This window comes from Papio anubis, chromosome 2 (genome assembly GCF_008728515.1).
Source record: "Papio anubis isolate 15944 chromosome 2, Panubis1.0, whole genome shotgun sequence".
Classification (NCBI taxonomy): Eukaryota; Metazoa; Chordata; class Mammalia; order Primates; family Cercopithecidae; genus Papio; species Papio anubis.
The window spans coordinates 61,674,693-61,796,588 of NC_044977.1; the positions used below are offsets into that span (position 1 = coordinate 61,674,693).

At 39.6% G+C, this 121,896-nt stretch overlaps 2 protein-coding genes across 8 annotated transcripts; one reads left to right on the plus strand and one right to left on the minus strand.

Annotated features, from left to right (window-relative positions):
* Positions 1-51,675: 51,675 nt before the first annotated feature.
* CRBN (cereblon) lies at positions 51,676-81,439 on the plus strand. Of its 3 annotated transcripts, none has more exons than XM_003894167.3 (11): positions 51,676-51,791; positions 56,104-56,210; positions 57,118-57,320; positions 58,448-58,597; positions 63,514-63,673; positions 75,182-75,244; positions 76,679-76,763; positions 77,436-77,551; positions 78,004-78,068; positions 78,907-79,038; positions 80,443-81,439. In XM_003894167.3, the coding sequence occupies exons 1-11, from the start codon at positions 51,725-51,727 to the stop codon at positions 80,621-80,623; spliced, it is 1,329 nt and encodes a 442-aa protein (XP_003894216.1). In that variant the 5' UTR covers positions 51,676-51,724; the 3' UTR covers positions 80,624-81,439. The 3 variants fall into 3 exon arrangements, with proteins under 3 accessions (XP_003894216.1, XP_021789917.1, XP_009198584.1); XM_009200320.4 differs by lacking the exon at positions 51,676-51,791 and adding an exon at positions 51,849-53,167; XM_021934225.1 differs by lacking the exon at positions 78,907-79,038.
* On the minus strand, positions 78,057-108,911 carry TRNT1 (tRNA nucleotidyl transferase 1). 5 transcript variants are annotated; one of them, XR_643570.3, is made up of 10 exons: positions 108,800-108,911; positions 106,589-106,763; positions 94,132-94,325; positions 90,926-91,064; positions 86,853-86,979; positions 84,971-85,164; positions 83,886-84,139; positions 83,407-83,687; positions 82,422-82,561; positions 78,057-79,083 (listed from the first exon to the last, which is right to left on the minus strand). XR_643570.3 is itself a non-coding variant. In XM_009200318.3 (9 exons), the coding sequence occupies exons 2-8, from the start codon at positions 106,734-106,736 to the stop codon at positions 83,424-83,426; spliced, it is 1,320 nt and encodes a 439-aa protein (XP_009198582.1). In that variant the 5' UTR covers positions 106,737-106,763; positions 108,800-108,911; the 3' UTR covers positions 82,421-82,561; positions 83,407-83,423. The 5 variants fall into 5 exon arrangements, 3 of the variants coding, with proteins under 3 accessions (XP_009198582.1, XP_003894217.1, XP_009198581.1); XR_001899677.3 differs by having other exon boundaries at positions 82,422-83,687; XM_009200318.3 differs by lacking the exon at positions 78,057-79,083 and having other exon boundaries at positions 82,421-82,561.
* Positions 108,912-121,896: the final 12,985 nt, after the last annotated feature.

A 121,896-nucleotide genomic window follows, 5' to 3' on the forward strand; every position in this document is an offset into this window, starting at 1 on the left:
AAGAAATATTAAATAATAGAGCAGGTAGTATATAAATTATCTAAGTTCTTGAAATTAGTACACAATGATGGGAAAACACATTAACAGGGTACTGGAATGACTAAAAATTTGGGAAGTTCTCAATTGAAATACATTAGAAGAGTCCTTCTAGAAGCCACTAAAAAACGGTGAATATTACTCTTAAGTAAAAGTCCCAGCCCCAGCAGTACTCAACAGGAGGAGCAATTTTATATACCTGGGAGACACTTGATGATGTCTGGAACACATTGATTGTCGCTTTCTGGTGTGGGGAGGCAGGATGGAGGTAGGAGTTGTGCTGCCTGCATTTAGTGGTAGAGGCCAGGGATGATGCTAAATATACCACAGTGTACAGGACAACCCCCACAAGAAAGAATTTTCCAGCCTATGATGCCAATAGTGGCAAGCTGGAGAAACCCTGCTGTCTCCTGACTGTAAGTGCTGGAAGTGATCCAGAGGCTGACACTCGTCTTCTCTGAAGGCCAAGTTCCTATCTGACAAAGTTCATACATCACATTATAATTGGCAATTCTTGTTGGGCAATTTGCCCTTTGGTTGCAATTCCTACTTGTTTTAGACAAATGATTAGATTGTAAAGTAGCTTCTATTTTAATTTATAATTCAGAGAGTATCCCCGCAGTGATTCGCAGTCCCGCCCCAGTCCTATTATTACCAGATGTGAGGGCCTTTTGCTAACCTTTTTAAATCATTTCATCTTTAAAAAGTGAACCTCATGTGGGTGGATCTGATCCAAAGATTTTGAGGGTTTTCATTTTAACTGTTTAAAACATTTCATTGCAGATTTTCTACAATTTTTTTTCTTTTAGTTTATTCTATGTTTTTATTTTTAATCTATATTTTACTTTAAAAGTTATTCCTAGGCCAGGCGTGGTGGCTCATGCCTATAATCCCAGCATTTTGGGAGGCCAAGTTGGGAGGACTTCTTGAGCCCAGTAGTTCAAGATCAGCCTGGGAACACAGTCAACCCAATTTCTCCAAAAAATGCAAAAATTAGCCAAACATGGTGTACGCCTACAGTTCCAGCTATTCTGGAGGCTGAGGTGGGAGGATAGCTTGCACCTGGGAGGCAGATGTTCCAGTGAACCAAGATCACACCATTGCACTCCAGTGTGGGCAACAGAGCCAGACTTTGTCTCAAAAAAAAAAAAAAAAAAAAATATATATATATATATATATACACACACACACACACACACACACACACACACACACATATATTTCTATAATGACATGCAATTTACCACATGCAATTAAACAGATGCGATGTCTGGATTCTGAGCCTCAATTCTTATTATTGGAGAATGCACAGGCAGTTTGGTCTGAAATTGTACAAATTTTGGTACATACACAAAAACTAAATTTTCAGACTAACACGTGAGTTTATTTTCTTGACTTTTTCTCCCAAATATAAACTATAGAAAGAAAATAGTAGTTTATTGAATACATCTATCACTGAAAAAAGAAAATTAGAATTTTACTATAATAAGCTTATCCTGTGTGTGGTAAGTTTAACTCACTCAGTGGAGAAGAATCGCGTAACACTCACTCAAACAGAGAAGAATCAGGTAATTAAAGAGTATTTGTTTGTTTTTTTATCCTAGAATTATTTAAGTAAGAGAGGGAAAAGTCTTGGAAGCACAAAAATATTTACTAACAATTTACTGCTTACAAAATTAGCCCCTATCCACAAACAGAGACCACTGTCTATGTTAGGTAGCACCTTAATGATTATTTGTCAATTCTGTGCTGCAACAATGCAAAGCAATTGTAGACTGAATAAATCTTGCCCCAAAAATGCAGAATTTTGTAACACCGATGAAAGAGAGAGAAAGCTGCTCTAATTGAACACAAAGCCATTTGACACATAAGGATCTAGTAAAGTTAGATGGTTAACAATTAAAAGAAAAATAGACAAGAATGATTGCAAGATAAATGCTTCAGAGGAGGACAATTTAAGAACGAAAGATGAAAGAGAGGCTCTTGGGAAAATTGATGAAGCCTTCAAACACTTGCACGTAAGTGCCCCCTCTTGATTACCACACTGTGAAAATCAAACATGAAATAAAAGATATTGTGTCTTCTACCACTGAAATTAGTCAGAAAAAATATTATGCTTGTCCAGAATCAATCACTGCTTGATTCATGCTGTGTTCATTCTGACATCTTATGCATAGTTGCATTTATAATCTAAATGATGGTAACTTTGGAATCAAATTTTGTAATTTTCTTCTCATTTTTTGAGATAAAATTCCAATCAAACATTTCACAATTTGGCATACATTTTTAGTCCCCATTTTAATTGCATTTCTTTTAAATGGTCTCTTTCCAGTGGGGCATCACTTCCTGTAATGGGCCAACTATCACTTCCGGGAATAGAAGCTCATAAAATGATAGAGTTGAATTTTCCGAAGCCATCGTGTTTACCACTCTTTTTTAAACAAAGAAATTAAGACTGAATGAGATCATTACCTGTCCTAAGATTATAAACAAACTCTATGAATCATTTTAATGGAGTATAAATATCACAATTTGGCTTATAATAAATAAAATAATTTCTAGACAACAAGGATGATTCTTTTGAAGACAGTGCTTCTAAATTTGAAATCATTTCTTTTTGTAAGAACCACTACTACTTTGCCATATTTTTGCCAGTCCCCTTCATGTTTTCAGTAAAAGGGTGAGAGACTAGGAGTTGTGAATTCTGTATCTACCACTTCCTCTGGAATTGTCATTCTCTGCTCACCCTACAAATCTGTTCCAGCTCAGTGTTTATTTTTATTTTCTCCTTCACTTACTGTAATCTGTGGTGGATCATTATGCAACTAATTCAAATTACCAACATATCATTCTAATAATCTTTTTAACTACACTAAAGTGAATATGGTTCTGATTTAGCAGACACTTACTGTCTGGTATAGGAAACCATGTAAATGTACCTGCTTTGCTCATGCTCCGAGGATGATGACAATATCATGTTCTAACTGTGCTTTTTTCTCCCCATTTCCACCCTACTCAGCATGCCTACCTCTCCAGTTGCCCCAGACTTCTCAAAATGGTGATCCATGACTCAGAAATGGCCTATAACATGTTTTCTTCCCAAACCTATGTGATTTTTTAAAATTTGAATTAGTGGCCAGCTTCGAAAATTGGATTATTTACATAGAAATCCAGATTTCTGGCTTCTCTTGGAAAACAAAGAAGAGCAGATCTTGCAATAATTATTTGCCATCTGTATCAGTCAGCTAAGGCTTGGTAACAACCAAACCATTTTTGCCCAGCACCCACTTTGAAGTTTGCCTAAGTCCCATCAAGCTCTGTTGTTCCCTGAAAAGATAAAATGTTAATTGTTATTTTGTATTTGTGCTAGTTGCTAGTCTTTTTTCTTACAGTGTAATTAAGGTGAAATATTTCTTGTATTCATGTCAGGGAGGTCTGTGTGTTTCACAGAAAATGGGAGATAGCCCTCTTACACTCGTTTGTTTCACCCAAGGATACTGTGAGTACTACAGTTGGCGGTATCTGATTCAGCCTATTGCTTCAATGACATTTAGTGTTTGTATTAGTCAGGGTTCTTCAGAAAAACAGAACCAATACAACAAATCTGTGTATATGTATATATGTGTGTGTATGTATACATATATATATACCTATATCTCCATCCATATCTATCTATATACATATGGAGAGGGGTAAGATTTATTATAAGTGATTGGCTCATATGATTATGGAGGCTAAGAAATCCCAAGAGCTGCTGTCTGCGAGCTGTAAGCTGAGGAAAGCCAGTGGTATAGTTCTAGTCCTGAGTCTGAAGACTTGAGAATTGGAGAGCTGATGGTATAAGTTCAAGTTCAATTTGAAGGCCTGAGAACCAGGAGTGTTGAGAGCAGGAAAAGATTGATATCCCTCTAACAGTAAGAGATTCAGAATGAGTCCTCCTTTCCTCCATGTATTTGTTCTATTTAGGCCCCCAACGGATTGGATGAGGCCTACCCACATTGGAGAGGGCTATCTACTGAGTCCACTGTTCAAATGCCAATCTCTTCTAGAAATGCCCTCACAGACACATCAAAAAATAATATCTGATCAGCTATCTGGGCATCTCATGACCCAGTCAGTCAACATGCAAAATTAACCATCCCAGTGATCTTGTAGTAGGGATGAAGAATATGAATCAATACATGAATTAATGCAGAAAAAAAAAGGTAGATATGTTTCACATACCAAGGTGATATGTCATCAGGGATATTCCACCAGTGTTGGGAAGTGCACACCACAAATCTTAAAACTAGAAGATTTTCCTACTGGACTACTGTGTATATAATTGTCAGACTGTTTATTTGTAGTCTCATGCCCTTTAAACCCAGAGAATTTGGGGACCTGCAAGAAACGAAAAGAAGGCAAGGCAAGGCAACACAGGTAACTCTCTTGTGTTTGGAGCTTAAGAATCATCCTGGATATATTCACTTATTTTCAGCTTCCTTCCCTCCTCCTTTTATATGCTCATCATGAGGAGGCTTCATGCTATCTTAACCTAATTTAAGCTTAAATGGAAACATTTGCCTGTTTTATCATAATAAGAACAAACTAGTACCTTTTCCTCTTTCCAAGTAAAGAAATATTTAGAATGTGTGAAACTGTTGATAGCAAGTCCCAATTCCCTGAAGACAGACTGATCATTTACTTAGCATTCTGCCTTGGGGGCTACACTGAAGATCTCAGAGGTCAAGTCCCAAATCAAAGCTTGAGTGGAATATTTTAAAATACAGCCAGTAACCAAGAGAGTTAAAAGCTCTTTGGCATGTTTATGTCTGACCTTCATCTATTAACCTCAAGGAAAGGTAATGAAACTTGCATTCACGAGAGATGGTATTATCTACTTCAGGATAAATCTATTTAATGAATAAGTAATAAGCAAATTTTTAAAGAAAATGAAATTCCTGGGGACTCTTAGAAAATTTAACATCGCCATTTGGGAATGTGTTTACCATATAACTATGAAAATGATAATGAGCCCACAATTTCTGAGCAAGAAAATTTCTTCGTTACTAAATAATGCACTAGAAAGAAAACAAACCACCACCACAGGAATCTGCAACGGCCAATATGGATTGAATATGGATTTTTAGAACCTTGTTTTAACTAGCTGTATTAAAATGCCCTTGTCACAGTATCGAACAGTAATCAAGACACTAGGAAGGAGATGTGAAATAGACAAGAAACAGCTCAGATAGAACTGTCCTCATCATCAGTGATGTGTAAGATGATGCAAGGGACAGGAGAAAGTTAACCTTGGTGAGGGAGTTTAATCTGTGTGTATTTGCCTATTTATACTCAGGTAAGACAAAGATTAAGCGAAAGCATGTATTCGTGCCTTGCTTCAACATTTTACGAACCCCACTCTACCCATAGCCATCACTTACTGAGGAAACTGGGAACTCCACAGGCATCCAAGACCCTTCACTATCTGGCTGTCACTTCTTGGCTGTAAACAGATTTCCTGCTATTCCCCTCAAGAGGTAGTAAAGCCTAGTGGTTAAGAATCTGTGTTTAAATTCTAATTCTACCACTAACTAGTTGTGGGATAAGGTGACACAATTTATTTTAGCCTCCATTTCTCTATCTGTAAAAGAGGATTACTCACCATAGGCTTAAACAAGGATTAAGTGAGATTGTCTATGTCACATGCCTAAGCACATGCCTGACATAGAGTAGGTATACCAGAAATGTTAGCTATTGTGAAGTTACATTCAGCTTCTCTCTATTCTCTGGTAGTTACCCAGCTTCAGGCTTTTGTGGGTTTTTAGCCCTTCCTGTTCAAAGGCTCTGCCCATCTCATCTCTTCAAGTCCAAATTCATCCTTCAAATGCCTCTCCAGATAGCTCCCTAACTCCCCACCTCCCCTGAAAATCACAGTTCACCTCTCCTGCCTCCTCTTCTGTTCCCTGGAAGACACACACTCAGCAACTGACCATCAGCTCCAGAAGGACAGGAAGCATGCTTCTGCCATCTTCATTATAACCACAGGGGCAACCCCAGCATCTAACAAGCATTAGGTGCTGGGTAAATACTAGGTGATGAGAGAGGCAGAGAGAAGGAAAGGTGAAATGAGGGAAGAGAAAGGGAGTCTGAGAAAGGAGAGGCAAATGCAGGGTGGTAACACAAATGCATGCAAAAGCAGCCACCCAGAGAAGGCCAGGAAAGGAAGGACCGAGTGTGAGAGAGTAGGAAGCGGATTAGAGGTGGCTATGATTTCCCCTTCGTGGTTGCTGCTGCCAGCCTGTAAATGGCTCCTGCAGCTCTTCAGTGGGATCTCTGCTAGAATAAAGCAGCTCTGTGTAAACAATATCCCTGTGTGGTCATCAAAGAATGTGCAATAGGCTCTCTGTGTGAGGGAATACATAATAGACTCTGACGAGATCGCCACTTTGCCCCTTGCTATTTCTGAATGCTGCTCTGATGAAATCTCAGAATATATTACAACTAGGACCACTAGAATTTTAGTGTTGATGGGGATGAAGGGGAGAAGGAGAAGGCTTTCTGAAGCTCACAGATTCTAAATGATGATGACCACCACCACCACCCCTGGCCTGCAGTCAGCCCCAGCCTCAGTCTGTGCAAATCATTCTCACTGTGATGCTTGTTCACAATTCTGGCTCTTTCCTCACCTATGCTCTGTAGTGCCTGCTGCCTGTTATCTCTAAAGGATAGATTTGGGGGATTTTTGTCTATTTTCAGCCATCCTGTTAGAATTCAGTAATCCTCTTTCAGGGGTGTCTCTACCTGATATTTTTCATTACTTACTGTCTGAACAAGCCACTGGAGAGGTCCTGATAAGAAAGGTCAAGCTGGGCACTGCTGGGGACAAGAGGTTGTCACATCTGGATGCTTCTCTATAGAACCCTGCTCTCCAGTGCTCAGGGTAAACTTACAGGTTACATGCACAGCTGCTTGTGATATGTGGCTTCAGGGATGTAGGAAGGACCCTTACTCCCAAATTCTCCCAGATTGGCCTCTGTTTTGTGAATGATCATGAATGGAGGTAAGGCACAGCCTACATATACCTTGCAATAATAAGTAGAGTTACATCTGCTATGCCCCTAGTCTAGCATTATGCATTTTACAGACATTATGTGGTTTGAATTAATCCCTGTATCAATTGTATGCATTCATATATTCATTTTTACAACAAATATATACTAAGCATCTACCATGTTCCAAAAAAGGTGGATAAAGGAGTTTACAAAACCAAGTCCCCATTCTTATTCCTTTACAGAAACAAACAATAAATATACAACATGTCAGGGGTTACAAATGCTCTGACAAAAATAAGCAGAGCACAGTCATGGAATAGAGATGTGATTGGGATGGGAAGAAGTTATTTTATATAATGGGGTCAGGGAAGGTCTCTCTGATAAGGGCAGTCTTGAACAAAGATCACAAGGAAAAAAAGAAGTAAATGCTCTTGGGAAAGAGAGGTACAAGCATGGGGGCCAGAAGTGCAAAGGCTCTGAGGTGTGAGTGCGTCACGTATTTCTCAGAAATATCATGAAGGCTAGTGTGGCAGGAGTGGAGTGAACAAGAGAAGTAGTAAGGGCAAGATTAGGAGTACATGGCATCCCAGTTGATACAGATAGGCTTTGTTTCCCCACCCATATCTCATCTTGAGTTGTAATCCCCCATCTTGAAATGTAATCATATATTGTTGAGGGAGAGACCTGATGGGAGGTGACTGGATCATGGCGGTGGTTCCCCCCTGCCGTTCTTGTGATAGTGAGTGAGTTCTCATGAGATCTGATGGTTTATAAGGGGCTCTTCCCCCTTCACTTCCCACACATGCTGTCTTCTGCCACCATGTGAGGAAGGTCCTTACTTCCTCTTTGCTTTCTGCCATGATTGTAAGTTTCCTGAGGTCTCTCCAGTCATCCGGAACTGTAAGTCAATTAAACCTCCTTTGTTTATAAATTATCCATTCTTGGGTAGTATCTTTATAGCAGGGTGAGAATAGACTAATACACCAGTATTCCACCAGTCCTCTAGCTTTTCTCCTCTGCCACAAGACCAGGCAGGTGTCTTATAGGGGTTGTTCCACTGGCCTGGCCCCCAGAATAAAAAGATAAATGCAGCTATGGCAGCAACATAAAGCTGCTGATATGTAACATGAAAGAAAAGTACATGTTTATCATTTTGATCCCACCAAATTATTAAGATTGTTTGTTACTACAACAAAGCTGTGTGGTACTACAAAGAAGGATTCTGCCTGGCTGTCTTTATATTATATGCCCACCCTTGGAATGAGCACTGTTCCCAGGAGAGTAGGGCACTATGTTACCAAAGCCCTGGCTAGACTGTTGTAACAGCCCCCCCAAATCTCTATGGTTTAGAAGATCAAACTTCATTTCAAATCACACAAACACCAGTGCCTACAGTGCCTAACAGAAAGGGGTCTCCTCCATTAAGTGGATCTAGAGTCCCTTATTCTATGACACTTGGTCTAAGTATCTGGCCTGCAAGGTCCCAGGATGTGAGAAAAAAGTTGAAAGTATATAAAGGATGTTTTAAAGGGCATGCCTGGAAATTGCATATACCATTTCTATCCATATCCCACCAAATAACATGGCCCCACCTAACAGTGAGAGAAGCTAGAAAATAATGCAGTTATTCTATGCCCAGGAAGAGGGGAAAATTAAATTTGTTTATTCTAGGACACAATCCCCAAAATAAGCACTAATTTGATCGAGCCTAAGCCATGTACCCTCCTCTGTGGTCAAGAGTTTGGCTTTATTCCAAAAGGAGAATGAGAAAAATGCATAATCCTAAGAAATTATAACCCCTGTTTACTCTGTGAGGTGGAATTGCAGTGGATCACTAAGGGAGGCACAGTGGCCTAGGAATCAGGAGACTTGAGCTCTGGTCCTATATGTTATTCTCTTACAGAGAGTAATTTACAATAGACCCCCTTGCTTCAGGAATCTATTTCTTTATGTGTAAAGTGTCAAAACCAACTTTAAAGGTTGTTACTTTGGGTAGACTAGAAGGCCCAGAAATAAACTGTCCATATATAGTCAACTTATTTTGACAAGGGTGCCAAGACCATTCAATGGGGGAAAGGACACTCTTTTCAAAAAAAGGCACTGGGAAGTATGGGTATCCATATGCAAAAGAATGAAATTGGACCCTTACATAATGTACAAAAATAACTGAAAACAGCTCAAAGACATGAATGTAAGAGCTAAAACTGTACAACTCTTAGATGAAAACATAAGGGAAAAGCTTCTTGTTACTGAATTTGGAAATTATTTCTTGGATATGAAATACAAATATGAAATATAAAATATTTCATTTGTCAATTTTGACTTTTGTTGCCATTGCTTTTGGTGTTTTAGACATGAAGTCCTTGCCCATGCCTATGTCCTCAATGGTATTGCCTAGGTTTTCTTCTAGGGTTTTTATGGTTTTAGGTCTAACATTTAAGTCTTTAATCCATCTTGAATTAATTTTTGTGTAAGGTGTAAGGAAGGGATCCAGTTTCAGCTTTCTACATATGGCTAGCCAGTTTTCCCAGCACCATTTATTAAATAGGGAATCCTTTCCCCATTTCTTGTTTTTGTCAGGTTTGTCAAAGATCAGTTGGTTGTAGATGTGTGGTATTATTTCTGAGGTCTCTGTTCTGTTCTACTGGTCGATATTTCTGTTTTGGTACCAGTACCATGTTGTTTGGGTTACTGTAGCCTTGTAATATAGTTTGAAGTCAGGTAGCATGATGCCTCCAGCTTTGTTCTTTTGGCTTGGGATCATCTTGGTAAATGGGATCTAATTAAACTAAAGAGCTCCTGCACAGCTAAACAAACTACCATCAGAATGGACAGTCAACCTACAGAATGGGAGAAAAATTTTGCAATCTACTCATCTGACAAAGGGCTAATATCCAGAATCTACAAAGAACTCAAACAAATTTACAAGAAAAGAACAACCCAGTCAAAAAGTGGGCAAAGGATATAAACAGACATTTCTCAAAAGAAGACATTTATACAGCCAACAGACACATGAAAAAATGCTCATCATCACTGGCCATCAGAGAAATGCAAATCAAGACCACAATGGCGTACCATCTCACACCAGTTAGAATGGTGATCATTAAAAAGTCAGGAAACAACAGGTGCTGGAGAGGATGTGGAGAAATAGGAACACTTTTACACTGCTGGTGGGACTGTAAACTATTTCAACCATTGTGGAAGACAGTGTCGCGATTCCTCAAGGATCTAGAACTAGAAATACCATTTGACCCAGCCATCCCATTACTGGGTATATACCCAAAGGATTATAAATCATGCTGCTAAAAAGACACATGCACACGTATGTTCTTTGTGGCACTATTCACGATAATAAAGACTTGGAACCAACCCAAATGTCCATCAATGATAGACTGGATTAAGAAAATATAGCACATATACACCATGGAATACTATGCAGCCATAAAAATGGATGAGTTCATGTCCTTTGTAGGGACATGGATGAAGCTGGAAACCATCATTCTGAGCAAACTATCGCAAGGACAGAAAACCAAACACTGCATGTTCTCACTCATAGGTGGGAACTGAACAATGAGAACACTTGGACACAGGAAGGGGAACATCACACACCAGGGCAGGACCTGTAGTGGGGTGGGAGGAAGGGGGAGGGATAGCATTAGGGGATATACCTAATGTAAATGATGAGTTAATGGGTGCAGCACACCAACATGGCACGTGTATACATATGTAACAAACCTGCACATTGTGCACATGTACCCTAGAACTTAAAGTATAATAAAAAATAAAAAATATTTCGTATAAATATGAAATACAAAAGTACAGGCAACAAAGGTAAAAATAGATAAATTGAACTACATCAAAATTTAAAAGCTATGCATCAAAAGGCAAAGTCAACAGAAGGAAAAGACAACCTAGCAGAATGGGAGAAAAATATTTGCAAATCATATATCTAATATGGGGTTAATATACAGAGTATATAAAAGAACTTCTAAAGTTCAACAAAAAATAAATAACATGATTGAAAAATGGACAAAAGACTTAATGAGATATTTCTCTAAAGAAGATATACAAATGGCCAACAAGCACATGAAAAGATGCTCAATACTATTAATCATTTGAGAAATGCAAATCAAAACCACAATGCAATACCAACCACCTTGTGCCTATTAGGATAGCTACTATCATTTAAAATAAAAGAAAAACAGCAAAAAAAAAAAAAAAACCAGTGTTGGTGAGGATATGTAGAAAGTGGAACACTTGCGCACTGTTGGTAGAAATGAAAATTGTGCAGTCACTATGAAAAAAAAGCATTTCTTTTAAAAAGTTAAAATTACCATATGATCCAGTAATTCCACTTCTGTGTGAGTGTACCCGAAAAAATTGAAACCAGGTCCTCAAATAAGTATCTGCATACCCATGTTCACAGCAGAATTATTCATAATATTTAAAAGCTAGAAGCAATCCAAGTGTCCATAAAAAGGTAAATGGATAAACAAAATGTGGTATATGCATACAATGGAATATTAGTCGCAAAAAGAAAGGAAATTCTGACACATACTACAACATGGATAAACCTTGATGATATTATGCTAAGTGAAATAAGCCATTCACAAAAAGACGAGATATTATTCCACATATATGAGGTACCTAGAAGAGGCAACATCATAGAGACACAAAGTACAATAGTAGGTACCATGGGCTAACAGAAGGGGGAAATGGGGAGTTATTTTTTAATGAGTACAGAGTTTCAGTTTTGCAAGATGAAAATAGTTCTGGAGATGGGTGGTGGTAATGGTTGCACAGCAATGTGAATGTACTTAACACTCTGAACTATACACTTAAAAATGGCTAAGATGGTGCATTTTAGGTTATGGGTATTTACAACAATTTAAACTTTGTGTGTGTGTGTGTGTTTGTGTGGGTGTGGATGTGGGTGGGTGCATGCACGCACATGCTTTTGAGTGATTTGGGGGCTCAGGACCTCTTTGAAAGTCTTTATAGAAGCTTTTAGACAAAGAAATATTGAAGAAACTTTTAGAGGCTTCAAGATCTATAAAGTTTGTGGATTTCAGGCTCAAAACCTTGGAAAAGGATATGATAGACCCCTTCAACTCTAACACTCTATGATTCAACTGAATATATCAGAGGGTAAAAAACAGAGAGGTATTTACAGTGGAGAGGAGACATAACCTTTGGGCTATGTGTTCTGCAAACCTGCCCCATAGGCTCTCATCCTTTGCTTTCCATCAGCAATAAGATTTACCCAGAGACATTTTTATCATGTCCCGCTGGAACAGATAAAAAATATGTATATATCAGGTGGATTTATTTTCATACATTTTCAATGAGTTGACAATCTCTTATTCTTAACTGAAATATGGCTTGGGTGATTTCTTCCCATTTGCAATACAGCCCACTTTGTGCATCCAAATGACAAATGGCTGATCCACAGGTTGGTAAATAAGAGAAGAGCCATCAGCTGTGCCATGTTCTCCATCATTAACATGAATCAGTTTTACGTGATGCATCATACCTCTTAGAGCAGAGAAAAACAGCACCTCTGGAATGCAGCTATTGCAGTCTGTCTTGATTAGACCACCAACTCCTTTAGGTATTTTGGCACTTACGTTATCTGTAACTTGTATATGTGTCAGTAAATTGGGTGTCAGCCCCTTTTATTAATGTATTATTCTCAGGAAATAAAGACAACTAGTTACCCCTCACAGGGAGGCAGTTGCGGGGAAAGGAGGGGAGTTAGTTTCACTCTACTCGGTGGCCATGGCTGAGATCCTAGTCTTGGACTAACTATTTTACAAATATCTCAGGTGGATTTTGTGTGACAGAGTATGGATGGTCAGTTTCAAGATATTGTTATTCCTGGCATTTAAAATTTCAGAAAGATCAAAGGGTATGTACCTAACTGTAGCATCTTCACAACTCAGAGTTTGTTCATTCCTTCATTTAGTAGATACCTATTAAGTGTCCAAAGTGCACTGGGTATGGTTCTGAGATGACAGAGGCATGATTCCAAAACTCAAGAGTGACATTCCAGTTGAGGAGATAAAACATGTATCCTGAAGTTACCTAGTTTACAGAGACTACATTCCAAAGCCAGCATTCTTCTTGAGGTTTCCCAGAAAGGTCTTGTCCATGTTAAAAAACAAGATATCTTGCTCAAAAAGCCCAACAAAGCCAGTTTTTCCAGTGATCGGAAAGGATCATCAGTTCTTTGAGCACTATATGAAGGAGTTAACTTGCTTGCCATTTTTCTATTTGCCCAGGAAGAGGAAAATGAAATTGAATTAGGTGACCTTCAGTGCTGTCTCTGTGGTAGGAACTACCTTTGGTCCAACCTAAGCCATATGCCTGTCTCTATAGTCAAGGTTCACTATGGGAACTTCTCAGTCAACCATGGGGAACTAGTGTTTACAGATACATGTTTATATTATGACATGTTGTATTAGTCTGTTTTCACACTGCTGATAAAGACATACCTGAGACTAGGTAATTTATAAGGAAAAAGAGGGTCAGGCATGGTGGCTCAAGACTGTAATCCCAGTACTTTTGGAGGCCAAGGCGGGTGGATCATTTGAGGTCAGGAGTTCAAGACCAGCCTGGCCAACATATTGAAACCCCATCTCTACTAAAAAATACAAAAATTAGCCGCTGGGCGTTGGGATACATGGTTGTAATCCCACCTACTCAGGAGGCTGAGGCAGGAGAAATGCTTGAACCCAGGAGGTAGAGGTTGCAGTGAGCCAAGATAGTGCCACTGCACTCCAGCCTGGGCAGTGGAGTAGGACTCCATCTCAAAAAAAAAAAAAAAAGATGTTTAATGGACTCACAGTTCCACATGACTAGGGAGACCTCACAATCATAGCAGAAGATGAAAGGCACATCTTACATGGCAGTACACAAGAGAGAATGAGAACCAAGTGAAAGGGGTTCCCCCTTATAAAACCATCAGATCTCATGAAATTTATTCACTACCACAAGAACAGTATGGAGAAAACTGTCCCCTTGATTCAATTATCTCCCACTGTGTTCCTCCCATGACATGTGGAAATTATGGGAGCTATAATTCAAGATGAGATTTGGGTGGGGATACAGTCAAACCTATCACATGTCCTAAAAGCAAGACCCTGGGGACTGGCACTAATTAAGGGTATAACAGATTACTTTTATCTCCCACCTTGGGCTTGTTCCAGAGCATATACCCATTGAATGGAATGGCAAGTAAAATAGTCTGCTCTATCCAAATTTTAAAAAAGATCACTTGTGTTTTTTCTTTTATTGTATGCTAAATGCAGTTTTAAAGTTCAAACAACTTTTCTTTTGATTTTACTCTACAAATAAATACATTTCAAGCTACATTGTGAAAATGCGGTAAGAGGCAATCAAGTGCTGCTGGTCATTGATAACATGGGAGTGGGTGCTTCCAGGTGAGAGAGCTGAGATCATCCTCTTGGAGAAAATGGAATTTGAACTGGACATGAAAGATAGTGAGCCAGAGGATTCAGCCAGGGGAAACAATCAGCAAAGACTGGGAGATGGCCACGTGTTGCATGTATCCAAATAATATCACAGAGTGCATCCATAGGTGATGGTAGAAAAAAAAATTGAAGCAGATAATTGCAAGGCTTGAATGCCATGCTTAGGGTTTTGCATGATTTTGAGAAGGATGTGGGAAGTTAGAATACGTTTTGCAGTGTAGGAAACATGATGAGAGTAGTGGCAGCAGAGTGTTAAAAGTATTAGAAATGGAAAGTTTGGAGATTTGAAGGCCACATGGGAGACAGTTGGCTCAGAGGTACAAATTTGCAAGGAGGAGGCAAAGCCGAATAATTAGAGATGATTTCACTTCCTGTGTGTTTGTCTATGTCCTCAAGTAGACTATTGTGTCCTAGAGGCTAGGGATCTACATTCTTCTGTTTATCTCCTGAAGTTTCTAGTATAGTCCTTGACACAAAGTGAAGCTGAATAAATGCTTGCTGAATCTCATGCTGCCCCCCAACATTTTTCGTCTGTTCCCAGAAACTCTGCTCTCTAGAGGGTAGGTGATTAGTTCTTACTATAAAGCAATCCCAGTCTTCTTTCTGGGTTATGTTATCACAGATGTTTCTCTAAGGATTAGAGAGACAGATGGAACTGGCCATTGGCATTAGACTTGAAAATTGGTTTACTATATGGGTGGCAGCTATAGGGACTCCTACACTTTCTGTGTTTTTTGTTGTTGTTGTTGCTGTTATCATTTGAGACATGGCCTCACTCTGTTGCCCAGGCTGCAGTGCAGTGGCATAGTCATGAATCACTGCAGCCTCGACCTCTCAGGCTCAAGTTTTGACCTCCTGCTTCAGCCCTCCAAGTAGCTGGGACTACAGGCACGCACTACCTACACCCAGCTAATTTTTTTATTTTTTGTAGAGATGGAGTTTCTCCATGTTGGCCAGGCTGGTCTCAAACTCCTAAGCTCAAGTGATCCACTCGCCTTGGCTTCTCAAAGTGCTGGGATTCTAGGTGTGTGAGCCACCATGCTGGGCCACTTTCTGTGTTTTGATCAATTGATTATTGCTTGTTAGTGATTTGGACTAATAGGAAATCGAGAAACAGTTCAGTAGTCCAACGTTCCTTACATTATGAGACTCCTCACTGCTATGGCTAGCCTTTCAAGCCCTTTGCTTGAAGATTTCCAGGGTTGGGAGAACACTACCCTGACGTTATTGGACTATTCTAATTGTTCAGAAGTTCTAAAACCATTAGCTTTCTCCTATGAGTCTTTTGTGTTACAGCTATAGATACCTCCATACACATACATACCAGCCTTCCCACATCCATCTTCTTCTGGTTGTGGCCCTTTGAACACCTAGATTACTTAAAAATAAGATAACAACTATTTGGAAGTTATCTTGAGAGACTTTATTAACACATGGCATTCTCAAGCAATAAGAATCATCCCTAGCTCAAATCCAATCCCATTGAGGAGGAAAAGCTTTGTTAAAAATCTTGTTAAAAATCACAAATATTTTTAATCGGAAATTTTACCATATTACTATAGCTTTCCCCATTCACCATAACAATCCACATAGAAAAGGGCATGAAGGGAGAGTCATATAAGGAGCCTCATCTCATTCTTTGGTGTTCCTAGATATACAGTATCTCTGATTAATCTGGCTTGTGGTGATTTGACCGTCCAAATTTTGCTTATCATTGGAGTTGTTTGCAGATAGAAGAGGAGAGATATGTAGGAAATAATAAGAGATATTCCACAACATTTAGTTGAAGCAACAGGAAGAGGAAGAAATCTTGAAAGCCACTTTAAATCTACATCAATTCATGAAAATCCATTTAAAGTCTTTTAGCCTTGAAAAACATCACAGACTTTGGCAGACAATAGGGCAAAAATGAAAGAGTGGAAAATTTTAGTCAAGTCTGAGTTTGCATCTAACACTGGATATTATTATTTAAAGCATAGTATTTCGGCTGGGCACAGTGGCTCATGACTGTAATCTCAGCACTCTGTGAGGCCAAAGCAGCCCAATTGCTTGAGCCCAGGAGTTCAAGACCAGTCTGGCAACACAGTGAAACCCCATCTCTAAAACAAAATACAAAATTAACTGGGCGTGCTGACACATGCCTGTAATCCCAGCTACTTAGGAAGCCGAGGTTGGGAGGATTACAAAGCCCAGGAGGTCGAGGCTGCAGTGAGCCATGATTGTGCCACTGCACTCCAAGCTGGGTGACAGAGTGAGACTTTGTCTCAAAAAATAAAAACAAAAATAAAACATAATATTTGACCAGGTGCAGTGGCTCACACCTGTAATCCCAACTACTTGGGAGGCTTAGGTGGGAGAATCACTTGAGGCCAGGAGTTTGAGACCAGCCTGAGCAGTATAGCAAGACTTCAGCTTCACAGTAAAAACAAAAACAAAAACAAAAATACAAAAAGTAGCTGGGCATGGTGGTTCATACCTGTAATCCCAGCTTCTCGGGTGGCTGAGGTGGGAAGATCACTTGAGCCCAGGAGGTCAAGGCTGTAGTAAGTCAAGATCATGCCACTGCACTCCAGCCTGGGTAACAGATTGAGACCCCCATATCAGGAAAAAAAAAAAGTAATATTCTATAGCATCACATAGTAATAATCTGCAACTATCAGCCCTTTTTTTTCTAAGGTGAGAAAGTTACCTTCTTTCACATAGCAGCCAGCTGTTACTTCTCTCTTAATCCTTTTCTTTTTGGGTCCATACACTCTCAGTTCTTCCAAGCAACCAGCTAGTGGGTAGAGAAAGATAATAAAGTCCCAATCTCTGCCTTAGAGGTTCACACTCTCCAAATCAACCCACACTCACCCCATCAACCTTGATATGGTTTGGCTCTTTGTCCCCACCCAAATCTTATCTTGTAGCTCCCATAATTCCCATGTGTTGTGGGAGGTTCCCAGTGGGAAATGATTGAATTATGAGGTGGACCTTTCCCATGATGTTCTCATGGTAGTGAATGGGTCTCACAAGATCTGATGGTTTTAAAAATGGGAATTTCCCTGCACAAGCTCTCTCTTTGCCTGCTGCCATCCATGTAAGATGTGACTTGCTCCTCCTCGCCTTCTGCCATGATTGTGAGGCCTCCCCAGCCATGTGGAACTATAAGTCCAATAAACATCTTTCTTTTGTAAAGTGCTCAGTCTCGGGTATGTCTTTATCAGCAGTGTGAAAACAGACTAATACAAACCTCTTCTATATACTCTTGGATTTATCACTGTTCCCTTGAAAATATGGCACTTGGGATTAAATTAGTAGTCTAGATCTGGACTGACCAGTGTAGATGGTAATGGGATAGAAACCTCCCATACTGTGTTAAATGTTGTGTTTTTATTAATAAAACCTAACAATTTGCTGGCTTGCAATGAGCATGTGATTAACTGAAATTCCCTGGTCCAGATACCCATCATGCATTTGTGCAATTTACTTCTCTGAGCTTTAGTAAAAGACTGTATGCATCCCCATCAAATTTTATCTTAATGGTCTGGACTCCCGATTTTTGGATTGTTAGTATCAAAATCCTTTTTAAATGCTAGACTCAAGTCTCTTTCTAAGCAGACAGTAATACTCTGTTCTGCCGAAAGTGAGCTAAAGCACTGTAAGAAGTCATTTGCTGTCAATCCCAAATCCCTTGCCATTGAGCCCTTTAAAAATGGCAACAAGGAGAGTTGAGTTCAACACTGAAAAGAATACCTGCAGTAACCTCTGCCTTTGTTGGAAAAAAAATAGTGCTCTATATGGAGAATTTGAATGTTCCCATTCAGACTGTTTGAAGATATAAATCTGTATTCATCCTTATAACGCTGAATGGTTAGCTTAATGTGTGGTGAAATAGGCTCACAGGCTAATTCCTTTATGCCTGTGTGCGTTGTTGCATCATCTGGAAGGAAACAGCATTTTCATCAGCTCTTTCAAGGAATTTAGTGCTCCAGAAGGAGCTATATTTTTCAGGGCTCCCAAACTCACCCCGAGGTACCATAAAAGATTAAACTTGGCTCATTCATGAAAAGTAGATTTTTTAAAATCTTGATTTATTTTAACTTTGTGTAATAAAGCTTTCTGATCAGCCTCATGTGTATAAGAAAAATAAAGAGGAAAGAAATTATGACACAGAAAATATTTTCTGAAAATTGTTTCTTCTCTGGTCAAGATGCATTTCAACAATATGCAAATTAGGCAGTGCCATTGTACAGTAATTATGTTTTCTTAATGTTTCCACAACAGCTCTGCTTTTGCCAGACTTAAAAATTTTAGCAGCATAATGGTCACTTTGGAAGGGATTAGCACCCATTATATCTAGAGAAGGAAGGAAAACCTTGGAAAATCAAATTCAGATAATGCAGAGAGAATATACTTTCCAGTGCTAATTTGTTTTGTAGTTATCTTAAGGGAGAAAAACAGACTTCTATCTCCAGGGAAAAAAAATGGATAAAATGCAAAAGAATTAATTATAAACATTCTAAAATGCAGAATCCTGAAGTTCTAAAACTATACTTAAAAATCTTCACAGGACCATTGGATCCTCAGGCTGAATGGATTTCAGGGTAGCTGCAACTCATCAAAGTGTGTGCCACAGGATGTAAGTTCTGAGCCATGTTAATAGATGCTGTCTTTCAGAAATATGCTCTTTTTGTCAAGTAAATTTGTAAACTGCACTAGAGTAAACAAAGTTAGCCAAGTTTCAGTCCCTATAGGACCTCTCCTAAATATGCCAATGTTCAAGGATTGTCCTCCAAAACCAGATAAATAAAGGACACAGCATTCCCAAATGGAATCCTATTTTCACAGTGATTTTTTTAAGATATGGGTATTTTAAGAAAAACTTGTTAGGGAACATTGGCTACATCAATCCCTAGTGTTATAATAATAATAAAACTGTAGCCCAAGAAATTAAAGAGAATCTTCTGAAGTCACCCAGATGACTAAAGGTTGAACTAGAAATAAAATTTCAGCCCTCTAATTCCCGGTACAGCTCTCTGCTACCTCTTGCATATTCACTGGCTGGTCATTCAGTAGAAGCTCATGTGATAATGACACATCTATAAATTTCTACTTTTTAGAAAATTCCGTAATTTTTCTACAGGGAACAACAGATCTGTCATATACTAGCTTATGCTTTTCTTATTCTAAGTGAATTTCACAGTTTAGAAAATTCCAAGTAATCTTGATACATCATTATTACCCAAAAAATTACTTCCAAGTCATTGTTTAAATAGATGAAACCCATTGCAACAGGGGTCTCAGATCTTATTGCCTCAGGGGCCTGAGAGATGATGTAAGTGAAATAGCTCAGCTGTAGCCAGCAATTGCTTGATGGAAATTTGGGATCTTTGTTGCTAGCTTTGAAGAAAAGAAAGAAAGGGGGAGAGAGAGAGAGAGAGAGAGAGAGAGAGAGAGAGAGAGAGAGAAAGAGAAAGGGAGGAAGGGAGGAAGGAAAGAAAAGAGACAGAGAGACGGAGAGAGGGAGGGAAGGACGGAGGGAGGCAGGGAGGGAGGGAGGGAGGGAGGGAAGACAGGGGCAGGCGAGGTGGCTCATGAGGCCGGGCGAGGTGGCTCATGCCTGTAATCCCAGCACTTTGGGAGGCCAAGGCGGGCAGATCACCTGAGGTCAGGAGTTTGAGACCAGCCTGGCCAACATGGCAAAATCCCGTCTCTACTAAAAATATAAAAATTAGCCGGGCATGGTCGCATGTGCCTGTAATCCCAGCTACTCGGGAGGCTAAGACAGGAGAATCGCTTGAAGCCAGGAGGCAGAGGGAGGTTGCAGTGAGCCGAGATCGTGCCACTGCACTTCAGCCTGGGCAACAGAGCAAGACTCTATCTCAAAAAAAAGAAACAAAAGAATGCCAGAAATGTATGTTTTTATGTGATACTTACAATTTTACATGTTGTCAAGTAGTTTATATTTAAAAATATAGTAAATTTTGGACCAACAAAACATACCTGCAGGCAGAATTCAACCTGTAGGCTGCCAGTTTCCAGCTTCTTCTTTACATTTTGGAATCAGTCCAATTCTCTCCCTTGACTGTGCTTATGCAGTGGTATGGTAAAGACTCTGGGTATCCCCTGGACAGAGTCAGACAATGAACAGACCACCTGTTTCCAGCACCCAGCTTCCATTTTCCATTAAAACCAAATGATGCAAAAGAAAGCAGAAAGCCAGAGATAGGTCAGAGATAAAGAGAGGGAGGTATCCCAGTTAAGATCCTGGCTGCCTCCCACTCAACTTGTATCTCTTTTTCTAGTTAATTTTATTTTTTAATAGACTTTATTTTTTGGAGCAGTTTTAGGTTCCCCCGCAAAACTGAGTGGTAAGTACAGGAAGTTCCCGCAAGCCCCCAAAACACAACCTCCCCGACTGTCAACATCCCCACCAGAGAGGTACATTTGTTATAATCAACAAACCTACTTTGGTATATCGTTATCACCCAAAGTCCATAAGTTTGCATTAGGGTTCATTCTTGGTGTCGTACATTCTTTGGGTTTTGACACACATAGAATCACATGTATCCACCATTGTAGTATTATACAGGGTATTTTTGCTGCCCAAAAAGCCCTCTGTGCTCTACCTATTCATTCCTCCCTCCCCTCAAACACTGACACCACTGATCTTTTTACTGTATCCACAGTTTTATCTTTTGCAGAATGTCATATAGTTGGAACCACATAGTATTTAGCTTTTTCAAATTGGCTTCTTTTACTTAGTAATATTTACAGTTTCTCCACGTCTTTTCATGGCTTGATAGCTCATTTCTTTTTAGCAATGAATAATATTCCATTAACTGAATATACTTTACAGTTTATTTATCCACTTACCTACTAAAGGAAATCTTGGTTTCTTCTAAGTTACAGCAATTATGACTGTAGCTGCCATAAACATTTGTGTGCGGGTTTTCGTGTAGACATAAATTTTCAGCTCATTTGGGTAAATTTCAAGGAACAAATTGCTGGATCGTATGGTAAGAGTATATTTAGTTTTGTGAGGAAATGACAAACTGCCTTCCAAACTGGCTGTACCATTTTGCATTCCCACTAACAATGAATGAGAGTTCCTGTTGCTCCACAACTTTTATCTCTTTTAATGCCTGATACTTACACTCAGCTTACTGATGGATATGCATTACTCACCAAACACATTGGTACATGAAGATTCTGCTTCAGGGACCTGGGTCTCAGAATACCTGAGTTCTGTTCTTTGTGTATTTGATTAATTTTCAAAGTTGGACATCTCAAGGCAAAGCAGCTTCTCTCACAACTCTGGCCATGAGACTAGGCTTCTCCTGACCCATCTCTCCAAATTTTGGTTGTGAGAAATCATTTTCTTGTTACGCTTCTGGGAGGAAGTTGGGCAGCATATATTATTAAATATTTTCCCCTTGGACTTTTAAAATAGCCCAACCTGTAGTCTGAGAGCTGATAAATTGAGCCGAATAGAGATCTGGATAAAATTAGAAGTCCCTAAAACCTAGACGGTGGCAAACTTCACTTTTTAATTTCTATAACCGTTTTCTTACACTGCTGAGCTCAATATGAGGGCAGAAGACAACTTTATTTTTCTCTGTTACTTGTTCAAATTTATGTCATGAATGAAATCTTGGTCAAATCTTAGAACTTTCAGGGGTCACTTTCAGATAATTACAAAAACTCCCCATCATTTTCTGTTCCTGAAACAGTCTCAATTCAAGGAATTTGCAATAATCCAAACTCTTATCTGACTGTAGAGATTTTCAGCCTCCAGCATAGTGGTGCTTTTAGTTCTTTTTAGCTTTGCTGAAGTCTATAAAGAGGGTAGGGAGCTTTGGGGTCTTCTGGTCCACATTAGCTGGGTTCACCCCTCCAAGCTGGAACCAGAAGGCGATGGGCAGGTAAAAAGGGCATAGTTTTATGTGACTAGTGATGCCATGATTTGGAGGATGTTTTAAAACTGCCTCTTTCCCTTTGGGGCATTCGTTTCCCTCTGGTTGTGGGGCTTTTGTGTGTTTCTCGGAGATTTCCCTCCTATGAACCTTCAGCTGAACTTCGGAGACATCTCTCTTGGACCAGTTGCATAGGGGTCCCTCCCTTAGGCTCTGGAGTCAGATCTCAGGGGTTTGTACTGTCAATTATGAATAAATTACCCATACCTCAGTTTCCCCACCCAGGAAATAAGGATGATAATAATTATTTCTAATTCATAGGGCTCTGAGGATTTAAGGAAATGATCAATGTAAATTGTTTACAATAGAGCTTGGTATGTAGTAAGACCTCATAATATATGTTGTTATTATTAGGCCATGTATCAATATTTTGAAGGGAGTTTCTGGAAGATTAAGTTACCAAAGGCACAATTTTAGAGTCAGATAAGGAGGGAAAGATGGGAAATAACTACAAAAAATTATGGCTTTAAAAAAATAAGAAATATGTTCCAAACTTATATGTGATGCCATAGTAAAATAGACACTGGGTTTGCCTTCAGAAGACCTGGGTTCTAGTCCTGACTCTGCCTCCCACTGCTTCATGTTCTTGAAAATGTAACAGAACCTCTCTGTTCTTAATTCATGGTTTTAAGCCCATCTCTTAATTTTGCTGGTTTAATATTGGCTAAATCACTTAAATTCTCTAAACCTTAGTTTCTTCATCTTTAAAATGGAATGATTAGTCCAGCCCCCATGGGATTCCGATAGTGATCAAGTGGGAGAGTATATAAATGAGCATAAACTCTAAATCATTAATTCGTTCATTCAGCAAACATTTCTTGACATTTATTGACCAATCACATGTTCCAGACACTATCAAACTGTAAACTATTGCTAACATTACCATTAAGGAAGTGGACAAACTCTAATATTTCTTCCAGTTTTAAAATTATTGAAATCAAATAATAAAGGAGGACTCCTTCCTCCCCTTGTCCATGAATGGTTTGTACCCACCAGCTAAAGAAACAGCTAAGGCAGCTCTGTGCAATAGGACTTTCTGTGGTGATGAAAATACTCCAAATTCGCGCCAAAACAGCAGCCACCAGGCACACATGGCTATCGAGTGCTTGAAGTGTAGCTAGTGTCACTGGGGAACTGGATATTTTATTTTATTTTGAATGTTTTATATGTAAGCACACTCATCTAGTGGCTACCATATTGGACAGTGCAGGATTCTAAGACCCTAAGCAAAGGGTGGTGCAGGCAGAAAAGAGAAATGCAGACCATGAAGTCTAATTCAAGAGATATATTTGCCACTGGGTAGAAGCATATGTTTGACTGTAGATATTTGGTATTACTGTTTGTCATTATTGAACCCTGGAACTTAGATCATAGTGATTCTTCTGGAAGAGACTTCCAGCTTAAGTTGCAAAGAGACTTGCCGACTGCCTTTACCTAAAATGGGGTGGGGAAAATCCTCAAGACCTCTGTTCTTACAGAGTATAATTTTTGTTTCATGAACAATGAAGAATCAAGGATTTATTAGAAATTTTCTATTCGTTGGTTTTTAAAACAGGTATGGTTAACAGGCATTAAATGCAAACAAATGCATTTCCTCCTAAGTGCTCCACTGATGGAAATATAAGAGTGAATGATTTAGAGAGCATATATTCAGAGCCTCTAATTCTGTAATTTCTATAAATCAGACATTGCTAAATGGTGTTGGGAATTCACACACTGAGAAGAACATTGGCATGACTTTATGGAAACATAACTAAGGCCGGGCGTGGTGGCTCATGCCTGTCATCCCAGAACTTTGGGAGGCCGAGGTGGGTGGATCACCTGAGGTCAGGAGTTTTAGCCCAGCCTGGCTAACATGGTGAAACCCCGTCTCTACTAAAAATACAAAAATTAGCAGGGCAAAGTGGCAGGCACCTGTAATCCCAGCTACTTGGGAGGCTGAGACAGAAGAATCACTTGAATCCAGGAGGTGGAGGTTGCAGTGAGCAGAGATTGTGCCACTGCACTCCAACCTGGGCAACAGAGCGAGACTCCACCTCAAAAAACAAAAAGAGAGAAAGAGAAAAGAAAGATGAAAAGAGAGAAAAGAAAAGGAAGGAAGGAAGGAAGGAAGGAAGGAAGGAAGGAAGGAAGGAAGGAAGGAAGGAAGGAAGGAAGGAAGGAAGGAAGGAAAAGAGAGATAAAGAAAAGAAAAGAAAAGAAATAACTATGGAAGGCCTGGTATGGCTGAAGGGGCAATGGACTCCAAGTTCATTCTCATGCCAGGTCTGGGTTTTTGTTTTTCCTTTTACCATTTCTACAAAATGGGTGCAATTTCCCAAATCTATCAAAATGAGATAGCTCAAAGAGACAAATCTCCTTAACAGAACTTTAAAAGTCTGCTTCGATTTGACACCTGGTTTTACCATTTATTGCCTGTGTGACTTTGGGAGAATTCCTTAACTTTTCCATGCCTCAGTTTCTTAATCTTTCTAAAGTAGGGTACCTGACTCACAGGGTTATGGCAGGGATTTAAATAGTAAATTCACATAAAGCACTGAAATCACTGCATAAAATGGAAGACTCGAGGAATGCTAGCTAATTTACTATGATTAAGAGCTCTTCCAGGCTAAAATAATAACAATAAAAGAAAAATACAATTTAGTGAGAGATTATAGATTCTGTACATTCTGTCAGTTCAGAATGACAGAAAAACTTGGCAGGGGCAGAATCATAGAAGTTGGGTTTCCGTTACTCTTGGAAATTGGTGTAGGAGCTGTGCATCTTCACATGTTCTGTAAAACGGGGAATCCACCAACAGGTGAGCAGACAGTGAACAGAGCCAAGAGCAGGGCAATTTGACTATATCTCCCGTATTCCCGGGTGAGCAGAGGAAAAGTAAGACAAATACAACAGAACCAGAAAACAGAACATCAAATTGAATACAGGCATATTTCTGAAAATGATCAATTCTAGGAAACAAAAGAAATACTTGGCATCTTCAAAAGGATGCAAGAAGAGTTTCTGTGATGTGAGAAATCTCATATATATAAAAATATATATAAATATATATAAAACAGACTGCTGTAGAAGACTACAGGGCAGATGCAAAGTTAGCAGGCTGGCCATGGAAACAGACCTGGGCCTGTCACAGAAGAACAGTGGTAGGATTGGCATGATATAGAACAACTTCAGAAGCCCTTCCAGAGTGCAGAAGAACAGCACACAAGGGGTGAGATGATGAGAGGCCATCAGCACAACAATTAAGAAGGACAAAGGGTGAATTCTCATCTAGGGTATTCACAATGAGGGAAACAGAACATTTAAAGCAAAAGTAATCAACAAAGACACAACTAGAAAAAATAAATGCTCTCGAAGAGGTCGAGGAAATGGGCAAAGTTACTGAGTCTGCAGATGGAGAGACTACCCACTTCCAATACTCAATGGGAAAAAGCTGAAAAAGGCAAGGAGACATCCTCCCCTATAGCCTCTTCCAGCTTCTTGAGGCTGCCTTCATTCCTTGGTTCATGGCCCCTTCCTCACATCACTCCAACCTCTACTTCTGTTCTCACATCTCCTTTTTCTCACATTGACGGTCTTACCTCCCTCTTATAAAGACTCTTCTGATTATATTCAGCCCACCCAGTTAATCATGGATAATCTCTCATTTTCAAGATGCTTAACTGCCATCTGAAAAATCTCTTTTGCCACCTGTTTACATATTTACAGGTTCTGAGAACTCACATATTTGGGGGAACATTATTCTATTAATACTAGAACCATAAGCAAGTAACAAGCAGCCTAAACAATGAGAAGTGTAAAGTCAGGTCCACCTGCTTTTTACTTAGAGCAGTTGTTCCCTGGGTGTAGTTCCTGGACCAGTAACATCAGTATCACGTGGAAATTTGTTAGAAAGGTAAATTCTTAAGCCTCACCTCAGACCTATAGAATGGGAAGCTCTAGGGAGGTGAGGCTTAGCAATGAGCATGTTAATAAGCCTTCAAAATAATACTGATGCATGGCCGAAGTTTGAGAATCCATGGCCTAGGGGAGGTATGAGAAGCAAGGACCAATATTCTATTCATGCTGTCAGCAGCTGTCTTCCATTTCTGTTTTGTCAAGGAGAAATGCCACTAAAAGGCCTATAAGAGCTTTGAAGGTTAAATTACAATAATCTATAACTATTTTGTTTATTCCTTTTATTGTTCCAAATAGAATTTAAAAAGATAACTTGCAAAAGTCAGTCACCTTAATAGGTAAAGTGTTATTCCTGATTTTGTAATCCCTGGGGAACTTTTGCAGGGAAGACAGAATTTGGATTGAGAGGGTGATGGAGGGCTTGTAACCATAATAGGTCTGTTGCCCGATGTGCACAGTAAGTCAATATGCCTAGACACTGACAGCAAAAAAAAAGACATTTAATTGTAGGGCCACCAAACAAGGAGACAGGAGGAAACCTCAAATCCATCTCCCTAAGGAGTTTGGTGCTAGGGCTTTTAAGGGTTTTGGAGTTGGCCAAAATGTGGAGATTGTTGATCGGTAAAAGACTGTAGGGTGAAGTCATAGGACAGGGAGATGAAGAAATAATATTCCCATCCATGCTGATTTGGTTTGGTTTCTCTGGAGGGGTCTTTAAACTGGCATCAGCTGTTTTGCTGGAATTCAAGAATTCCAGATCTGCTTAAGCAGGTTTTTTTGGCAGTGGTTGGGGGGTGGGTAGGGTAGGGGGCGGTCATCTCTAGGCTGCGGTACAGTGGAGCAATCACAGCTCACTGCTGCCTCGACCTCCCTGACTCAAGCAATCCTCCCACCTCAGCCTCAGGAGTAGCTCGGACTACAGGTGCACATCACCACATCTGGCTAATTTATTATTTGTGGAGACAGGGTCTCACTATTGCTCAGGCTGGTTTTGAACTCCTGGCCTCAAGTGATCCTCCTGCCTCAGCCTTCCAAAGTGCTAGGATTGTAGACATAAGTCACCATACCCAGCCTGCTCAAGCAATTCTTAAACAAAAACTTTATTAATCTAATATGACAGATCCCATCTATAGAAATAACGGGGATGCAAATGGTTAGTATCTAGTGTTATGTGACTTTTGGTTACAAGGGAGTAGGTCAAAGTTCAGCCTGATTAATGCTTAATGGTAACTATATTTCTGTCCATAATTCCTGTTAACCCGGTGAGGATGGCTGTAAGCTGAGCCCCTCCTTTCTTCCAGCCTCTCTCCTCCTGTCCCTCCCCACCCTTCCCTTTACCCCTTCTCCTGACCCCCAACAAAGCAGCCCTGCTTGTATTAGTTAGGAGTCAATAAAAACCACATTGGAGGAGGTTAGGCAAAGTAAGTAACCACTGATTTACAGAATTATAAAATGTTAGAATGAGAAAGAGTCTCTGAGAGCATGTTTTGAAGGCCCTCATTTTACAGAGGACTCTGAGGCCCGAGGAGGTCATGCCCAAGGTCACACAGTTAATGTGTAGAAGCCAGGACTAGCTGCCCAGATTCCTGACTTTATGCTAGTCGGGTAGACTCCGACATGCCAAATAAAAAAGCATGAACTGTTTTCACCCGAAACCAAGAATCCTAACTAAAACAGAGTAAATCTGCCCTGCTCTTATTTTCATTATGGTTCCACACTGTAAGGAGAATCAGTTAGCAAAATGTGAGAATCAGGCTCTTTGCTCTATTGCCAGGGCAAAATGAAATTGAAATTTATCTGAGGTGTGGCCAGAGCAAGAGCAGCCCTGTGAAATCTTTGTAGTACCCTAAGAAAGAAATCCCCTGAGGGCCAAAATAAGAATTTTAGAAAATAAGATCACCAAGGGTAGACAGGGGTAATGAAGCCAGTTGCTGGGATGGGGATGGGTGAGGAGTGAGGCAGGGTTGCCTGTGCAAAGTGAAAGGAGACAGAGTCTTGTTCTGTCCCCCAGGCTGGAGTGCAGTGGCACAATCTCAGCTCACTGCAACTGCTGCCTCCCAGGTTCAAGCGATTCTCATGCCTCGGCCTCCCAAGCAGCTGGGATTACAGGCCTGAGCCATCACGCCCGGCCCCAGGGAGTTCTTGAAATTTATTTACAGAAACGGAAAGAAGAAAAGGATTCACGTTAGCGAAAAGAACTAGAAGAATGAGGAGCAATGCTTTTGTTTCCTTTAACTGGGAGGATGAAAATTAATATGATTTGAACAGGAAAGGGTTTAGAAGTATAGTAGGCAGGGCCAAAAGGAGGCTGGGGAGCCAATGAAGAGGCAGGAGAGGATGTAGAAGCTTGTCCCCAAGGTGAGACACATGAAAAATGTTGTGCCAAAAAAAGGTGGGGCTCTTAAAATAACCCAAGCTCAAGGTATTTCCCTTATTTTTTAATTTTTAAAATTTAAGTTCACTTTTTAGTTGTCTTGGTGAGGGGAAAAAAGTTTGTGCTGGTGGCAAATATGTGTTAGGGATTGGTGAATTCCAAGCACTGGCATCACATAAAGTGAGACTTTCTAGTGAGGTCGCAAACCCAGATAACATTAGTTATTTTGGGAACATTTTTCTGTTTTTGAAATCTTACTTAAGCATTTATTTAAATGCCTTTCTTTTCTTATCTGCTTTCATTTTCTTCTTCATTAAGTGCAAAGAGATAGAGAATGTGTGCGTCTGTTTCTGCGTGTGAGCAATTCTCTCAAGTCCAGTATTTCCTCTCCAGCCACTCTCTGTTAAATGCCAACCGCGCCATCTTGTGGCTAATAGATACTTGTGCACCTGTCTTAAAGTTCCCTTGGAAAATGAACAAGTCTGAAAAACACCAATATCATGATTTCGCATTAGCTTCAATCATTAAATAAACTATGAATTCTGATTCTGCGTATATTGACTATACTGCAATGCATTAATGAGCTGGATGCTTGTTGTAAAATATATATGATGAAATGAAGGGCAATTAAAATATAATCAATACAAAAAAACCCTCACTAGAATTTTGTGCATAAACATGGGTTTGAGAATTTAGAAGGGTCTATGGGATTACAACTGTGAAAGCTTCTGTTTTCCACTCAAACTAAACTAAAGTTATCCTCCTCTACTTCAGCCACTCATCGTGTACTTCAGATTGTTTGTTACAACTTACTGTTACTTTTCTCCCCCCAACCCCCCGCTTTGCATGTAGAATGCAGTGAATTCAACAAGATTAGGGATTGCCTTTGCATTTTTCAGCGTTGCATCCCCAATGCTTAGCATTGTTCCTAGCACACAGTAGACACTCGACAAATATTGGTCAAATGGATTTAACTGATTAAAAACAATAAATAAAATAAGCTCTTAAAAATAAGCACTTATAGGACTACATATAAATTAGAGAAATCCAATTGGGTGAATAAAGAAACTGTGGTATATATATGATGGAACACCACTTAACCATAAAAAGGAATGAATTAATGGCATTTGCAGCAACCTGGATGGGATTGGAGACTATTATTCTAAGTGAAGTAACTCAAGAATGGAAAATCAAACATTGTATGCTCTCATTCAAAGGGGCAGCTAAGCTATGAGGATGGAAAGGGCATGAGAATGACACAATGGACTTTGGAGACTCAGGAGGAGAGGGTGGGAAGAGAATGAGGGATAAAAGACTACAAATTGGGTTCAGTGTATACTGCTCAGGTGATAGGTGCACCGAAATCTCACAAATCACCACTAAAGGACTTACTCATGTAACCAAATACCACCACCTGTTCCCCAAAAAAACTATGGAAATAAAAAAGTAAAATAGATAAATAAAAATAAAATAGAGAAATTCCTCAAGAAATTCCTCTAACCAAAGTGAAATGACATTTTTTCAAGGAATTTGGTGACACTGGTTTAGGTATGTACGTCTGGTACTTTCAGAAGCTGCAGTGTTTCTGGTCATGCTGCTGAAAGTAAAACTGGTAGGAGAATGCTTCCATTATTCAGTGATATATCATTAGTAATGAAAAGCCCTCTTTAGAAGGCTGGGGTCTATTAGCAGTAAACTGGTGCCTTTTCAAAATCAACAGTCAACTCAGAACAGCTGGGAAATTCATATGTTTTGCCAGATTTCAGTGGGTTATTAGGTAACATTTAGATAATGGATTTAAGCCCCACCATCGGGAGCTTCGTAACTCGCTAAGCTTGTGGATTTCAATGCATGGAAGCAAAGTGCTGGGGCTCTTGCCTTCTTGGGTATGAACTTAATCATGTCACATCAAGCATTCATTTTAAATTATAGCACCACATCTGTATTTTGACTTCTGACAAATGCTAAGTGTGTCTTGACACATATATTTTTGTCATGGTAAGAGCCTATGTGAAAACCAGAAGAGACCGTGAAAGAAAACCGAATTGTACACGGGTTTGAATTTGAGTTTGTAACAATTTTGAGTTCTTGTTGTCTTCATTCAATTCAGAGAGCAAGTTGGTGAGTTCCTAAATGTTCTCCAAGGGGCACCATTTACTTCACTAAAAATCTGAGAACCTCCCAAAATAAAATGAGGTGCAGAGGACCCCTGGCTATAATTAGAGAAGGGGAGGTGCTCTGATTGGCTCTTCTTCCTCCCCCACCTCCACGGTTGCTACAGGTCCCAGTGAACTAAGGAGGAGAGTGTGGAAATCAGAATCTACCAGCTGAATTGTTTTTATTTTTGGCAGTGAGGGACAAAATTTAATGTGCATTAAAATCACCTAGGAAGCTTGCTAAGATGTGGACTTTCAGACCCACCCCCTTGTGGCTCTATATATGTATAGGAACCAGGAATCTGGTAATTCTGATAGAGAAGAGCCATAGAACACACTTTGGGAAACGTTGATCTACTACTTTCAACCAAACAAGTGCAGGGACTCTGCTTTGTTCACGAATACATCCCAAGTGCCCCTAGCACAGGATCTGGATGCAATGAGTAACTTGTAGGTGTAGACGATGGACACGTGGATGGATGAATGAGTGGATGGATATGTACATTTAGGGATTTAAAGAGAGGATGAACAAGAGTTAAAAAGAGAATTGTAAAGTTTCCAGGGTTTCAAAGATTCTTCAAACTTATTCTTAAATATTTGATAGATACGTTGCATTTGCCCTTGATTATGTGCGACCTTTATTTAAATACCATCTCCCCTTGGCGACAGAGTAGTTTTGTCACTTGAGATTAAAAGTGATTTTGTTTGTAAAATGGCAAACCATCTTGACATTTCATCTGCAAACCATTTAACAAATTTCTGTTCTCATCCAAAACTACTCTTCCAAGTAGAATAGAGACTTCTACCAGTGGTTTTATAAAACAAAATACTTCTTTGTAGTGAGAGTCCAATCAGAGGTACTCCAGGAGATGTGGAAAGAGAACTAAGCTATGTGCCAGGAGACCTAGATGCCAAGTGTATTCCTTTGCTAACAAGTTGAGTGACCTTGATCAAGCCATGTGCCTGGGTGAGCACCAGATTCCCCATGTGTAAAGTAAGAGATTTAACAAAATGGTCCCCAAGGCCCTTGGAGCACCACATATTACTTAGCATCGTTTTGAGGCTTTGGGTTTCCTCACATGTCTCATTTTTGGGTGTCAAAATTAGGCTTTCCTGAAGGCCTCCCTGAATTATATCATGATAGGTAGAATAATGGTTCCCCCAAAGATGCCCACATTTAAATCTCCAGAACCTATGCATATGTTACCTTACATGGCAAGAGGGAGTTTGCAGATGTGATTAGGTTAAGAACCTTGAAATGGGGAGAGTAGCCTGGATCATACAGGTGGGCCCAATCTATTCACAAATGCTTAAAACCTGGATTATACAGATGGGCCCAATCTAAGCACAACACCTTAATATCAGAGGACGTTTCCCAGCTGGGGTCAGAGAGAGAAAGGGAGCTGCGAGGATGGAAGAAGGGTCAGAGAGATGTGATATTGCTGCTTTGAAAACTGAGAAGAAGGCCATGAACCAAGGAATGCAGGCAGCTTCAAGCCACTGGAAGAGCAAGGTAAGTGTTTCTTCCCTGGAATTTCCAGAAAGGAATGCAGACCTACCAACACCTTGGTTATAGCCCAGTGAGAGGTGAATTGGACTTCTGTCTTACAGAACCATGAGACTTTTGCATTGTTTAAACTTCCAAGTTTGTGGTAATTTATGATAACAGCAATAGAAAACTTATAAATACATTCTAAGGATACAGGAAATATTCAGGAGTCTAGCACTTTGCACAAGCCAACCCACTGTGCAAACCAGGGCTTCCTCTGCAGTGGTCCACAAGGGTCATTTAACCTGGACCTTATACTCATCACAGTCCTCAAATTTAGATTTTGACACTTAGCTCCAAACAATTCCTTTGAAAACTTTGTGTGTGTATAAAATGCATGTGTGCGTATATGCATATGTGTGTGCCTATATATGCATACATACACATATATTCAGTCAGATATAGTCAGTGAGATTATTTCTTCAGCATCCCTAGAAACCCATAGAATGATCTGAAAATGCAATTGATACCTTGTAACAAACACCACTCAAGTGAAGCCAGTTGCATTGGGTAAGCCCAGGATAAACAGTGAAAGAACACTCTGAGGCAAGTAGCCTTTATCATGAAGCTCTGGATCAGAAAGCTAATTAGCCTGGGTTTGATGAACTCAGAGGCTAAAAGGAGCACCTGGATACATGTAAAATTATAATGCAGAAGGGAACGGTGGAAATTTCCCAGGCCTCCTCCTTCATGCCACAGACTGAGACTCAGACAGTCGAGAACTATTCCAAAATCACACCTGAAATATTCTCTCGGCTATAGTGGAAGTTCTTATAATCAAAAGGAAAACAGAACTGGAAAGTGAACTGGTATCACCATGTCCTAGAACCTGTATCGCGTGAGCCTATCTCGAAAGCCAGCTGGTGTGTCATGTTTCGATGGCTTGCTAAAGTAACTGGGAAGATGAGCGTGGTTTAAGGAGGCAGCGGGTGGAAGAGGGGCAGCTGGGATACAAGAACCGATTCTCATCTAGGCAGTCAGCACACCCTGGCTAGCAATACGCAGCTTAGTCATAAGCATAACCTCTACTTTAAAGTGGGCTACAATCCACATTGGCCCAAATTATCTGGATAAATTCCCTATCATCAAACGTTAATCGAGCACCATCTAGAATATTAGAGCTGGAAGAAACCTTGGGAGCATCTAGTTTATCCCAGTTATACAAATGCAAACAGGCCTAATAGGTTAAGGGTTCCTCCTAGTGGCAGAGCCAGGATTTCAGCCCCATTGATTAATTTCCAGACACTTGCTTTTTCTCCTCTGCTCACTAGAACTTGGATGATCCCTTCTTATGAAGATCCTCAAAACGTCATGAAATGAGTTCAGTCTCAGTTCCATGTACTAGCATTGCCTAACTGTTAGTCTAAAAGTATGCCCCCTGGAGTCAGGGTTCATGTCCTCTGGTAGAAGGGAAAATGGACTCAGAATGTAATCCCAACTCTTTGGTGAATAAATAAAAAGCATTCCACTTCTAGGCTGAAGACACAACTTCTGTAAGGAGATTTGAATAAAAAGCACTAATTATTTGCCAGCAGTCTGATATTTGAATCACCCACAGTGTTTCCAATGCCACAGACTTCTCAGTTTTCTTTCATCCATCAAGTAATGCTGCCTTAAAAGGCTGTCAGTGATCAGCACAATATATTTTAACATTAGATAAAGAAGTCCATCCAGAGCCTTTAGAAAAAACTCAAATTTGCTGTTAAACCTAATATGAAGATATTATTCAAATACTTCCAATCTCAGACCTTTGCTAAGGCAATTTCTTAGATCTTTGCTCCTGATTTTTCTAAATTCACTTTCCGAATGAAGAGACCCGCTAAATGTCTCCCTGTCAAGTTTTAGGAAAACTGACTTGACTGTTAAGGGACAGAGGGATTTCAGATTTGAGACATCTGCATTCTATGGGGATACTTGATGTGTGTCTCTGTGCTAATTTTAAATATCATCATAGAAATGAAATACATAGAGTTGTGTTAAATGAGCACTGTACATGGATTATCCATTGCAAAGACTGATAGTGCAATAAAATACTCGTACCATTGAAAATGTGAGTAATAAAATGTAATCTTTCTTTGATTCTGAATGCACTTTAAGATTGTGCAGTGCCTTGGACTTATCACAGGGAATATTACTTTTTATGGATCATAGGACCATAGAACTTTGGAATTGAATGGAACATTTTGGATCATCCAGTTAAGGGTTGACAACTGGGTTTTGCCTAGTTATGAACAACAATTGATAGTTATGGTTCTGGTGTGCTATGCTGAGAATTCTAAGGCTGTGTTTGGATTCAGTGAAAAAGTATAATGAGATTGATTAGCAATGTCTGCCTAGGGTGGGAGGAAGAAATAGTGGCTGGTTTGGCACATATTTGGTGTCCTTAACAAGTCCAACCTCTTCATTTAACAATGAATAACCTAATGTCAAACATAGTAAAAGGATTTGCCAGAGTCAACCAGCTGGCAAAGTTGTGGTCAAGCAGAACTAACCACCACTATTGCTACCACAGGATGTTAGTGCTACAATTTCAACTGGCATCTTCTAGAAAATAGAAAATAAAATAACAATTTCTTGGATGTCTAAAAACTTTGGCAGAAAAAAATAACCAACTAAGCAGAAAATATATTTGGATGGTGATATAGTTTACCTAGGAAATTGATGATAATTCATTGAATAGTTTAAAAGAATTTGAAGTCAATTTTTTTGTGAAGCACCATGTAGTTTAAACTATAATTATGCTTTTAGAATTCATTTTTATACTCTGAAATATGTTTGTTTTCTCTATGCAAGTTACTGTATTAGAGTTGTGAGAATAGTAATGAAATATTTTAGGCAAAAATCCCCTAGCATTTAACAGATACTTAAATCTAGCACTTGCTGGATTCAGACAATGTACTCAGTCCTGGAGATTCAATACCAAATAGAACCCTATGTTAAAGGAGTTATCAGCATGGTTGGCAATATCTGGCACCATAACCAATGGTTAAAGCAACTTTGTTTTGTTTTGTGTTTTAAATCTGTAGAGAAATCCAAGAAAAGAGATAGAAGTCATGTCCTAAAGAAAGTTAATAGTAAGTGATGGCTGGGCACTGTGACTCACACCTATAATCCCAGCACTCTGGGAGGCTGACGTGGGAGGATCGCTTGAGGTCAGGAGTTCAAGACCAGCCTGGTCAACATGGTGAAACCCCATCTCTACTAAAAATGCAAAAATTAGCCAGGCATGATTTCAGGCACCCGTAGTCCCAGCTACTCAGGAGACTGAAGCAGGAGAATCTCTTGAACCCAGGAGGTGGAGGTTGCAGTGAGCTGAGATCATATCACTGCACTCCACACTGGGCACTAGGGCAAGACTCCGTCTCAAAGAAAAAAAAAAAAAAGGAATAGTAAGGGAGAAGCTAAAAAGTTGACAATTTTTTTCAAATAAATGCTCAATGATGATTTGAAACATCAAGCTTTTAAGTATTTTAAATCTTTTCACAAAATATAGCACATGTACAATAAATGAAAATATACAGCTCAATGAATTGTCACACAATGAACAGAGTGATCACAACCATGAAACCATTCAGAGCAAGAGATAGAACACAACCAACTCAGAAACCCCTTTCATCTTCCTTCCAATCTTTACGCCTTACATTAGCCCAAGGGTAATTACCTTCCTGACTTCTAACACCAGATTCGTTTCTCCAATTTTTGACCTTTCTGTTGATGAATCACATTATATTCATTATTTTATATCCGGCTTCTTTTGCTTGATAGTGTTTTGTCAGAGTTATCTATGCTCTGAGGAGCTATAATTTATTTTTATTACTATATAATATCACACTGTATAAATATATTTTAGTTTGCTTATCCATTCTGTCATTGAAGGATAAATATCTATGTTACTTCCAAACCGGAATTACTACAGATGACGTTTGGTTTTTTCTTTCTTTTTTTTTTTTTGTTTTTGTTTTTGTTTTTTAGTGGAAGCAAGTTCATTAGGAAAGTAAAGGAATAAAGAATGGCTACTCCATAGATAAAGCAGCCTACAGATGATGTTTCTACAAACATCCTTGTACATGCTTTTAAATGCATGCATTTCAACTAGGAATATACTTAAGATTATAATTGCTGGGTCATTGGTATAGATATGACTAACATAAATACTTCCAAGCAGTTTTCCAAAGTGGATGTAACCAATTTATACTCATACTTGTAGCATAGGAGAGTTTGCATTGTTCTACATCCTCATTCTCTTTGGTTATTTTCATTATTTTTAATATTAACTGGTCTAGTAGGTATTTCATTAGAGTTTAAATTTGCATTTTCCTAATTACGAAGAAAGTTGAACATACTCTCATGTTTGGGCATTTGGAGACCCTTTTATGAAGTACATGTGAAAGCCTCTTGCTCAATTTTCTTTCAGATTGTCTATTTTTTTAATTTGTAGAGTTTTTTCTTTTAAGAAATTGAACTATATTCAAAGTAAGAACTACAGTTCATCAAAAAGCACCACAAGAATGTGTGTCAGTCAGGGATAAGTCAGGTTTCATAAACCACCCCGGTTATATGAAGAGAGAGCTTAATACAAAGAATTGCTAACTAGATATAGAATTGTAACCAGGTAACTGAAAAGGCAAAAAGAGAACATTAAGGTAACGTGGAGGTAACAGTTGCAGGTCTAGAGTACAAAAGGAAATGTTGGCATTATTAAACTCAGAAGCTGGAAGCAGCAGCCTATTGAGCTGAAATTCAGTCCTCTGAGAAGGTGCTGGTCAGCTACAGCCAGGATCTCTGACAGGTTGAAAGGCTGGTTCTGCAAATGTTGGAAAAACTGCATACTGGATGTGACTGCTACTATGGGAACACACTGACATTGGAGAAGTAGGACGAGCACTATGCTCCCAGGAGCAAGAAGCAGACAGGAAGGAGTGAATCCCTTCTTTCTCCAGCCCTGTGGTTTCCCTCTAGTACCTCCTAGCGGGGCAAAAAGCCAAATAGCTCCCCGGTAGGTTGGAGCAAAGAGACAGTAGGTTAATTACTGTCTAGAGAACAAAAAGGCAAACCAATGAGTGGGAGAAGATATACAACAAACAATGGACTTGGCTCTAGATTTGAGTGATATATAGCAGATAATAATAGTGTAACTAAAATGTGGGTTAGTTGCTCATCACTGGCAGAGTTTAATTAACAAGAGTGAGGTCTGGCATAAAGAAAGTGATTTATTTCCAAAGCTAGCTTAGAGGAAGAAGCACAGGCATCCCACCGTTAAAGGTACCGCTTCCCTTTTGGAGCAGAAAGTGAGCACTTTTAAAAGACAGGGGAGAAAGTGAGCAAGGACAAAAGTCCTCATACTAGCTTATCTACCAGGCAGTAGAGCTGGTGACTGCTGGCGTTTTCCTGGGCAAGCTGTTATCTCTCGAGGCGACTTCCTGGACGGTGAGAGTTCCCTAACAAACATGCTGCGGTTTGTAAATTAACTGTTAAGAGTTCTGTCTTAGAGCACACAGTTACATGAACTTACCCAGTAGGAAAATGTCTGAAGGGGAGGTAAAAATCCATATAGTTCCATTTCTGAAGGGCTAACTAGGATGTGGGGAACCAGGAGAACAATAAAAGAAGAGAGAGAGAAAAACCACCTCTTAGAAAAATGGGGTTATTCGGTTACAATTGCTAAGCTTTGAGATAGTGCTTACCACGTGCCAGCCCTGTTCTGAGGCTTCACCACGTTATTATAATCCATCTCACAAAGACCTTTTAAGATGTAAACTATTATCATTCCCACTTGAAAGATGAGGAAACAGAGGTAAGAGAGTTTGAGTAATCTGCCCAAGGTCATACAGCCTGGAAGTGCCAGATAGAATAACAATTCAGATAGATTTAATTCATTTTTATCTTCGTACTCAAATTCAAAAATAGGATTTACTATTAAAACAGCTATAAAAAATTATAGTAAATGAGACATAAAAAGTAATAGCAGGTCTCCTGACTTAAGGGAACTTTTACAGTAATCAATAATTTCCAGTCATAAAGATGTGGCTCATAAAAATTATTGCCGATGGCGTCCATATCTTTTATCCTTTACCTTCTGGAAAATTCTTATCTGCTTTTACTTGGTCTTTCAATAATTCTTGTCACTATATTAAAAAAACAGATTTATTGATGTGGGTTGTTTATGTTTACTGGCTGTTGCTTTGCTTTCTGCACTTTGTTCTCGCAGATGGTAATTGTCTGGGTGAGAATAGTTCTTCTTTGCCTTCTCTGGAATCAAAATTTAGGCTTAAACTGGTCCCAAAGCAGTAACCCATAGGAAAACTCTAGATTACTCATTGCCTGTGCATGATTGTATGAATGTAACTGAACTGCCTACAGGCCCAGTAGTTTCACTTTTCTCACCTGTGGAGGCTGCCTACCCTTGCTGATCGGTCAGAGATCTGGAGAAAATAGACTTCATTGATTTATTTATGCTCGCTCTCAAGTGTAGGGTAAGCTGAAAACCTGACTTTCTTTAAAAGACAAATCAGTGTTGGCAGTCTTCTAGAATGAGAGTGGGGAACTAAGGCTTATTGGGCCCCCTCTGGGTCTCAAGCACTGTGTGGTGAGTAATGCCACTGCCTCCTTATTGGTGTCTCCTAGTCCACACTTGTCCTGATTCTTCTGTTCCCCCACCTCGCAGCCAAATACTGATTTCCAAATGCAAACCTAGTCATAAGATTCTGCTTTTGGGAGGGTGAAAATTCTTAATATGGCCCACAAGGAGCTAATTTTCTTGTCATCTGCAACCTCAACCTCCTGGGCTCAAGCGATCCTCCTGCCTCCGGCTCCCAAGTAGTTGGTACTACCGGTGCATGCCATCATACCTGGCTAATTTTTTTTTTTTTTTTTAATAAAGACAAGGTCTCACTGTGTTGCCTAAGCTGGTCTTAAAACCCCAAACCCAATTGATTTTCCTGCCTCAGTCTCCCAAAGTGGTGTGATTGCAGATGTGAGCCTCAGCCACTTTTACCTTTTCTCCCTGAGCCCTGGCCTCAGTGAGTCTCTCCAGCCTCAGGTTTCTTGCATATGCCTTTCCTGCTATGCTGTCCCTCCCTCACCCACACCCTCTTCCCTAGTTACCTCTTGCTAATGTTTCAGACATTACTTCCCAAGGGAAGGTCCTGTGCCTTTCTTCCCCAGACAGGTCAGGTCCTCCAATTAGAGGCTCATAGCACCATGGACTTTCTCTTTATAACATTCATCATTTATGTTATAAACATCATTTATGTTTATGTAATCAATGTCTGCTTTCCCCATTACAACTGTAGGTTCTGGGAGAGGGTGGGGCACATCTGTTTTGTTCACCACTGTCTGTCCTCAATACCTAATGCTGCACTTCAATATGGCAACCATTTGAAAGAGATGTGATGAAGGGTAAATTAACTTACATTACATCTCCATGATCACAGCTGGTGGGGAGAAGTGAGCAACCCACCTGTTCAATTTTTGGTCTAAATTTTTCCATCAACAAGGGCCAGTGCAAATCAATATTCTGATGTCAGCTTTTGATTTATTTGTCTATCTGGAGAGGCTATAACTTCATCACTGTCGTCACAGCAGTGCACACACAGTCATGAGGGTCACTGTAGGAGCAGTCTGATTGGAAAGTTCTAAGGTAGGGCCTGGGGTCTATCTGCATGTGAACAGGCACTCAGATGTCCTAGGCCCACTTTGAAGAACAACGCCCTGGTGCTCATCCTATTCCATCCTCACCCCAAAACAAACTCTGGCTGCAAAAACATTTTCTGCACTTCAAGATCTCTGTATAGTCACATTCCACGCTGCATTAGTTTTCTTGTGCTACTATAACAACCACAAGCTTGGTGGCTTCAAACAACACAAATTTATATTTATAGTTCTGGATATCAGAAGTCTAAATTTAGTCTCAGTCAGCTAAAATCAAGGTGTTGGCAAGGCTGCATCCCTTCTGGAGGCTCTTGAGAGAATCCTTTCCTTGCCTTTCTCAGCTTCTGGAGGCTGGTGCATTCCTTGGCTCATGGTGGTCCCACATCACTGGACCTCTGTTTCTCCTGTCAAATCTGTCTCTGACCCTCCTGCATCCTTTTTTTTTTTTTTTTTTTTTTTTTTTTTCCCCCTGAAGAAGAGTCTCACTCTGTCACCCAGGCTGGCATGCAGTGGTGTAATCATGGCTCACTGCAGTCTCAGCCTCCTGGGTTCAAGCGATCCTCCTGCCTCAGCCTCCAAAGTAGCTGGTACTATGGGTGCATGCCACCATACCTGGCTAATTTTTTAAATAGAGACAAAGTCTCAGTGTGTTGCCTAAGCTGGTCCCAAACCCCTAAACTCAAGCGATTTTCCTGCCTCGGTCTCCCGAAGTGCTGGGATTGCAGATGTGAGCCACTGTGCCCAGCCCCGCATCCTTCTAATAGGGACCCCTGAGATTAGATTGAGTCCACCTAGATATTTCAGGAAAAATTCTCCATCTCAAAATCCTCAATTTAACACATACGCAAAGCCTATTTTGCCATGCAAGGTGATGTATTCACAGGGATGTAGAGTTCTTCAGGGGACCATTATTCAGGTTGCCCAAACCCTACCCCATCATTCATTCTTTCCTTCTATTTCTAGGGAAGAAATGCCCCTTGCATTTGCCAAGGCTTACATCATAACTTTCCCATGTTCTGTCCTTTACCTGCTCCCACACAGTCTGCTCTTCCTCTCAGCAACTAATTCCCCTCATTGTCTTTAAATGGAGTTATCAAGTTCTGAGTTTGCATTCCCAGCTCTGCTACTTTGATGCTGTTAAGTAGTCACAGAGCTTTGACTCCCTAGTTCCCTTTAAGTTGCCTTACAGATATCAACCTTTGGGACTTTCTGGAGGATTAACTCAAATAATGAATGAAAATCTCTCTCCCAGAATATGGCTGGTGGAAAGCATTCCACACATGTAGGTTGTTGTATTCATTACCTTCAATATCTCCCTCTTTCTTCTGTCCTATCCTGGGGACCCGGAGGTCTATACTACTTTTAGTGATGACTGGGTTCTCGCTCTAAGCCATCATTCGATAGCACATACCATGACTAGACATAAGCTGGACTTTCTCCTCTGAGTTGAATTCAGTCCAACAATTGTTTGTCAACATTTCACTCTATGCTATCACTGAGCGTACAAAGATGAGTGAGGCGTGGTTCCTAACCTCAATCAACATTCTGCAGAGCTGTGGAACTGGATATGGAAAAATAAAACTTCAAAATAAAGTGCCTGGAAGAAAAGACATTTGAGCTGAGTGACACAGGAAATACTTTTGCAAGAAAAAGGTTAAACTATAAGCATTATTGCTATTTGTAATCATTGATTATATCTCTGCTCGAGGCATTGGGCCAATCTCTGTCATCAGCAAGATTCACGCTCAAGTGTTTCAGAACAGTGAGAGCCTCACCACTCTCTTCTTTCTGGCCCAAACCTGGTAAAGAGAGCTTGTTAGAGGGGCCTGGATAATCCCCAGATTCCCTACTTTTTCAGCAACAGGCATGATATAAATTTAAAGCAGCACAGTCAATTTGCTTTATCGGAATATGGTGGCTGCCCAAGGGTCATCAGCCAGCACAGAGACTCCTGCCAACAGGAAAATGGCCATGTAATGCAGCTCAAAAGACATCCAGCTGGGCTGTAAATCAGCAGCGCTCAGACTTTCTAGATGCTGACTCATTATAGCAGGGCAGAAGACCTAACCCTCCCCATCCCATGCATTCCTGCTTTGCAGAGCAAAAGACTTCTGTGAAGACCAAGAATTGGAGTAGGCACAGTAACAATAAAAATCGCTAAAAATGCATCAGTCAATCAACATAATGAACAACAAAAGCAAGTTCCAATACTTTTCTCAACTCAATTAATGCAATAAGAGCAACAACCCAAACCCAAACCGACTTAAGACAGTGCTGACACTGTGTAAGTAATATAGTACCCTTCCAGAAAGTTGTGGGAATGCCTTGATCTATGCCTGTACAGTCTCAGTAGAAGTTTTGCAATATTGTCAAAGCATTGGTTGGCTGCCAGACTTATTCACAGAATATAAAATGAAAGTGTATAGCAAAGTCTAATAATGCCCTAATTTTTGTTTATGAAAACCAAGTTTTAGTTATTCATATTTTAAATTTGTATTAATAAAAAAAATCTTTAGTTGCACATCAAAATGAAAGTCCACAGGCTTGTCTTCACTCCCCAAAGAAAAGATTTAACATTCAGGGATACATTTGTATCTATTCAGGAGGACCCCTTGTAGAGTACAATGGCCTCATAGCCCTACCCTGAGAAACACTGAGACCAACATCCACTCCTTATCTCTTAGATCCCTTGATGTCTCGTCCCTGGCATCTGTCTTGGGGGAAGCTGAGCAGTATCACATAGGACTGAAAGAAGTAAGAATAGAACCACAAATCTAAAGCAAGAGGAAGAATCTGGAGATTGACCCAGGCAATGGCGGAAGAAGGACCAAGTGAATAGTACAAAAGTTAAGGAACACACAGTGAGTTAAGATATGAAAAGGACTGAATTCACAAAGCTGTAGAAAAAGTGAAAGCTGATTGAGACCTAGAAAATCATTTATCCTGAACCTGTGTTTTCAGAGGGAGAAAGTGACTTGTGATCACAAAAAATAGGGATAGTAGCACCAACCTCTCAAGATGGCTGTAAAGTTCAATGAAGGAACACGTGCAAAACACAGATATCGATTTTGGATCAGAGTAAGTGTTTAACAAATGTTTGCTCATTCATGAGTGACGGAACCTGAACTAAGTCTTCTAATTTAGAAGCAAGTACTGTCAGGCTGACAGAAATCCCAAGTATGTAGGAGATTCATAATAAAACAATGGTAACCTTTAGAGCCTGATCCTGGGCCCAAGCTGTAGTCTGTTCACAGGGATCCTGTTCAGACAGGAATGGATCTCAGGTCCGGGATGTGCCTCCATCCAGTAAAGTTAAAGTCATTTGCTATGTGGTATACTCTTATAACATAAAGTTCTTATAGACAGCACTTGTCACGTTGGGATGTATACTATTATTTGTATATGTGTGTCTTAGCTACTAGTGTGACCTTTGGAAGAAAACATACTTCCTTTTAATTTTTTTATAATGAAAGTAATTTGTTATAATTATGTTTATGTATAATTTCTTATAATTATGGCATCTTAGAAAAATAGGAAGCTTTTAGAAGCCAGTAGAGAGAAAACTCCTGGTATCCAGAAGTACCCACTGTTTCAAAGTATTTATTTTGGTGTGCATTGTTTTGTCTGTGCATTTCTTTTTACCTATATATATACACATGCAAGAAGCATACAACTTGCTGAGAAAAAACAGTTTCTGTCTAAGCATGCACCGCTGTGGACTAAGTTGGATCTAAGCCCCAGTAACAAGTGGACAGGGAAGACGTGTGTTTGTGTGTGTTTGTGTGTGTGTGTGTGTGTGTGTCTGTATGTCAGGGTTTTCAGTAATGAACAACAGAAACTGACTCTGGCTTACCAAAGCAGAGAAATCATTTATTGGAAAGATATCAGATAACTCACAATTTGTTATTTAGCTCATTTCCATCTTGCATGTTTCACATAATGCTGATATAAACATCTTTGTGGATCAATTTTGTCTGCTTTTTGCATTATTTCCATGGGATAGATTTCTAGAAGTAAAGAATAAAGGTTAATCCTTCTAGATCATGAGAGTCCCTATTTTGGATCTTTAATTTTGATTAATATCTTAGATGGCTAATTAAAGTCTACAAGTAATTTTTATGAAGGAAAATGAGTGGTAAATCCTTTCAGTGTATGTATATCTAAGATGCATACACTATAAGGCCTACCAACTGCTCATTGCTCCAATTGTGGCTGTTGCTATGGGTACACACAGAGAACTGATGACATACCTGAAATATAGTTGGTAGAGAAGCCTCCATGTGCTGCTACTGCTGCCACCACACTAACTAGCCTGGTATTCGTGCTGAATCCAGCAGCTGAAGCAATGTAGCTGAAACAAACCCTCTACTTAATCTTTCTTCTCTGAGATGGTCCCTGCACTCCTTCTCCAGCAACCATCATGGTTCATACTGTTTCTCTGGAGAAAAAATATATAATAATGTATCCTACTTAACTAGATACCTGTTATGCCGTTTATGTGCCTGCTTCCCAACCTCTACCCTCAAACTGTAATCCAGCCCAGGGCAGAGGTTACATTTTGGTCACCCTTCTTCTCTGCTAGCTCATTAGCCTCATTCACCCAGGGTAATGGACTCTTCTGTCTGTTTTCTTTTCTGCTGTACCCCTGGTTCCTGTAAAAAAATACCGGGTGCATAGTAGACATATAGTGACTATGTTTATTAATTTGAGTTGAAGAATAGACAAGTAATTCAGAGTCTAGAGTATTAGCATGATTTTTGTCTCTGAACACATTGGGGTTCTGTTCTCATCTTGGTCTTGCAAGTCACTTTAGCCTTTTTCTGCCTTATGGCTTTTCAGTTAGCTCCTTTACCGAAACACATTATTGGACTCTTATATCCATCTTTCTATTTTTCATTAATTAAAAGCTACGTTACTCATGCATCCATTAGTAACTTCATATTCAATATCTTCCCCAATTAACACCTAGGTTCTAAAATTTTCTGTTTCCTTATATACAAACAGTAAGCTAATGTCAGTTGCAGCAAACGATATATTTACTAGGATTTGGGGACCCAAATCCTCTTCATGCTATTGGGAATGATATTTATTTAGACTGTGATTTGACCTGTTTTTTGTCTCTCTTCTCAGTTTCTTTGTGAGTTGGTTAACTTTTTCATACAGTATAGGTCTTCTCAGTTACATGATTCTACTTACATCTGATTTTAGTAATTATGCTGGTCTGTTATTTTTAAGCTAGTTTCTTAAGAAGTTATTCTGTTTCTGACCACTGAATAGCATGATAGCATTTTACAACTGTCCAGGGATTGTGAAAAGTTGGTCTTCCTGAAGTACAGAAGGGTGATGAAAGCCAAGAACATCATCCTCAGTGTAGTTCTACTTTCATTTGCTATACTTACATTTCCATGTAAGATTTCCTCTGAGCAAATAATTTTGAAGCTTATATATGTGAATATATATGTGTATGCACACATTTGTATGTATGTATGCATATATCAACATATGTACACAGATATGAAAATCACTAAGTTAGTACCACCCTGTGGCAGAGATTACAAATGTAACCAAGTTCCACTTCTCCTACACAGAGTATTAGACTACTCTGCTCCCTTGAAGTTAGACTGAGCCCTGGGATTCACCTTGGCCAGTGAAATACGAGTGAAGGTAATATGTTTCTCTTCCAGGCAGAAGCATTTAAGAGACAGTGTTCAATTCTCCGAGCTTTTTCCTTCAGCCATGGGCAATCTGCAATTATAGAAGCACATACTGATGTGAAGTTTCCACAAGACCAAAGCAGCCTTCGCTGGTGATCTGTCAATAGAGAACATGGTGCCCTGGAGAGTCACCAAATCCATAGAACATTTGATTTCAGCAAAAAATACACCTCTATTGGTTAAGCTGCTGAAATTTTTGTTACTGTAGCAAAACCTCACGTATCCTGGCCTTTGTAAACCCTTATGTGCAAGACCAAGAATACAAGTGCAAGGAGGAAGACATTGAAATACCCCAACAAAAGTTACAGGTAGAACCAAGGCAATGACTAGAACCAAGGTCTCCTCTCTCCCTGCTTTGTGTTCGTTCCTCTGCAATATTCTGTACGCCTTTGCTTCCAGTGGAAATAGCACGTAGTGTCAGGACAAGCTATTGGGTGAGTCATGAACAAAGTTTTGCACACAAGTTGAAAAACCATAAATTGCCCAAAATTTTACTATCTTACAAAAATCTTCCCTACTTTACCTGTCAAGTCAGAGATGGATGTAGTGGCAGGAAGTCTCAGTAAATTGCAACATTAAGTATCATCACAAATAATCATTTTTGGCAAATAATCCAACATGCCTGGGACTTGTATAGGCTCTAGTGTACCTGAAAATATTACTGTAGCAGGGAAAGTTGCATATAAACGTATTTTTTTCAAATCCCAAATTACTCACCATATTACTGAAATACGAAACTGCGTCATTAATAAAATTGTCAACATTTTGAAGGGGCTATGAAATACCCTTACTACCTCTGGTTTTCTGCCTGCTAACTGAGCAGGCTTCCCTGTTTTTCTTCTCTCTAGGTCTGCATAAAGCTGACAAGATCTATCTTTCATTCCCTCATAACTCTGGGATTTACAGGATCAGATGCTACCATACACATTCCACAGCCATGACTTCCAGCCCCTGCGCTTGATGGTAAGAAGTAGACTTAAAAAAAAAAAAAATGCATTCCTGAATACGTTACTATTTTTCCTGATATATAGGTTGCCAAAAAGTTTAAAAGATTTTTCCACTGGGGCAAGTTTAGGAAACTGTTTGTAGCCTCTGTGGACTGGGAACTTGAGAATTACCCTGATTTAACTCTAAAGACTCTTTATTTTAAGTTAGCGACAGCACAACTAGCATAGTTCTAAGAAAATTCATGAACATGATTCTCTATGACTGAATCAGAGAGCTACAAAGGATTTAAAGATCCATAGTTATGATCCTTCCTTGTCAAGGGAGGCTGAATATGAATGGGACTCCCCAGGCAGATAACGATGTCCACATAGCCCCATCACGGTGCTGCGAGCACCTCTACTGCTCTATATGTAGGACAATTTATTGTACAAACTGGCACACTTTGAAGAGTGGAATGGGGCAAGGGGTGAGGCTGCTCTGGTAGTTATGCTGATACACCAAACACAAACCAAGGCTGTCCTGGCCAAATCCCAATGTAGGGTTGCTCTATCAATTGCTACACACTCATATAAGTGGTTGCACACACAAATGCAGGCCAGACCAAGGCAGGTAACACACACACACACAGACACACACTGGCTGGTTGGCTTCTGTGACCAACAGGGGTTGCCCCAACTAAACCAGGCATTGTTATTTAGTCAGAGATAATTGTTCCCATGCATGAATCTGACTTATGGTGGCCAAATCTTCCCAGTTTTAAAGAGAAGCAGGAAATCAATATTGGTATGTGTATTCTTCAATTGCCAAATGCTGGCTGGCAATCATATAACTCAAAAACTCAAAATACCACACAGGGCAAGAAAGCCTCTAGCTTGAGAGGTCACCTGTTTGTGACCTGCGTCTCACAGAGTGGCCGAGGGAACTGTGGCACTGTGAGAGGAACATGTCCGTGGGGCTGCTTGTCTCACCTGTGCTTTTGCCCCAAGGGAGAAAGCATTGGAAGATTTATGCACTTCCAAAATTAATGAATTCATCTATTCAAAAAACGATAACCAAATACGCCTACAAGTTAATCTAGCTTTGCTTTTTCTAAAGTCCACAATTACCTTTAAAAACAATTTTTGATCTTTGGACTAGGTTGGCTGGTTTTATCCATCAAACCAATATGGGTCTTAATCTTCATCCCAGCAGGAAGTGGGGAGGAATGACATCTTTGCCTTTCATCATGGAGGAAAATCTCTTCTTAAAGTTGTCTTCCCTCTTCATCATCCTTAGAGGTTACCAAGCTGACTTTCTCTAGGTGCCAGGACCAGGTCAGGTGATATCATCAGCCATAGAGGAGCTTGGGGGAATAGAGTGGGCTCATTATTATAGGCTTACAGCAAAACATGACCCCATAGCAGAGTACACTATTGCCCCAAACAAAATTAGAGTTCTTGGCAGGGAAGGAAAGAGGAATTGCTGTTGAGTCAGTAGGAAATCGGTGTCTGCCAGAACTGTGCAATTTATCTTTCATTTAATGAACATTTTTTGAGCAGCTTTTAAATGCCAGAACCTGTTCTTGGGAGCAGAAATCCCCCATCCAGACTTTATACTTTTGAGTGGGGAGAAGTGAGACTGTTTTTAAAAGTAAGCCTCATAGTATTTTATTATTATATTATTATTATTTTGGAAACAGGGTCTCACTATCTTATCCAGGTCTCATAGTATTTTAAAAGTTGAGAAATGCTTAGATGAAGGCAAATGAAGCAGAGAAGAAGGGTAGAAAATGGTGGGAAGTCGGGGAAAAGGGTCACAATCTGACACTGGGTAGTGTAGGAAGGACTCCCCAAGGAAGGGGTATTTGACCCAAGATGTGGAAGTTACAAGGGGGAAAGTCATGCATCTATGCAGGAGGAGAGCATTCCAGCCAAAGGAAAAGGCAATTGCAAATGCCCTGAGGTGGCCATGGGTCCATGTGGTTGTGGAAGAAGAAGGTCAGTGTTGATGGAGGGGAGGGAAAGCCCACAGAGCAGTAGTGAAGTAACATCAGGGAAGGATACAGGGGGCCCACTGTGCACTATAAGGGCCACTGCAAGGGAGATGGGGAGCCAAGGAAGGGTACTGAGTGGGGAGTCACATAATCTGACTTGTGCTTTAACAGGATCGCTCAGACTTTGTTGAGAAAGCACTGTAAGAACTAAGGGTAGAAGCCGAGAAACCGGGATTGATGCTATTGCCATACTCCAGACAAGAGATAATCAACTGCTTAGACAAGAGTAGTAGCATTCTTTAACACATTAAAAAATATGTAGAGGCTGGGCGTGGTGGCTCATGCCTTAATCCCTTAATCCCAGCACTTTGGGAGGTGGAGGTGGGCAGATTACTTAAGCTTAGGAGTTCCAGATCAGCCTGGGCAACATGACAAAACCCCATCTCTACAAAAAATACAAAAATTAGCTGGCTGTGGTGGCTGGTGCCTACGGTCCCAGCTACTCTGGAGGCTGAGGCAGGAAGATCACTTGAGCCCAGGAGGTGGCAGGTGCAGTGAGCCAAGATTGCACTACTGCACTACAGCCTGGGACAGAGCAAGACCCTGTTGCGAGAAAAAAAAAAAAAATTATCTATCTATCTATCTCTCTATCTATATGGGGTGGGGGAGAGAGAGAGAGAAAATACAAAAAAAAACAGGGGGGTGGGGAGACAGAAATGTCTTCTCCCAGTATACATATCCGTTGCTGCTAATATTGCGTAGAAGCCAGAAATCGAAAGAACGATAGTCTCTTTCATTTATGTTTTCTCCCATCCTCTACCACCCTTAATTCTGCACTATTAAAGTTAATTCTTGAGCTGTAAGACAGTGATCTATGAACCTATATATTTCTTTTCCCTCTGGTTTGCAGAGTTCCTTATCCATTGATACTTCATGCAAGCAAGAGGAAATGTGAGGAACAACTCAGTATGATATCTTCTTTCAGGATAAAGTTACCAAATTAAACATAAATGGTAAATGATCATGTTTTCCTTTTGGTTTTAATAACCAGTGCTTAATCCAAGAAACCTGCTTGCTTAGATATTTTTGTTCAATGATCATCTGTTGTTATCCCTATTGAAAGGTGTAGCTATGGATGACTGGGTAGACTCTGGAGGGATAAAATGAAGGAGGGAGCAGATGGTGAATGTGAAGAGAGGGGAGAAAAGGAGGAGAATGGGGGAGTAAAAGATACGCAGATGTGAGCTCTGGTGATCTGCAGCAATGCACAAAAGACGAAAGAAAAACAGTGCTTCTCCAGCCACATCTGTGGACTCCACCAGGCTTACAGCTGTGCTTTCTTGTCCAGAGAATTCTTGATTGACCCAGGGTTCAGACAATTCTGATATCACCTCTGGGGAGAACGACTGGAAAGTCAGAGCTTACTTGTTTAGAAGCCAGATGCTTGCATAAAGAAAATTCTGCTGCAGGTAAGCACAGGTTATTGAAATTCTACAAACTATAATGAGACTGATAATGCTACAGCATCAAACACACACACATATTACTTAGTGCATGCTCCCTGCTTGCCCGCGCTCTCTTTCACGTGTGCACACACACGCACACCCATACACCGGCCATTCCCTCATCGTTCTGTTCTGGTACTGTGGCATATAATCATCCTTCAATTGACTGGAGTGATCACCTTAACTCTGTTAACTCACTATGTAGTATATGTAATTGTTATTAACCTAATCGTATATTGCAGACATTATTAACTGGAACAAATAGGAGACACTATTTGGTTTATTCTTATTTTGCAAACAGGTGAATTGAGGCCTGAGGCCATAAGTGATTTGACCAAGACCACAGACTGATTCGGAGACAGGAGGCAAAATGACACAGGAATGATTCACAAACCTCTGTCACAAGGGAGTTTTCCGCTTGTAACTTATCAGGGAGGCAAATTTTCTGAAATCATTTTTTCAAATCTCAGATCCATGACTTTTCTGTTGAGCAATGCTGCTGCTGCCTCTCAGCCTCCACCACCACCACCTCTACCGTGTGCAGCTGTTGTATCTCATTTAAGGATTTTTCAGTTTTCCTTCCTCGCCGAAAAAATGATATTGAAAGTACACTACGAAAACTTTTGTCCACCCTCCAAAACAAATACCTTGCCAGTCACAACTCCACCGTTATAACAGAATTATCTTCATTTTTTACATAGTCTTTATTTCTTTTTTGCCACAGTGACTTGTTTTTACATAGCTGAAGTCATAATGAGTAGGTTAGTTTATATTTCGACAGTTTTATTTACCAATTACAGGCGTTTTCCATTCTGTGCAATCATCATTTCAAGTATGTTTCTGATTAATACTTGTTAATTTTGTAATGTAATGTACATATATGGAAACTACTGAAGTTACTGAAGTTACATGTACATATATTGAAACTACTGAAGAAAATCAGCAATAATTTAACCACCCTCGGAAGAACTGATGGATTTCCCCAGCCTTCACATATATGCTTATTTTATATATGCTTCATATTTTAAGAATTGAAACTATTGCTGCATGAACAGGTTTCTATTTACTCCCTACCCTCTTCGTTTAAAAACAAGGTGGAGACTAAAGGCTCTCAGCCTCAGTTTCTCCATATGCAAAATAGTACGATTAAATAAGTCATGCTAAAGGCTGGAACAAGGTGAGGACTCTGCAGCGTGTACGCCGGGCACTCAGCCCTAGATGGCGGGGGACGGCGTTCTGTCCCTGGTGCGGAGCGCAGGCCTGTAATTGTCCCTTCCGCCTAGGGCATCACTCCCAGGCCTGGGTACGCGCCGCCGTCTGCTCCTCTGGGGCTGCCAGGGGGCGCTGTGGCCCCGGTGCGCGGCAGCGGCGAGACGCGGACCCTCCCCCGGAGTCTCCGGCACCGCCCTGTCCCAGCCTCCTTTGCGGGTAAACAGACATGGCCGGCGAAGGAGATCAGCAGGACGCTGCGCACAACATGGGCAATCACCTGCCGCTCTTGCCTGGTAACCGCCCGGAGTAGTTCCCTGTAGTCGGGAGTGCGGCGAGGCCCGGAGCCGCTAACGGTGCAGCTGGGCCTGGGAGGCGGGTGTGGGGGTGCCGAGACGGGCCAGCCAACCCAGCAGGGCCGCACCAGGAGGCTGCTTCACGTCGGCCCTTGGCCAGCGATGGAGTCGCGGCACCTTCTTCGCTGCTCTGCTGCCCCGAGCCGTGAGCCAGGGTGTCGGGGGACGTTTGCTCTTAAGAACAGGAAACTCATCCTCTCCATCCTCCCTGTGTCCTGAGTGTAGCTCCTAGGAAATGCTCTGGAACTAGAGGGCCGGGTCAGATTCACAGCTGTTGGTTTTGCTGGTTTCCTTCCTTTTAATAAGAGTGACAGCTAACATGTACTAAGCACTAACCGTGTTACGAGCCTTGCACTTAACGCTTTGCCTGCATTTCGCCTTTTAATCCTTTCCACATCACTTTTCAGTTTCCGATTTGATCAGCGAGTATTGGATTGCAGATTAGTTCAGTGACTTGCGCAAGGTCACACAGCAGAGTTAGGATTCCATCCCGGGTGTGTCTGTCATTATCTCTCTAAATCCCTTCTCTATTTTGTTTTTCTTACTGTTGGTCTGTTTTTCTCAGGCATGTACGATTATGCTTTATCAGAGATACTTAGTTTTTCTTTTTCCTGTATGTTGTGTGAAATGTTTAGACTTTGGCCTTGTGTTGAAATACTGAACAGAAAAAAAAAAAAGGCATGGAATATTGTATAAACTTCTCATGCAATGCCTTTCAAGAGATGCTTTCCAAAAGGCGTATCATCCAAACTTGAGACTATTAACTGAGTCCCTTCGTTAATCAAGTATGTTAGGTGTTGTGGAGATGAAACGAGAGATAATACACAATCTGATACTTGAGGTTTACTGTCTAGGCCGGGCTGCTGAGAATATAACTAAACATAAATCAACTGCAGAGGCAGTTGATTTAGGGCCAGATAAATGAATGCTATTGTGGTTCTTCAGAGGCAGAAGTTGTTCAAGGGTCAGAGGAGCTGGGAAAAAGCCTTTCAAGGTAGATCAGGAGACATCCAAAAGCACATATTTAGGATATGGTTGTGGAACATAAGGCCTAGGAGGTAGATTGGGTTTAAGTTGCTGGGAAACTGGCATCTCTTGCCAGTGTGTTTGGGGTTTTTCCCGTGGATTGCCAAGAAACAGTTTTCGGTTTCAGGTAATTGCCTAAGGAAATCTATGCTTGGAAGATTAATTTGTCAACTAGTAGCAGCATGGAAGAGACTGAGTGCACGCCCATCATATAGGAGAGAACTTTTCTATAAAAATAAACCATAGTCAGTGGTTGTTCTTGAAGCCATCCTAGCTGAATTGACACAAGGGTAAGTGTGCCAGCCTTTGATGGAAAGCTGAGCTGTTTTTTCAGAGACATTAGCCCTACTCTCTGTGCCAAATCCGGTGTTTCAGGGAGAATGGTAAATAGAAGAGGAAGGATACTGATGTTCTGTCGGCATTCACATGGTGCTTCTGCATGAGATGAGTCATCAGACTTCACTGTGATAGCTCTGAACAGTCAGCGTGTTTTGTGTGTGTGTGTGTGTGTGTTTCAGAAAAACATCGGGAGAGGGCCCAGAGATGATGTAGATATAGCAATAATGCCTTTCCAAATTACGTAAATTTTATTTGTAGGAAAACATTGGACTTTCCATAATTCCATGTAGTACGAGTTGTTCTGAAGAGTAAGTCCTCTAAGTTGCAACATAAAGCTTTATAGTTGAGATGTGAAGAATTTATCCTAGGCAAATGAAACAATAAACATAACTGAGTATGGGAAAGTGGGTTTTAGCCATATTTATGAAAAAAAAGTTACTAAAGAAATTATTCAGAGACTAGGAGTCAGAAGAGTTAAAATGTAAATTTTTAACAATATTAATTCCAGCCTTTGAGCTAATAGTTTATCTTTTAAACTTTCTGTAGTAGAGCAATAAAGTGGATCGTGCTGCATGCCAAGTGATAGCCATGCTGTCAGCGTTGGAAATACAAAGAATTTGATACAGAATATTTTTCTCATCCATTTAGATTGCCCTTTTTTATCTTTTGGTGAAACTTACATGTTCCCAGGAAAATTTGTATGAAGTGTTAGACCATTGACTATTTACATATAAGTTGAAGTAATTCTGTTTTTGACAAAGTTTTGTATCTGGGAAATTGTAACAATGAATAGAAAGTCCAAGGCAGTTACCATATTGAAAAACATTTTTATTTTCTGTCAGGGACCTGGCTACAGGTGGTTTGACTTAAATAATGATATGTAAAGGAAAAAAATGATTATTTTGTATTGACATTTTATTGATTTAGAAGTTTATTTGGGGCGTTTAAAAATACAGGATCTGGGACGTGAGAAATGAGATTCAGTAATTCTTTATTGTTAGTCTAGGCCAGGGTTTCCCAACCTCAGCACTTGACTTTTGGGCTGGAGAATTCTTTGGGTGGGATTGTCTTTTGCATTGTAGGCTATTTAGCTGCATCCTTGGCCTCTACCCACTAGATGCCAGTCAGACTCCCTTAGTTATTACAACCAGTATCCCCTGAGGGGCAAAATCACCTGTGGTTGAGAATCACTGGTCTAGGATAGGAAATTTACTCATAGTTTGTATGAAACGGACAGACTCACAGTTAGTATAATAGCATTTGTATTGTGTAGCATTTTCTAATTTTCTTTGCTGTCATTGGTAACATCTAGTTTTCTAAGACGTTCTTCTAAAATGTTTTATGCTTCATGCAACTTTATTTTTAAATTTAAAATTACTAAGCAAAATAGTATGAAAATGATTGCAAAACTTTCTTTTTTTCTTTTGAGATGGAATCTTGCTCTGTCACCCAGGCTGGAGTGTAGTAGCACAATCTCAGCTCACTGCAACCTCCGCCTCCTGGGTTCCAGCAATTCTCCTGCCTCAGCCTCCCCAGTAGCTGGGATTACAGGCACCTGCGACCACACCCGGCTAATTTTTGTGTTTTTAGTAGAGATGGGGTTTCAACATGTTGGCCAGGCTGATCTTGAACTCCTGACCTCAAGTGATCTGCCTGCCTCGTCCTCCCAAAGTGCTGGGATTACAGGTGTGAGCCACCACACCTGGCCTTCACTTTAAAATAATGTAGTGACAGCCACGGAAATGTTATCATTATAAAAATGCTGTGAAATTCTTCCTGCCAGATTATCTTTCTCTGTTTTAATTAACAGATCTTGCCTGCTTTGGTTTCTTTTCTTACTTAGGTAGGAACTCTTTGAAGTTGAGAGTTTGAGAGAACGTTAGAGGTTGACGTGTTTAAGCCTATCATTTTGCAGATGAGGAAACTAAAATTTAATTGGGCAGAATGAGTTGTCTAAGGTGTTAAAATTAGTTTCTGGTGAGGGAGAAGAGAAAAATCTCCCATATAGAAGAATTTTAAATAACGTATATAGGTATTTCCCTTTCAAGGGAGTGGAGCATAACTTATCACCGCTTAAGTGGAGGCTACACCTAGTGATTTGCTTCCAAAGAGTATAATGTGAAAAGGAGGGGGAAAGGAACTTTATAGTGGGAAAACCTGACACATACTGCTTTAGCCAGGTGATCAAGGTTAATAGCAGGACTAGTTCATAATATGTAGGCTTGATATGTAATAAAAACAGCACATTGGCGACAGACCCCATTTCTAAAAAACAAAAGAATAACAACACTTCACTTTTTCCTCCTTGAAACACGTATCCTCAGTCTAATCATGGGAATTACATCAACAAAACCCAGTTGTGGGATACTTTTCAAAATACCTGACCAGTACTCCTCAAAACTCAGAAACAAGCAAAGTCTGAAAACCACACTAGCCCAGAGGAGGGTAGGGAAACATGATAACTAAATGTAATGTGGGATCCTGGAACACAAAAAGATTAGATAAAAACTAAGGGGATCCAAATAAAATGTGAAGTTTAGTTATAGTAATGTACCAAGACTGATTCCTTCGTTGTGGCAAATGTACCATACTGATATAAATTAACTATAGGGGAAAAGGGTGTGTGACATACAGGAGCACTCTGTATTATCTTTGCAACTTCTCTATCAATGTTAAACTATTCTAAAATTCACAGTTGACTTAAAAAAAAAAAAATAGCTACTGACAGAGCCCAGCATAGACCCCAGCCCTCTGACTGCCTCTTCACAGTACTGTAGAGTTTACCAAATGCATGTGGTTTTAGAAGTACCCCTTTTTTGAAGAAGGAATTATGTGTTTGAAAGGTTTTCATTCATTTTTTTTTTCTTACAATATTCTACTCTTACAGCGGAGAGTGAGGAAGAAGATGAAATGGAAGTTGAAGACCAGGATAGTAAAGAAGCCAAAAAACCAAACATCATAAATTTTGACACCAGTCTGCCAACATCACATACAGTATGTAATTTAGTGATAGATCTAATATAATAGATACACATTTAAATGTAGATAAAAGTTCATAAAAACAAGTGACTGATATTTGTATTACTAGATATCAGAAATTGTGGATGAGGACATGGGCTATTTGCCAGTAGATAAACATTTAACTATAATTTTGAAGAAGCTTAATACTATGTTGTGGTGGAATTGTTTGAAGAATTGTTGCTCTTTATAGTCTTTCTAGTAATTGAGCTATTAAATACTTCTCTGTACTTCTAGGTACTAGAGTGTTACTGAACATACATTTTTTACTTGCTGTTTGTGATATTTGGACATAGAGATATTTCTTGGTAAAAATAAAATACTTTGTATTAAAAAAATTCTTGAATTTCTGTGTTTGTGAGATATTCTTCATAAAAGATTAGAAATTCTAAGAGTTAAAGTTAGATTAAAAATTATATTTTCACATGGGATGCTTATATACCACATTTATTAAGTGTTTGTAACCCCATTTGTATTTTTTTTTTTTTTTTTTTTTTTTTGAGACAGAGCATTGCTCTGTCACCCAAGCTCGAGTGACTGCAGTGGCACAATCTCGGCTCACTGCAGCCTCCACCTCCTGGGTTCAAGTGATTCCCCTGCCTCAGCCTCCTGAGTAGCTAGGATTACAGGCGTCCACCACCACACTCAACTAATTTTTGTAGTTTTAGTAGCGACAGGGTTTCACCATGTTGGCCAGGTTGGTCTTGAACTCCTGACCTCAGGTGATCCGCCCGTCTCGGCCTCCCAAAGTCCTGGGATTGCAGGTGTGAGCCACTGTGCCTGGCCTGTATTTCTTTTAATGTGATTTGCTCTTTAGTCTGTTGAGCTTATATTTTTATTACATATCGATCATGACGCTGTACCTATATATGTTCTTAAATAGTACCTAGGCGCTGATATGGAAGAATTTCATGGCAGGACTTTGCACGATGACGACAGCTGTCAGGTGATTCCAGTTCTGCCACAGGTGATGATGATCCTGATTCCCGGACAGACATTGCCTCTTCAGCTTTTTCACCCTCAAGAAGTCAGTATGGTGCGGAATTTAATTCAGAAAGATAGAACCTTTGCTGTTCTTGCATACAGGTAAAATATTAGAGTCCATTTGCTTAATACATTTCCTCTCATGGGTAATTGCGGTGGTCGTTATTGAAGCCAAAGCAGGCTGTTATTATGCATGTACAGGAGAGGTTGGGTAAGAATGTGAGGTTAGGAGTTTGGTTAAGTAGAAGTTTCATAGTGCAAGTTGGAGTATTTTTGTTCATTTAATTACCATCTAACTCAGCTCTACACCTTCATACACAATTTAACTTTCTGGTATTTGAAAAATTTTTAATCATTTATATTTGATGAAAAACATTTCTGGAATCTTGGTTTCAATAACTCTTTATTAAAGAGAAATAGTGCTTTTTTATTTTAACCTAAAGGATTACTTTTCCAAAAGAGTGGTCTTGTCTTTCCTTGTCTCTCAAAATTCATAGGTTGTACCCTTTAAATTGAAGCTGAATGTTAAGTATCCCGTGGCAAATAAAGGAAATCTGCAGTAGAGGCAGGAAATACATACAGGAAGCTCCCACCCCAGTACAGTGCTGCCAGTAAGCAGCAGAAATGATAAGTCATTTGACAGAGTGAAAGAATGTTTGGTTTGGGAAATGAGTTTAAACCCCTGTAAGTTCTAAATTATTTTCAGTGACTAGAAATCTATTCTTTTCCTAAAGTTCTCTAATCGTACTTCCTGAATCCTCCTTCTATATCCCCCATGTGATTTAAAAATAAATAAAATTGGCCAGGCACGGTAGCTCACGCCTGTACTCCGAGCACTTTGGGAGGCCGCGGCGGCTGGATCACCTGACGTTGGGAGTTTGAGACCAGCCTGACAAACATGGTGAAACCCCGTCTCTACTAAAAATACAAAAATTAGCCAGGCGTGGTGGTGTGTGCCTGTAATCCCAGCTACTCAGGCGGCTGGGGCAGGAGAATCACTTGAACCTGGGAGGCAGAGGTTGCAGCAAGCTGAGATCATGCCACTGCACTCTAGTCTGGGTAACGCAGCCACACTGTGTCTCAAACAAATAAATAAATAAAATTATACTAGCTTTGTAGTAAGGGTTGAGTCTATAAATTGTTTACCCATATGTATTGCTTTTGCATACTTTGCATATATTTAAAACTCAAATGTTCAAAATTCTTTCCTTTTAAAATTGTCTTGGAAGCAATATACAGGAAAGGGAAGCACAGTTTGGAACAACAGCAGAGATATATGCCTATCGAGAAGAACAGGATTTTGGAATTGAGATAGTGAAAGTGAAAGCAATTGGAAGACAAAGGTTCAAAGTCCTTGAGCTAAGAACACAGTCAGATGGGTAAGAAATAACATATACCTTAATGCTCTGTGAATGTTTTATAATGAAATAGTTTTCTTGTACTTTTTTATTCTACTGACCTTTCAGATTTTGTAACTTTTAACTAGTTGTTCTCTTTCCCTTCTAAGGTATAGCCCAGTGGTTTCCAACCTTGCTATGCATCAGAATCACCTGGGAAGCTTTTAAAACTATAGAAGCTTGAGTTTCAACCTCATCTCCCATCTCCAGAGAGTGATGAGGCTGCAGCATCTTTTAAAAATGATTTTCAGGTGATTCTAATGTCTCTCCAGGTTTGAGAATAGTAATGTAAATCCAAAGGGAGGTGCTGTTTGGGACTTGGCTTCTTTAGGATTGAAGGCCTCTCAGAGCATAAGAGGATAGGGAGACCACAGGCTTGTGAGCTGTTTGTGTGCTCACCAGGACAGCTGTGGTTTTTGTAGCATTGCTATGATGTTTGAAAGCCACACGGGTTACATCTGCCAACTGCTCCATCTGAGCTATAAAAGCCATTTATATTTAGTGTCCTTCTCCAGTGTGAATTTTATATCACCCAGAAATGCTATTTACATAATAAGTGATCAATAAATACTTGTAGTCTATGTGCCTTGTGACATTTAGAAATTCCCTGAGTGTACTGTTTCAGCAGTTACTCATTTTGACATAGCTCGAATGGCTGGGTTTTGCACAAATCCAAGGGATGCACATTAAAGCAGACACAGAAAAGTCCAGTTTATCTTATTTTATCCTCTTTTAAAAAGGAAACAAAGTAAAGCATTTGCCTTGATCATTGGATATTATCTCTTAAGGGAGTGCTTCTTAACTGTGGCACATCACCTCTGAGGTCTTACAGATACACAGTCCTGGTACACAATACAAGTACTAGTGAATTGGTTTCCAATTTATACCCAGAGTTGAAAATCTCATCAGACCTCTGTGTTGCCCAGGTAGTATCTTCTGAACACATGGAAGTTCTGAGTATTTTGGGGTTTTTATATGGTGGGGTGAGGGATTAAGACTGAAAAAAGAATGTGAACAGCATGAGGGCAGGAACGTTTTGTCTGCTTTGTTCACATGGTGGGCATTCCTATATATTTTTGAATTATGGAAATGTTGACATGTCAGACAGCTCCTTGGAGCTAAAGAGAGCATAGAGGAATGTGAGATGGGATTGCCAGAGCTCTTAGGGTGTTTAGTTCTCTCCAGGTACTTCCTCAGAACATTCATTGTGCACACTTTGATAGCCTTACCACATTGCACTGTCCTGATGGGATTATATGTCTGTCTCCCTCGATAGATAACCTGCTTAAGAACAATGACCAAGACTTATTTATGTTTTACATTTAGGACCATAAATGTTATATAAATGAATGAAAGAATGATTTCCTGGGGGTGGTCTGCATTACGATAATTAGAAAACTGTTTTGTTACTGTGGATTTTGCTAACAGTTCCATTTTTAAAGTACTTCTTACTTCATACAATTTCAATTGTGAATACTATTCTAGAAACCATAAAGGAAAATTGACTGGGGAAATGTATATTTCTCAGACTGTCTTGACATTAGTGAGTTTTGATTGTGGAAAAACTATTGAACACAAGATGGCAGTATATCGTTAACTCTGAAAACAAGACAAGGAATGAATGCTTGACTCTAGTAAAGATTAACATCAGGCCACATGCAGTGGCTCATGCCTGTAATCCCAGCATTTTGGGAAGCCAAGGCAGGACGATCACCTGAGCTCAGGAGTTCGAGATCAGCCTGACCAACATGGAGGAACCCCATCTCTACTAAAAATACAAAGTTAGCCGGGCATGGTGGCACATGCCTATAATCCCAGCTACTTGGGAGGCTGAGGCAGGAGAATCGCTTGAACCCGGGAGGCAGAGGTTGCGGTGAGCCAAGATCGTGCCACTGCACTCCAGCCTGGGCAACAAGAGGGAAACTCCATCTCAAAGGAGAAAAAAAGATTACTATCAAACTGATACAGGCGGATAAGACTTGGAAAGGACACATTCTCTCTAGTATTCTGTAGACCCATTATTAAGGTCTCTCATAAGGGTATGTCTGTCTTCATTTAAAAGGCCTCTGTGGAATGAGATTTCTCTTGGCTCCACTACTTCTCTGGCCCTGTAACCACCTTCACTGGAAGTGGTGAAATGAAAGAAATTCTGGAGATGATTTAGTGCAGTCTCCTCTTTTTCTATATCAGAATGCCAAGTACTAGAGAGGTTAAGTAATTTGCCTAAACAGCAAATAAGCGACAGACCTGATTGGTTCTAGGTCCCCTGACTTCCAAACTGGTACTCCTTCCCTTATACCAGGATTTCTTCATAGCACATTTGAAACTCAAGCCACCTTCCCTTTCTCCAGTAAAATATTTAATATTCATTTGTTTTAGAGAAATAAGCATATAGAAAACTAAAAAAAATTAAAAAATAAAAATATCCATTTGTCTTTTACCTAAATGACCCTTCATTTATTGAAAGTACACTACAGAGGCCAGGTGTGGTGACTCATACCTGTAATCTCAGCACTCTGGAAGGCCAAGGTATGTGAATCACTTAAGGCCAGGAGTTCAAGACTAGCCTGACCAACATGGTGAAGCCCCATCACTACTAAAAATAAAAGAAATTAGCTGGGCATGGTGCCTGTAATTCCAGCTACTCGGGAGGCTGAGTCATGAGAATCACTTGAACCTGGGAGGCAGAAGTTAGAGTGAGCAGAGATGTACCACTGCACTCCAGCCTGGCCAACAGAGTGAGACTCCATCTCAAAAAAAAAGTATGCAACAACCAGAGTCGTGGGGGGCGGGGCGGCAGGAGGGGCATCTTCTGAACACAAAGAAATTTCTTTTTGGTAAAAACACAGGTCTCATTGACATAGGACTCTTCAGAAGTTCCTACTTCTTAGCATGTAGAGAGGAGGAGGGGATTGATATCCTGTTGGCATCACAAGAGAAGATCTCTTACCTGTCATGACTGAGACCAGTAATTGTTAGTCAGAAAGTTAGTTGAAGCTGGAAATCACAAAATGTTATACATATATAGCTTAAACATTTTATTTTAACTTAAAATGTATAAATTCATTCATTTTTCATTTGGAGAGACCAACGTCTTTTAATTGAAGCAGGTCTGCACATTGGAGATGACTGCAGACTTTCTAGCACTTTCATTGTATATTATCCGCAGTTTATACTGCTAGTTTTTCTTTAAAGAGGGATTCTAAAGATAGTCACAAGGCAATTTGAGTGCAGAAATTTTCCAGATTTGTGAGGTTTTTTTCCTATTAAAGTTGCATATACCTAAGTTGAAAGCAGTTTTTTTATGTCTCAACTTAATGTTCCTTGAAGCAATTTTATTGTTGTACTCATATTTCACTGGTTTTTATAACATTTATATAAATTATGTTGCTGTAATCACAAAACAACTCTGATAAACAGGTTGGAAAGAAAAAAAACTAGCTTATGTTAAAAACAAAACTCAGCTGCTGGGAGAACCAGCCACTGCATATGCAGTGGATCCTGGCCGTGTTTAACCAGGTAAAGGAGAGCATTCTTTCATCCTTCAAGGCAATTCAAACATCTTGTACTGCAGACTGTTAACATGATCTGTAAGTCACGGGATCAATAATGTTACTGTTTTTATCATAATCAAATCTTATGCAATAGTTTGGTAAAGCAAAATTCTTAATTCAGTTTCCTATAACCTTAAAGAAGAATCAGATTTCTAAAAATTTCCATAGGATGGTATATACTTTTGTCTTCATAATATAAATAACAAGTTATTTGTGTTCATGAATCAGGTGAAGGAAATTGAGATTTTGTTTCTAATGAGCTCTAGTAACATAAGAACACTTGACTATAGTTTGACTATAGTAAAATGTTTTAACATTTTCCCAAATCATGTAGACAAATTTTTTGAGTATTTCTAATGAGTTTGCAGGAAGGAAATAAAGTTGGTAGAGTGAGTCTACTATTATCATTAAATTAAACCTAGATACTTTCTAACACACCCAGCTATTTTTCCTTTTAATAAATAAGTAAAATGTCAGAATGTTCATCCATAATATTTTGTGGTCAAACAGGGGTTATTATGAAAGACTACTTTAGAAGTCTTAAGTATAACTAATAAAGCAGAGACTTTTAATATATTTGACTTTGTCAGTCTGACAGTGTTTTATACTAGCATTTGAATATAGTTACATATTCTACATTTCAAAAGCTACACTCTGAGAGATAGAGCGCCTCACAGGAAGACAGCTCATGCATACAACCTTCCTGTTTGCACTAGTTCATCAGATATTTGCAATTATGATATTCTCAAGTAGCATTTTGGAAAAGACTTTATTATGACATTTTAAATAACTTTTAAGAATCTAATGTATAGTTTGATCCTCTGTACAGATAAACTTTTAAGAATGTGAAAAGGAATGCATACAGAAAGATTGCATGTAATTCCCTAGTGTTATTTTAATTCATCCATGTAAATGCATTCTTGATTTTTCTCTTCCTTTCTCTACTCAGATGACTTATGGGAAAGGATAGATGTAAGAGTTAAGCAGCATAAGAAGTGGGGGGATAGAAGAGTTTGGGTGTCTAAAGAATGTTTAAGAAATTAGAAGTATCAAGCAGTAGTTTCATTTATAGACTCTGTATTTATCTGAAATGTGTAGATCTCCCTTTCCATTCCACAGTGACATTGAAAATCCATACCTTAGGCTATCTTTGGTTTTAACTTTGGTATGATTTATGAAATAAAATTATTTTCTGAAAATTTCTATATCTAAACATCAGTATTTGATGAATGTTTAAAAGATAAAACTTGGAAAATCATAGTATTTAAAATTATCACTGTTTAGAAACTTACAGTTTTAGTCGATTTTAGAAATGAATACCATGCTTGGTTCTCTTTATTTTAGAATCCAGCAAGCTAAAGTGCAAATTCTTCCCGAATGTGTGTTGCCTTCAACCATGTCTGCAGTTCAGTTAGAATCCCTCAATAAGTGCCAGATATTTCCTTCAAAACCTGTCTCAAGGGAAGACCAGTGTTCATATAAATGGTGGCAGAAATACCAGAAGGTGAGAAACTAATTTTTTATGCATCTTCAAAAAGTGAAGATAGATTGTTTTTTTCCTGTTTTAAGAAAGAAACACAACTCTCATGATTCATTCCCCAGACACCTTGTGTGGCAGTATTCCAGCTACATTTGATCATAGCTGGACCCTCTAAAAATTGCACAGGCAGCTATTTTATGTAAAAGCAGTTTACAAACACAATAAAATGTCACACAGCTGTAAGACATCCTTGTTATTATGCTTATTGGTTATATTAATCACTTATGATTTTTAATTCCGTGGGAATTGCTTATTAAACTATGATCAAATTAGATGTTTGGCTCTTGAATCAGAAACATCCATTATCTTAAGGAAGGGAGGATTTATTTGGGGTAGAGTAGTAGTAGAAAAGTAGAGTCTGTTTCTTCTTCCAGATCAGAGAGAAAAGGTTTCTTTTGCTATGTGTTTTAATGAAACGCAGTTGACATCACAAAAATTGACTTGAGACTAGGTGCTCTTTAAAAATGTTGCTTGTTTGGGCACTAATTCCTATGTTATATCCTTTCACTAAATCATAATTGTCATGTGGAAAAAAAAATTGAGGGAACCTGTTTCTATTCATTTGTGAGATGTGCACTTTTAAGTATAGTTAATATTTATAATTGCTACCTAAAGAAAAAGATTTACTAGTTTCTAAATTTAGAATAATTGGGCTTTTTGAGGTTTTTCTCTTTAATATGGAAAGACTGTTTCCATTGTAACCTTAAAAGTTCTGTATTAATCATCCCTTTGTTAAGTCATGAGGATTTAATATTTTCATGTAAATACAGATTTCCAATTTAACGTAAATTATTATGGATAATTAATCAAGTGGACTTATACACTAGTTACTGTACCAAACTTTTATTGCTCTTACTGTAGAATTCCTCCAGTTTTCCACGAAAACTTGTGCAGAATGGGCACTTGATGAGCATCAGGGTTATAACAGGTATCTATAGGACTTCCTGGTCTTATCTTTATTTCAGTTAACTGATCTGTTTCATGATACAGTGTGTTTTGACTAGTGTTTCTAAGGAAGATTCTAATGAAGATATAATTAGACTGCTTTAAGACTCCCAAACAACCTTGAAACTAGTATTTTTTAATGTTTAATAATATTGATACTGCCTTAACAGGCAGCTTTTGTATAGCTGTGTGTATTAGTCCATTTTCATGCTGCCAATAAAGAGATAACCAAGACTAAGCAATTTACAAAAAAAAGAGGTTTATTAGACTTAAAAGTTCCACATGGCTGGGGAGGCCTCACAATCATGGCAGAAGGTGAAAGTCGAGGAAGAGCGAGTCATGTCTTACATAGATGGTGGCAGGGAAAAAGGGCTTGTGCAGCAAAACTCCCATTTTTAAAACCATCAGATCTCGTGAGACTCATTCACTATCACAAGAATAGCACAGGAAAGACCCACCCCCATAATTCAGTCACCTCCCACTGGGTTCCTCCCATGACATGTGAGAATTGTGGGAGTTACAATTCAAGATAGGATTTGGGTGGGGACACAACCAGATCATATCACCGTGAAATACTTTCTTCCCTATACCAGATACCGACACTTTAAATACGCATTTGCCCTTGTTTCTTTGAACTGTGGGAAATTTTGCTTCCATAGTCATTTTAAATGTTACTGTAGAAATAAGTATGTCAGTGATCACTGTCAGTATGTGGCCCCCCAAGGAGTAGATTTGGAATATATTAAGTCATTTAGTGCCTAAAAGTATGTTTGGCACTGGTTTGCTACTGAAATATGTGGCAAGGTAACTGCATCAAGATGTTCCCTATGTGTCATCTCAATATTCACATAGTTGTGTATTTCATATTAGATATTTTTTTTCAGGGGGTACAGGCATACCACGGAGATATTGCAGGTTCAGTTTCAAACCGCTGCAATAAAGCAAGTATCACAATAAAGTGAGTCTCATGAGTTTTTTTGGTTTTCCAGTGCATATAAAAGTTTTATTCACACAATACTGTAGTCTATCACATGTATAATAAGATTCTATCTAAAAAACAATGTACATACCTTAAATTAAAAAATGCTTTATTGCTAAAAAATTCAATCATCTGAGCCTTCAGTGAATCATAATCTTTTTTGCTGGTGGATAGTCTTGTTTTGCTATTGATGGCTGCTGACTAATCAGGGTAGTGGTTGCTGAAGGTTGGGGTGACTACAGCAGTTTCTTAAGACAGCAATGAAGTTTGCCCCACAGATTGACTATTCCGTTCACAAAAGATCCCTATGCAGCGCTGTTTGATAGCATTTAAGCCACAATAGAACTTTCAAAATTGGAGTCAGTCCTGTCAAAACTTGCTGCTGCTTTATCAACTAAGTTTATGTAATATTCTGAATTCTTCATGTCATTTCAACATTCACAGCATCTTCAGATTTCTTCTCAAGAAACCACTTTCTTTGCTCATCCATGAGAAGCAACTCCTAATCCGTGTTTGATCATGAGATTACAGCAATTCAGACCCATGTTTGGGTTCCACTTCTAACTTTAGTTCTCTTTTTATTTCTGTCACATCCACAGTTCCTTCCTTCAGTGAAGGCTTGAAACCCTCAAAATTGTCATCCATGAGGGTTGGAGTAAACTTCTTCTGAATTCCTGTTAATGTTGATGTTTTCACCACCTCCCATGAATCCTGATTATTCTTAATGGCACCTAGAATGGTGAATCTTTTTCAGAAGGTTTTCAATTTACTTTTTCCAGATCCATCAGAGGAATCACCATCTGTGGCAGCTATAGCCTTACAAAAACAGTATTTCTTAGATAATAAGATTTGGAAGTCTAAATAACTCCTTGATCCATGGGTCACAGAATAGAAATTTTGTTACCAGGCATGAAAACAGCATTAATCTCCTTGTATATCTCCATCATAACTTCTGGGTGACCATGTACATTGTCAATGAGCAGTAATATTTTGAAGAGTCTTTTTTCTGAGCAGTAGGTCGCAACAGCAGGCTTAAAATATTCAGTAAACCATGCTCTAAACAGATGTTCTGTCATCCAGACTTTGTTTCATTTACAGAGCACAGGCAGAGTAGATTTAGCATCATTCTTAAGGGCCCTAAGATTTTTGAAATGGCCAGTGAGCATTGGCTTTAACTTAAAGTCACCAGCTATTAGCCCCTGAAAGGAGATTTAGCGACTTTCTCTGGATTAGGCTTTGGCTCAACGGAAATTTGTGGCTGGTTTGATCTTCTATACAGACCATTAAAACTTTCTCCATATCAGTAATAAGGCTTTTCGGCTTTCACCAGAGTAGCACTTTGTATTCACAGCTTGGCTGTTTGCCCCAGGAGACCTAGCGTTTGGCCTCTTTCAGCTTTGACATGCCTTTCTCACTAAGCTGTATCATTTTTAGCTTTTGATTTAAAGTGAGAGATGTGTGACTACTCTTCTTTTCACCTGAACACTTAGAAGCCATTGTAGAGTTACTAATTAGCCTAGTTTCAATATGGTTATGTCTCAAAGTAGGGAAGCCTGAGGAGAGGGAGAGAGATGGAGGGGCTGGTGAGTGGAGCAATCAAAACACATTTGTTAAGTTTACTGTCTTAAATGGGTGCAGTTCGTGGTGCCCCAAAACAGTTACAATAATAACATCAAAGTTCACTAATCACAAATCATCATAACATATAACAATGAAAAAGTGTGAAATATTGTGAGAATTACCAAAATATGGCACAGACAGGTAATTAGCACATGCTATTGGAAAAATGACTTGATAGACTTGCTTGAAACAGGGTTGCCAGAAATCTTCAATTTGTTTTAAAAAAAGAAGAAAAAAAGGCAGTATCTGAATCGCAGTATGCCTGTATTAAGTATTTGGGTATATAGAATAGTTCTTCCACACCAAGATGGGTTAAAAATTCTTAACTATTAAAAATCCTAAATTAACTCTTCTTTGCAAAGTTCTAAGTATAGGTTGAGAGCAGTGGTAGTTACTTCCTGACTTAAGTGTTCTGTGCAGCTAGTTCTGTGACCTGCCTGTAGAATCCTGCAATCTTAAACCTGAACTTGGGCTAAGCAAGTTAAGACTGCTATTTAAATTTGTTTTTTATGTGAGTTACTGCTTAAATTCTTCCTGTTCTATGGGTAAAGCACCTTGCTTACATTACATTCCAAATTTGTCCCATACAACTGGCTTGCCACTGGCTTAACAAGACAAGAAAACATAGAGCTGCGAAGACCAAAGAAGCATGTATTTGCCTGGGTTCAGATCCTCTGAGCTTTTCCTCTTGTCTTAATTAGCCCTTGGTTATTTTCATATTCAGAGTTGCCAAGGGCTAAAGAGAAGATGCTAAGGATTGAGAAGGCCTAAAAAGTTTTAGGTGATACAGATATCTCCATCCCATATATGTCAGGTTATCTAAAGGGTTCCCTTGTTTAAACCTTGATAGAATTTCTTAGGTTCTGAAATTTGGAATCTAGATCACTAGGCCAAGAGAAACTGCTAGCTGATCTATTTTGGACTCCAAGTGACCTACAAACTCTGTTCTGCTTTAGAGAAACCACTTAGAGCCATTCTGTGTGCATCAAAAAGGAATCTAACAGGGAAAGGGGATGGCAGATATCTTTGGTAGGAACTCCATATGCAGTGGGACCATCTGAGTGGTTTGGCATGCTGCACCTTTAGTGGGACGCTAGCTTACCATGGGGCTGGATTATGTAACAGTGCTTGTCTTTAGACAGATACAAGGTTCAATTCATTCCTTTCTTCATAGAGCTTGCTTGTATCTGACTTGTCCATCCCACCATAATCTGAAGCACAGCATATGTGTGTTCTGTCTCCATGTCTTAGTAATTAAAATGGTCAGAGTTGGGAGATGCTTACATAACTGTAAGCTCACTCAAGCTAATAAGGTTGGCACACACTTTTCCTGCAGAAAAGGAACTTAAAGGATCCAGGATTGTAGTCTTCCTGAGATGTATTCAGTTAACCTTGAAACGGCACACAGCATTTGCCATGGAAACCTAAACATCCCAAATGACATGAAATAAAATTATTTAAACTTCTGGAAGTGTTCCTGTGTTATCTACCATTCTGACAAGGAAGCATTAGAGAATATTCAGCACGTGTCTCTCATGATGAAGGAGTTAGGCCAATGTAATTAGGAAACACTTTCAAAACCCATTCCATCTAGAGACCTTTCTTGTTCTGGAATTCGAGCTCTGAAACTGTTTGCTTCTTTTCCCATCACAGTGCCTTTCTCTATTCACTGGTTTACTGTAGGGCGATTTGAGAATCCCCCTACAGTAAAAATCTCCCTAAAAAAAGAGGAAATTTTGTTTAAACCTGTTTGGAGTATGACTTAAATGTTTCTAAGTATATTCCCTGCTTGCCCAGACCACCTGCTTATTCATATATCAAGGCTTACTGTGTTAATCAGAAAAGAGCTGAGTATGAAATGTTAAGTCAAATGAGAAACACATAAATATTAAGAAAGTAATTGGTGCTCATCTTTCTGGCCTCTGCTGAACTTAGCCATGGTTGTTCCTGTTTATGGCATAGAGCAGGGAGGAACTGAGCACGAATTTGGAAGGGCAGGGGCCTCACACATAATCTCTCAGATTAGTGTTTAAATCTCCTCCTAATTTTCTTTATCTAGATACAAATGTTCTTATTTCTTTCTTTTATAGAAGGATACATACCTTTTTATTAACAGTGTATCTTACAGGAGATTCTTTTGTATTAGTTTATAGAGCATTGCTCATTCTTAAAGCTGCACAGAATTATTTTGTATGGATACACTGTATAACCAGTCCCATACTGATGACAGATCTGTACTAAATAACATGTACAAATGATCCTACTCGGGAGGCTGAGGCAGGAGAATGGCGGGAACCCGGGAGGCAGAGCTTGCAGTGAGCTGAGATCCGGCCACTGTACTCCAGCCTGGGTGACAGAGCGAGACTCCGTCTCAAAAAAAAAAAAAAAAAAAGTACAAATGATCTTTTATATAGGTAAATATTATGATAACTTTTGAAGAGTGAGGTTATTGGCTTACAGGGTAAATGCATTTATAATTCTGTCAGTTTTAAAAATAATTTTGAGGCCGGGCACGGTGGCTTACGCCTGTAATCCCAGCACTTTGGGAGGCCGAGGCAGGTGGATCATAAGGTCAGGAGGTCAAGACCAGCCTGGCCAAAATGGTGAAACCCCATGTCTACTAAATACACAAAAATTAGCCGGGCATGGTGGTGGACGCCTGTAATCCCAGCTACTCAGGAGGCTGAAGCAGGAGAATCACTTGAACCTGGGAGGTGGAGGTTGTGGTGAGCCAATATCGTGCCACTGCACTCCAGCCTGGGTGACAGGGTAAGACTCCATCTCAAATAATAATAATAATAATAATAGTAATAATAATAATAATGAGTTATTTTCAAAATACTTAAGGTGTTTGTACTTGTTTTTATTATCATTGTTTCATCATGGCCTCACAGGCAAGGTAGTATCAAACCTGATGTCTGCTGATCTGATAAGTGAAATATATTACATTGAAGGTTCAATTTTAATTTCTGAGAGCAAGGGTAAGCATTTTGTTGTAAGAGCAGTTTGTGTTTCCTTTCTATAAAGTATTTGCCCATTTTTCTACTGGCTTGTTGATTTCTTGGAGCTCTTTGTAAGCTTTATAGTCTCTGTAATTAATGAGTTCCAAACATTTTTCCTAGTTTGTCTTTCATCTTTTAACTTTGTTTTTGGTGTGCTCTGTCATACAGAACTATTTTTGTTGTTCTTATATAGTTTAATTTTTAATGCTTCTATATTCTAAATCATAGCCAAAAATGACGTTCCTATGCAAAGGAATGTCTCATGTTTTCTTGTATACTTACTGTGGTTTCATTGCTTTTCCGTGGAAAGCTCTGATCCTTGTGTAGTTGATCCTGGTATAAATTCCACTTTACTTTTTTCCAGATGGCTCCCTGTTGTCCTACTACCACTTTCTGAATAGTCTATATTTTCCCCCATTGATTTGAGATCCCATCGTTGTCACAGACCAAATTCATGTTTATTTTACTTTTCTTCTCTTTTGGTCTACTTGTGTGCCATCATCATATTGTTGTAAATGTTGGCACTTTATAATCTGTGTAAATAAAAATAGGGCTGGTAAGCCCCTCACTGCTCTTTTGTCAAGCTTGTCAGTGACTACCATTGATGAACGTGTCCTTGTGAACTTGAAAATCTGTTTGACCTTGTTCCAGGATAGAAATAGTAAGAACAGTAACATTTATTGACTATTTTTATATAAAGAAGAAAAGTCTTGAAATCTTAGGCTATGTATAGTCAGGTGCTTCCTCAGAAAGTCTGGTCATTTCCCAGGCATACATATTGTATGTGCACTTGTATATCTATCATTAGCGTATAAGCCTCAGGAGCAGGAAAAAGAGCTTATCATTCCATTCCAGTTCTTATTACCATGTAGGAATTTGGTTCATGAAAGGAAACAAAAACTGGTAACTTTTTAATTATTTGTATAAATTATTTCTGTCATTTACATTGCTGATTATAATAGGATTTAACACAGTAAGTGACCACTTTTAGTCACTATATAAAGGAAGTCAGTGGTAGTGATTTACTGTTTATGTTTAGCTTTTCACATTACTCTTTCCATTTTCATTGCACTTCAAAGACTCACTTAAATGGAGTTTCACATTTTGTGAACATTCTACATTGTTGGGAGGCAAAGCTGAAGCCATAGTTATGAGGCTTAAAAATGGAGGACTGTGATAGATTACCTCCAGGTAACAGATTCATTTTAAGGGCTTTTATGCGTGCTTTCAGTAGTAAATCCTGTTCCCAGAGTGAATACTACTTTGCTGGAGAATCAGTCATTGGTCGCTTTTAAGTGCCTAAACTTTTTGGCTAGTATTAAAATTTTCTTGAAGTACAACCATTTTATGACATCAATCATGGTGTTGATGTATTTAAAGAATAACTATAAATTGCTAGAACTTATCATCCATTTTACCCAGATATAAGACAGGAGCCTTTCCTATTATGCCAGAAAGCTAAATGGGACTCTTAAATTTGAGGATGTTGAAATGTCTTAAATTTTGGCAGTTGCTCTGTAAAAGCTAGCTAATGTTTTCTGGTATATGTCTCTTCCGTGTGTCTAACTAACATACATCACAAATATGAAGGATGGATTATGCATATTTGAATCTGTCAGGATCCTCCAGATAAAGAATTTTGGAGGTCTTCTGACCCTGAAAAGAAGCTACCTGAAACTGTAGCTTGCTCATGGGCATGGTGGCAGAGTGAATGCCTGATCCAGTGCATTGCTCGTAATATGCTAGTGTGCCGCATTTTATTCTCTTTATACTTGAAATTTATAATTATTTCAGATTCTTTTTCTTGACACGGGTGCCAAATGAAATTACACTTTTGTAGTACACTTTACATTTTTTTTTGTATTATAAAAGTAACCATTCTGATATGTGAAGTATATTTTAATAACTGAATGAGGAGTGTGTCAGTCAGCCAAACTGAAACTTTCAGTTGGGTCTTTGTCATTTTGTAATTCTAAGAATATATAAGTTAGTAAGCTTCTTCCCTCTAAAATATAAGCTCCACAGGGCAGTGAATTTTGTTGGTTTTTCTTTCATTCACTGGCATAGCCTAAATGTATAAAAATAGCCTGACACGTGTTAGGCATTGTATTAGTCTGGTCTCACACTACTAAGACATACCCAAGACTCAGTAATTTATAAAGAGAAGAGTTTTATTTGACTCACAGTTCAGCATAGCGAGGGAAGCCTTAGAAAACTTACCATCATGACAGAAGGGGAAGCAAACATGTTCTTCTTCACATGATGGCAGGAAGAAGTGCCAAGCAGAAGGGGAAAAACCCTCTTAATAAAACCATCAGATCTCGTGAGAACTCACATGTATCATGAGGGAAACATGGAGGTGCCTGTCCCCGTGATTCAATTACCTCCCACCAGATCCCTCCCACGACACATGGGGATCATGGGAACTACCATTCAAGATGAGATTTGGGTGGGGACATGGCCAAACCCTATCAGGCACTCACAGTATTTGTTGAATGATGATTAGAGTCTCAGACTCCCTGTATACAAATCCTAGCTCCTTCCTATTTACTGAGTCTGTAACCTTGGGCAAGTTATAGCATCCTTGTGTGCCTGTTCCCTTACTTTAGAATGGAGATAATAAACTACTAACCTTAGAATAGTCTTATAAGAAATGTGAAGTTCTTGGCACAATACTAATGGTTGCCATTGCTGTTCCTGAAGATTCAGAGCTACTTGATGTGCTCTTGGTAGTATTTTTTTAAATTCTGTAACTGGACTGTGACAATAATCTTACCATTAGATATTTAGTCTTAAAAGTGAAGGGCAACTTATTGGAGATTACCTGAAGGGTCTCATAGTCTGACTCCTCAGGCTTTAACCACTACCAGAGCACACAGTTAGGAGGCCATCTCAAATCACCTTTGGTAGGGGTCCCCAAATCCTGGCCCACAGACCAGCACTGGTCTGTGGCCTGTTAGGAACCAGGCCACACAGCGGGTGGTGAGTGGTGAACAAGCAAGTGAAGCCAAGCTCCACCTCTTATCAGTGGCAGCACAGAGTCTTACAGGAGCACAAACCCTATTGTGAACCGCGCATGTGACGGATCTAGATTGCATGCTTCTTATGAGAATCTAATGATGAATGTAATGCACTTGAATCATTCCAAAACCATCCTCCACCCCATCTTTGGAAAAATTGTTTTCCACGAGACTGGTCCCTGGTGCCAAAAAGGTTGGGGACGGCTGATCTTTGCATAGTCTCAAATATAAGGATTATATTAAGCCAGAAATGTTTCTCATTAAGGAATCCTTTGTTTTGAGCTGTAGGTCGTGTTTTAGAACAAGTCTGTCCTCTTCCATGTTGCAACTCCTAAAATATTTGAAAACAGATATGTCCACTTGAGAGATAGCTCTGAACTGAACATCCCTGGTAATAAGACATTCCCTTTGATAATGAAAGTTCCCATATTTGAACAGCATGGAATAGAATAACATTGTCTCTCAGATTCTAGTCTTCTATTAAAACCGCAGTTACTTTTGCACCAAACTAACATAGCTAGAATAGGATTGGGGTAGTGGGTAAGTATAGGGTGTGAGTGGTGTAGCACATCATACAGTTGTGTAGCACAATTCCAGCTATCAGCTCAGTCCCAAGTCCCTTTTATGTGTGCTGTGTTCCCACGTTTCCTGCAGATCTTACTCCTGCACTTGCAAGATCAAATGATTAGGTATGAAACATATGTAGGGTAAGTATTCAGCATATGAAAACATACCTAGTCATTTGATCTTGCAGGTGCAGGAGTAGGGTCTTCACTTGTTTTGTTAAATGTTACCTTGTTTTTCTTGTTCTGGTCTGTTATAAGTGCCTTTTGATCTACCTTATTCCTTTTCTTTCACTTTCATGTGTCATGTCACATGTCAATTAACATTTTATTTACAGTGAAATTACAAAGATTTGTACATATGTAGGTTTTGTTTTGAGAAAATGTGATAATTCTTTATATTCTGCTATACCTTGTTCTTTGATCACTTGCAGAGCATTCCTTGGTATAAACATATTCTAACGTATTTCACTCTGTTTTTGATTGATGTTTAGGTTGTTTCCAATTTGTTGCTATTAGCACTGCTGCAGTGCACCTCTTCAGTAATATTTTTGTGTCCTATAGACCATTGCTTCTCTTTCAAAAATTGTGTGGTTATTTTTGCGGTTATTTTTCCAAACGAACTTTAAACTTATAAATTCCATTCTCACTGGTATTGCAATGAATATGTAATTTGAGGACTGACATCTTAACAATATTGAGTCTCCCCCTCAAATACTGAAATTCTACAGAAATTAAGTACAATTCACATTTGTATATGGACTTAGGCATGGTTCTGTTAGGATTTCAGTTACAATTGGAGGTCATATATAATCGGTTTCCCCTTTCTTTGAGTTTTATGAAATGAGGAACTTCATCATGAAGTCTCAAGTATATAAATATTTTATCCTTCTTGGGATTCTGTCACTTCTTATGTTTGCCCTTATAGTGATTCAGCTGGTTCTCATTTAAAGTTTTTACACAAAAACAGTTTGGATTATATTTTGAGATTTTCACTTCAGATACTGGACAAGTAATTACTAGTATAAAGGCAACTAACATGGTCATAATAGAAGTATGGTGTTTACTCTTCACATTTATCTTCCCAAAGTTGTCTTCAGCATTGAAATTTTAATGTTTGACCTTTTTAAATAGGAATTAAGATTCTAGTTACTACTATATATTTGAAGGATATAGAAGCATGATTTCACACTTCATAGTCACATTATGGGATTATCTACAAAATTTTTTCTTTTTAAAATTAGATGGTTTCCTAGGCCAAAATCATTTAGATGTTGCTCTTCCAGTATTAGAATCTTTAGTCTGTGGGGTTTTTTAAGTGCCTTTTTTTGTTTTGTTTTCAGAGAAAGTTTCATTGTGCAAATCTAACTTCATGGCCTCGCTGGCTATATTCCTTATATGATGCTGTAAGTAACTTACCTTAAGTTTACTTTATATATGGTAGGCCATGTCATAACTAAGGGTCATTAAAAAACAAAGGTTTAGTTTTTCCAGTTTCTAGTGCCTTATAACTTAAGAACAAAATATCCTAAGAGTGGTGGCTAACACCTGTAATCCCAGCACTTTGGAAGGCCAAGGCAGATGGATTGTTTGAAGCCAGGCATTCAAAACCAGCCTGGGCATCATGGTGAAACCCCATCTCTACAAATACAAAAATTAGCCGGGTGTGGTGGCATGTGGCTATAGTCCCAACTGCTTGGGAGGCAGAGGTGGAAGGATTGATTGAGCCTGGGAGGCCAAGGCTGCAGTGAGCTGAGATTGTGTCACTGTACTCCAGCCTGGACAACAGAGCAAAGACTCTGTCTTAAAAGAAAAAATTATCATAAGACTTTTTTAGAGTTTTACTAAGCACGTGAAATTTTGTTGGGTTGGGTGATAGTTACATTTAGAACATGAAAGCATCCATCTATAACAGTTTTGGTTTTTCTCTAAACAAGTATATTAACTTACATCTCTTGATCATTAGTCTATTAAGTAATGCATCCATGAGGGGTTTTGCTCCTTAAAATTTAACACTAGGCATTGCCACATTTTGCAAAACTAAGTAAGGGACAGTGCTGAAATGGTTTAAAGAATCTGGATTTCAGATCAGAGACTGACTTCAGAGTCTGATGTCTGTCATTTACTCTGGGCCTGGAGCAAATTACTTCTCCAAGGACCTGTAAAATGGATATAGTGGTAGCTATTGTAGTTGGTGTGCATAGCGGGCATTCAATAAATGCTAGCCATTTCCCTTAATGAATCACTGCCCACTAATCTGGAGTCCTGGGAAAACTCAGCAGCATGCACAATACTAAAGGAAACTGCAGTTGATCTCTGGTTTTTAGCAGCTTTTAAACAATTACAAAGACACAATATATGAGTGTTTTTGCATATGTTTTGCATATGCTTGTGAAAATTACGTAGTAAATAGGTGCCAAGTAAGGTATGTAGATAGCAGGTGCTAGTGCAATTTATAGGTGCCATAATCCCTATGGACTGAGTCAGAAATGGCCTAATAGAAGGCAGAAGAGAGGCCAGTTCCAAGCAGGGGCATAGAACAGAGCAATCCACAAGGGAGTTGGGAGCACATACCGCTGGGATAAGACAATGAGTGAGAAAAGGCTGGAAGGCAGACTTAATGCTGGGCAAAGGAGCTGGAGCTTGATCATTGCTGCATAAGAAAATGGAGGCATTTAAACTGGGACTGAGATGGGACTGAGTGATTACTTAAATTGCTGCCTATGTGTTAGTTTTAAGAGTTGAAAAGCTTAATAGTAGATTTTAATAAGTCCATGAACTTGATTATTATACCTTTATACCTTTATTTTAAACAAGATTATACCTTTATTTTAAACAAGGAAACCTTAATGGACAGAATCAAGAAACAGCTACGTGAATGGGATGAAAATCTAAAAGATGATTCTCTTCCTTCAAATCCAATAGGTATGAAGTTAGTTTACTGCCTGGGGCCTGGGATGTCTTGCTGTAAAAAAAATAGCTTTCTAATGGATGAAATCATATATTTTAGTTGTTTTTTTTTTTTTTTTAGACTGATTAAAACATTTTAATTTTGAAAAGCATAACTTCCTTTGAGCAGTTAAAAAAAAAAAGAGTATTTCAAAATTAATTGCAGTAAAATCCTTATATTCTGTGAACACTCCAATTTCAGACAATTTCAGACAAATTGCAGGAAGTGGCTGTCATCCAAAAACACTTCCTGAGTGTGAGGATTCCTTTCTGTGTTCTTTAAGGTGCCTTTAAAACAAGTGACTCTAGTTCCAGGACTTGCCTTAATTACATAAACTCTCTTCATCTGTTTATAAGGTATAGTTTAGTTATTTTTCTAGTCTCTTGGCAAATAACTTCTAACATGGATTTGAGTTTACGTTTAACGTAAAAGGATTTTACCAAAAAAAGTATAGGAAAAGAAGCTAAATTTAGAGCTTCTGAAAAGTATGTGTTTGACAGCTGGTATATTTTCATATTGTTTATACATGTATGAAATGTGTAACCTTATAGAGAAGGATTTATTTCAAAAGGATATTATCTGATTTGTAAGTTGTCTGATGCTTGTCTGACTCTTAAGTTTAAAACTTGAAAAACCATGTCTTGAAGATTTTTCTTACAGAGTAGCTGCTTGTCTTCCTATTGATGATGTATTGAGAATTCAGCTCCTTAAAATTGGCAGTGCTATCCAACGACTTCGCTGTGAATTAGACATTATGAATAAAGTGAGTAAAGTGAATATGTTTTTGATGACCATGTTTTATTCGGAGAACTAGGATGCTCTGTTGGGTCCAGTGGAGCTATATATAAGTCCAGTAATGTAGTCATGCAATTCAGATTTCAATTGGGATCTTACAGATAAACTCAAATTGTTTTGTGTTTGTCAAATATGAATACATTTATCAACTTAGTGAAAAATACTTGATTTCTACATGGAAATATCCAAGGTTATATATCACTATTCTTTTACCCTAGAGAAGGTCATTTAGTTTTATGTAAATATGTGGCAGATCTCAGTTTCAGTGATTTTCTTGCTCCATCTTTTAAGTGTTTTTGAATGCTTGGAAGGAAAATGTGGTATTCAGAGAGGGCAATATCTTTATAAGTTTCTTGATCTATGTGATTACATGATAAAATGAATGCCAGTTTTTCCCAATTCTTCTCTCAAATTTTTTAGTGTACTTCCCTTTGCTGTAAACAATGTCAAGAAACAGAAATAACAACCAAAAATGAAATATTCAGGTAAGGTCTTTATTACATTTTTAATATACTTGCCTTATCAGAATTACAATCAAGACTGTGTTTCTGTTTTCCATATACTTTCCTCCAATACCTAAAAGTTACACTCAACAAATGAAATATAGGGAATTAGTTCACTTTGGTAAGACCATCTTCCAGATTGAGTACTCAGATCAACAATGCATGTCAGGGATTATTCACAGGTAATGAGCATGGTAAAGTAAAACAACTGAGCAATTCTTTTCCCCCTAATTCTATATATTAGACTGTCTTAGAAATCTACATAATATATTGTCTTCAATTAGGCCTTAACATAGATGCCTCAGAAATTACATTTCAGTCATCAGTTTTGCCATATAGGGCCAAAGTAGGACATGCTTCTGAACACTGATGCTCTGATATAACAGTGTTTGATGAATTTGTCATAAAATGATTTTCAGAGTTATAAATCAAGAAGGTAAGGAAACTGCTTTCTGCAAAATAATCAACTGCCCCAAAATGACCGCACAGGACCTTGTTATTGCACTTACACTCTCAGACTCCTTTAGAAGCATTTGAATTTTATATTCTTTACAATGTCTGTCTTGAGGATTTTAAAAACAAGTACTATTTCCTTTGGGTCATTACAGAAAACACTTAGACATTTAGACAAAACAGGCCTGTCTGCCAGCTGCACCCCACCCCATTTTAATACTAAGATCCTGGTATTATGTAAAACTGAAAGATTAAAAACTATATAGCTCATACCTCATTTCTTGGTGAACTTCAGGAAAATTCTAAGCATTTAATAGAAGTAGACTTCTCATTTTGACTTGTCCTCCATGTTGATTCTTTGTTTTAGTTTATCCTTATGTGGGCCGATGGCAGCTTATGTGAATCCTCATGGATATGTGCATGAGACACTTACTGTGTATAAAGCTTGCAACTTGAATCTGATAGGCCGGCCTTCTACGGAACACAGCTGGTTTCCTGGGTAATGTTATGGTGGTGGTTGCTTTTTTTTTTTCTTTTTTTTACCCTAATTGGGCAGAAAAATCCAGAGTCCTAAGCAGAGTTGCTACAATCTTTGGAATAAAAAGTAGACGAATGAGTAATTTTATACAAAAATTAGCCGGGTGTGGGGGCAGGGGTCTGTACTCCCAGCTACTCGGGAGGCTGAGGCACAAGAATCACTGGAACCTGGGAGGCAGAGTGTTGTAGTGAGCCAAGATTGAGCCACTACACTCCAGCCTGGCGACAGAGTAAGAATCTGTCTCAAAAAAAAAAAGTAATTTTATTTAAATGTCCTTCATTCCACAAATAGCTAGAAACATGTTGCACTTTTTGTATCTTTTATATAGCATCATTGAATGAAAAGTTAAGAAAAGGTTGACAACTGCAGTTGTCCTCAAATTACTGTATCCAGTTAAATCCAAAATTGTTTTTTTCTGTCACATAATTCTGAAAATCAGCTGTTTTATGACCCAGTAAAACTTTATATCTGGACCATATTCTGTAGTAATGTAAAACCGGAGAATGTTTACAAAGCAATGATAGACTAAGAAGGTGCAGAACCCATTGAATCCTGCTTTTCTTCTGGTTTGCCTTTCGTTGTTGTTGTTGTTGGCTTCAGCTTAATGATTCTCAAAAGTATGATCCTGGGAACCTGCTCCCTTCCCTCAGCCGTACTATCTTCAACTATCTTCAGTTTTCAAAGAGGGATGCTAAGAAGGGATTACATGCTACTCTAGAGTTAGGACCATATCACTTGGATTGCCCTATCTTATTTGGCACCTTATGTGAGGACTAAAACTACAATACATTTGTTACTATAAATAGTAAATGTGGCATACTATACCTAGGGGGGAAAAAAAAAACAGTTGCAATTATGTGGTTTATCTTAAAAACAAAATGCCATGGTTTGTATTTCTGGTTGCATTATCTGACAATCATTCTTATTTTAGAATAGTAGTTTTCAAGTATTTTTTGAGACGTGTCCTTCCTGGCCCATCCAGTTTAACTCAGACAGAAGTGCCTATTTCTGCAGGTGGTTGCTGTTTTCTAACTTGGCTGCAATACAACACAAGTTAGAATGTGGTCTTGGCAACCAGCAATTTGTATAAAGAAATTCGTAAGATTACTCTTTATTTCTATGCAGAAGAATGTGAACATGGCTTAAGAGCATAAAATTATATATAACAGACTGATGTATTACCAAAGGATGTATCCAAATTAGAAAATGTTTTTAGGTTTCAGGGAACTGTATGGATCAAATCTCTACTTAGAATATCTCCTTATGCCTCTAAGGTCTGTCTTCATGATAGGTTTATATGATAGATAGGATAGGCTTGGAGTACAGAAGTGTTTCCTTAGCTGATATCTTTCCTTATTTTCTTAGGTATGCCTGGACTGTTGCCCAGTGTAAGATCTGTGCAAGCCACATTGGATGGAAGTTTACGGCCACCAAAAAAGACATGTCACCTCAAAAATTTTGGGGCTTAACGCGATCTGCTCTGTTGCCCACGATCCCAGACACAGAAGATGAAATAAGTCCAGACAAAGTAATACTTTGCTTGTAAACAGATGTGGTAGAGATAAAGTTATCTAACAAATTGGTTATATTCTAAAATCAGATCTGCTTTGGAAATTACTGCGTCTGATACATATCTAAGTAAACACAACATTACTTGGAGGGTTGCAGTTTCTAAGTATACTTTTGGAGAGCATGAACAGCAGTCTAGAATACTAGAAACATCTACTTGGGTAGCTTGGTACCATTATCCTGTGGAATCTGATATGTCTGGCAGCATGTCATTGATGAGACATGAAGACATGTTTGGAAATGAGATTATTTCCTGCGTAAAAAAAAATCTTAAATTCCTACAATGTGAAACAAATTATTTGATCCTGATGTATGGGACAGTATATCTGTACCAGTGCTCTAAATGACAAAAGCTAGGGTGACAAGTACATGTTCCTTTTTGAAAGAAGCAAGGCAATGTATAATTCTAAAAGGGCTTTGTTCCTTTCCATTTTCTTTAGCTTCTCTGAGATACTGATTTGTAAATTTTGAAAATTAGTTAAAATATGCAGTTTTTTGAGCCCACGAATAGTTGTCATTTCCTTTATGTGCCTGTTAGTATTGTGTATTTGCTCAGTATTTGAACTGTAAGCCCATTTATACTGTTCCATACAAAAGCTATTTTTCAAAAATTAATTTGAACCAAAACTACTATTACAGGGAAAATTTGCCAAAACATGTCCCATCACACAGGCTACACGTGATACTGTATTTTGTTCAATGTAAATTGAAGAAAATCTGTAAGTAAACCTTAAATGTGAAACTAAACATGTTCTTTGTTCAAATAATATAAAATATCTCTCATAATTTTAAAGTTCTAAAAAGACTGCTTTGCCACCTACCTCTTTGCTTATATTCAACGGTTTAGTGGGTCCTTTCACATTTGTGTAATAACTTTGGTTTTATTGATACTCTTTTGCTACTTTAAAACTAATCAGGTTAAATGTTTACTCAAACTAAAGTAATAGTATGAGGCCAAAATACATGCCTTGAGTGGAGTGAAATCAGTTGAGTATCACATTGCATATTTATGTAAACAGAGTAAATGAAAATTCAAGAATGCTTCTATTCAGGATATGCCCCTGCCTTATTTTTTCTAAGCTCTACTTTACTACTATTTTTTTTTTTTGAGACGGAGTCTTGCTCTGTTGCCCAGGCTGGAATGCAGTGGCACGATCTCAGCTCACTGCAACCTCTGCCTCCTGGGTTCAAGTGATTCTCCTGCCTCAGCCTCCCGAGTAGCTGGGACTACAGGTGCCCACCACCACGCCTGGCTAATTTTTTGTTTTTAGTAGAGAAGGGGTTTCACCGTGAGAGCCAGGATGGTCTTGATCTCCTGACCTCGTGATCCGCCCGCCTTGGCCTCCCAAAGTGCTGGCATTACAGGCATTGAGCCACCACGCCTGGCCTACTACTTTTAATAATTTTGGGTTTATATGACTTCATTGGTTGTTCATAATCGTTCTTACACTGCACTAAAACTGACTCTAAGTGGATCCCAGGAAGTTCTTTTCAGCAGCATTTGCAATGAGTTACCTTTCCCCCTGAAAAGTTAGTTATAATTTCAGTATGTCCCATACTGCTTACTAGCAAATAAAATTTTCTGATCTGTAAAAACACACATATAATACTACTGAAAATGGCTTTACACATGACAAAACCAAACCTCTGATAGCTAACTCTGCATACTTTCTATACAGAAGTGGTATGTATTATATGATTTTGGGTCTAAATCTGTATTTTGGCACTACTTAAATATTTCAAAGTATTATTTTATAATGCATTTAATTACTGACCTGTGTGCAGTCATTTCTGAGGCTTTCTTGCATCATAGCCCCTGTGACACTTCCTCTTAGAAATATTATACTCTACAAAATTGTTTTATCAAGGTCCAAAATTACTATTTGCTCATAGAGCACAAAGATGTTATGACTGGCTACACAGAAAGGAAATAATGATATGTCAGTATAGCAGCTGAAATAAACAGTTTGTGTTATACATTTTATTTACCTAATGAAAGCATTTAGGACTCAAATCTTTAGAGAACAAATATGTAAGAATGTAAACCATATCCTTTTAATTAATAAAATAACATTTACTTTAAAGAGAGGCATATTACCACTGTATATGACACCTGATATACATTGTCAGATACCACATAAACACATTTATCTTCCAATACCAATGTTTTATTAAAATAATAGGCTCAAGAGTAACCCTCAAGTTAATCCCATGACTGTCCCAGGCCCTGCAGCATAAAGAAATCATTGTGACAGGAAAATAACCACATACTAAAGCATAACTTGCTGGAACAAATCCTGTACATATGAATGCCAGCAACTGGGGACACATTTAGTATTCATATTTTATGCAGACTTGTCAGTTATTTCCTTTTTAAGCCCAAGTTTCTTTTGGAATTCAGATAAGAACTGACACATCATAGATAGTCATTGTTCAAGGTAACCCAGTTATTTCAATTGCAAACAATAAACATTTTTTCTTCAAGACAGTTACTACTTTTTAAGATCTTAGTACTACCCTATGCAAAAACAATTTTTTAAAAAAGCCTGAACAGGTTAAGATGATAGCCAACTATGGAAACTATTCCAAAAGAACTGTACATTTCAGTGATATAAATCAGATCAAGAAAGGTGGATCTCAGTTTAGTTCTTGAAATATATTTCACAAAGACCCTTGTTGTTCTACAGAGGTCCCCTAAACTGTCTTTTATTATGATGTAGTTTCTAAAACCTCATTAAGAGGGGAGAAAATTAATCTTACCAGAAATGCTCTGCTTTTTAGTAGCCATCAGTTTTAGGTCTTTTTATGTAACTCAGAAGTTCATCTTTTTCCATTTGGTAACCACTTTTTTTCCACTGTTCTCGCAACTGTTGTAATAGAGCCCCAATTTCTTTTCCTGAAGAAATGCCCACTTTTCTGATGTCATGGCCACTTACAGGAAATGGAGGAATGGACCACTGCTGCATTTCCTTTAGGAGACAGTGCTCTCCTTGGTACTTCAGTAGTTCACATACACGAGTAGTTGCATCAGGTTCCCTAGACTACATGTCAAAATCAAAATTTAGTTTCATCACACATGAAAACATACACTTAACGATCTTATCCTAAAATTTAAATACTCAACATAAATTTTTTCCTTTAAAATAAGTAGAGTTCACAGAATTGTAGATCTTAGTTTTGATAAATTTTAAATTAGTGACAATACTTCATATTTCTGACCAAGCCGAGTATATACTTACATCTATAATGAAGTCTTGATAGGGTTTCAATGGGTCTGAACTATCTGTTGCTTTAATTAAATCTTTCCTATTTTTAACTATAAATAGGCCAAGGTTTTTCTCTTCTTTTGCGATCTTCAACCTCAAATCCAATTTTGTGACATCATCTTGTACTTTGAATAATGAGGCCAAAAGAGTCATTGGCTTTGGTGAAAAACCTTCAACATTTTTACTGACTTTGTCAAATTCTTCTAGACTTGCATTAGCAGGTAAACCTGTAGGGATAAAAGCATTTTTCACCTGTTTTTAGTGGGGGAAGAAAACCACTCATATCCTAAACCTTGCCACTGTTTTAGTATACAGAAATGCTTTGTCACTAGGATACATCATATAGGTTCAGTCTGATGTTCCAACTTACAGGCAAACCACTAATATATTATTGTTATTATCTCCCCTATCACCTTCAAAACCTCTAAAATGTTGTTTCCATTAACAAGCTACATCAAGAGGTCCAGAGGTAGTGGTGATGGTAGTGTCAGACTCACAAGGCATATTCTTTCTAATCACAAATTCCTGACTTTCCACTGATACAACATCCACCCCCCATTCAATAATGTTACTGAAATTTGAAATAATATACCCAAGCTTCCAGAAGTGTGATAAACCATATAATCCCACTGTTCTTTGTGAAAATGAATTACATTGACTGAACAATTTCTGTGTACAAGTTACTCTTCTAAAAGAGCTTTACATGTATTAACTCACTGAATCATTTAGCTTTTCTTTTAGACAGACGGTATATTACTTTTAAACCCCTTTTTTGGGTTAGAAACTAACCCAAGTTGCAAAGACTAGATAAGGGGCTGAGCTTCCTTCAAACCTACATCTGACTCGAGACTACTCTACAAGCACCACAGGCTGTCTTTGAGCTGTTCCCTACTCACGACAAAATGCACCCACCCCATAACCAAAACTTTGTCTTATTTTAAAGTACTCCATTTCTTCATCAAGAATTCAACCAAATGAGTCAAACATTTTTTCCTTATGAAATTTGAAACCAGATATTTCAGTGCCAAAAATTCAAATACTTTATAACTTGCTCTCACCTATATAAGGAGCCACATCAAGATCATAGATAAGGTGAATCAAATGATTTACATGGTTACCAACAAGAATTTTTTTCAGTTCCACCCAAATCCTCTCTCCTGATATTCCAGCCAAGCCTTTTGCATTTTCTGCAATTGCTTCCAAAGTCTCAGCATCGTGGTCACCAGGTTTGTCTACAATTCTCCCATAAAACCTACAAGACAAAATCTTCACAGGGTATTACCTCTATATTGGCATGTCACAAGAAAAATCTGTTTTTCATTTTTATTGATACTATCCCATACATCTACTGGTATTTTAGTAGAAAGCAACTGGTCATTTCTCCACCTCCTCTTTCTTTTCCCAGATAAGAAAACCCTACATCTAATAAAGTATAAGTAGCCTTTCTGAGGTTAGCAAGAACTAGAACCTCAAGGTCTCAACCTCACTTCCAAATCATTGACTTAAGACGTTCAGAATGGTCATCAAATGCAATTTCTGAATTGGCACTTGCAGTAGATGAAAAAAAATAGCATTCTTGTAAAGGGAGCAAACCAAAACAAGACTGCAGTGCCTTAACAGAGTAGTCTTAATTCCTCAAAACTTGCTTGTCTGTACACATTAATACTTTCAATGAAAACCTTCAAATATGACTAATCTAGTTGCACACCTTGGGGTATATTTCATGGAATCTTGGCACTGAAAGCCCTAACGTACATGTGTTTTACCACTCATATCCTTACAATTCTAATGAACACCCTCTATTCATCAGTGGTCCAAAGTTAATGCTAAATAAGTAAATTAATGCTAAATTTGGATTAGTGATCCAAATACAGCTAAGTATTAATCTATGTTCTATTATTTGTAAGAGAGACTACAGATACTCAAGTTTAAAAAAACTACATTTATTGACAAAATATGATCTGTTATAGAATATTCTGAGAGCAGTCCCAACCAGTGAAAAATGAGTATTACTTGACATCAACTAGCCAATTCGGATAGTTTTTAAAAAAAGTTAGTGTGTGACATTTAAAAATCACTGCTACTCACAAAACTAGTCGTGCATTTCGTATTTACCAACTTTATCCAAGTTTTTCTTTCTTTTTTTTTGAGATGTAGTCTTGCTGTCGCCCAGGGTGGAGTGCAGTGGCGCGATCTCGGCTCACTGCAAGCTCCACCTCCCGGGTTCATGCCATTCTCCTGCCTCAGCCTCCCGAGTAGCTGGGACAACAGGTGCCTGCCACCATGCCTGGCTAATTTTTTGTATTTTTAGTAGAGACTGGGTTTCACCGTGTTAGCCAGGATGGTCTCAATCTCCTGATGTCATGATCAACCTGCCTCAGCCTCCCAAAGTGCTGGGATTACAGGCGTTGAGTCACCGTACCCGCCCATCCGAGTTTTGAGTATGTCTTTATACTTTGATATTTTTAATCATATAACAGGTATTTCTTTTCAGCAAAATCATTTTGTTGTGATCACCCGATTTCCACGACCACCTAAAACCATAAGCTGTATGAAGGCAAACACTTCCACTCATTCATTACCATGTTTAATACACCTAACACAGGGATTGACCTGTGGTAAGCATTCAAACATCTGTGTAACTAATGGATCAATGAAGGAAATATCAATCAAAAAGAAAAATGGGCATTAAAAAAATGACTTAAACCAGAATTACAGGAAAGATCACATAAAGTATATGTGCTTTCTGGGAATGAAAATACAATATGAAGTAGCTAAGTAATTTTCACTCATAAGGCATAGGATGCTAGGTCTCCACTGGAGACAGACATCTGGGATGTCACCATTTTGTACACTGACCTGCTGTGGGTTTCATATGACTACTGTTACGCTCTAGTGATTATATTAAAACTAGCACTTTTTATTTTTAAAAATTCTTACCTGAAGTATCTTAAAATTCTAAGATAATCCTCTTGTATTCTCTGTTTAGCATGTCCAACAAATCTAACTTTCTTATTTTTTAAATCTTCATAACCATCAAAGTAGTCAAATAAAGTGCCATCGAAACCTATTCGTTAGAAGAGAGAAAAATCACTGTTGGCAAATAAGAATTTGAAAACACAAGAAAATCAGCTAAGCACTATCACAGACAGTAAAAATTCAGCAGGGTGAAGAGTTACTAAAACACAGGTATTCATATATATCAGCTATCAAATGGAAGACAATAAAAGACAGTCTTTTAGTCTGTTTAGTTGCATTTACAATTGCAACTAAAAAGGTAATTCAAGAATAACCTAAACAAGAAATATGCAAAATTTGTATGAGGTGGAGTGGAGCCAACAAGACACCATACAAGCTAATTTTCACAATATGGGAAAATAAACAATAGCCAAAATAAAATGGAAAAAATACATAACAGGATTAACAGAAGAAACGAAAATATTTCATAATCTTGGAATGGGGAAGATCTTTCAAACTCTACTTAGCAAGAAAACAGAAAACAAAACACAAAACAACAGGATTTTCGAAGAAATAATTGAAAGACATAATCAATCAAAAATGCCTGTATGGCAGAAACTACTGTCACACAGAAAGTCATAAGTGACATCTTTGGAAAAATACATGTAAGCCCATATTAAAAAACATGGCTAATTTCCGTAATATATAAAAATTATTCTAAATAAGGCCACATAAATAGAAAAATAGGCTACATATAAAGGAAATATAGAAATCTCTTTAATAATGAAGATTTTCAACCTTAGTCATAAATTCATTTTTTGTTCTTTGAGGCAGATTCTCACTTTGTCACCCTGGCTGCAGTGCAGTTGGTGCAATCTCAGCTCACTGCAGCCTCCCAGGTTCAGGTGATTCTCCTGCTTCAGCCTCCCAAGTAGACCTGCCACTACGCACAGCTAATTTTTGTATTTTTAGTAGAGACAAGGTTTTGGCATATGGGCCAGGCTAGTCTCGAACTCCTGACATCAAGTGATCCGCCTGCCTCAGCCTCCCAAAGTGCTAGGGTTACAGGCATAAGCCACCATGCCCGGCCAGTAAACACACATTTTCGAGATAGCATTTTTCAGATCGGCAATGATGCAAACATTTGATAACAGTGTTAGCAAGGGTGTGGTAAAAACGGGCAGTCCTGTTCGTTACAGATCAGGAGACTTCACTACAGAGCCTTTAAAACTTTGTGAATTTTGAACCATGTTAATCTATTAGCCATTCACAAAAATGGTAATAAACAAATTCATATGTCAAACCAAAAAAGAAAAAGCAACATAAAATAATTTTATATATATGTACATAAAACCTTAAGTATTAATTAGTAGAGTGACCACTTCATACTGGTTTGCCTGAGACTTTCCTAGTTTTAAAGCTGAAAATCACACATCCAAGGAAATATTTCAAACTCAGACAAACTAAGACAGTTGGTTACCATGGAGACTTAAGAAAAAGAAAAAGGAATTGAGAGCCGAAACACAGACACCATTCAGCTAACCAAATGGGGAAGTCAGTGATCCTATGAGATACTTCACTCTGTAGCATTACAGAAAAGAGGCACTGACAACTACTTGTCAAAAATACCTCTTGGTTGTGTTTGAACTTGAATGCTCTTTGATTATCCCAAAAGCAACAGTATATTGGTAAGTTCACACTTAATGCTTAACTCTTCCCAAGCTGTTAAAAGTTTTATATGCATAGTAACTTTTAAAAGGGAACCATCTTGACGTATATGGTAAATTTCGAAGGCTCCAGATTCAAAAAGACATAAAAGAAAATGAAGATAAAAAAAAAATATGTAAATAAACAGACAAAAATATGATAACAAAGTAGCAAATATGGTATATCCATCTCAGTGTTATTTCTCCTAATGAAGAGACTTGTAACTCTCCCTGGGGAACCTAAAGGCAAGATCAAAATTTGGAGGAAAAAAAATCACAGGAATATGATCAAAGCAAAAATAAGGGTTTGGGAAGCAAAATAACCAACCATAAATGCCAGAACTATGAATGCTTGATCCAATAAGGCTTGGAAAAAGCCAGGATAGAAAACTACACAAAGCTTAGTAAGCATCATATTGGTGTGTATTTTGTTTTGCTCTGAATATCATCCTTTTAAAATACAGTAAATAAAAATATGAAATACAGCTGAGTTGCAGGGAATAATGTAGTGGTTAAGAATGTGACCTCTGGAGTCAGGCTGCCTGAGTTGGAATTCCGATCCTACACTTTACAAGCTGTGCAACTTTGGGCAAGTTACCATCGGTTAAATAGCAGTATCTGCTTTGCAGGGTTGTCAGGAGATTGTATATAACGTGCTTAGAACAGTGCCTGGTACGTTATAAGGGTTCAGTAAATGTCAGAAAATGATAGTTCCAATAAGAACAGCTTTTATTTTATAAACTAGGACACTGAAAAAGAATGTTGGTTTCTCTCTTTCAGTATGCTTATGAGAAGTCAGTTAGACAAGACTCTCTATATTGCACTACTTGGAGCAGTTTCTTCTATGAGTAAATATGAGAATAAATAAATACCTGGAGCTCTGACTATATTAATTGAGAGAAAACGCACCAATTGGGCTCTCTATGGTCATATATTGCCTAGGCTTTGCAAACAAGCCAAAATAATGGTTCTCTATGACTTAAACTAAGTCACTTAGTATCTCTCAGTCTCAAGTTTCCTCTTCTATCAAGTGGGCTTAACACACTTTATGAAGTTTTTCTGCGAGTTTAATGAAATAAAGTATATCAGGTACCCAGTGTTGTACCTAGAACCCAGTAGGTACCCTAGAAATTGTATCTGCCATTACTGTAATCAGCAAGAGATCCCACCTTAGCTTATAAACTTCTTGCCCATCCATGCATGAAGCAAATCCTATTACTTCATCCTTTTACCACTATTGTTGCTACAAACTAGGTTATGAATAGCAGATGTTTCATCCTTTTTTAATCCAAAATCTTAAACATAAAGGGCTTGTCTTAACTTTAAAGTACAACATATGATGCATCAGTAACGTATCAAAACACTAACCTAATTCATATCTACCCCCCATATAATTCCCAGTGCTTTCATTAAACATAAAAGTTAAGCTGAAATAAATAGGTTTCATCTTACATACTGACTCTGATTATTGATGACTGCTAGAAAACAATGCTAAAAAAGAATCTGAGGTTGTGTGTAGGCTCAGCAGTAAAAAAAGGTGCTGAAGTCATTCACCATTGTTTGCCAGGGAAGCAGAAGAAAGAGTGAATACACATGCATGAAAGGTAGTGCAAAGGAAAAAGAATGATCCTGGGTGTGTGTGTGGAGTGTGTACATGTACCGTGTGTGCATTTTCCTTCCCTGAAATGTTAATGTTGTTCAGATGCAGTTAAGAAGTTAGCACTGACTGAATGTGTACATGTGTCAGGCACTGTTCTGAGCATTTATAATTATTAACTCTTAAACCTCACAACGGCTGTACAACGGAAGCCAATATTAATTAACGTTTTTGTTTTGTGGCTAGTGAGTGATGGAGTCAGAATCTGACCCCAAGGATTTTGGCTCCAGAGTCTTTTTTTTTTTTTTTTTTTTTTTTGAGACGGAGTCTCGCTCTATCACCCAGGCTGGAGTGCAGTGGTGTGATCTTGGATCACTGCAAGCTCCACCTCCCAGGTTCACGCTATTCTCCTGCCTCAGCCTCCCGAGTAGCTGGCACTACAGGCTCCCACCACCACGCCCGGCTAATTTTTTGTAGTTTTAGTAGAGACAGGGTTTCACCATGTTAACCAGGATGGTCTCAATCTCCTGACCTCATGATCTGCCCGCCTCAGCCTCCCAAAGTGCTGGGATTACAGGCGTTGAGCCACCGCACCTGGCCCAGAGTCTATTCTTTTAAGCAATCTGCTAAACCATCTCTTAGAAGAAATTAACGCGAATTCTGAAGTTGAATAACGTTTCCAGAATGTAGGTTTTACTTGAAAAGAAGGCATTCTGATAGACTCAAAATATGGTTTTATCTGCAAGTATTACCTAAAAACATAGAATTTATAGTGAGATCTCTGCGTTCCGCATCTTTCTGCCAGTCAGTTGTAAATTCTACCTCAGCATGTCTTCCATCAGTGGTGACATCAATCCGTAGTGTAGTAATCTCAAAATTTTCTTCATGAAGCTGCAATTAAATACATGGTGTTTTTGTTGTCATTTAAATTCGGTTTCCATACTACTGAATTGAAAAACAATAAGTTTTTGTCTTTATAAAGAGATGGTACTATAAGCCCTGACAGTTATAGTCTTTTTAACATCAACTACCATATCTAAACATTGAAACAGAAAGATATCCACGTCATTCAAAAACAGATCCAAAGACTGATTTTTTTTTAAAATATCCATCATGATTAAAAAAGATGAGTTTAACATACAAACATGTCACCTCTGCCAGGTGATGTGGAGAAACCCTCAAAAATGTTCTTCAATTTCAAATCAAGCTATTATCTGAAATACTTTTAATAGCTCCTGTTTGCAAAGAGGTGAATGTCAATTTATGGAACATATGCCATTGAGCAAAAGACTGATAAACAGTAAGTACAGTTAACAGATCCTGTAACTCCCTTACTGATAATTCCCAGGGAAATTAAAATAAAGGCCGGGGTGGTGGCTCATGCCTGTAATCCCAGGATTTTGGAGGCCAAGGCAAGTGGATGACTTGAGCTCAGGAGTTCAAGACCAGCCTAGACAAGATGGTGAAACCCCGTCTCTACCAAACATACAAAGAAAAACAGCCAGGTGTGGTGGTGCATGCCTGTGGTCCTAGCTACCTGGGAGGCTAAGGTGGAAGGATCACTAGAGCCCGGGAGGCAGAGGCTGCAGTGAGCCGAGATCACACTGTGCACCCCAGCCTGCACAACAGAGTGAGGCCCTGTCTCAAAAGAGAAAGAAATAAATTAACATAAAGAGTTACCTCTATCATAGGAAGACAGACTACCTCCAGCTAGGGAAGCTGTGTAACTTCGTGATAGGGTGGCATCTGTGCCAAGCCTTGAAAAAGCAGCAGGGTTTGTACATGCAGGTGTGGCAGGAAAATTTCAAATGAAGAGAAAAGATGACCAAAGGCATGGTGGAGAAAGAGGAATATATGTAAAAGAGAAAGTATATTTGACAGACAGCATATTAGCATTTAGGAGTAGAGAATAAAGTGTTTTATGTGCCAAGAGTTAAGAATGTCTTCATTTAGGAAGTGAAAGCCATTCATGATCACCAGAAGTCTGTTGTAAGATTTCTCTCAATTTCATACATACTCTTCTCTAGATACAAGCTACATCTGTCTCTCACTATAGAATTCCAGAACTCAAGAATTTGAGGCACACGTATCTCTGAAGGCAAAGAATACGGTAAGGTTTGAAATAGGAAAACTGTTTGAAACTCATTTTAAGAAATAATCAGACACACCTAGAATGACTCCCTTAACGAGGCCGAAAACCAGGGATTGACCCTCTAGAAAGGTTGAACCAAAAATAATCAGAACTTGTTTCACCAGGCACAGATGCTCATAGGAATGAAGCATCATAATGAAAACAAAATTAAAGTGAAAATTAACATGACCCTCATCCCTTTCCCTACTTGGTTTCAAGATGCTAACAATCAGGCTCATTCCCTGGCATAATACTGGAGTATTCTTCTCTGATTTCTCCTAATGAAAACTCCTACTGAGACTTACACTGGGAGTCCCAACTGGCTGACACTTCCCATGCAAAACTACAATAAAGCCCTCAAGTATACAGCATCACCCAAATATAAAGGCAGAGCCAAAGAATACCCATATTTAAAGAAAGCCAACATGAAAGAAAAAACTCAGAAGAAACAAAGACATTGTCAAAATAACTATAGTAGATATCCTAAGAGAAATAAAAGATCTTGCATCTGAAACATGAACGGGAAGCTTTCCAAAGAAATATACTAAGAAAGACCTCTTGAAATTCTACAAGACCACAGAACTTGCTAGTATTATACAATGACTGGGAGACGAAGTTAAGGCACTCTCATAGAAAGTAAAAGACAGGAGAACGTAAAATAAAGACAAAACAAAAAACTAGAAGGTCAGTCCCAGCAATCCAGCATCCAAATAATAGGAGTTTCCAAAGGAAAAAACATTTAACAAAAGGGATGAAATTATGAAAGACACATAAGAAGGCCCACTAAGTGGCCTGCACAATAAGTGAAAATTATCCAAAACAAGTTATATCATCTTGAAATGAAAAACATTAGACATAAAAAGATCAGAAAGACTTCCAAAAGGAAATAATGGCAGTCAGGTTTTTAAACAAAAGAGAAATCTAAATGGAACTAGACTTAGTGGCAGTACTGGAAGCTAGAAAACAATACCTTTAAATTTCCGAGTAAAAATTATTCCCAGTCTAGAATTCTATAATCGTAACTATCAAACCAGTGTGGAGGTAAAATAAACACATTTTCAGACGTGTAAGGCTTCCTCAGGTATTGGATTATTAATATGAGGGCTTAAGCCAAGAGAGAACAGCACATGGGACCCAGGAAACAGGAGATCTAACAAAATAGAGAGGCCAAGGAAATTCCTAAAAGTCCATATTGGAGCAGGAAGACAGCACCAGGTAAGATGTTTCTCAAAAACACAACTGAAACTTGATGTAATGTGTTTAAATCTTTTGAGAGGAACTCTACAGTTCTGGCAGAGTGCAGGAATAAATTAGTGGTACATGGAAAGCTATGTAAAAGAAAAATGCTATTAACTGCAGGAAAATTAAAAACCATGCCAATAGATGAAATGTAATCACAATATACTCCACAATCTGGCTGTAAACAACACAGAGTCGTAAACGTGAACCCTGAATATTGACTTAACCAAAAATTATGATATAAATATACTAGGAAGATAGAAGTAGGAGAATTACATGTGCTTGTTGTTGAGAAGGGTGTGGTAAGAAAGCTAAATCATCTTCCCTCATCGAAAGTCAATACATAACACATCTTAAAACTGCGATAGTAAAAACTAAAAAGTAAACACCATAGTATACAAAGGTCTTTTTAGAAATGGAGAAATAACATAAAACTTAAACATGACTGCAAGAACAGAGGACTGCAGGGTTTCAGACAGGGGTAGAAGAGACTGACTTTTCGTTATTTGCTCTTAACTAGAGAAAATTATTAAGTTTTTAAAAATTACCAAAAAAGCAATGTAATTAACTGTCAAACTTTGGACTCACCCTGGCAGTAATTGTTCCGTGCTTTTCTCCTTTGTTGTTTATCATCCGAATCCCAGCCGACTGAAACATCTCCTTCATTTGAGTAGGGGTAGCAGTAGTGGCAAAATCTACATCCTGAGGCTTTACCCCATTTAACAAATCCCTCACTGCTCCTCCTGCTATTCTTAATTCGTGATTCTCTTTGACAAATAATTCTGAGGTAAGAGAAAAAAAGATTTTTATTCCCAAGTTCTTTATTTCAATGTGTTTAACCACAAAGTACGAGGCTTTTCCATCTAGTTGGAACAGCAGAGATTCATTTAACTGAGGCTTTTCTTAGGAAAAATGAGAACAAGGCCCAAAGAAGTAAAAAGACTTGTCTTCAGGAGAGTGCCTCTGAGGACCAACGGGAAACAGGGAACTTGCAGAATTTTCCTTTGCTTATTCAGAAGATAATTCAGAATTCCACAATGCCTCAAAGTGATCAATACAAATTTGAAGTATTACTAAAGACTAAAGCAGGTTAGGCGCAGTGGCTCACACCTGTAATCCTGATACTTTGGAAGGCTGAGGCAAAAAGATCACTTGAGCCCAGGAGTTCAAGATCTGCCTGGGCAAACAGCAAAAACTCTAACTCTACAAAAAATAAAAATAGCCAAGTTCAATGGCGCACACCTGTAGTCCCAGCTACTTGGGAGGCTGAGGTGGGAGGATGGCTTGAGCCCTGGAGTTCAAGGCTGCGGTGAGCTATGATCGTGCTACTGCACTCCAGCCTGGGTGACACAGCAAGACCTTATCTCAAAAAAAAAAAAGAAAAAAGTAAATCAAGCAATTCTACTTTCTTTTCCCCATTTATGTGCATACTTTAGAAATGGTAACATGTTCTTTTATTTCTCTGTGTGTATAAATAGATGTTGAGGCAGGATGTTCATGCATCAAACTATCAGACAACATTAGTCTATACCACTTATGATAAATGTTTATAGCTAAAAGTCCTTCAAGAAATGATCTGTATATAATTCTAAAATCAACTCCTATCTGTGCTCTAGGTAGAACTGTTTGGACACTGAACAACTATAAGCAAGTATATAGCTGACTCCTCTATATGTACAGGATAAGGCAAAATCCACTATAACTATATCCATATGCCCACATGGAACCTAGTGAGAATGGCATCCAGGAGCTGGCCTGTCACAATATTAGGTCCTGGGGTCCTGTGGAACAGAAACAATTTCACAAAACATCAATATCTAGACAAGCCCATTCTGTGCCATGATGGATCGATCAAGACAACTCTGTAATCACCTAAACATACACAAAACATGAACACTGTCCATGATACACCCTACAATAGTTGGTAACAGTGACTGTGCCTTACCAATTAGGTTTAGTCTCACAACTGTACTCAACTTCTAGGAAAGCATTATTAAGACACCCAATCAGAGAATTACTTCTGCTTCCTGAGAGCATCTAACCTACTGCAAAGCTCTGCTACCTTAAATGCTCTCCAAAATGACCCAATACAAGCCCAACTCCTATAAGAAGTCATTTCTAAAGCCCTCTTACTGAGTATACCTCTGGGTTCTCCAGGGTCAGCATGCTACTCCTCACTCAGCATGCTGCTCCTCACTGCCAGGAGTAACAACCCAACTTGTGTCCCTGTTGGTCTTTGGCTAGTGGGCAGTGACACGAGCATTCAAATAAACTCATCATACATCAAAGTTCCAGCACCTCTAATCACAACTCAGAACATAATCCTCCGTCCCTACCTCAACGTCTTCTGTTCTCTATCCTGCCCACACTCCTCTTCTACCTATTCTTCCCACATCTTTCAGCCCCATTCTCTGTAGACTCCTTAAAATGATTTGCTTAAAAATAACAAATGCGGGGGCGTGCCCAAGATGGCCAAATAGGAACAGCTCCAGACTCCAGCTCCCAGCGTGAGTGACACAGAAGACGGGTGATTTCTGCATTTTCAACTGAGGTGCAGACTGACACCTCACACCTCACACGGCAGGGTACACCCCTGAGACGAAGCTTCCAGAGCAAGAATCAGACAGCAACACTCGCTGTGCAGCAATATTCTATCTTCTGCAGCCTCTGCTGCTGATACCCCAGCAAACAGCATCTGGAGTAGACCTCAAGCAAACTCCAACAGACCTACAGCTGAGGGTCCTGACTGTTAGAAGGAAAACTAACAAACAGAAAGGACACCCACACCAAAACCCCATCAGTACGTCACCATCATCAAAGACCAAAGGCAGATAAAACCACAAAGATGAGGAAAAAGCAGTGCAGAAAAGCTGGATATTCAAAAAATCAGAGCGCATCTCCCCCTCCAAAGGAACACAGCTCATCGCCAGCAGAGTAACAAAGCTGGACGGAGAATGACTTTGATGAGTTGAGAGAAGAAGGCTTCAGTCGATCAAACTTCTCAGAGCTAAAGGAGGAACTATGTAACCAGCGCAAAGAAACTAAAAACCTTGAAAAAAGAATGGATGAATGGATAACTAGAATAATCAATGCAGAGAAGACCTTAAAAGAACTGATAGAGATGAAAACCGTGACACGAGAAATATGTGACAAATGCACAAGCTTCAGTAACCGACTGGATCAACTAGAAGAAAGAGTATCAGCGATTGAAGATCAAATGAATGAAATGAAGCGAGAAGAGAAGTGTGGAGAAAAAAGCGTAAAAACAAATGAACAAAGCCTCCAAGAAGTATGGGATTATATGAAAAGACCAAATCTACATCTGATTGGTGGGCCTGAATGTGACAGGGAAAATGGAATCAAGTTGGAAAACACTCTGCAGGATATCATCCAGGAGAACTTCCCCAACCTAGTAAGGGAGGTCAACATCCAAATTCAGGAAATACAGAGAACGCCACAAAGATACTCCTCGAGAAGAGCAACTCCAAGACACATAATTGTCAGATTCACCAAAGTTGAAATGAAGGAAAAAATGTTAAGGGCAGCCAAAGAGAAAGGTCGGGTTACACACAAAGGGAAGCCCATCAGACTAACAGCAGATCTCTCGGCAGAAACTCTCCAAGCCAGAAGAGAGTGGGGGCCAATATTCAACATTCTTAAAAGAATTTTCAACCCAGAATTTCATATCCAGCCAAACTAGGTTTCATAGGTGAAGGAGAAATAAAATCCTTTACAGATAAGCAAATGCTTAGAGATTTTGTCACCACCAGGCCTGCCCTACAAGAGATCCTGAAGGAAGCACTAAACATGGAAAGGAACAACAGGTACCAGCCATTGCAAAAACATGTCAAAATGTAAAGTCCATCGATGCTAGGAAGAAACTTCATCAACTAGCAAGCAAAACAACCAGCTAATATCATAATGACAGGATCAAGTTCACACATAACAATATTAACCTTAAATGTAAATGGACTAAATAGACCAATTAAAAGACACAGACTGGCAAATTGGATAAAGAGTCAAGACCTACCAGTTTGCTGTATTCAGGAGACCCATCTCACATGCAGAGACACACAAAGGCTCAAAATAAAGGGATGGAAGAAGATCTACCAAATGGAGAACAAAAAAAAGCAGGGGTTGCAATACTAGTCTCTGATAAAACAGACTTTAAACCATCAAAGATCAAAAGAGACAAAGAAGGCCATTACATAATGGTAAAGGGATCAATTCATCAGGAAGAGCTAATTATCCTAAATATATATGCAACCAATACAGGAGCACCCAGATTCATAAAGCAAGTCCTTAGAGACTTACAAAGAGAGACTCCCATACATTAATAATGGGAGACTTTAACACCCCACTGTCAACATTAGACAGATCAATGAGACAGAAAGTTAACAAGGATATCCAGGAATTGAACTCAACTCTGCACCAAGCGGACCTAATAGACATCTACAGAACTCTCCACCCAAAATCAACAGAATATGCATTCTTCTCAGCACCACATCACACTTATTCCAAAATAGACCACAAAGTTGGAAGTAAAGCACTCCTCAGCAAATGTACAAGAACAGAAATTATAACAAACTGTCTCTCAGACCACAATGCAATTAAACTAGAACTCAGGACTAAGAAACTCAATCAAAACCGCTGAACTACATAGAAACTGAACAACCTGCTCCTGAATGACTACTGGGTATATAGCAAAATGAAGGCAGAAATAAAGATGTTCTTTGAAACCAATGAGAACAAAGATACAACATACCAGAATCTCTGGGACACATTTAAAGCAGTGTGTAGAGGGAAATTTATAGCACTAAATGCCCACAAGAGAAAGCAGGAAAGATCTAAAATTGACACCCTAACATCACAATTAAAAGAACTGGAGAAGCAAGAGCAAACACATTCAAAAGCTAGCAGAAGGCAAGAAATAACTAAGATCAGAGCAGAACTGAAGGAGATAGAGACACAAAAAACCCTCCAAAAAAAATCAACGAATCCAGGAGCTGGTTTTTTGAAAAGATCAACAAAATTGATAGACCGCTAGCAAGACTAATAAAGAAGAAAAGAGAGAAGAATCAAATAGATGCAATAAAAAAATGATAAAGGGGATATCACCACCGATCCCACAGAAATACAAACTACCATCAGAGAATACTATAAACACCTGTATGCAAATAAACTGGAGAAGAGATGGATAATTTCCTGGACACTTACACTCTCCCAAGACTAAACCAGGAAGAAGTTGAATCCCTGAATAGACCAATAGCAGGCTCTGAAATTGAGGCAATAATTAATAGCCTACTGACCAAAAAAAGTCCAGGACCAGACGGATTCACAGCCGAATTCTACCAGAGGTACAAGCAGGAGTTGGTACCATTCCTTCTGAAACTATTCCAATCAACAGAAAAAGAGGGAATCCTCCCTAACTCATTTTACGAGGCCAACATCATCCTGATACCAAAGCCTGATAGAGATACAACAAAAACAGAGAATTTTAGACCAATATCCCTGATGAACATCAATGCAAAAATCCTCAATAAAATACTGGCAAACCAAATCCAGCAGCACATCAAAAAGCTTATCCACCATGATCAAGTGGGCTTCATCCCTGGGATGCAACACAACATACGCAAAGCAATAAACATAATCCAGCATATAAACAGAACCAAAGACAAAAACCACACGATTATCTCAATAGATGCAGAAAAGGCCTTTGACAAAATTCAACAGCCCTTCATGCTAAAAACTCTCAATAAATTCGGGATTAATGGAACGTATCTGAAAATAATAAGTGCTATTTATGACAAACCCACAGCCAATACCATACTGAATAGGCAAAAACTGGAAGCATTCCCTTTGGAAACTGGCACAAGACAGGGATGCCCTCTCTCACCACTCCTATTCAACATAGGGTTGGAAGTTCTGGCTAGGGCAATCAGGCAAGAGAAAGAAATAAATGGTATTCAGTTAGGAAAAGAAGTCAAATTGTCCCTGTTTGCAGATGACATGATTGTATATTTAGAAAACTCCATTGTCTCAGCCCAAAATCTCCTTAAGCTGATAAGCAACTTCAGCAACGTCTCAGGATACAAAATCAATGTGCAAAAATCACAAGCATTCTTATACACCAGTAACAGACAAACAGAGAGCCAAATCATGAATGAACTCCCATTCAAGATAGTTTCAAAGAGAATAAAATACCTAGGAATCCAACTTACAAGGGATGTAAAGGACCTCTTCAAGGAGAACTACAAACCATCGCTCAGTGAAATAAAAGAGGACACAAACAGATGGAAGAACATACCATGCTCATGGATAGGAAGAATCAATATTGTGAAAATGGCCATACTGCCCAAGGTAATTTATAGATTCAATGCCATCCCCAGTAAGCTACCAATGACTTTCTTCACAGAATTGGAAAAAACTGCTTTAAAGTTCATATGGAACCAAAAAAGACCCCGCAATGCCAAGACAATCCTAAGCCAAAAGAACAAAGCTGGAGGCATCACGCTACCTGACTTCAAACTATACTACAAAGCTACAGTAACCAAAACAGCATGGTACTGGTACCAAAACAGAGATATGGACCAATGGAACAGAACCGAGTCCTCAGAAATAATACCACACATCTACAGCCATCTGATCTTTGACAAAGCTGACAAAAACAAGAAATGCGGAAAGGATTCCCTATTTAATAAATGGTGCTGGGAAAATTGGCTAGCCATAAGTAGAAAGCTGAAACTGGATCCTTTCCTTACTCCTTATATGAAAATTAATTCAAGATGGATTAGAGACTTAAATGTTAGACCTAAAACCATAAAAACCCTAGAAGAAAACCTAGGTAATACCATTCAGGACATAGGCATGGGCAAGGACTTCATGTCTAAAACACCAAAAGCAATGGCAACAAAAGCCAAAATTGACAAATGGGATCTAATTAAACTAAAGAGCTTCTGAACAGCAAAAGAAACTACCATCAGAGTGAACAGGCAACCTACAGAATGGGAGAAAATTTTTGCAATCTACTCATCTGATAAGGGCTAATATCCAGAACCTATGAAGAACTCAATCAAACTTACAAGAAAAAAACAAACAACCCCATCAAAAAGTGGGCAAAGGATATGAACAGACATTTCTCAAAAGAAGACATTCATACAGCCAACAGACACGTGAAAAAATGCTCATCATCACTGGCCATCAGAGAAATGCAAATCAAAACCACAATGAGATACCATCTTACACCAGTTAGAATGGCAATCATTAAAAAATCAGGAAATAACAGGTGCTGGAGAGGATGTGGAGAAATAGGAACACTTTTACACTGTTGGTGGGACTGTAAACTAGTTCAACCATTGTGGAAAACAGTGTGGCGATTCCTCAAGGATCTAGAACTAGAAATACCATTTGACCCAGCCATCCCATTACTGGGGATATACCCAAAGCATTATAAGTCATGCTGCTATAAAGACACATGCACACATATGTTTATTGTAGCACTATTCAAAACAGCAAAGACTTGGAATCAACCCAAATGTCCATCAGTGGCAGACCGGATTAAGAAAATGTGGCACATATACACCATGGAATACTATGCAGCCATAAAAAAGGATGAATTCATGTCCTTTGTAGGGACATGGATGCAGCTGGAAACCATCATTCTTAGCAAACTACCGCAAGAACAGAAAACCAAACACCACATGTTCTCACTCATAGGTGGGAACTGAACAATGAGATCACTTGGACACAGGAAGGGGAACATCACACAACGGGGCCTATTGTGGGTAGACGGGAGTGGGGAGGGATAGCATTAGGAAATGTAACAAATCTGCATGTTGTGCACATGTACCCTAGAACTTATAATAATAAAAACACAAAAAACAAAAAACAAATGCTCCCTCCCTCTACCCTCTTAACTTAATTAAGGATATCTTTTCCACAAGCTCTCCCCAAGAAGAAGTGCTCATATTCCCCTAATGCCACACTTCCCATCAAGGCCCACTTCCAGGACCACGTCGTGTCCCTTAAATCCAGCCTCCACCATCCAGACTTGGGGATCTAAAACACTAGGTTAATTATGTTATGCATTAACTGCTCGTCCTAACTACTCACAACATAGTACCCAAAACACCAGGTTAATTATGCTATGCATTAACTGCTCCTTTTAACTACCCACAACACAGTACCCAAATTCCTCAGTGCTATATCCAAAGGCTTCCACGACCTATTTGTCTCATCTCTTGCTAAACTTTGCATCACACTTTGCCTGCACCAGCTGTCTGCACCAAACTCTCCCCGTAGTTTTCCTCCATAATTTTGCTTGTGTGAGTCACTTCGCTGAAATACCTCCCCAATTTACGCTAGCTCAGTGGCTGGCTGTCACACTTCTTGGCCCATGACCCACGCTAAGACATTCACATAGCAGTCACTGAAATTTGTATGTCTACATGGCAAACAAAAGTATCATAAAAGAAAATCTGCCCTTCATATCATGCAATCTATTCTATTCTTTCTTTTTTTTAAATACAGGTCATGACCACTAAATTGACTTCATGGCCCACTAAGAGGTAACTACCCAGTTGGAAAACATTGATATAGCTCACTCTTACTTATCTGTTGTGATTCACTTTAGGAAGCCTCACCTGAAGGTGAGGTTAGGTGAATTTCTTCTAAGAGTCTAGTACAGCGTATCTTTATACATACCAATTATATTAAAATTACCTGTTTTATGTCTTTGTCTCCCCACTTCTCAGGGTAGAAAACCTATCTTATTCATCTTCATACCAATTTGGCTCATTATTAAACTGAATTAGGATATTCTAGCTATTTAAAAAAAAGAATGACTTCACTGAAAAGTATTGGGATTTTTAAAGTTTTCTTAAAACAGTATCAAGTAGCTGTTCTGAAATTCAAGCAAATAAAGGGCAAGTTTTACGTTCATTTGAACCTACTATAAATAATGGAATGAAGAAGGTCAAGGCTTAATTTACATAGATAACTACTGATTTAAGATTCTCATGCTGGCTTTACTAAAATAAAATGATAAATTCAAAGTTAGTATGTTAACTGCATTACAAAGAGATCCAGAACTCAAAGTAATATATTCACCATTTTGATTAGCCCTATGTTATTAAACCACTCCAAAAAACTTGCCATTCAGGATTTTCAAAATAACATTTAAGACAATTGAGAAAGACATATCAAGGCATATTTATCTGTCTATATGAAAGAGCAGTCATAAAAATTATAAGAAAAGCATAATTTCACATTGGCCTAAAACAGCAGGGACTATCAACCTTAAAGATGTATTTATTCCTGTTACTGGTATCTTCAATCTTACAGAAACAGGGATGCAGTCAACATTTCAAAAGACTTTGCAAGCTACGTTCAATGAAATAATTCAGTGAAAACAACACCTAATGCAACCAAATTTAACTGCAAACTTAAGCTAAAAGTCAAGTCAAGAAATGCAGACTCTCATCATCCCCAAACTGTGTTTATTTGCTCCAAATGCCACATCTAATAGAAAGCAATTGTTAATCATTCTTATTAGCAATTCAAAAGACCATACATTAATGTCAGAAAACTTTTATAATTGTCACCTCTTTTTAATGTTAACTTTTAATTAAATTTTCATGAACTTCTTCCCTTTACAGCTTTGAATTTTGACAACTGGAGGCTGGGGTGGGGTAAGGGGCAGTGAGTGGGAGCTATGAGTGGGAAGACATGGTGTAAGCATTACTACAGGAAAACAGACCATCTGTTCTAAGAGTTCCGGACTTCAAGAGAGTGATCAGTTGTTCCTATTGTGCTAAATTTTAATATGATGGCCTTCTGACATCACATAACACTGAGCACTATCACCCCCTATAGACAACAGCCAACAGACCAAAGAAGTCCTTGCTCGTCTATTAATGCTGTTAGCTCAGGCAAAAATCATCCGCATTGGGAACTTCAGCCTCATCTCTAGGACAGAAAAATAATCTTTTTTTTTTGAGAGAGGGTCTCACTGTCATCCAGGCTGGAGTGTAGTGGCACCATCACAGCTCACTGCAGAGCCTTGACTCCAAGTTCAAGGAACCCCCTGCCTCAGCCTACTGAGTAGCTGGGACTACAGGTGTGCATCACCATAACTGGCTAAATTTATTATTATTATTTTTGTACAGATGGGATTTCACTATGTTGCTCAGGCTGGTCTCTAACTCCTGGGCTCAAGCAATTCTCCCACCTCAGCCTCCCAAAGTGCTGGGATTACAGGCGTGAGCTACTGCAGCCAGCTGAGAAATAATCTTATATGCCACTAGCATGTGATTGTCCTGAAGCAAAAAGAAAGATACATAAAATAACCTGACAAATTATAAAACCCTTATGATATGACAATAATACACTATTCTAGTCTCTCATATTCTTACATACTGAAAACTAATTTTACACATGGCAAAGCAGCTATTAAGATTTGAAAATTGGTACAGGATTTAAACTCCAAGTATCACTATACAGCAGCCATCACAAAGGCTGTGTGTTTTTGTACACTTTGTTTTAATACAGAACATTACATTTTACCAGGGCACCCAAGTCTTTGACATTCTAACTTGTTAATCGTTGCACTAAAAGATTCCATTCTTGCCACTTCTCCAGTAGCCTAGAAAAAGTCAACTTTAGAATATATCCATGTTCTCATTTGCTAGTCCTTCAAGGACAGGACTCTGAAAGCAACCACCACCTCTACCTTACCATACCATTTAGGCTCTAACTTCCTTAGGACCTTATTTCTCAGGGTGGAGAAAATCCAGTTCTCAATGTCAGGTTTAGAAAGTCAAACACACTTGTTAAAATGATGTTCAAGAAACTAGAGTAATCAGTATCTAGAACCTTATTTCCAAAAAATGCAGAATGACCTGAGTTAGGCCATCAAGAGTTAATTACTACTCCTTCTTCCAAGAGGCCTCTTGCAATTGAAGTTGAAAAATTGGGGGCTGTGAAGGGCATACACAGAAAGAAAAAAGCTTCAACTCAACCCAAAATCAGAGCTTCAAAATCTGCACTATTCAAACAGTAGCCACTTGTACTTACTGAGCACTTAAAATGTGGTGAGTCTGAATTCAGATGTGCTGTATTAAATGCATGCCAGATTTCAAAGACTTCCAAATAAGAATATGAAATATCTCACTAATAATTTTTTTTTTTTTTGAGACATGGTCTGTGTCGCCCAGACTGGAGTGGAGTGGCACAATCTCGGCTTACTGCAACCTCCACCTCCCAGGCTTCAGTGATCCTCCCACCTCAGCCTCCCAAGTAGCAGGGACTACAGACACATACCACTATGCTTGCCTATTTTTAGTAGAGATGGGGTTTCACTGTGTTGCCCAGGCTGGTCTCAAACTCCTGGGCTCAACTGATCCACCTGCCTCAGCCACTCAAAAGTGCTAGGATTACAGGTGGGAGCCACTGTGCCCGGTCTCATTAACAATTTTTATACAAAATTCATACTGATAGTATCTTATATATATTGGATTAAATTAGATGTACTAAAAATAATTATTAAAATTTATTTTACCATTCCTATCTTCTTAATGTGGTTAGTAGAAAAGTTTATATTACATATGGGTTTATAAATTTCTATTGGACAGTGAATTTTTAGTAATTTTCACTCTCTCCAATTAAAAAAGATAGTGAAGCATCGGTATAACCAAACCTGCATTTAAGCCCTCTACTTAAAGTCTGCCTAAAAGAACCTAAAAGAATCAACATATTCTGGGCCATTTATCTCTGGCACATACTTAAAAAGCCATCATCTAATTTCAAGAACAGGAAAGTAGCTTTGAGAATAAGCTAATACAAGGTGAGTCATGTTAAAGTAATGGTTCGTCTATCTTCTTGCATCAGAATTAACTTGTGGAGCTTTTACTAAAAAAATAGATGGTCATCCCACCCAGAGATTCTAATTCAGTAGGCTGCAGGTAGAACCCCAGCATGTGTTTTAAAGCTCCCCAGGTGAATCTAATAGATAGCCAGTGCTGTTTAGGTCATATTTCTACATATACTACTAAATATATTTATGAAGGTGCTACTAAAATTCCCACAGGCTTTGCAATGCTACTGTGTGGCTGCTTTATAGCAACATCAGTAGACGACATTAAGAACCAATACTAATAAAACTGTGGCAACAGCAAGAAACTACTGGAGTCAGGCGCTTAGCTAAAGCCATTTCCTATGCTCCTTCCAGACAGGTTTTGCAACATGCACAATGGAGGTAACTCCTATTTCCTTCTTCCTTCAGTTCTCATGAAAGCACTTATACCTAGGAAAGAAACAGATCTTGGTGGTTACAAGCTGGGCTCTGAAATCAGACTGCATAAGTTTGAAACCCAGCTCTCTAGTTAGCAGTTACAGAAACACAGGCAAAGCACTTCACATGCCTAAGAATCTGTTTCCTTTTCCACATAACAAGTCAAAATGTATGTACTCCTTAAGTCAGTAGGACCAGTCCTGTAATGTATGGAAAGTACTTAGCACAGCATACAGAAAAGTCATGCTTTTTATTGCAGTCAACTTCTTGCCTTTTCCAGTGATTTAGCTATATTTTTGGATCACCCATATGTAAGCTTTTCTTTTTTCTTTTAATTTTTTTTTTGTTGTTGTTGTTGAGACAGGGTCTCACTCTGTTGCCCAAGCTAGAGTGGCATGATCATAGCTCACTGCAGCCTCAAACTCCTGGGCTCAAACAATCCTCCTACCTTGGCCTCCCCAAGAGATTACAGGCTGGGTACACCCAGCCAAGCCTTTCTTCCAACAATGAAAACATACAGACTGGGCACCGTGGCTCACACCTGTAATCCTAGCATTTTGGGAAGCCAAGGATTGAGCCCAGGAGTTTGAGACCAGCCTGGGCAACACAGAGAGACCCTCTACTTATTTTTTTTTTTTTCTTAAAAAATAATTAAAACAACAAAGAAAATATCCAAATGTAGGCTTAAAAAGTTAACCCTCTACTTCTCCATTTATACAGGTTTCCAGATCAAGAAAAGGTATCCTAATCTCTCACCTGTCAGATTCTTCAATCCTTCTGTGAAAAGTGACTGGAATTCGGGAGACTGCAACTTCATTGTAAATAGATACTGCTTCAGAAGGCACAGCCTATTCCACCTACAGCTCAGTACTGGCCTGTGCCAATGATACAGGCACCTCAGCATCTGGAGAGGTGGTCACCAACTACACGTCTACAAGGCAAACACACAGGCATACCAATGAAATTAAAAGTGAAGGAAAGTGAAGGAAAATAAAGGGAGACATTGCAAGTTTATCAACTCAGAAACATCTCTTGTTCAGATGAAAAAACTGAAAAAGGTGTCAATTTGAGGGATTAAGACTAGATCTATGTATCTACCTGGTTTTGTTCTCCAGAAGCACTTACTGTGGCAGGCGGGGTCTAACTAACGCAGGCCTCCGTAATAACTGTTTCAGTACTGGGTGGTTGAGTTTCATATTAAAAGGTGAAAAAGCTAGCCAGTGCCCTTAAACAAGGGTGGAATGTAACAAAAGCCCAGCAAGAGTTTTGCCTAAGACTTTCCTGGACCTTGAAGCATGATAAAATAACAAAGGAATTCTTTTTTTTTTTTTTTTTTTTTTGAGATGGAGTCTCCTCTGCCGCCCAGCCTGGAGTGCAATGGCAAGATCTCTGCTCACTGCAACCTCCGCCTCCTGGGTTCAAGCGATTCTCCTGCCTCAGCCTCCCTAGTAGCCAGGATTACAGGCGCACGCCACCACATCTGGCTAATTTTTTACACTTCCGGGTACAGACAGGGTTTCACCATGTTGGCCAGACTCCTGACCTCAAGTGATCTGCCCGCCTCGGCCTCCCAAAGTGCTGGGATTACAGGCGGGAGCCATCGCGCCCAGCCACAAAGGAATTCTTAACAGGACCCGTTTAGAATTAAACAAGTTTTCCTGGGGATCCGAGGAAACTCCCCAGGCCTCCACAAAGAAGTTTACTAGCGGTCTGAGGGAACTCCCCAAACCTCCATGATTTAGCAGTAGAGAATATAAGCGTAATCACCCCAGCACCTGGACCCATTTAGATTAAGTAAATTTACTAAGGCTCCCGAGGAAGGTCTTCAGGACGCAGATCTTATAGATAATTCGTTAATCACTTATGTCTTTAGATGAATGCAACACTTACACATACACATATAGCTTAGAAGGTATATAAGCTCTGGAAAACTTCGTAATTCTGAGTTGGTCTGGGATATTTTCCAGGCCTTCTCCCTGTACCCGGTTACATAAATAAACTCCCTTCTTTCCTAGTTTATCTGCATCTGGTTATTGGGCGGCGAGAATAAGCAGTCTAACCCTCGGTTTGGCGGTTCGGTCGGGGAGTATTACCGCTACACTCGCATGCCACATGGTACTCTGATGGCACTCTCCCCAGAGCAGGGCTTCAGTCAGTATGTGAAGGGTGCGGGGTTCTAGAAACGCTATCCGAGTTTCTGGACTCCAGAACTTGTCATGGTCACAGGTGTCACATGAGCCCTCCGGTCCTATGAAATTACTCGGCACAAATATCACCCTACTTCCCCACCTGCACTGGAGAATTCATGACCCTGGGATAGCGCCTAGGAATTGTATTTTCCCATGAATTAATTAGTTTTGCTGCCATTTTCCTCATTATTTTCCTGTCATCTTGCAATCTCCTCTGATTTCCAGCACACCCTGCCTTCCCTTCTACGTATCACATCCTCGTTCCCCCCATACAGGGGTTCTGCCCATAAGGAGGCAGCAGCAGCTCTTCAGTGGCCCCGGTGTAAACCTGCAGAGAAAAACCATTCCATTACACGGAAGCGGGCTGGAGGAGCTGCGCTTCCCAGCAGGCCACGTGGGACCCACTTAGTTTCCGTGCACCTCCGCCTCAACTCAGGAAAACGCTCTGGGGACCCCCGCCCTGAAAAGGCGCGTCCCGCCCCCCAGGCCGGGTGCTGGGGACAAGGCCCAGTGAAAAAGCGTCTCGGGGCAGTCCGCGCGGAGGGGAAAGTGCTGAGGGAAGCCAAGGAATCCGCGCCTGCGGTCGCCAGAAACGTGGCGGGGACACGACCTCCGCGTCGGAACTCTTATGCCCAGTGCTGAGGAGGCCTCTGGCCACTTCCCACTCCCACCTTCCTCGAGGACTCAGGGCGGCGGCTCCCCTGGCCCACAGCAGGAAGGAAGGGGCGGCAACCCACGCCACCAACTCTGCCCCTCTGAGCGGCGCGAGCACGCTTACCGGCCCCGCTGCCGCCGTCGCCGTCGCCGCCGCCGCCACGCGCACTTCCGGGACGGTGAACGCGATGACGTCGCCAACGCACATCGGCTGGCGGTGAATGGGAAGTCGCGGCAGGGCGAGGGCGGAGGCGGGGCCCGGACCGAAGGGCTTCCGGCTTCCCTCGCCCCTCCCCACGGTGAGGCTAAACTCTGAGCCGGTTTCCCCGCCCCGCCGAGCCCCGCCTGGGTGAAGCGGAGCCTCGGGGGACCCTGAGGAAACCGAAGCGCCTACGTTTAATTGCGCGCCTCTTACTGCACCTCTGGCTGGCCCTGAGCTGCTCAGAGTCCCATCTGCGCGGTATGCCTGTGCGATCTGGGACAACTGGCAGCTGTCTTCCTTTTCAAAATGAGACTGTTAATAAAACCTACCCCAGGGTAGGACGGATTGTTCGGTAAATGTTGTTTTATTCTTGTTTAACTATTCTGTACTCTAATCTCTGCATAGGGTTAAGTCCACAGTTGACAGAGTCACACACATTCGAAATCTAAGCCCTCCGGTCCTATGAAATTACTCGGCATATTTTATTTTCTTACCTGGTTTGTGTAACCATTGGCCTCCTTGGCCTGGAGGCTTCCCAGCTGTAAAGTGGAGAACTTAGATTTGAGTCAGTTCATTAATTTTTTCTAGAGCGGAGAAGAGCAAAGAGAGTGGCAAAGGAGTAGGAGTACAGCCCTTGAGCCCGTAAAGTGCGAAAATGTGTAGTTTTTGTTTGTTTGTTTAAGAGACGGAGTTTCGCTCTTATTGCCCAGGCTGGAGTGCAGTGGCATGATCTGGGCTCACTGCAACCTCTGGCTTCCAGTTTCAAGCTATTCTCCTGCCTCATCCTCCCGAGTAGCTGGAATTACAGGTGTCTATCACCACGCCCAGCTAATTTTTAGTAGAGACGGGGTTTCACCATGTTGGCCAAGCTGGTCTCGAACTCCTGACCTCGTGTTCCACAGGCCTTGGCCTCCCAAAGTGCTGGGATTACAGGTGTGAGCCACTGTGCCCGGCTGAAAATGTGTAGTCTTTTAAGTGTAACTTTACATCACTTAGCTTTCCCTAAAATTTTCCTAGAAAAATGTATGTGCATGCTGTTTCTGTTCTTTTGCCCGCCCCACATGCCTACTTGTTCTTCCTAAACTTTTCAGCCCCACTCTCCGTAGACTCCCTAAAATGTAAAAACATTTTACTAAAAAGTAAAATGTTCAATTACCACACCTCTTCAAGGTGTTAAATATCCTGTTTCTGGAAGCACAGGACTGGCTTTCCAAATTGACATTCAGATGCACAGCATTGATATAATCCGGTGCCTTAACAGAACAAGGAAAGCCCCAAATCATCCTTTCAGGCTTGTCTCCTGTTTCTCACCACCATGACCCTAGACAAACTGGACCAAACTCTCCGTTGCTGTACCCACCTAGAATAGATTCTCCAAATCACCACCAATGAAGGCAACACTAATATAACTATTATAACTTACTTCGTACCACTTACTGTGCTGGGCACCCTCAACAATTACTGGCCTTGTAAATATATAGTTTATATATGCATGTGTATATACAGTTGTCCTTCGTATCCAATGGGGTATTGGTTCCAGAACATCACCCCAACCAGTGTTCAAGTTCTTTATATAAAATGGCATAGTATTTGCATATAGCCTATACACATTCTGTAGTGTCAGGCCTCTGAGCCAAAGCTAAGCCATCATATCCCCTGTGACCTGCACGTACACATCCAGATGGCTGGTTCCTGCCTTAACTGATGACACTTCACCACAAAAGAAGTGAAAATGGCCCATTCCTGCCTTAACTGATGACATTACCATGTGAAATTCCTTTTCCTGGCTCATCCTGGCTCAAAAGCTCCCCCACTGAGCACCTTGTCACCCCCCCCCTGCCTGCCAGAGAACAACCCCTTTGACTGTAATTCTTTTCCTTATCTACCCAAACTTCATATAAACGACCCTAACCTCTATCTCCCTTCTCGGGCTGACTCTCTTTCTCGACTCAGCCCCGCTTCTGCACCCAGTGATTAAAAGCTTTATTGCTTACACACACAAAGCCTGTTTGCGGTCCCTTCATATGGACGTGCATGACATTTTGGTGCTGTGACTCAGAGTGGAGGACCTCCCTTGGGAGATCAATCCTCTATCCTCCTGCTCTTTGCTCCGTGAGAAAGATCCACCTTGGGTCCTCAGACCGACCAGCCCAAGGAACATCTCACCAATTTTAAATCTGGTAAGCGGCCTCTTTTTGCTCTCTTCTCTGACCTCTCTCACTATCCCTCAACCTCTTTCTCCTTTCAATCTTGGCGCCATACTTCAATCTCTCCCTTCTCTTAATTTCAGTTCCTTTCCTTTTCTAGTAGAGACGAGACACTTTTTTATCCTTGGACCCAAAACTCCGGCGCCAGTCACGGACTCTGGAAGACAGTCTTCCCTTGGTGTTTAAATCACACGGGGATGCCTGCCTGATTATTCACCCACATTTCAGAGGTGTCTGACCATGTAGGGATGCCTGCCTTGGTCCTTCACCCTTAGCGGCAAGTGCAACTTTTCTGGGGGGCAAGAACCCCCCCCAACCCCTTCTCTCCCTGTCTCTACCCATCCTCTGCGTTTCTGGGAGGCAAGAACCTCCCGACCCCATTCCCACTTTTCTGGAGGGCAAGAACCCCCCGACCCCTTATCTCCGCATCCCAACCCCTTTCCTGATTTTCTGAAGGGCGAGAACCCCCTGACCCCTTATGTCCATGTCTTGACCCCTTTCCCGCTTTTCTGGAGGGCAAGAACCCCCCCCCCAACCCCTTCTCTCCATGTCTCTACTCTCTCTTTTCTCTAGGCTTGCCTCCTTCAAAATGGGCAACCTTCCACCCTCCATTCCTCCTTCTTCTCCCTTAGCCTGTGTTCTCAAGAACTTAAAACTTCTTCAACTCACACCTGACCTAAAACCTAAATGCCTTTTTTTCTTCTACAGTGCTGCTTGACCCCAATACAAACTCAACGGTAATTCCAAATAGCCAGAAAACGGCACTTTCGATTTTTCCATCCTATAAGATCTAAATAATTCTTGTCATAAAATGGGCAGTCTGAGGTGCCCGATATCCAGGCATTCTTTTACACATCAGTCCCTCCTTAGTCTCTGTTACCAATGCAAATCGTTCCAAATCTTCCTTCTTTCCCTCCCGCCTGTCCCCTCAGTCCCAACCCCAAGTGTCGCTGAGTCTTTCTAATCTTCCTTTTCTACAGACCCATCTGACCTCTCCTGTCCTCGCCAGGCTGAGCTAGGTCCCAATTTTTCATCAGCCTCTGCTCCCCTACCCTATAATCCTTTTATCACCTCCCATCCTCACACCCTGTCTAGCTTACAGTTTCGTTCCTCGACTAGCCCTCCCCCACCTGCCCAGCAATTTCCTCTTAAAAAGGTGACTAGAGCTAAAGACATAGTGAAGGTTAATGCTCCTTTTTCTTTATCCGACCTCTCCCAAATCAGTTAGCGTTTAGGCTCTTTTTCATCAAATATGAAAAACCCAGCCCAGTTCATGACTCGTTTAGCAGCAACCTTCAACCCTGAGACACTTTACAGCCCTAGACCCTAAAAGGCCAAAAGGCCGTCTTATTCTCAGTATATATTTTATTACCCAATCTGCTCCCGACATCAAATAAAACCCAAAAAATTAAATTCCAGCCTTCAAACCCCACAACAGGACTTAATTAACCTCGCCTTCAAGGTGTACAATAATAAAGTAGAGGCAGCCAAGTAGCAATGTATATCTGAGTTGCAATTCCTTGCTTCCACTGTGAGAGAAACCCCAGTCACATCTCCAGCACACAAGAACTCCAAACGCCTGAGCTGCAGCTGCCAGAGATTCCTCCAGAACATCCTCCCCCAGGAGCTTGCTTCAAGTGCCAGAAATCTGGCCACTAGGCCAAGGAATGTCCTCAGTCCAGGATTCCTCCTAAACCATGTCCCATCTGTGCGAGACCCCACTGAAAATAGGACTATTCAACTCACCTGGCAGCCACTTCCAGAGCCCCTGCAACTCTAGCCCAAGGCTCTCTTGACTCCTTCCCAGATCTTCTTGACTTAGCAGCTGAAGACTGACACTGCCCGATCACCTCGGAAGCCTACAGGACCATCCCAGATGCTCTAGGTAACTGTCACAGTGGAAGGTAAATCTGTACCCTTCTTAATCAATACTGAGGCTACCCACTCCACATTACCTTCTTTTCAAAGGCCTGTTTCCCTTGCCTCCATAACTGTTGTGGGTATTGACAGCCAAGTTTCTAAACCTCTTATAACTCCCCAACTCTGGTGCCAACTTGGACAACATTCTTTAATGCACTCCTTTTTAGTTATCCCCACCTGCCCGGTTCCCTTATTAGGCCAAGACATTTTAACTAAATTATCTGCTTCCCTGACTATTCCTAGGTTACAGCCACACCTCATTGCCACCTTTTCCCCCAGTTCAAAGCCTCCTTCGCATCCTCCCTTGTGTCTCCCCACCTTAACCCACAAGTATCAGATATCTCTACTTCCTCCTTAGAGACCAATCATGCACCCCTTACCATCTCATTAAAACTTAATCACCCTTACCCCACTCAACGCCAGTATCCCATCCCACAGCATGCTTTAAAAGGATTAAAGCCTGTTATCACTCACCTGTTAGAGCATGGCTTTTTAAAGCCTGTAAACTCCCCTTACAATTCCCCCATTTTACCTGTCCTAAAACCAGACAAGGCTTACAGGTTAGTTCAGGATCGCCTTATCAAATTGTTTTGCCTATCCACCTCATGGTGCCAAACCCATATACTCTCCTATACTCAATACCTCCCTCCACAACCCATTATTCTGTTCTAGATCTCAAACATAACTTTCTTTTTTTTTTTTTTTTTTGAGATGGAGTCTCCCTCTGTCGCCCAGGCTGGAGTGCAGTGGCCGGATCTCAGCTCACTGCAAGCTCCGCCTCCCGGGTTTACGCCATTCTCCTGCCTCAGCCTCCCGAGTAGCTGGGACTACAGGCGCCCGCCACCTCGTCCGGCTAGTTTTTTGTATTTTTTAGTAGAGACGGGGTTTCACCAGGTTAGCCAGGATGGTCTTGATCTCCTGACCTCGTGATCCGCCCGACTCGGCCTCCCAAAGTGCTGGGATTACAGGCTTGAGCCACCGCGCCCGGCCCATAACTTTCTTTACTATTCCTTTGCACCACTCATCCCAGCCTCTCTTCACTTTCACTTGGACTGACCCTGACACCCATCAGGGTCAGCAAATTACCTGGGCTGTACTGCCGCAAGGATTTACAGACAGCCCCCATTACTTCAGTCAAGCCCAAATTTCTTCCTCATCTGTCACCTATCTCGGCATAATTCTCATAAAAACACATGTGCTCTCCCTGCTGATCGTGTCCAGCGAATCTCCCTAACCCCAATCCCTTCTACAAAACAACTCCGTTCCTTCCTAGGCACAGTTAGTAAGGTCAGAATTCTTACACAAGAGCCAGGACCATGTCCTGTAGCCTTTCTGTCCAAACAACTTGAACTTACTGTTTTAGCCTAGCCCTCATATCTGTGTGCAGCGGCTGCCGCTGCCTTAATACTTTTAGAGGCCTAAAAATCACAAACTATGCTCAACTCACTCTCTACAGTTCTCATAACTTCCAAAATCTATTTTCTTCCTCCCATGTGATGCATATACTTTCTGCTCCCTGACTCCTTCAGCTATACTCACTCTTTGTTGAGTTTCAAATAATTACCCTTGTTCCTGGCCCGGACTTCAGTCCGGCCTCTCACATTATTCCAGATACCACACCTGACCCTTATGACTACATCTCTCTGATCCACCTGACATTCACCCCATTACCCCATATTTCCTTCTTCCCTGTTCCTCACCCTGATCACATTTAGTTTATTGATGGCAGTTCCACCAGGCCTAATCGCCACTCACCAGCAAAGGCAGGCTATGCAATAGTATCTTCCACATCTATCATTGAGGCTACCGCTCTGCCACCCTCCACTACCTCTCAGCAAGCCCTAGTTGCCTTAACTCAGGCCCTCACTCTTGCAAAAGGACCACGCGTCAGTATTTATACTGACTAAATATGCCTTCCATATCCTGCACCACCATGCTGTTATATAGGCTGAAAGAGATTTCCACACTATGCAAAGGTCCTCCATCATTAATGCCTCTTTAATAAAGACACTTCTCAAAGCCGCTTTACTTCCAAAGGAAGCTACAGTCATTCACTGCAAGGGCCATCAAAAGGCATCAGATCCCATCGCTCAGGAAAATGCTTATGCTGATAAGTTAGCTAAAAAAGCAGCTAGAATTCCAACTTCTGTCCCTCACAGTCAGTTTTTATCTTTCACATTAGTCACCCCCACCTACTCCCCTGCTGAAACTTCCACCTATCAATCTCTTCCCACACAAGGCAAATGGTTCTTAGACCAAGGAAAATATCTCCTTCCCCCTCACAGGCCCATTCTACTCTGTCGTCATTTCGTAACCTCTTGCATGTAGGTTACAAGCCGCTAGCCCGTCCCTTAGAACCTCTCATTTCCTTTCCATCATGGAAATCTATCCTCAAGGAAATCACTTCTCAATGTTCTACCTGCTATTCTTCTACTCCTCAAGAATATCCCAAGCCCCTTCCCTTCCCTACACATCAAGCTCAAGGTTTTCCCCCCGCCCAGGACTGGCAAATTGACTTTACTCACATGCCTCCAGTCAGGAAACTAAAATACCTCTTGGTCTAGGTTGACACTTTTACTGCATAGGTAGAGGCCTTTCCCACAGGGTCTGAGAAGGCCACTGCAGTCATTTCTTCCCTTCTGTCAGACATAATTCCTCGGTTTGGCCTTCCCACCTCTATATAGTCCAATAGCAGACCGGCCTTTATTAGTCAAATCACCCAAGCAGTTTTTCAGGCTCTTGGTATTCAGTGAAACCTTTATATCCTTTACCATCCTCAGTCTTCAGGAAAAGTAGAATGGACTAATGGTCTTTTAAAGGACTGGACAATACTTTTACCACTTTCCCTTCTCAGAATTCAGGCCTGTCCTCAGAACGCTACAGGTTCCAGCCCATTTGAGCTCCTGTGTGGACACTCCTCTTTATTAGGTCCCAGTCTCATTCCAGACACCAGCCCAACTTGAACTGCACCCCAAAAACTTGGATAGAGCCTAAAAAGTCACCAACCAAGCAAGTAATTACACTGAACCCCCTTAGACTCTCTCTAATTGGATGTCCTAGGTCCTCCCAATTCTTAGTCCTTTAATACCTGTTTTTTCTCCTCTTATTCGGACCTTGTGTCTTCCATTTAGTTTTTCAATTTAGACAAAACCGCATCCAGGCCATCACCAATCATTCTATATGACAAATGCTCCTTCTAACAACCCCACAGTATCGCCTCTTACCACAAAATCTTCCTTCAGCTTAATCTCTCCCACTCTAGGTTCCCATGCTGCCCCTAATCCCTCTTGAAGCAGCCCTGAGAAACATTGCCCATTATCTCTCCATACCACCCCCCCAAAAATTTTCACCGCCCCAACACTTCAACACTATTTCGTTTAATTTTTCTTATTAATACAAGAAGATAAGAATGTCAAGCCTCTGAGCCAAAGCTAAGCCATCATATCCCCTGTGACCTGCATGTACACATCCAGATGGCTGGTTCCTGCCTTAACTGATGACATTACCTTGTGAAATTCCTTTTCCTGGTTCATCCTGGCTCAAAAGCTCCCCCACTGAGCACCTTGTGACCCCCTACTCCTACCCGCCAGAGAACAAACCCCTTTGACTGTAATTTTCCTTTACCTACCCAAATCCTATAAAACGGCCCCACCTCTATCTCCCTTCGCTGACTGTCTTTTCGGATTCAGCCTACCTGCGCCCAGGTGATTAAAAAGCTTTATTGCTCACACAAAGCCTGTTTGGTGGTCTCTTCACATGGATGCACATGACATGTAGTATACTTTAAATCATGTCTAGATTACTTATAATACCTGATATAATATAAATGCTATATAAACAGTTGTTATGCTATATTGCTTTTTTGTCTTTTTAAATTGCTATTTAATTTTTTTTTTTTTTTTTTTTGAGATGGAGTTTCACTCTGTCACCCAGGCTGGAGTACAGTGGCACGATCTCAGCTCACTGAAACCTCTGCCTTCCAGTTTCAAGTGATTCTTCTGCCTCAGCCTCCCGAGTAGCTGGGATTACAGGTGCCCGCCACCACACCCGGCTAATTTTTGTGTTTTTAGTAGAGACAGGGTTTTACCACGTTGGTCAGGCTGGTCTTGAACTGCTGACCTCAGGTGACCCACCCACCTCAGCCTCCCAAAGTGCTGGGATTACAGATGTGAGCCACTGTGCCCCGCCTTACTTAATATTTTGACCTATGGCTAGTTGAATCCACTGATGGAGAACCCATGGCTATGGAAGGCCAACTGGAGAAAAAGAGAGAGAGAGAGAGAGAGAGAGAGGAGAAAGAGACAAAGTAAGAGAATTCCTACTGTACTGGCCAAGAAAATGAAATGAAAACAGGGATATTACTACAGATCATATAGACATTAGTAGGAGATATTATAAACAATTTTATGCCAATTAATTTGACAGTGTAGATGCAATGCACCAATTCTTTAAAAAAGACAATTTATCAGAGCTGAAATAGGGTAGAATTTAAAAATCTGAATAGCTCTTCATGTTTAAAGAAATTGAATGTTGTTCAACAGACTTCCCACAAAGAGAATTCCAGGCCCAGATGGTTTCAGTGGTCAAATTTATCAAACATATAAGAAAGAAAGAACTCCAGTCTTGTGCAAAGTTTGTTTAGAAAATAGAGGAGGAAACAGTTTTCCTCTCCTTTTGAGGCCAGCATAACCCAAATAACATAAAATCAGTGCTACAAAAAAAAAAAAAAAATTAAGTAATATACAGCTTAATAGACCACATGACCATAGAAACAAAAAAACTTTAATAAAATGTCAGCAAATTGAATCCAACAGTGTATATAGAAAGATAATATATCATGATCAATTTGGGTTTATCCCAAATGCATGGAATGCAGGGTAGATTTAATGATCTAAAACCAATCAACGTAATTCACCATATTAACTGAAAAAGAAAAACTGTCATCATCACAATAAATGTAGAAAGACCACTTAAAATTCAATCCCTACTCAAAAACTGCCAAAAAAATAAGATTAGAAGGGACTTCCTTAATATGGTAAAGGCCATTCATGAAAAATCTATAGCCAATATCAGACTTAATGGTAATATATTGAACACTTGCCCCCTCATATCAGGAACAAGGCAAGGATGCCCCATCTTACCACTTTTTCTCAACATTTGTCTATCACTATTAACAAAGCAAGAAAAAGATATGGAAAGTGTAACAATTCAGAAGGAAGTAAAATTGTCCCTATTTTAAGATGACAGGATGGTGTTTTTACACAGAAATCATAGGAACTGACAAAACTACTAGAACTAACAAGTAAATTTAGGAAGGTCTCAGGATACCAGGTTAATATACATAAATCAATTCTATTTTTATATACTATCAGCAAAAATATAGTATGTAAAAATATATATCACATATGAAGAAATAATTGTAATAAGAGAAGCTATATGGTTAGCAACCAAACATATGTAAAGATACTCAACATCATCAATCACTAAGAGGCCAGATATGGTGGCCCTTGCCTGTAATCCCAACACTTTGGGAAGTGAAGGTGGGAGGATTGCTTGAGCCCAGGAGTTTGAGACCAGCCTGGGCAATATAATGAGACCCTTTCTCTATAATTTTTTTTTTTTTAATAGCCAGGGTTGGTATTGTGTGCCTGTATTCCCAGTTACTCAGGAGGCTGAAGTGGGAGAACCACTTCAAACCCAGGAGGTCCAGGCTGCATTGAGCTGTGATTACACCACTGCATTCCAGCCTGGACAACAGAGTGAGACCTTGTCTAAAATAATAATATAATATAATACAATATAATATAATATAATATATAAAATCATTAGGGGAATACAAATTATACAACAATGAGATACCTTTTGGTTTTTTTAAGATGGAGTCTCACTCTTTTTCCTAGACTGGAGTGCAGTGGCATGGTCTCGGCTCACTGCAACCTATGCCTGCTGGGTTCAAGCAGTCTCCTGCCTCAGCCTTCTGAGTAGTTGGGATTACAGGCATGTGGCACCACACATGACTAATTTTTGTATTTTTAGTAGAGACAGGGTTTCACTATGTTGGCCAGGCTCGTCTAGAACTCCTGACCTTGTGATCTGCCGCCTCAGCCTTCCAAAGTGCTGGGATTACAGGCATGAGACACTATGCCTGGCCAACAATGAGATAACTTTACATACCCATTAGAATGTCTAAAATTGAAAAACCTGGAAATAGCAAGTGCTGATGAGGATGAAGAGCAACTGCAACTCTCATACACCGTGGGTGGGAACACAAACTGGCCCAGTCACTTTGGTAAACAGTTTACTGGTATCTGATAAGACTAGCTATACATATACCTTATGGCCCAGGAATCCACTCCTAGATATTTACCTGAGAGAAATAAAAAACTTATGGTCACACTAAAATGTGTTGAGTGGTGTAGTCACAAATTATTCCAAACTGGAAATAACCCAGATTTCTTCCAGCAGATGAATGGATAAGCAACCTGGAGCATATCCGTACAATGGAATACTACTGAACAAGAAAGAACAAACTTCTGATACACACAGCAACACATCTGAGTCTCAAGTGAAGAAAGCCACTTTCAAGAGGCTGCATATAACAGACTCCATTCATAAGACACCCAGAAAAGGCAAAACTATAGGTCGGGCGCAGTGGCTCATGCCTGTAATCCCAGCACTTTGGGAGGCCAAGGTGGGCAGATCACGAGGCCAGGAGTTCAAGACCAGCCTGGCCATGGTGAAACCCCATCTCCACAAAAAAAATACAAAAATTAGCTGGGCGTGGCGGTGGGTGTCTATAATCCCAGCTACTCGGGAGGCTGAGGCAGAAGAAGTGATTGAACCAGGGAGGCGGGGGTTGCTGTGAGCTGAGATCGCACCATTGCACTCCAGCCTTGGCGACAGGGCAAGGCTCCATCTCAAAAAAAAAAAAAAAAAAAAAAAAAAAAAAGAAAAAGGGAAAACTGCTGAGACAAAAAACAGATCAGTTCTTGCCGGGGGCTCAAGATGGGAAGGGGTATTTACTACAAAAGCACATGAGAATAGTGAGGGGAGAGAAAGATGATAGAATTTTTCTATGTTTTGATTATAATGGTGATTAAATAACTCTGTATTTGCCATAATGCATAGAACAGTATTGTATTAGTCCATTCTCACACTGCTATAAAGAAATACTTGAGATTGGGTAACTCATAAAGAAAAGAGGTTTAATTGGCTCATGGTTTGGTAGGCTGTACAGGAAGCATGGCTGGGGACGCCTCCAGAAACCTGCAGTCATGGTGGAAGGTGAAGGGGAAGTAGGCTCCTCTTACATGGCCAGAGCAGGAAAAAGGGGTGGTGGGGAGGTACTACATACTTGTAAATTGCCAGATCTCATTGCAACTCACTATCAGGACATGGCCAGAGCAGGAAAAAGGGGTGGTGGGGAGGTACTACGCACTTGTAAATTGCCAGATCTCACTGCAACTCACTATCAGGAGAACAGCACTAAAGGGGAAATCCACCCCCATGACCCAGTCACTTCCCACCAGGCCCCACCTCCAATATTAGAGATTACAATTTGATGAGAGATTTGAATGGGGACAAAGACCCAAACCATACCAACTACATTTAAAAGGTAAACTTTCCTGCTTATAAATTATAGCTCAATAAACCTCCCCCCAAAAGTAATTACATTTTTATATATTAGCAAAAAAAATTAAGAACATGAAACTTAATTCAATTATTGAAGCATGTACCTATGAAAGCAGGACAGAACTTTGAGGCCATTAAACTAAAGGGGGAAAGAACTCTGGACAGAATGCCCAGTTCAACCCCTTAGGACATGGTGAAGACAACCAAAGCAATCTCAAACTCCTCTCTCCCACACAAGACATTTTCTATTATCTCTTAATATACACCCATCCTAAAGGAAATAAAACTTTATCTGCAAAGGAACTGACGTTTACTGCACAGAAATCCTACTGGAAATATTCTCTTTCTGTAGGACATACCCAAAAGTAAATACCATAGACATGGAGTACTGTTAGCATCTGGCAAGTTCACACCTTTCTAGGGAAACACCACAGTCATGAATATTATTCTTCAGTTAGAAGGCTACACATTATTAAATAAATTCAGGAGGCCACGAGTGGTGGCTCACACCTGTAATCCCAGCAATTTGGGAGGCTGAGACATGCAGATCACTTGAGGCCAGGAGTTCAAGACCAGCCTGGCCAACTTGGTGAAACTCTGTTTCTACTAAAAAAAAGAATAATAATACAAAAACTATCTGGGCATGATGGCACATGCCTGAAATCCCAGCTACTCGGGAGGCTGAAGCAAGAGAATCGCTCAAACGTGGGAGGCGGAGGTTGCAGTGAGCCGATATCCCACCACTGCACTCCAGCCTGGGCGATAGAGCGAGACTCTGTCTCAGAAAAAAAACAAACAAAAAAAAATCAGAAAAGGTAAGAACAGCTTAGAAATATATATATTAATATTTCTTAGATACACCAATGTTAGGTCTGAATGCTAGTTTGAGTGTCCTTCAGTGCTTACTAGAGGCACCCTCAAGAGTTTAGCAATTGCCTCAAAGGATTTCCATCTTTCTTCATAGTAAACCAGATCTTAGATCCTGTTGTTTGTATATCTTTGTATGTCTCTTGGTTTATCTAAATTTTGACTGTGTGTCTGTGACACTGATTCATTCTGCACACTGGAGAGAGAAGCAATGGAACACAGAGAGAAGTTGTGAATGTAACATTACTTCCATTCATTGATGCACTCATTCATTCACCAGATGTTTCAGTGCTCATGATTTGCCAGTGGCATGGGTAAGAATAAGGCTTCTTACCAATTGTATTGTGTTTAGAACAGTGCCAGGCATTTTATTTCGATTAACTTATTTAATCT

Bases quoted from the DNA above. Each gene is read 5' to 3' on its own strand.
- TRNT1 (XM_009200318.3), bottom strand. From the start codon at position 106,736: ATGCTGAGGTGCCTGTATCATTGGCACAGGCCAGTACTGAGCTGTAGG. The intron at 85,165-86,852 runs GTAAGAATTTTT...TTTGTCTTGTAG, and splicing joins AGAATTTTAAGATACTTCAG to GTTTTATGGGAGAATTGTAG. The intron at 84,140-84,970 runs GTGAGAGCAAGT...TTATCCCTACAG, and splicing joins TGATGTGGCTCCTTATATAG to GTTTACCTGCTAATGCAAGT.
- CRBN (XM_003894167.3), top strand. From the start codon at position 51,725: ATGGCCGGCGAAGGAGATCAGCAGGACGCTGCGCACAACATGGGCAAT. The intron at 78,069-78,906 runs GTAAGGTCTTTA...TCTTTGTTTTAG, and splicing joins ACCAAAAATGAAATATTCAG to TTTATCCTTATGTGGGCCGA. The intron at 79,039-80,442 runs GTAATGTTATGG...TTATTTTCTTAG, and splicing joins GAACACAGCTGGTTTCCTGG to GTATGCCTGGACTGTTGCCC.